The 144,179-nt window shown below is 38.8% G+C and overlaps 4 protein-coding genes and 1 long non-coding RNA gene across 10 annotated transcripts; 4 read left to right on the top strand and 1 right to left on the bottom strand.

The window, feature by feature from the left end:
- Positions 1-8,546: 8,546 nt before the first annotated feature.
- Positions 8,547-31,290, top strand: etnk2 (ethanolamine kinase 2). The gene is made up of 9 exons (XM_004069043.5): positions 8,547-9,016; positions 20,081-20,218; positions 20,309-20,430; positions 23,687-23,827; positions 25,869-26,011; positions 27,280-27,363; positions 27,447-27,607; positions 27,680-27,753; positions 28,799-31,290. Exons 1-9 carry the CDS (start codon positions 8,870-8,872, stop codon positions 28,869-28,871), a joined length of 1,083 nt encoding a protein of 360 aa, XP_004069091.1. The 5' UTR covers positions 8,547-8,869; the 3' UTR covers positions 28,872-31,290.
- Positions 31,291-32,620: 1,330 nt separating this feature from the next.
- LOC144992327 (uncharacterized) lies at positions 32,621-33,145 on the top strand. The gene is made up of 2 exons (XR_013656204.1): positions 32,621-32,732; positions 32,848-33,145. It is a non-coding gene; the product is annotated as an uncharacterized LOC144992327 (long non-coding RNA).
- Positions 33,146-35,298: 2,153 nt separating this feature from the next.
- On the bottom strand, positions 35,299-92,960 carry sox13 (SRY-box transcription factor 13). 5 transcript variants are annotated; one of them, XM_011475312.4, is made up of 14 exons: positions 92,707-92,960; positions 53,035-53,251; positions 52,820-52,916; positions 51,124-51,210; positions 49,875-50,047; positions 49,545-49,613; positions 49,348-49,459; positions 48,821-48,897; positions 48,160-48,313; positions 46,486-46,598; positions 40,239-40,341; positions 39,348-39,518; positions 38,729-38,945; positions 35,299-38,014 (listed from the first exon to the last, which is right to left on the bottom strand). In XM_011475312.4, the coding sequence occupies exons 2-14, from the start codon at positions 53,248-53,250 to the stop codon at positions 37,744-37,746; spliced, it is 1,860 nt and encodes a 619-aa protein (XP_011473614.1). In that variant the 5' UTR covers position 53,251; positions 92,707-92,960; the 3' UTR covers positions 35,299-37,743. The 5 variants fall into 5 exon arrangements, with proteins under 5 accessions (XP_011473614.1, XP_078804192.1, XP_011473615.1 ...); XM_078948066.1 differs by lacking the exon at positions 92,707-92,960 and adding an exon at positions 81,856-81,977 and having other exon boundaries at positions 36,319-38,014; XM_011475313.4 differs by lacking the exon at positions 92,707-92,960 and adding an exon at positions 71,938-72,069 and having other exon boundaries at positions 36,319-38,014.
- Positions 92,961-124,884: 31,924 nt separating this feature from the next.
- snrpe (small nuclear ribonucleoprotein polypeptide E) lies at positions 124,885-127,699 on the top strand. Its single transcript, XM_004069041.4, has 5 exons — positions 124,885-125,116; positions 126,302-126,328; positions 126,411-126,473; positions 127,165-127,243; positions 127,524-127,699. The coding sequence occupies exons 1-5, from the start codon at positions 125,063-125,065 to the stop codon at positions 127,577-127,579; spliced, it is 279 nt and encodes a 92-aa protein (XP_004069089.1). The 5' UTR covers positions 124,885-125,062; the 3' UTR covers positions 127,580-127,699.
- A 418-nt stretch (positions 127,700-128,117) lies between these two features.
- cdc42 (cell division cycle 42) lies at positions 128,118-142,784 on the top strand. 2 transcript variants are annotated; one of them, XM_023955110.2, is made up of 6 exons: positions 128,118-128,254; positions 134,543-134,693; positions 136,750-136,822; positions 136,951-137,060; positions 137,151-137,348; positions 141,535-142,784. In XM_023955110.2, the coding sequence occupies exons 2-6, from the start codon at positions 134,589-134,591 to the stop codon at positions 141,622-141,624; spliced, it is 576 nt and encodes a 191-aa protein (XP_023810878.1). In that variant the 5' UTR covers positions 128,118-128,254; positions 134,543-134,588; the 3' UTR covers positions 141,625-142,784. The 2 variants fall into 2 exon arrangements, with proteins under 2 accessions (XP_023810878.1, XP_023810879.1); XM_023955111.2 differs by lacking the exon at positions 141,535-142,784 and adding an exon at positions 139,110-141,189.
- Positions 142,785-144,179: the final 1,395 nt, after the last annotated feature.

The following is a 144,179-nucleotide window of genomic DNA, read 5'->3' as shown; positions in this document are numbered from 1 at the left end:
ACTGATGTATTGGTAACAGGAAAGAGGACTCTCCAGCTGGTCATCCATGGTTAGTTCTGGTTTTGAAGCAGGAGGCTCTGTCAAAGCTCAAACCCATCGCTGCCACCGCAGTCGTCTTCTCCATCCCCTCTTCTGCCTGCGGAGCAGCTCTGACAGTCGTCTGAATGTAACCAACAAACCCGCAAAACCAGTAGTTCTCCAGGCTGTTATGCTGCTTACTTTTAAACATCCAGAGTCAGAAAACAGTTTTTTTGCAAAACATTGAAAAATAATTTAATTTGATCAAACTCATTAAAGTTCAGTGTCAAAGCAGCTGATGAGGGAACATCTATCACCTCTTTCTGAAGATTTTTACAAACAAACCTGGAAAAAAAATCAAAGAAATTGATTTAAATAAACAGTTAAGATTTTTTCAAAGCTGGCTGAATTCAGGGAGAATGAGGTTATCTTAATATGGTGCACTCTTACATGAACTTTGGAAAAAGGGAAAGGTTTTAATTGAAACTTTTTAGCATTTTACAATTTTAAACATTATTTTAATGATCATTTACTGCTAAATTGAGAAATCTCAAATACATTTTCTTTGGGTTTGAGACACCAGAGAACCACAAGGAAAGTCCTCACATGAATAATACCTAAAACAGCGGAGAACCGTCTTGAAGTGATTTCATTCAGGAGGTCATAAAAGAAGCAGAACAACATAGAGAAAAGTGCAGGCCTCACTTGACTCCATCAAGGTCAAAGTTCATGATGCAACAAAGAGACTTTTTTGAAAAAAATGGATCCACGGGAGAGTTCATGAAGAGTTCACAAAGACTCATCTCATGATTTACCAGATTTACCAAAATATTTAGATTTTTCTCAAAAAGAGAAACTTTCTGGAGGGTGTGGGTACTGGAACATCTGGAATTAAACTAACAGAGGAAAAAAAAAGCAACTTTTAAACATGAAAGTGTGAGTTTGATGGTATGGGGCTGTTTGGGCAAATGAATTTAGTTTCCTAATTCGGGGAGGGATGGAGAACGTCTTCTTTGCAATTCGGTTTGGCAGCAGAGCGAGGATCCAAACACAGCTGCAGGTCTCTGAAAATTTTCAGCAACTCACATTGAGAATTAAATCTGAACCAGGCTCTGTATTATGAGCTTAACCTGTCCTGCCACACTGGGAAATCCTCTAAACTGTGTTTTAAACAAAAGTGGAACTAAATTCCTTCACTTATGCTTTCTGAGTTGTTTATGCTCTGGATGTCCAGTTTTTTAAATCCATCCGTCACCGGGTTGCTGGAGCCTATCCCACCTATTTTTGGTCAAAGGCAGGTTACACCCTGAATAGGTTAAGATTTATGGCAGACCCCCCCCCCCCCCCCCCCCCCCCACACACACACACACATTCACACCTAGGGAAATTTTAGAGCAGGGAATGGGCAAACTACAGCCAGGGGGTCCAAATGCGGCTCATTGAACTATTTAGTCTGGCCTATACCAAACTGGAATAAATTATATTGATAATCATTGTTAATTTTTGATTTTCTTGTGTCTCCCCATAGAAGGTGCACTACAAGTTCAGGTGCAGAAAGTTATTCTGCATTCATGTGGATTTGTTGTTTCTCTGAAGTTCGTGTGCGTTTTCCGAGTCGGACCGTCATTTTTCCCATCATGCCATGCCATCAAAATGTTCTGCTTTCACTGTACTTGAGAATGCAAATGTACACAAACTTTTTGGGAAGAAGTGAAAGTCCCAATAGAGAGAATTACTTTAAAGCAGGACAGTTTTAAAATAAAGTCAATAATTTTGTTTCTTTAGTCAAAGTTGTTGATTGAAGCCGATCCTTCCATGCAGTTTCTGCTAAACGCCATGGCGCTGGCCTCTTTGTGGGAGACGCAGGCAGCCCACACGAGCCGTGAAAGTTTATGGTATTCAGGCCTTCCCGCCCCCTCCCCAGCTGCTGCCTCCAGTGAAAGGACTGCATCTGAAAATGAAAGGACGGGAAGCATAAAGACGCGGCTGTCAATGAGGGGGCGACTGCTGGCCTGCAGCAGTGTGTGTGCACGTGCTCGTGCAAGCGTGCACAAGCGTCCTTCTGCTCACCTCTGACAGCACCGTCAGTATTGATGAGAGCCTGTGTTGTGCTGCCATATGCTCATCTGGGGTGGGGGGTCAACAGGAAGGCAAATAAAAGCACACACAAAGGCACATCCATGCACTCGCTTTGAAGAAATGACACTGATAGATTTGATATGTCCTGCTGATTGAGGGGGGGTCCAGGTGAAACCCTGTTGGGTTCAAAGATGGAGGTTTTTAGTTTTTTTTTCTTGTCAAACATTTCTCTTGTTAATACACGACCTTTGTGCTTCAGTTTCATTCATGACTTCACGGCTTCAGCAGAGCTTTGGTTTTCCTCAAGTCATTTTCATTTAACCCTTTAAAGATTTTCATGTTATCAACTTGATGAGACTAATTGTCCCGATTTCTCAGAATTAAGGGATGCTGGTAGTCTGTATTTGAATAAAACCAAGCGAAAACTTTTAAATATTATAGTGTTTTATCATGGATTGTATATAAGAACTGGACAGAGTGACCCCTCCCCCCTCATGCTCCAAACAGGAAGTACCCGCTGGTTCCAAGAAGTCAAAATCCCAGAAATGAACAGCTGTTACTCAGTCATTCTATTGGTCAGAATAACCATTTTTGCTCTGATACCTTTTTTAACATGTTCGCGATAATTTTTTCATGATATTATCTGTTTATTGCAAATTATGTAAGTTATAAACCGGCCAATCGGATGCCTCAAGAAAAGTACGTGATTGAACATAAAACCTGTATTGATTGACAGATATTGTGTTGTCCGTTTTCAAGTCGTAGGGGTGTGGCCTTCCAGGTCAACTACTATCGCCACTCGCCACAGCTGAACTTCTCACTTGATGGTTGTTATTTAATAGCTTTTCTTTTTAAAACTGGGACCAAATATCTATTCTATGCATAGAAACACAGACAGATTGGGACGGGGCTGGTGCTCAGAGAGCAGGGATAATCAGAAATGCGTGAATGGAGCAAAATAGCAGTTTGGGGTTGGTTTTTGTTAGGAATTAATGTTACAATACACTTAAAAGCTCAAAAAGTTGATTTTGCATGATACAGGCCTTTTAAACTAGAAGCCAGACAAAAACGCTTGGTGTGATTTCGTGTTGTTGTAGTCCAGAACCGCTGCATGACCAAACATTTTTTTTAAAACATCCAAATGGATGTAAAGTCAGATATTGATTTAAAAAAGAATTTGACCACACCGAGTGAGTTTCCAAAACACCTTCTCTCATTTGTTGTTTCAGCTAATCCATTTCCCTCAGAGGAACACCAGATGAGCCGCTACATTGTTCATGAGGCAAAGGCGTCTGTCAAATGAAAAGCCAGTCCTCGTCGTTTGGGTGCGAGTAAAGGTTTTGCAGTTGTGTGGTCAAAGTAAACACTTGTAACGTAAAGCTGCCCCTTGTTTCCAAACTGCCCCAGTTCATCCAAACTATAGAGTCCGTATGTGATCAATGATTAGCATGTCAACATAAGAAATAAGGCTTTGGGGGTGGGGGGGTGGTGGACAGGCCAGAGTTCAGTCTTTCAATGGTGAAGTGATTTATGGACTCAGCCACTTTGTAAACAGCGTTTTGGCGTGTGACTGTGTAAACATGTCATCATCCGACAGATATAGAAGGAGTGGTGGTTTACTCTGGAGATGTTCCACCTGGGTTCCTGGCGGCGATGCACACACACACACACACCCACACACACACACCTACACAGCGCCCCCGTCTCACACACGATGACACACAAGGATTTATCTAGCGCATACCTGGGAGCCCACGACGAGCCTGGATGGAGTTTGGGCCGAGCAGATGGGGCATGTGGCTACAGGTAGAGCTTACTCACAGTGACTGCATGTGACTTCTCAACATCCTGTGCTACTAAAAGCAGGTATTAGTCACTTGTAAACATTTAATTTACAAGTTGCTCATGTTTTTTGTGGTTAGGGGCCCATTATGTCTTGTTTGCACATTTGAGCCCAAACTAAGCTAAAAGAACCAGAGGGAAAACCTGCAAAAATCTTGAAGCTTACAATGCCACATGATTCATGGGGTTTGAGGTGTTTTGGGTTGCAAACTTATAAAATCTTTTATCTTTTCTGCTACTTTTCACTACTGGGTAAACTTTTGTTCCTAAAACCTTTAGGATCACCCTCCCAACACCATGGAATTCCAAAACTCCAAGACAGATTTTTCAACAGAATAATGTAAAATAGAACTTTAATTGATCCCACAATGGGAAAATTGGTTCGATACCATACTAAACAATAAAAAACACAATGAAATTCAAAACAATTCACAACAAGTGTGTCAAATTAGCTATAAATTAGTGTTTTGATGGACCTCTAGTCACCCCAAAGCTCTCAATCTTTCAAATCATCTTCACTTTAGAACCGTGATCTGAGCCGTGTGAGCTCATGTGGAACATAGAACATTTATTCCTTTAAAGGAGGTCGTTATTTCATTCACCTTTGTGCACAAACCACAGTAAAACTGTCCTTTAAAGACCCTCTCCAATTATCTTTTGATTTATTTTCAAAGTGGTCTTAGTGGTCTTCTAGTTATCACTTTGTTGTTTTTAGCCAAAATCCGTGTTGTTTTCTAGGACATAGTTTCTGCAGGGAGGCAGGAGTTAAACTCTACAGAAATTCCGCTCTGAATATTGGCACGGAGCAACCAAAGGTTGTACCTTATTTTTCTTCTTATATCATGACAAAAATGCCACAAGAACATGTTAAAAAAAACACCTAAAACACAATTTTTCATTGGAGTGGGTCTCACAGACGTGTCCAAGAAAACACACTTTCATTAAACTTATACTGCAATCATTGATAGCAAAACTGTTGTTTTTATGAAAACACAATTACATCATGTTTTTTTATATTTTCTTTTGTAGAGAATTTTTTTTTAAATTAAGGCAACAGTTTTGCATAAATGGATTGCTGCTGGGTTCACACATTGGAATAGTTTCACCTAAAGCTCCGGTTTTTCAAATTGCAGCAGTTGGGGATCAAACACAAAGATCTGGACACAAAAATGCTTCTGTGAGTCAGGAAGTGCATTTATAATTACAGTATCTCTTAAGCTAAGGTCACCCCGCCCTTGGCAAACGCTCCCAATGAAATGTTTAGGTAAACACGAGTAAACATGCCAAAACATTTGGATCACGCATAGCTCTACATGTTTCTACGACTGTTTTCAGGTTCCATGTGCAAAACGCGCTGAAAGTTAAATCAGGTCAAACTTTGACCAATCAGGGACTCGGATTTGGTGGAGACAAATGCACAACCTCCCCTCTGATTCATGGAAGTCCCAACCATTTGAAATTTTGATCATGGAAGGTAAATTAATAATTGTGGTTTGTGGACGACTGGAATTCTACAACACCAACATTTTTATACACTGGAATAGAGCTGTACAGGAAGAAGCCTGATTTGCGAGATTTGCACCACATTTTGCACGAGGCCTCTTCCAGCAGTAAGTGGCGGGCGAGCGCTAGTAAAGAGCAGAAAAAGAGGAAGAAGCCCTTCCCTGTCTCTGTGACTAGTGTGAAATGTGTGTTCAAAAACCCGCATTTAGCTTGTTCTTGATCAAATGCCACATGCTCGTAGCTTTAGGTTTTACATTCCAGCTCCCTTTTTGGAGTTCTTAGTAACCTTTTTAGAATTTTCTGAAATTATCTTTTTTCTTTTTTTTTTTACATTTTATATGCAGGAAAATAATTTCCTTTAAAATTAACTTCAGTGCAAATATTGATCATATTTGCTCTGTTAGCAAATATTCTGGGCATCAGCAAGTTAACAAGGGAGTAACATGAGGCAGATCAAATTCCCTAAACTTGTTCTTCTCTGCTCTCGTCTGTCTCTTTGGTGCATCTCTCATGGAGAAATGTACCTTTTTCAACACCCCTGTGGAGCATACGGTAAACCCAAAGAATGCTCTGCCTGTCAGTGAAGTATTAGGATTGGAAGCGCGCCCAAGCAAAGTAGCCCGCCTGCAGCAGCGAGCAGATTCAGAAGAGACGAAAGGCTTTTTCCTCCTGAACTAATCACTGGTTTTTAGTTCCTGTAAAGTAAACAGGGGGTAATGAACATTCTGCGATGTTTTTCTCCTGCATTCTAACACTGCGCACATATACAAACCGGCTCAAACCTGCACAGGCATCCATTCACAGACCCGAGCCGGTTTTAAGTGGCCGGACATTGATGGTTGTTTATGTCAGGATGTGCTGCATTTTGGCAGAAAGCTCAAAAAGTGGGATGTAAATGTTTAGTGGATACAATCTCCCAAGACAGTTCAGCGCATACTCATTCTACAAAGTAATTTGACTACATGTAGATTACACACGATGCACCTAAATACTCCTCAGATATTTGTTCCTTTTCTGCTTTAATTAAAATTTTCTATTTGTTTGATTTAAATTTTGTTTTATATTTGAATTCTGGATTGCCACAAAAAAAGAGAGAGAAAATAAGATACAATTGCATGAACATACTGACCTTTTAAAACATTTTCCTGGGACAGTTCCTCATCTGCCCTTCATCTGTCCATCCTTTTGTGTGACAACACTGCCCCCTCAGGTTCATGCATGATAAGGTTTTATAGGAGCACTTATCTTTATTCTCTCATTTTAGAGCAGTGTTTCAAATTTGAAATGATAGTTTTTACTGCAGGATATCCATCAGAAAGAGGTCTAATGTCACATGCAATTTTAATCCACCTTTTTTAAGCAATTGTAAGGATTAAGATGCATTTTGGGCTGCAGGCTTTCTCACAAGGTTTCTCCTTACATTACATGTCACTACTAGCTGTTTGAGGTAGGTGTGGCCTGATAAACGAACTTGGCAGGTCTTTTGAAGTGACCACACCCCTCAATGTGGTTGTGGTCCTCAGAAGAGCATCCACAGGAAGTGTGCCACCCCCTTACATTTTTTTTTTGTGTAGGTACCTGTCCATGGTGTGAATCTATCATTTGCATTGAATGGATGTTGCTGACTTGAAGTTTTGTTATTTTTGAGTTTTCCTGTTGTCTCCTTTGATACAGTTTCGTGCTTCCTTTACTGTACGTTAATCATACGTCCTGTTTCTTTCATTAAAGCTGGATTTACACTTTTTTAAGACTACACTTTTTTTCTCTCCTTTTGATAAACCATCACTTGTCTAAGCTTTATGTGAGGTTTGGTTGCTCTATTCATATGATGCTTTTTTTCAGGGCTCTTGCATTGATTCTGCCATTCCACTGATGTATGGAACAGTTAGTTTCTTTGTAGCTGTCAGCCACCTTCTTTTTTAATTTATGTTTTACTTTATTCTTTCTTTTTTTCCTTTATTCTTTACCGGTTGTTGTCCTCTGTTATGGCCCAAAATAAATAGTGGCAGTACAACAAAGGACAGCTAAGGGGCAATAGTGAAACGTCATGACAGGAAGCACATTTGAGAAAGACTCCAGAGAAGAGGTAAAAATATGTGTGAACTTTTTTTATCTTTCTTTTCTATAACACATATCTATGTAAATTCACATTAGCTGTTGCAGGTTTTCAATTTGTAATTGTAACGTACACTGCAGTATTCATAGCGTTGAAAGTAACTCATTACAGAAATAAGGTATTAGATACTACTTTTTAGGTGTTTATTACAGAAACATTATTTTGGTAAGTTACAAATAATGAAATGAGTCACTAATAATTTTTATTATGATTATTTTACACACTTCATGTTCAGTAACTAATGAATTAGAACAGACACACTTCCCAAATGTTATGGTTTAAGGCAGCAAGAAAAATAAATGTTGAAAAGGGTTAAAGAAACCTCCAAACCACATATTTTTAAGCTGATCTTGATAGTCTTTTTGTTTTAGCCTTTCTGAGGCACATATCCAGGCCTTATAATCGTTGTTTGGTCTCTATGCTTGTACTTTAGGGGTAGATAGTCCATATTTTCATTTTTTAGGAACTAATCGGACTGAACTTGATGGTTGCTCCATCAGCTGTGCCTTGACTTTGCCAAAAATAAACTATGATGTCACTAATCATTACACAACTTATTGCTTCTTATATAATACGTAGCAATAACCTGTGACTTCGGACTGTTATGCTCTACTTCTGCAGTAAAGAAATTAACTTATAATGGCCAGGTAAATCTTTAACATTTTGTAAACAGTAATGTTGTGAGGTACTTAATTTGGAAGTGGTGTCCACCATCAAATGTTTTTTGTCACTGCATACTAAAGTATATTGTATTGTATTGTAAAATTATTTTTTATTAAAAGTAGTTTGATATTTTCTTTGTGATATATTTTTCTAGACTTTAAGTGCGTAAACAAATTGTGTCATGTGTTTTGATCACATTGTTTTGCTTGAATATATTTAGGCAATTGTATGCACTGTACTTTACAAATTCAAAACGACAAAAAGAAACCACAATAATTGTGTTTTCAAAAAAATTGCATCTGAGTCATGCTAGCAGACAGGATGTGACGTAGTTCGGCTGAACTCGGTTCCAATCGGTCGCATTCGGACAGAGTGGGCGTTACCAATCCTCAATCGGTGGTACAATCGGATGATCTCGAGCGGGCGGAGCTTTGTACGAGGAAATGGCTCAGTTGGCTGACAGCCCCGAAGAAAACCGGCGAGCTGCATCTCCACCCGGCACTTTCCCACTGCCATCAGTTTAACGCCGCTTTTACACGATAAACCAGCCGGACATTCACCGACACGCAATCAGCGTCAGAAGGAACAAACTCCTGAATGCTTCAATCTTGAACGCTGAAGTCGGAGATTAGCGCGTCTTGCTGCGGAATGGAAACACAGATTCATGTGCCCGTCGGTTCCCCGGTTATCCGAAAAATCCCGGTTTTCGTGGACGAGCACGACGTGACGGAGGGGGCGATGAAGCTTATCAAGGAGCTGAGGCCGGCGTGGGACAGCGGCAGCGTCAAGACCAAGGTAACGTCACGCTAGCCGCTGGGCTAGCTAAAACATGCTAGGCTAAAGTTGACAGCCATGTAGCATCACCACCGGCGCGAGGGAGGGAGGGACGAGGGCGCGCGGGATCAGCCTCAGCGCCGAGGAAATCCTCTCAATGAATGAGGCACTGAGACCTCCATGTACTTCAAGAGAGTCGGGAAATTCCTGCTTCTTTTTTATGGTTTTTATCGCAGCCATTTATTGGACATAGATAAAAATATTAATGTGGAAAATTTTACAACGCTTAAGACGTCAAACTGTTCTGTTTGTAACTGTAGAGCAGGTCCGCAGCGTTTTCACCATTAGCTTGTAAAAATGAACTCAAGCCAGGAAAATTATTTAGCATTGATTGGCATGCTTTGTTTTTGCTTGTTTAACTAATTGTAGGCATTATATACTCTGGTGCTGAAAAAAAAAAGTTGTTAAATTGGTCTGTTTCGTTATATCGCCACAATAAGAAAAGAAAAAAAGTCGTAAAATAAAACATGCCAACATTTTACGTCAAATAAGTCGAACAAAAATGGAACCAACATGAAATGTTGATTTTTTTTTTCTTCTTCTATGAATTGAATAACTTTCTTCTTATGAAGTTCAGACAGTTTTTCTCCCCTTGGTTTTATGACTTTTTTTTCTTATAATTCTGACAATTTAACGACTTTTATCTCATATTTAATTTATCATTGTGAACCTAGTAGTATAAAGTCGTTTAATTTAAAATAATTTGAATATTTTCAGTTAATTTAGCGTACTATATCCTCAATTTTTACTCAATATTTTGAGCTTTTCGGCTTGCAATAGGAAAATCTGGCAAATGCCATTTAACTAGGCAGCTTTTTATTTTAATATTTATTCTTTTAAAGTAGACTGATTCTGTTTTTTCGTTCAACCTTTTCAAAATAATTGTCCTCATATAATATGTCTTTTTTTGTCTGTCATATCAAAAACTTTGGTGTAATCTGCACATTTCTGCCTCATTAAGTTTTCTGGAACTTTTGAATCGCTGATAAGTTAATGACAAAGGTTAAAAAATAGAGAATCTCATCAAACATGAGAGCATTTCTAAATGTCTGTCTAAATCAAGGAACTAGTCAGTAAAAGTGAGCATGTTGACACTGAGTCATCTTTATTATCTGTCACTGCCCTCTTATCAAATCTTTGTAAAGCGCTGGATCTCCTTCCTTCATGTTTTATTGGTTTCCCTTGATTATTCAACAATGTAAAAGTAAAAAAAAAAAAAGTTTTTTAAATAAAATGTTCTGCATTAAAAAAAAAAGTGTTTGGTTTTTAAAGTGTCTATTCGCACGTAATTTTCCAAATATGAATAGCTAGTGCTGACCTTTTTTCTTGGCTGCAGGGACCCATAGGTTGGAAGAGTTATGTTTAATATTAGGGTTAAACCACCAAATGGTTCTCTTTCTGCTGCTCACCGCTCCTCCAGTGGATGGATTAAACATGGAGAATACGTCTCGCAGCTAGGAGTGTGACAACCAATCGGACTTCAAACTTTAAGTTTAACATTAAATACGTGCGGCCAACAACACAATTCAGCCCTTGACGCACTTAAACGCATGCGGGCAAAGCAGCAGTGTGCATCTTGGCTGCACGTTTTACGTTTGGCTAACATGAATTTCCATCACTTTTTGTGCTTATAACATCAACCTTTGTTTTATCTATCTTGTTTCTCCACTCAGAGCTACAGGCATGAATGCAAATCGAGTCTGCATCAGATAAAGCTCTATCCTTTGTCCTCATAGGTATCGGTTTGAATATTAAAATGTATTAAAGCAGCTGCTTAGAGTTTAAAACTCTCAAAGAAAAAGTTTCTGTGCTGACGTGGACAAAAAATGGGCCGGATCAAAGCAGATTAATTACTTTAATGCAGATTAATTGGAAATGGATTAGAAATTATGTTTGAAGATAATTCTGGAGACTGGACAGTTTGATCTCCTGCAAAGCATTATGAATGTGATTTAAAAAAAAAATTCCTGAAAGAGAAAAGAGAATGAAAAGGAGCAGTCAGCTGAAATATCTTTTTTACTTGACTTATTATTTTAAGACATACTTTCGGTAAACTTATATTTATATTTGGAGTCTTTTTTTTCTCTCAAAGATTCAGATAAGTCTGCAAAAGCTTTAAATAACCAGAAGTTTCTGATGATGTGTTAACTTCAACAAATAAACGCATTCTCAAAAAAATTGCAATTTTATAAATTCCCTAAAATCAAAATTTTAGGCAGATATAGAAAGTCAATACTTTGAGGACGTCAAATGTTTCTGGACTGAAAAGGTAAAGAAATGCAGGCACAAATAATGTAAGAATGACATTTTTCTCTTTAAATGAGAGCAGAAAACCCCCCATAATGATGTGTCTCTGTATTATTAAGATGCAAGTCTTTGCTTTTATTTTATTATATAGAAATATTAATGCAATAAAAAAATTAACAAATGTTAAGATTAGTCAATAATCTGAACGAAAGTTCTTGTTTTTTTCCGAAGGAAGTTCTTTTTGTGGAACAGGAGAACAAACTCAATCTCGATTTAGTTCAGACCCACAATGCATCAGTCACAAATCTTTAAGCATTTTTATTCTAGATTTAAGAAAAAGTAACTTTTTACAAGAGTTTTTCAATTTAATTTTTTTGTGTGTTTAAGTGTTCGAATCGTTTGTGTATTTTTAGCAAAAAGATAGTCAAAACTGAACAGATTTTAAGTTTAAGAAGGATTTATTGTTTTATTATATTCTTAGAATGAGCCAGTTGAAAGGTTTTAAATAAAAAATAGGATTTTTCATATTTATTTTGAAAAGTTTTTATAGTTGTTTTGCAATACAAACCGTGACCCATAAATCGAGGTTTGAACCGAATTTTGCGGAACATGAATTGTTGGATCCCAACTGTCCACACATAGAGAACACAGCGGCAGAGACCGACCTACGAGATGGCTCTAAAAACACGAACAGGCCTCATCTAGAAGGTTCTAAAAGAAGCAGAACTCCAAATAAATGACAGAACCAAAAATCAATCATCTTGAAAGTGAAAGTCCTTCCTTCACTGCATGAGCCTTTGCTCAGAGCACGTTGGTTCCGTCTCCGAGTGTTAGCAATGTCCCAAACACACCTCCTAAGAAATAATTCGCCGCGGTTACATGGACAGAAGTAATTGTAATAAATGCCTGACAGAACAAAAATGTAAATGCGCCGTTCGGAACACTCTGGCCCAATCAGACTCATTCGGATCAAGATTTCCTTCCGATCGAGATCGGTGGGTTATGCCGATTGTTGATCCGATCGTGGTGCATATTAACAATTTATTCCGATGGTGGGTCACTACTGCTCTGTCTTTTATGTCATGCGTAGACGGTGTGGCGCTCCAGAGGAGGCTTTGGAGCGCGAACAGGACCGGTCGGCTGCTCCACGAGAAGGACACATGTCTCTGGGCAGAGCAGGAAGACTCATGAGCGAACAGGCACTTAATAATAATCATGACAATAATAAAAGCACATTTCTGGGACCTTGTACACCAGGGGTGGGCAAACCTTTTGACTTGTGGGCCACAAAAGGTCTTGAAATTTGACAGGAGGGCCGGGCCAGGAGCTGATTCATGAAATGTTTTGGTAACCCAACTCATAAGAGGAAGAAATAACAATTGCTAGATACATATATTTCAAAGCAGAGCTTTTTTTTCTTTCTTTTTTTTTTTGGGTTTTGTTCTCATTTTATTGCCAATTCCACCAATGGGTTGATTACCCTCTGGGAACAACTTGGAGAAATGCTGCTTTCATGTGGTGTTGGAAAGATCGGAAAAATGAATGTTCGACTCGGAAAAAAACACACCTGAACGTTAGAAAAACAACATATCTTCCAACGGCATTTGAATGCAGACTAATTTTCTGCATCTAAACAATGGTCAATGTTTCTGTAGTGCAGCATCTATGGGGAGACACTAAAATGACACGGAAAATAAATCATCATTAAGACTTATCAATATAATTGATTCTAGTTTGGTGGTCCAGATTAGATGGTTTAACGGGCCACATATGGCCCCCGGGCCGTGGTTTGCCCACCCCTGATGTACACAGTTCAGTTCTAATCGGATTCTTGAGCTGATCAAAGATGTTTTGCACATGTAACCAAAGCTATTTACAGCAAAGAAAAGGTTCTGTGGTGTTCTAAGGCAGTGTTTTTCAACCAGTGTGCCAGTGGGAGATGGTCAAGTGTGCCGTGGGAAATTGCCCTCATTAACTGATTTAACAACATTTCCCATCTCCAGGATTTCAGCTCTCTGTTCATCCAAACAGGCCCTGAGCTCTCTGTTCATCCAAACACTGAGGAGTTAGGAATATAAAAGATCGTAAAATACTTTTTCTTTGCGTTTATTTTATTTTATTAAAGACATTTTGATAAGAATGACGTTACCACGATTCAGCTGCAGCTCCGGCTGTATTTTGGAAAAGTCCCGTCGCTTTAACTGTCTCCACCAATCATTCTTGGGGAGCTTAATCACATGTCATCAGTCTGACCAATCAGAAGTGGTTAAAGTCTTCACTTCCTTGTCCCGATTTAGCTCGTAAAGTCGCTCAGTTCTAACAAAAATACCAGCTAAAGTTCGTCTTTAGCGGTGTAGCTTTCCACAGAGTCCGGTATCAGACCGTGGAACAAGTGAACAAAACAATGAAGCACCAACAAGCGATCTCCGCCGGCCGTTTTATGCACTACATCTCCCATGATGCATTGGGTTGTGAGAGTGACAGCGCACAAGGAGATCTGTTGTTAAACGTCTTGAAACCAACGAACACACTTCAAACTGTTTTTAAATCTTCTAACTTAACTTTTATTGCATCTTTTAGAAAAAAACAGCTGCAGTTTCCAGCTTTTTCTGCAACAATTATCTCAAAAATGCATGTGAGACTGTGGAGGGAGGGGCTGTAGATCAATACAGACTATGAGTTTATCCTTTTTTTAAAATTTTTGGATGCTCGTGTGCCGCGGGATTTTTTTAAAGGTTAAAGTGTGCCGTGGCTCAGAAAAGGTTGAAAAACACTGTTCTAAGGGAAAGTCTGGACTTGAATCAGACTCAGATTTAGGATTTTCCTGAAAAGTATTCATTGAAAAATCCTTCTGTGTCTGAATTCAAAGAAAAGTTGAGCTGAACTCCTCCAGGGGCATTAGGAAGGCACATGGAGAACGCTGCATCACCAAATTCACTGCTAGAAAATGACAAATGCTGTTAAACCCTGAAACGGAGAGATTCCAGAACCACTCAATCATTTAAAAGATCATTTCTATTCACTTTGGCTAGCACTGCATGCTTTTTTTTATTACTTCATGATGTAGTTCAGTGTTAAAGACATGTTGATGTGAAACAATAAAGAAAAAAAACTCTTAAACCAAATATTTCTTTAAAAAAATAATTGTTCTGAAATATCCGTTTTCTATTTTTAAATCTCAGATTATACATATTTGATCACTTCTTAATGTTCTGTAACCTTTACACAGTTTCTCACTGTATCATTTGTAAGACACTATCATTTATGGAGGATTTTTACGGTTGGGGGGGCATTATGTGACCATAAATGTCTTACCTAAGGGCAGGTCACAGTCTCGCCTGGGATTTGAACCCCTGACCAGCTGATTATCAAGCAGGCTGCTCAGTGCCGTGATCTGGAACCACCATGTCCAATTGATAGAATAGATTAATAATTCAAAACCTCCACGTGGAATCGAGCAAAGTCTCTTTACAAACGGGGGTGATGTAATCATTTGCCGTTCTTTATACGTCACGTCCATAAAACACTCAACACTGTGATCCACGTCCGATTGATTTTAGAATAAACAGGCTTGTTGGGGAGAGTCTGGACGAAGCATCTGCACCTTCAAGCAGGAGATAAGGCCTTTTCCAGTAACCCTGCAGTGTTATGGAGCGAGCACAGCTGCTGTTTACCGTCTGAGCTGTGAAACACCTGCTGCTGAGAACCCGATAGCCTTCACCTGGATTTGTTTGGACCACAGAGGCCTGCTCCTCTCCACCATCGCCACCCAAACAGGCGCTTCCTGCCAGGAAAATAGACAACAAAATAGACCAAATAAGAAGAAAACCATAATATATCTTTATTATTTAAAATCGGAGGACTCGGATAGACATATAAAGAGGGTATTTCAGAAAGTCTCAAAAAACAGACTTACTTTAAATTAAATAAATGTACTATTAAATCAGGTGAATTTGATTAATGTGTATTTACATAAAAAAAGATTTCTGTATAGTGTGGGACTATCCAGTACCTTCGGTTTTAATGTTATTTAGACACATGCTCTCAAATTTTCTATTTTTTTAAACACCAAGTATCATGTCACCCTTTTTCTGAAATAAAAACCTCATAAATACGAACATTTTACAAACAGTATTTATGAATGATGATAAAAACTTGGATGATTTATCATTTATCTCCACTGTCAAATCGTTAGAATGCAGTGCATTGTGGTCTATATTTGCCAATCCAAAGAGCATCAATGCACACTGAATTTTACGCAGAGACTTCTGGGAAATTTCCAAGGGAGTCCATTTTGGTATTGGAGTTTTGAACATCCCAGCAAGCTGGCAAAATAATTATATAATGCACTAAGTAGTGAGTAGAAAAGGAATTCAGACTTTTGTAAAATGTTTGTTCACATTTATTCTTTACTTGGAAAATGAGACGTAATTGCTGTTAATAAAATATTCGTGGGCATGTGTACAGATTGCGTTTTAATCCAGTGCTGTGGATGGTCCCACTCTATAGTCTCGTCTGTTATTTATCTCACCCTATGGCGTCCAGTAATGTTTGTGTGTCTTTTCTATTCTTAAAGTTGGTGTTTCATGATTCGTGTTTGGCGGGAACCAATAATCGCTGTGGCAGTGCGGTCTTCCTCGCCGGGATGCAGGATCCCAATAGTTCTGTAGAGCTTTTGTTCAGTTAATTCCTTCGTTTCTTGTCGGAAATTGGTGATAGGCGGGGCTAAAATGTCTAGAAAGCAAACGTTCGTTCATTTTAATATAGTTTGGGTTAAAAATGTAAAATCCAAAGCAAATAGAAGAAAGCTGGTTAATGCCGTCTGCTTGTGTATTTCCATTTCTTAAGGATCAGAGTGCTTTAAAAATGACACAATTTCGAATATTAGTGGCAGAGCTGTCTTGGTGTTGGAAGGGGCGTGGCCCCAAGAACATCTTGACCCACATGGCGGAAACCAAACCTGTGACCCAGCAACTAAAAGTGGGTCGCCCATTGGGGCACAGCTAGCATTCTGAAAAACGTGATGCTAAAATTGTATTAGACCGTTGGTGACATTAATATATTTTTTTTTTTTTTTTTTTTTTTAACTTGTCCTGTCCAACAGCTGGGCATTAATGACATTAAGTGACATTAATATTAACATGACATTGACAGTAAGGTAATTTGTTAATTAATATTTAAGCCTTTAATTGAAACCATATTGTGACATTATTGGTTGCTCAAAGGGGTAAACACTTTCAAAGCAAAATTTGATTTTTGTTAGCATACCAAAGGGGGCGTGGCTTCTGTAGATTATTTTAGCTTTAGTAACATTAGTAGTTGAAAGTGATCAACTTCAGTTGTGTAATTGAAGTGCTGGATTGCTAGAGAACAAAATGTAAATGTTTGTTACGCTTTTTAAAATGTTACTTTTCTTATTTTTTTTATTTCTTTCTCTTCTACAGAAACGTCCAAAACACTTTAAAATAGAAATCTCTGTATGAAAAGAATTCATACTGTATGTCCTTGTCTCATGTGATTGACGTGTTTCTATTGGATTTCCTCTGTCCGAGTTTTAGCTGATCGCTGTGTAGCTTAACATATTTAGTGCTTCATTGTGCGGCGATGGGGAAGGCGCACGTGCGTCTGTTTGTGCGTGCGCCTATAGCAGGGAAGCCCCGCATGCCCATCTTTGTGGGGAGTCGCGGGTGGAATGCCAGAAATGTGCGAGTGAGCGTCTGGCAGACAGTGTTTTTGTGTTGTCGCTATGTTTGCGGCATCTGTGTGCTCTGCTGTCACATCGAAAAGCTTTTTGTTCCCCTCATCGAAAACATTTTTTGGGGGAAAACTGTAGTAAAGTGCAAACGGAAATGGTTTGAGACGGATGATCAAAATTCTGGGTTATTCTGGAACAGATGGGAAATGCTCACACGCACAGTTTCCTCGAGTCTTGGTTGTGGAAGTTTCAGTTACATCCACGTATTTACAGCTCTAAAGTGAGGTTTGGAAAAATCAGTTAGATAGGATGGAGTTTAAAAAGCAGGATGGCTTTTAGAGTAAAAAGGGGCTCCACAAGGCAGAGATAACGGTACAGTCAAGGCTCTGTCCAAACCATTAGGGGCCTGAATGTGACATCACCCAATGATAATGGCTCCCACAAACTAAAGTCAATTTAATCACCATTTTTTTCGCGATTAGTCCTAGTTGGTCGAGTAAACATTTTTATGACAACTGCTCTCACCAATTAGTCAGCTTGTTGAAAGGCCACACCCCTACCACCCAAAGCGTGTTCAGAAGAATCTGTTGATTGTCAACTTAAGACCTCATACTGCTATTCAGGCCTCTGATTGGCCAGTTTATAACTTGAATCACTTGTAGCACAGTAAAACTATAAAATAAAATAAAAATTTGGTTGAGCAAATGTTTAATAATAGCAAGAATAGTTATTCTGACAAAAGGAATGACGGAGTAATTGCTGTTTATGTCTCAATAGAGGTTTATGGGAATTTGGTTTCTTGGAACCAGCAGGTACTTCCTGGTTGGAAAGCGAGGGGGGAGGTGTCACATTTGTTGTAAAATGAACACGCTGGATGTTTGGTTTGTTCTGTTATCTGTTATAACAAAGCATTAATGGAGGGTATCATACATTTTCTTATCTTTTTCTTAAACCTATAACTTACTTCTCAAAATGCCAATGATATTAAACTGCTGACTAGATTCAGTCATTGGTGTAGCAGGCAGCCAAAGAAAACTGAGTCCTCATTGTTGGTCCCAAGTGTTTTAGTCCAGGAGAATCATTCAGAGACGTAGAAGCCTAACAGGATGGACCAAAACGTCTTGTTAAACCAAATCAGCTTTTTTATTTTTACCTCCTCAGTTTTGACTGATTGCCTTTAAACTTTAGCTTTGCACCTTGCGGTGTACATTTTTCTCTGTACTTTTCAAAGTAAAACACACCCTTTCACAATGTAACACCTAAAAAAAAATCCTCCCTTTTCTTAATATCAAAATAAAATTTTTTTCATGTAGAAATATACAAAGCTTATATAATGACAAACATTTACAAAAGTTTTAAATATGTTTTTATATTTTTGTCTTTATATATGATAGTCAGTGGAGCAGGGTGATGGTACAACTATTTTTGATCAAAGTATCAGCTCATTATTAAGAATGAAGAGAATAATATTCTTACTCTTTAAGCGTATTTACCTTTTTATCTTTTGTCACAATAAAACTGAAAACCCAACAATTTTATGAGGTAAAAAACAGTATAGTTGAAAATAAATTCAGGCACATGTGGGTAATCCACTTTTAGGACGGTGTAGGTACCGGATGTTCTCGGGTTGCCGGATGTTCTCGGGGTCCTTCAGGGTCCTTCAAATGAGTTATATCACTAGAGGAGACATCACGTGGTTCCTCATGGGAGGAGAGCACCGCCATCTTGGTGAGGTCAAGTTTTGAAGCCCAAATCACTTTTATAACATTTAATAAAGAGCTCTGTTTTTGCTTTCAATCACTTCATTATATGAAAAAGAAGAATGGCTTGAAATTGCTTAGTTTTGTTCAGAAATACAAACTTCACGAGTACCCCTAACTTAACTAGTATTAGACTACTTAGATTTATTTCTATGTTCCTTTATTTTATTTTACTTATGTTTTTATTCATTTGTGTGTTATGTTCATTGTTTCTTTTTTTCCCCTCTATTCTTTATTTTCTATGTCAATATTTTATATTTGGCAATGGTGACTGATCTTCGAGGCAATATTGATTACATCGTTATTGTTCGTTGTTAACGTAAATGTCATTATTAATGTATGATACCGCAATTGTCAATAAAGTTTTTAAAAAAACTTAGCGACGTTAACTCATTGGTCGTGGCAACTTACAGCCAATCAAATAGTGTGACGTCATCATTGGTCGAAGGACCCCGAGAACATCCGGCAACCCGAGAACATCCGGTACCCACAACGGATACATTGAAGTCTGTTTAGACCAGGTTCGCAAAGTTTTTGTAGCAGAGGGCCGAATTAGGAACTCGACATAAGACTGGGGGCCAATTTTGGTGAAAAAAATGGATAAACAGAAAAATGTTGTTTTTAAAAACTTAAATGACCAAGTGTCATTTTTACAGTTAACCAGGCCATCCAGATGTTTTCCCGGAGGTTGGTGCCTTGATCTTCTACTCGTCTAGTAATTGTATCATTTGACAGACTTTCTTTTGCTCTGGACAAACAATGTCAGCTACTTTCAGCATACATTGTTTTTACAAACTCCCCGTCACTGAAGGGCTTGCTAAGCCGGGCCTTTTCCAAAGCCAAAACATAGCTAGCTTCTGTCACAGCTTCACTGGATTTAGCCACTTTTGTAAACATCTGCTGTGCAGCATAGCTTTGTTGTAATTGTTGGAGCTTATTGTTTCAATAAATTTGTTATAATTTTTATGATTTGTGAAGATTTATATTGAATTCTTTAATCATTGCATTACCTGCTTGCAAATTAGGCACAGGACTTTGATCAGCCCATGAAAGGACAAAGTAAGCATTTGAAAGCGCCTTTTCTCCTCGCCAACACAACATTTTTCCCCAAAGGAACCTGCTCTGGCTCTCTTTTATTGAGGGCCACAAAAAATCTTCCCGCGTGCCGCCATTGGCCCCGGGCCGCACTTTGAGAACCCCTGTTTTAAACGTTGGGACGGTTGTCAATGAGAGGAGCACAGCAGTGTGAATCTCTACTGGTGGTGTTTGGGTTTGAAACGAAAACAGTGGAAAAGAAAAGAAACGTTTATTTCTTCTCTGAAGTTCTTCACCGATGGAACCACCAACAAGCTGGTTGGCTGCTACGTGGATGAGAGTCCGGAGGACGTGGTCCTGGTCCGGGTGTACGGAAACAAGACGGAGCTGATTGTGGACAGAGATAATGAGCTCAAAAGCTTTCAGGTGAGTGGAGATCTGCCGTGGAGCTTTGTCTGCATTAATCAATCGCCTCTCCAAGGTGTAAAACCCCCAGCCCCCCCCACCTCTCTGCAGGTGCTGCATGCTAACCACTGCGCGCCCCGCCTCTACTGCAGCTTTCAAAACGGCATCTGCTATGAGTTCATGCAGGGAGACGCTCTGGGCCCGCAGGACGTCCGGGATCCAACCTTACTCAGGTCAGAGCAAATTCTAATTGATTTTATTTCTACCTTTCTACCATGTTTTTCTACCATGTAAAAAAAACGGCTCAAGGTGCTGTACATAAAAACAACCAAGAACGCAAAAACACCAATCCCAACTCGTGCAATAAAATACTTAAAAAAGCCCCTCATAATAAAATACACAAAAACAAGCACAAGTAAAAGAGAAATGACTAAAAAAAAAAACTAAAGAAGAAAGAACTTGAAAGGTATGCCTGGGCGAAAAAACGATTGAATGAATTTATTTGAACGTTTTTGCTACGGGCGATTAAAAGCAAAAAAAACCTAAATCGAGTTTTTGTGTAATGGCGCATTTTTGGCTCCCCAGAGCTTCCGTAGTGTTATACAGACGAGGCCCGTCGTTTTTTGTCCTGACCCTGGGACCTTCAGCAGGACGGTCTTAGGCAGGGGTGCTCATTACGTCGATTGCGATCGACCGGTCGTTCTTCAAGAAGATGAGGGTAGATCGCATGTCAGCAAAGATAAATAACAAAAAAAAAAAAGTACTTCTAAAAAATCCACAAGCCAATCAAAATCCTCACTGAGAAGTACGGGACATAATTGACATGCAGAACAGCCAATAGGACATCCTCTGAAACATATGTCACTGCACATGCGTGTTTAAATTCACTTAGTGCAAATTCTGTCTGTCGTAAACTCTCTTTCTGTCCCGCGGCAAGTCAAGTCCCCGGCAGAAGACCACTCCGGACAACCGGAGTGTTTATTGAAGCCGCCCCGCGTGTCTCCTCCTGCTATCGCCTCTGCAGTTCTCGCCCGATAAATACGAGCTCATTAAGGAAGCGTTTTTTTTTCTGTGGAACGCGCTTCGTACGCAGCCATCGGCGCCTTTGAAATGCCACGCTCCCCGCATTGCACGATATACAACAGAGCATCACATACGACAGTCGTTGCTTTCTGTCTTTGTAATAAAATGCCTCATCTGTTAATACAAATGTGTCTTTGTGTACTCTTATTGTGTAGGTTTTAATCATCAGTACATAAACAACAATGTACAAATAAACATGTAACTCATAAACAAACATTTACTAATAGCAAATGTTAGAAAATAGGAAAATACTACTTACTAATAGTATATATATATAAATACACTGACCAAAAATATAAACGCAACACTTTTGTTATTGCTCCCATTTTTTATGGTAAGAACTCAAAGATGTGAAACATTTTCCACATACACAAAATAACCAGTTCTCTGAAATATTGTTCACAAATCTGTCTAAATCTGTGATAGTGAGCGCTTCTCCTTTGCCAAGACAATCCATCCCACCTCGCAGGTGTGCCATATCAAGATGCTGATTAGACAGCATGATTATGGCACAGGTGTGCCTTAGACTGGCCACAAGAAAAGGCCACTCTGAAATCTTCAGTTGGATCACACAGCACAATGCCACAGATGACACAAGTTTTGAGGGAGCGTACAATTGGCATGCTGATAGCAGGAATGTCCACCATAACTGTTCCTAGGGAATTAAATGTCCATTTCTCCACCATAAGCCGTCTCCAAAGGCGTTTCCGAGAATTTGGCAGCACATCCAACCGGCCTCACAACCACAGACCACGTGTAACCACACCAGCCCAAGACCTCCACATCCAGCATGTCCACCTCCAAGATCGTCTGAGACCAGCCACTTGGACAGCTGCTGAAACAATCGGTTTGCATGACCACAGAATTTCTGCACAAACTGTCAGAAGCCGTCTCAGGGAAGCTCATCTGCATGCTTGTGGTCCTCATCGAGGTTTCGACCTCACTCCAGTTCGTCGTCATAACCGACTTGAGTGGGCAAATGCTCACATGCGATGGCGTCTGGCATGTTGGAGAGGTGTTCTCTTCACGGATGAATCCCGGTTTACACTGTTCAGGGCAGATGGCAGACAGCGTGTGTGGCGTCGTGTGGGTGAGCGGTTTTCTGATGTCAATGTTGTGGATCGAGTAGCCCACGGTGGTGGTGGGGTTATGGTATGGGCAGGCATGTGTTATGGGCGAAGAACACAGGTGCATTTCATTGTTGGCATTTTGAATGCATAGAGATACCGTGACGAGATCCTGGGGCCCATTGTTGTGCCGTACATCCAACAACATCACCTCATGTTGCAGCATAATAATGCACGGCCCCATGTTGCAAGGATCTGTACACAATTCTTGGAAGCTGAAAACATCCCAGTTCTTGCATGGCCAGCATACTCACCGGACATGTCACCCATTGAGCATGTTTGGGATGCTCTGGATCGGCGTATACGACAGCGTGTTCCAGTTCCTGACAATATCAAGCAATTTCGCACAGCCATTGAAGAAGAGTGGACCAACATTCCACAGGTCACAATAGACAACCTGATCAACTATAATCAAAGGAGATGTGTCGCACTTCATGAGGCAAATGGTGGTCACACCAGATACTGACTGGTACCCTGACCCCCTCAATAAAACAAAACTGAAGATTTCAGAGTGGCCTTTTCTTGTGGCCAGTCTAAGGCACACCTGTGCAATAACCATGCTGTCTAATCAGCATCTTGATATGGCACACCTGCGAGGTGGGATGGATTGTTTTGGCAAAGGAAAAGTGCTCACTATCACAGATTTAGACAGATTGGTGAACAATATTTCACAGAACTGGTTGTTTTGTCTATGTGGAAAATGTTTCACATCTTTGAGTTCATACCATAAAAAATGGGAGCAATAACAAAAGTGTTGTGTTTATATTTTTGGTCAGTGTATATATACACACGCAGACAGGTAGATTTTCAAGACATTGTAGACTCTAAAGTAGCTCACATGCCAAAAAAATGTGAGCACTCCTGGTCTAAGGCATTTACATAAGCTAAAGGCAAGTCTGAAATAAAAGAAGGACCAAGACCATGAACACACTTAGAAATTATTAAAAGAATCTTAAAATCAATCCTGAAGCTGACAGGGGAGCCAGTGCAGAGATTTTAAGATGGATGTAATGTGCTGCCTCTTCCTGGAAAAAAACAAAACAATTAACCTACTTCACTTTTTTTACGTTAACTTTAAGACCCACTCCGAATTTTAAAAAAAAATCCAGTTTGGGTATTTTCAACATGTTCTTGTGTCATTATTCTGATGATGGAGGACATGTATAAAGAAAATTCAGCTTAAAATAGCATTTCTGAGTATTTCTTTATTCAGGTTGTTGGGAATCAGGAGCAAACGGCAGAAGTCCGCTCACCCCCTTGTACTTCTTGGTCCTTTCAGACTAATAGCTCGGGAAATGGCTCGTATCCATGCCATCCACGCCCACAACGGCTGCATTCCCAAACCCAGCCTTTGGATGACCATGAGGAAGTACTTCTCCCTTTTGGCCACAGAGTTCACCGAGCAGGCCTCCAACTCCAGGTGAGATCCCGCTGGTCGCACGTCGCGATAAACATTCAAAAGCAGCCACCTGATTTGCCTGCATGATCAGTCCAGGAGATGGAAGCTGCTCTAAAAAAACCACCATGTGTCATCTGAGAGCGCCGGATGGTTGGAAGTTTTGGTTGGGGTCAGTTGGTTGACGCCCCACTGAGTGGATTCAGTTTTTTAACAGACGGTTATCACATTCCAACCATTTTAGGGTCGGTGCAATTTCTGCTGTTAGCACTATGCTAGCAGGCAGTCATCACGTCAAATAGCTGATAATAATATTTTTGTAATATTCTTCATTTTACATTTATTATATCTTTTCATTCAAATGTTCCTCTATATTTCAAACAAAACCATGTTTTCAGAACTTATGCCATTCAATTAAACTCAAGTCTCATTTTTCAGTCTATGAAAAACACTTGAAAGCTTTACTTTGTAAAGGAGTAATCACTGATACTTTGAAGATGTACTCCCTTCCTGTGACACTAGTATGTAGCTAGTTTACTTTACCATAAAATCCAATAATAATTTGTAATTTTAGAGCCATGATTACATTGCCTTAAGAGTATTTTCTCTTTCACCATACTGTATTTATAAAAAATGTAAATTTGTGATCTCGGACGTCGCAAATGTTTGTGCTCATTTTTCTGGAACAGATCGTGAATACCCGAGTATCCAGATACTCGTTTCAGCGATATTTTTTTTCTGTCGGCAGAATTGATGTATGAATCGACCTGCAGAAACTTTTAGCTTTTAGGGGCTTTTGTAAAGAAACTGAGACAAAAGACAAAAAGAAATAAGAAAATGAGAAAGATCAGAAAAGACTTTTTGACTTTTGGGTGCAAGCTCAAGATGCTAAAGGATGCCCAAGAACTACAGCAGATGTCTCAAAGTAGTCACCTACAAAATGCACAATGCTGAAAAAGGAAAAAAAATAAAAAGAAATCTCCAAATACCAAAACGAATGGGTTGGAGTGAAATCATAAAGCTGTAAAAAGTGAATGCTTTTAAATGATTACCCTTGAGTTGATTTAACTGCTGCGTTTACCTGGTTAATAAATAAAAAGCCATTAAAATAGTTTGAAGGCTGAGGACAAGTGAAGGAGGCTGCTGGAGTGTTAAAATCCTGAAAGATTTTTCCACATAAAAGTGTTTGAGTCTCGATGAACATAAAGATTCCTAAAAGTTGGAAGCCCTCCTGTGTTCAATCGCAATGTCAATTTCAATGTAGGATCTTTGTTGGGTGAAGGTCTTCATTTAAGATGGTTCTATGTTCCCCAGATTGATAATGACACACTTGTTTAGAAGGTGATATCCAAGAACATTTTAAAATGAACTTATTCTGAAAACGAAACCGTTGTTGGTTCCTCTCTGCTGGGAGAACACAGAGGTGAAGTCTTCGCCGTGGTGATGAGTTGATGCATATTTGTGTTGGACAGACACGCCAAACTGTGGGTTTCACGGGAACGTGAGCAGCACCTCACAACCCCACGAGAACCCCACCAAACACCTGCGACCTGCTGGCTTCAGCTTCAAGTGTGTAGACGTTTTTTTTCTTCGTCTGGAACATTTCCTGAAACTCGTACAGCCGGAGAGACCTCTGAAACCTTTTCCCCTCCTGTTACATAACTGTAACCTTAATAGCCGCCCGCCGCGGTGCCACAGCCACTCGCTGAGCTATCAGGTGTTTGCGTTACCAAGGAGGGGAGAAAAGTGATCTGAGCTGACCGCAGGTAGGACCTAGTGTTTGTAGAAACTGTGTAACTGTCTTCTGTGGCTTGGTGCTATCACAGCAGATGCAGATACATGTCCACCTTTGCTTCGTATGCAGAAGCAGACAATACTCCCGTCCAAACTGACTGTAAAGACTCTTCGGCACTGTCTAACGTCTGAAAGGCGTTAAGGTTTTGTCTTGTTCCCCTCACGGCAGAAACAGAGTCAGGCTGCCTCGCAGACACCTGGCGCCGCCTTCACAGCAGGCCGTGGGAGTGGGAAAAAAACGGACCTTTCCCTAATGCCGCTCTCTTCCCAGAATCCAGCAGCGGGTTCCCAGCAAGGCGGTGCTGGAGGAGGAGATGGTGTGGATGAAGGAGCATCTGTCCACGCTGGGATCGCCTGTGGTGCTGTGCCACAACGACCTGCTCTGCAAGAACATCATCTACAACAGCAAAGAAGGTGTTGTCATTTGAGTCCCATTGTTATTTAAAACATTCAGGTTTTAGCAGAATTTTTTTAAAGCAGTTTTCTGTCTCAGAATCACATTATATGACACATTAAATGAAAAAAAAAACAAATGTTATGAATTAAAGTTACACCTACAAACGGAGATGGAATGGATCAAAAACAATAATTTCTTTCCATAACCAAATAACTTTCTGTTATTTGGACGTTTTTCCAAAAACTAAATCCACCAACTCTGAACCTCCTCTCATGTGAGAATCAGCGACTCAAGAGTTTTCTTGTTTGTTTGTTTTTTGCTGTGAAGCTGAACCGTATTCCAGCTAAAAGTCCCCTCTGTCTTATCTTCTGTTGGGACGAAAACACAGAGGAGCGAGGCCACTGTGTCCCAGGTAGAAACAAACTCACCACCTCCCTGTGGCCGTTAAGCCTTGTTGTTCTTTGGAGGAGCACAGAGAAAAGTGCTGAATGGAAAAAACCAAGCCCTTCACAGTAACTACAGAACTTCTTGGAAAGAAAGGAAACGCGTGTTCATGATCCCACCTGACGTGGACGCAAGCTGTTCTTCCACCGGCGCCTTGGACCGAACAATTAAATAAAGTTTCAGACGTACACAGTCCAGAAATGACAGAACAGTACAGCTTTATTGCAAATGAATTGTAACTCGTTACAATTCCTATAGCCGCTTCACAGAAAAATGTTCTCCTCCAAGTTGTTTTTCTGCACTTTTTACATTAACTTTAGTAGATTTAGGACGATAATCTACTTACTTAGTTACATCAAATCTACCTTACAACTTTTTGTTTTTAAATGTTTGCACCATTTATTGAAGCGAAACCCGGTTGAATCCGAACTGGAACAAAACCCAAACGTCGCCTTGTGTGATCTGGACAACGGCGCTGATCTCATGAGGGGGCTGCAAAGAGCATCAGGCCTGTTGAGACGAGGGAGGGGGTTGAAATGGCATTTTTTCACTTAAATAAAAGTTATTGAAGTAATGCTACTTGTGCTCGAGTCCTTTGGATGGTTTACCTGCTTCCAGCAGCTTCCACAAAGGCAGGAGTTCATAGCGACGCTTCAGTTTTCTTCTCGTTTGGGGTTGATGGATTTGATCATCTTGTCTCTACCTTTTTAAAGAGGTTTTTTTTTGGTTTCTTTAGCAACCAGTATTACTGCTTACCTGTGCAAAGAATTCTGGGTATAAATGAATGAATAGTGTTGAAGTCAAACCTGACAAAAACCTGCTCCCTCCTGGTGTCTTCTAGGTCACGTGCGCTTCATAGACTATGAGTATTCCAGCTACAACTACCAGGCCTTCGACATTGGAAACCACTTCAACGAATTTGCAGGTTTGTGGATGCTCTGGGAGGTTCTGTCCAACAGAGCCCCGAGGTCGTATCTCAGCGGCGGGGTTTGTTTCCTGTGTGATCAGGCATGGCGGAGCTGGACTACGGACTCTACCCGAGTCGGGAGATGCAGATGGTTTGGCTGAAGGAGTACCTGATGGCGTACAAGCTGTTCACCAAGAAAAGCGAGGAGGTCAGCCCCCGAGAGCTGGAGACGCTCTACGTTCAGGTCAACAAGTTTGCTCTGGTGAGGGACACGCGCTTCCTGTTAGGCATTCATGTCTTCAGCGTCCAACTTGTCTCTTCTATCTGTCTCAAGGCCTCTCACTTCTTCTGGGGGTTCTGGGCTCTGATCCAAGCCAAATACTCCTCCATCGACTTTGACTTTCTCGGGTAAGTGTCACCGGCCGGCTTGTGCGGGTCAAGCGCCCTACCGGCTCGTTTCAGTAGATTTTATTTTCACCAGCTGGTCGTTAAGTCACTACGCTTTCAGAAAACGGTCAGATTGTAAGCTTTGTACGTCGTGATATGAAGAAGGAAGTTTGAGACATTTGTTTTTGGATTGAGTCATTTGACCCGTTTAAAGTACTTAATTAAGTCCTGATGTGCTGAAATAGGACCTCATGGCCTTTCCATTGATATCTGTATGTTAGGGTGGGATAGGTGGAACAAAATGGAGACTACAGAGGACAAGAAGTTCATGGTTCTCAGGAAGAGAACTTCACACTCAAATCAGCTTAACAACCATTCAAGGAAAATGTATTTTTGTGCATATTTATACAGTTGGGAGCTCATTAATTTTCCTTCTGAAGTTGTAAGGAACATTTTTATGGGACAGGCAGTGTGTGGCTGTGTTCTGACCCTAAACCAACTCAGAAAGGCTTTAAAAATCCTCTCTGACTGAAAATGGCTTTGGAACACGTTTCCTGGTGAGGAAGAACAAATATAAAGAAAATTCAGCATGACATTGCATTTCTTCGTATTTCTTTATTAAAATCGATGCATCCACTACCAGACAACTAGATTCATGTACAGTACAGCCCTTCTCATTCATTTGAATGAAAAAAGTTTGTCCAAGCTCTTAGTCTTTACTGCACGTCTTCGTTTTCCTCGTCTGAGCCGTTTTCTGGCTCAAAACTGTACAGCTGGAAAGTTTTTATATTTTTCACCGTTTTTGTGGTGTGAGGGGCTGTAAGCTAGCTGGAGAATTGCGTAAACCAATCAGTGACAGAAAGTGGAGATGGACTCACTCCTGCCAACAGTCCTGCCCACAACTCAGAGGGGATTTACTAATGAACGTCTGCCGCTCTGCAGAAACTATGTCCCAGAAAACTACCCAGGTTTTCTGGTTCAGGCTAAAACCAGTATCATCATAATGAAAATGCATCAAAAGATGACTGGAATGGGACTGTAAAGAGCGTCTCCGTTTGTCTGGCAGGTACGCTGTGCTGCGCTTTGACCAGTACTTCAAGACCAAACCTGAGCTGATGGCGCTGCAGATTCCAGAGTGATCGGAGCCGGGGGGGCCTCAGAGCGGCTGCAGCAGGAAACCCTGGAGCCTCCTGCGGGACGGACTCCTCTGTCCGTTCATGGACCACGGCTTGGTGTGCCTGGCACCTTCTTTCCTTCCTCCTTCATTCCTCCAGCCAGCCCGACCTCTGCAGCCTTTTCAGTTTATGTGGAGAAGAGCCGGTTTTTCAGTCATGAGGGAGAAAGTTCCTCCCTCTATCAGCTGAAAGGTCGCTGCTCTTTTTCTTCCGTTTTTCTGCGAGCCCGACTGATCTGCATCACTGATTGAAGTTTGCGTGTCCTGCTCGCCGTAGAGGCGACAGACGGCTGCTTTTCCACCCTCCTGACTTTTACGGTTACAGCGCTTCGCTCTGTTAAGTTTCCATTAACATTTTGGAGGCTCTTGGAAAATCGTGACCTCACTTCACCTCCTCTTCTTCTCCATCCTGGACATTAAAGCTTCTCCATCTGTGGGACAGATGGAGAAGCTTTAATGTCCGACATTTCTTTAGTTTTTCCCGAAGCCTCCTTGCTTTTTGGAGCAAATCATAGCTTGAGATGGGGAGAAAGCAGGAGGTCCGGCATCAGCATTTCCAGAAAAATGACTGACCTCACTTAGTTTCAAGCTTAAACTTTTTTAAAAATAGAAGAATGTTCTTAAGGCAGCCTTTTATTGTCTTCTTTTGTATTATTTATGCCTCCATCCCCTCTTTGAGCCATAAAACACTCATAGCTGATGCTTATCAACAGCTTTCTTATCTCCCGGTTCGTCTGAAGTCGGCGTCGTTAAAAGTGGGCGGGGCTTTTATCGTTGTCCCACAGTGTTGGCGCAGAAAACACAACCATCGTGGGAGATGTTCGTGTGGAGGTTTGAGGATTTCCACGGTCATGAAAGCTCCTGTTTGGGGAGCAAGAAAAGCACTTTGAAGCCAAAAAGGGGCAATGGAGACAGAGAAAATGATAAATGTGACAAGTCCAGACCCGGACTGAACTTGCACTCCCTAGAAACACTGCCTGACATTCAAAAAATTATAGATTAATTCCTCAAATTAGGTATTTGTGGCCACAAATTAGTATTTTGTGCACATAAGTTAGCGTTTTATTAAATGCTAAGTAAATACCAGAAATAGTATTTTAGAATCTTCAATTACTTCTTATTTGTGGCCACAGAATATTTCTTTGTGTGCACAAAATGCTCATTTGTGGAAAAGAAATACAAAATTCTGGACATAAAATGCTAATTTGTGCCTAGAAAATGCTTGTTTCCACAAAATGCTAATTCAAATGGTTTTTTTTTTAATGTCATGTCCAGGGCTCCATACTTGAAGGTTCACAAAATAAAACACTTTGCGTCCACATGTCTGAAACACATCGGTTTGACTCCACTCTGGAACTAAATTGGGAAATATACTGAAAATTCTGCAGACTTCCCAGTTAAATCATTGGGAAAGTTGCACTGAGAGGAGATGCTCGTGCACACTCCTCAGACAGCTTTCCAAAAATAAAAATACATGAATTGAACAACTTTTTTAAAGGAAAAACACTTTTTTTTTATTCCCCAAATGCAAAAATCTCCAAAAGATTTTAGCAAAGATGACGGGACACGGCATTGCTGTTGGCTGCTTTAATGTAGATTCAGAAGGAAATAATAAACAGAGTTTGAGCTTGAAAAGAATAATGATGGGATGAAATTGGACTTTTTAGGGCTGGAAGAGATGAGACTGAACCCACAGCAAAGCAGACACTCGAATTCTTTCTGAGCTGGAGTCCAGCAGTAGACGTTTGTGATAAGAATTCATTCTAAAGTTCAGAAAATATTAAATTCAGAAGAAACACCGAAACAGTTTTGATAAAAACTCCTGGAATTTTCAAAATAAGACGTTTCTGGCAAGATAAAGCAGCATATTTCTTGAAAATGTTCGTTATTTGTGTAGTTTTTTTTTTATGTGTGGGCTGCTGCACGCAGGCTGTGAGAAGATCCAACCACTCTGGGATTCAAAGCAGATAATTTATTGATTCTTAATGTCACATATCCACTTTTATTTTCTAAAATAGTTTGCTTCAGAGATTGCGTTGCAGTTCATTTGATATTTAACTCTTTTGTGTGTGATTGAGTGAGTGAGAGTGTGAATGTATTAATGTAATTATAAAACCTTGTTGAGAACAGTTTTTTTTTCTTTGTAAGCTTATATTTAATTTCTGTAAATGCTTTTTGACTTGAACTGTTAGCCGCTGAGTTGAAAGATGCCGTGTCAGCAGATGTGACTCTTCGGCTCAAAGGGGATGGAGGATGTAAATACTGTAAGAAAAACTGTGAAAAGCTGACTGTACAGTGATCTGTAACACCTGTAGCAGTGGAAAGGAGAGTTATTTAACATTTGTCGGTAAATATTTCCAATAAAGAGAAAGAAATGATTTTAAGCAGCAGCTCTCTCCTTTTCTTCAGTTTCTTCCTGTGTTTTTGAGTTGGCTCTTTCTCTGCCCTGATGTTGGGAATGAAATAGGAGAAACTCCAGCTGTGGGATATTTTGCCAAACATCTGGGAACACACTACAGCACGTCTAAACTTTTGCTTTTTAATTCATACTCACATTTTTACATTAACACAGCCTGTTGATCTGTACGGATGGCCTTAAAAGAACGCCAGTGAGGTCACATCTTCCGTTGAGGCATCCATGAAGGAGACGGCCCACAGCAACAGCTGACAGAATTCTAGGGGTGTAACAATTCATTTGAGTCATATACTAAATTGTGATGCGATTCATAGTCAATATTGGTTCGTTTTGATCTGATTCACTCACCTACAATGGGTCCAGGGTATCTTCAGCCAAACCTTCAACCAGTGTGACTCAGATAAATAAATACCTGTTACTGAACAGAGCAGGTGAAGTTTTCCAGACTCCTTGGATGTCTTGCAAGATAACGGAGTGTAAATTAAATATGTGTGAAAACAAACGAGTAAACAAGAATTGAGGGAAAATCCATTCACATTTTAGTTTCATAAAGTTCAGGCTGCTGCTGTTCTTCCACATCAAAATAATCCAATTGGAACACTAGTCTGTAACACTGTATGGTCACGTGTCTTTGCTAAATTCAAAGTGTTTCCACACATTGGACTGGAATGATGGATTGATCAGTTTTTGCTGCCATCACATGTGTGTTGTACGCTGTGATGGTACTTGGTCGGTTTTATGTTATAGTAAAGTAAACCTAACATTCCTCAATCCAAATGTTATTTTCCAGTATAAATATAATCAATTTATATGATTTTGAAATGATTTTCTTTTCAAATGGTATAGAGCAATCTGGTTGGATCGTAGGAATATAAATCCATTCATAGATTAACTTGCACTCCAACAGAATTCTAATTCCTGGATTTTACGAATACTTTAAAGTGATTTGGTTTCCATGGGAAAAATGGTTACAACATCCTACATTATGAGATAAACAAAGTGATCAGAGTATATTTTATATTACAACTCTTCCATGGAATCCACTTTTAAGCTAATTTAATATAGTTATTTTTTCAGTAAAAAGTAACTTGTCTGTAAAAAAAGTAATTAAAAATAGATGTCATCAGATCAATTATTGTCTTTCTTTCTTTTCTTTTTTTTTTTTATTGCATAATAAAAACCACTTATTGATCTCTGTTACAAAAGTTCGCTTTGTTTTAGATCTTAGTTTGGTAGTAGAAGCGGGACAATACCGTAAATGGTGATTGGATGAGGAAAATTTGTTTCATTTTGGGCCAATCAGAGGCAGAGGTGGTCGGGAGTTCACACCTCCCGCGAGCAAACCGGAACTAGCAGAAACAGCGGGTTTGGTTTTTCCCTTGAGCTAACGTTGTTCAAACAAGATTGGAGGTAAGAAAATTCCGTTTTATTTTCTTTCTTTCTTTAAAAAAAATACAATTACAGATAACTGTCTCGTCTTTTACAACCTTTTTTTTTTAAATAACGTGTAATTTGTTTTATATAGCGCTTGTGATATCATGAATCTCCCATCGCCAGAAGATCGATGCAGGTAAGTTCCCCAGAGTAAGTTTCAGTTTAAAACTTTCAGCTTTACACTTCAGTTTATTTTACTTTTTCCGGGTAACTACCCACTTTGGTTATACTACAACTTAGAAATTTTTATTAGGAGAATTAATTAGTAACTCCATGGTAAAAAAAAAATCCAATAAGTTTAGAATTGTCACATTTCTACACATTTAGCAGCACCTAGACTAAAACTTCTATGTTGGTTAAGATCAACAATAGAGCAAAAAAAAGAAGAAGGAATATTTCCCTTTCAATAATTGACTTTATACTAAATCTCTAAGTATGTTGTAAGAAAGTCTGCTGAAATATTTAAATGTCAAAAGCATTAAGTTTGAAGTTTTCAAAGTAACATCAACAACAAAATAAAAGTTTATGTCCCAAAAATATAGTTTGAAGCTTGGAGATTCTGTTGGAATGAAAGCGCACAGATGGGGAGTTTCCACTTCAAACCAAAGATTTCTTATTAGGGTTGGGCGATGTCCCTTTATTTGGCAGTTGACGATGTTTGCAGTAAACCATCGGGATGGACGAGGATATCGTTGGGGGGGTGGGGGGATTTTTAATTTATCGTTAATATATAATTATTATTTGTTATTTTACTTTATTACTTCATTTATTTTATTTCCCAACTAATGACTCATCCGCGATGATCCAGAATAAACTGAAGGAAGTGACTTTAACAAAAAAAAATAAGTAGTCCGCTCCTGCTTGATTAGTCAAGTGGACCGAGCGACCGTGTCTCTGAGCAGAGCAGACGGACTTTGTGTTTGATGGGAAGGGAGGATGCTTTGTTACGTGTGCGCTATGTGTGGGAGACTTCAGACTGATCCGTCCCGCAGCTCTATGTGAACAAGCTACCGAACTCAGGAGAACCGGGTCTTCCGGTAAAAGTGTGTGTCCGGGCAGAGCTCGGACCGTCAGCTCACACAGCGGCTTTGGGGCGGTGTGTGAGCTTTTCAAAGCAGAAATGTCGCTCAGTCCTTAGAAACTGTTCAAACAATCACACGGATTTGTGTTTCCAGTAGTGTCCCGAAAAAATAAAGGCTGATGTTATTCCCACATATTAACGTGCAGCCAAGATGCAGATTGCAGCATTTTATGCATGGATTTTGTGTTCATCAAAGGCTAAAAATTGTTAGCCGTGTTAGCCTCTCTTAGCCCTGGCTCCGTTCTTCAACATAAAAAGCACTGACCACACGGATTAAAATTAAAATGTTGAGCGAACAGGCGCTTCAAAATATTCATAGCAGTAATAAAAGCACATTTAGAAGATCATCTAGTATATTACAGAGCTGCTAGATATCTATGTATGTAGCCTCTCAGCGGAACTCATTTCCTCTCCCGGACTACTGCGCATGTGCGAATGATTTATTCCGACCGAAAGTGTGACCATGTGAACGTTTGTTCTAATTGGAAAAGGTTTTTCTGGGCCCACGTACACGGTTGAATTCTAATCCGACCATTGATCCGATCAAGATATTTTGCACATGAAACCGTGGCTTATGGTGTCGACTCGCAGCGTGGCGGGGCGTGGCATCACGATGTTGTCTCTCTATTGTGATGTCAGTCAGCCATCATGATGGACGATAATATCGTCCATCATGATGGCTGACACAACCCTATTTCTTACCCTAACAATATTTCTTATACAGATATCTGGGCTCAATCATTTTCTCTGAATGCCTATTATTAAAACAGGGCTCACAGCAGGAACACAAAGAAAGAGCGGGATTTATACAATGTATTGATGAATATGGAAATGCAGAAAGGAGGGTGAAGAATCCGCCTGGTCAGTGGTCTGCCTTTAAACGGCTCCCAAGGACGTCAGTTGATACGTCACCATCTGCACAGAGAGAATCCACAACACAACCTGCAAACAGCCTCCCCCCACACCATGAGTGCCTGGCACCCACCTCCGCCACCTGCCCTCCCATGTGTCTGCTCCTCGAAACGTATGGCATGCATGATCTGCTGACAATGATTCTGAACCAGTTCTATGGTTCTATATCCTTCAAGTTTATGATGCCTTTTTTTTTTTATTCCTAGTAATGTCTCATCAGTAGATTGTTATGAAAATCTTCTCACTTAAAAAGCTTAAAAAAACAATTTAAGTCGAACATTTTATTTATAAAGAGTAGATTTTGCTGAAATAATCCTAAATTAAATGGAATCAAGTCAAAACAAATTAAATTTAACAAACAAAAATCATCATTTAGTTGGATAATAGTTTTTAATTTATGGTCAAAAAGTTCTAACTTCATTAAAAACAACAGATTTGTACAATACAGGATCAAGCTACAGAAAAACTTCCTTAAAATGCAGAAGAATGACACCTATAGAAAAAAATAAAGACCCTTTCACACCGCATGGAAATGATGCCAAACACAAATAACACAAGCAATTTATTGTCTTTGGAAAAAAAACAACAACTCTGAAAACAGTGACAAATGTACACCTTTTAAATTACACAAGCTCTTATAAACAAAATAAAGTCTCTTTATTTACATCAGCATGGGTAACGACATCTGTCCGCCAAAATAAAAGGTTTCCACTTTATTTTTATTTTTTAATCTCTGTACATAAAAGAAAGTATTTTTTAAAAATAATGTAAAATTGGACTGAACACATATTGATTCACGCGTAAAACGCTCGGTTTAATAAATCCATAGGTCAAACCTCAACACTTTCTTGTTTTGACATCATGAGAAATGTCCTGCCAAAATAAAAACTTGTCAAAGAGGCGAGTTGCCAAAGGCTAGTTATGTATTTTTTTAAATTAATTTCTTTAAGCAAATCAGTGTCATACAACCAAGAAATTGTAATTTTTAGCAATTTAACGACTTTGTAGTCTGTAGTAGTCAACAAATTTGTAGTCTGCTCTGCATTTTATTAATTTGAAATAACTAACCTAATTACTAGAAATTAAGTTTAGAGGTTGAATTTTCATTACAGAAGGAACATTTTAAGCTGAACTTTTGGATGAGATACGATAAGATCGTTCTGGGACATTACAACAAATCAACTAAACTGGTTCAATGCAGGCAGGAGTTGTCATAAATAGTTTTATTTTCTTTTATTTGCATATTTAGGATGGTCTTTGTCTATCATCAGAATTTTTGCCTTTTCCTCCACAACTTGACTAACTTTGCTTCATATTCATGATTCTGTATAAGTCACTGGACTGTCTGAACCAATAAGTCTGTAAAATGACTGTTTTGTTGGAGGAAGCATCCAAAAAAGTGTCCTCCTAAGAACAAAAATACCGGTATAGCAAATCAGTTGCATGTGTTGTTGAGTGGGTGACCTTTAAATGCATTTTTGGGGGTCATCTGCCTTTTTTTTTTTTTGCTAAGCTGTTGTAATTCAACTTATGAAGGAGACTATTTGAAATGTTTTTAAAAAAATGATGTTGTTTTTTTGCAGTTCTTGTTGGTGTTTTAAACCAGCAGGTTTGTGTCAAAAACATTTAAAAAAACATTAACAAAACGGTCTCTGACTGATGAAAGAAGGAAGAGTCTGTGGCTACGTCTGAATTCCTTCCCTACACCCTAACTACTGAAAAACTATAGTGTGGGACCATCTAATGCCCTGGATTTAAAAAGCAATTCCTACAATACGAGCATCGTGGTCCATATTCGTCAATCTAGTAAGGATCGATGCACAATGGTTTTTCGCAGAGACTTCTGGGAAATTTCTAGGGCACTGGATTTTGGAATTGGCGAACACACTTTATATTGAAGGAATTCCTGTGTACGCGAGGATGGAGTTTCAAATGTTTGCCCAAATGTTATGTCCATGTGAGATTTTTGCAAAACCAAATAACTCTCAAGTCATGCAAAAAAAAGTCAAAAAAACGCACCATTGTTTTGTAATTTTGTTTGTTTTGCAGCCTAGTGAGGGAATGGCTTTTTAAGGGAATCGGAATCCTTCCAAAATTATGGGATTTTTTTTTTTTTAACTCTTGTTAATGTTGTACAAAAAAAAAAAAAAAAAAAAAAGGAAATGCAAAGAGAGATCACAGCAGACATACATAGAAAAGCTTAACACAACAATCAATAAACACTCAAACTGATGGAACAATGAGGTCAACCCACCACCTGAGTGGGAACTGAAATGAGGGCTGGACTGACATATTACCTGGCCTGCATCAGCATTTACACAGGTACCAAGAGACAAAACAAACGTGTTGCCAAGTAACCGCCGAGGGCTAGTGTAAAGTTGAGAGTTCACCTTATTGCAGCTGAAGTCTCACAACCTCTTTAAACAATTCAATAGTGTCCAAACCTTAAGTCTTAAGATCTTAATCATCTCTTAATTATTATTTTTAATTAAGTGATGTTTGTTTTTAGCTGCCTAGATTTGTTCTGCAGATTAATTTCTCTGCAAATGTGACACTGTTGATGTTAATGAAGTTTATCCTCTGAGCCACTGTGGGAAAAAAAATCCTGTCAACTTTAACATCTCATTTAGCTTAAATATTTTTTTTTCCACTCCCAAACAAAAATGTGTGTAAACAGCCCACATTGTAGAGAGAAACATAATTTTAAATATTTTTTTTTATAAAACAACCCCAGAGCTCAACATAACATACTATGAATAGCATCTGCCACAAGGGGGCAGTGCTGAACAATGTTAAAGAGGCACAAACCAATGACTTTTCAACTTTTTCTTTCCGCGTTTCTCCTTCCCTATGGGGGGTTTTGTTTTTCTTAAAGCAAAAAGGGATTTGTTTTTGCCTTTTTTGAACAAAAAGCATGTTTAAAGAAGAAAATGATTAGAGCCTGCCTCATTACAGTGTGTCTATAGTACTTTTCTTCATCTCCCCTCATCTCCCTCAGTCTGTCAGGAGCACTAGCTCCCCCTCGCTCCTATCTCCTCCATCACTTTCCTCTCCTCCGCTGTACTGCGGCCGCTCTCTTCCGCGTTCCCTGTCCCGTGGCAAAGCGGGGGGCGTGGCTTGGCCTTCAGGTCGGCGCTGGGCTGGCGAGGCTTGAGGGAGGTAATGCTCCAGCAGTGCGGGGTGAAACGGCATTCCTGCGATGGCGCTGCTGGCAGAGTACTGACTGTCACCGTGGGGATAATGCATCTGCTGCGGTTCTGTTTGACTGAAAGGAGAAGATGCGACATGCATAAAGGGTTGACATAAAATGGAAGAAATAAAGACTAGACAAGAGTGGCTGAAATGTTGCAAACAGCTTAAAAGATAATGTAAAAATATTTTGGAACCAACACCAGCTGAGATTAATTTGAACCAATGTCTCCGACCTGTTTAAAAAGTGGAATACATGCATGTTTGCTTGTTAAGTACGTTTGAATAAAAACTATACAATTAATTAAATTCTACCTAATAGGTTTCAAGTATGAAAACGATGTCTGTGTGCTGAATAACAACTGCTATGTCATATGAAGGTCCCCCTCTGCTGTGCTTCGTCCCCATCTAGCCCCTCTTTACAGATGTGACATCACAAGCCTGTTTATGTAGAGTCATGAAGCCCCAACAGCTGTAGACAAAGTCTGAGTATTTTACAACAAAACCGCCACAATCGGGAGAATCAGCATTGAGTTATTCACAATAACCTTGAGGTTTGGCCTCGCACCTTTTCGAACTGAAATTTTGAGCTTTTGTAACAATCTCCAATTGATGGGGAGAGACAATAAAACCAAGCAAACAACTCAAAACCACTCCTGACCTTCAGCAGTTTAACAGTTTTAAAAGTGGAAAAGTTAGACCACTTTTAAACAAATAAAGTGACTATCAGCTGAAAGACACTTTACTTGTCTCCCCTCATAAATTCCTGTTGCTCTCTGCAGTGTCCTACCTGTGCATGTAGGTTGATCTCTGCTCCTGTCTGCGGCTCTTCATCATCGCTTTGTACTCTCCCACCCGTAGTCTTCGGCCCTCCACGATGCATGTGCGTTTTGGTCGGGGCTTGTATTTGTAGTCTGGGTAACGCTCCAAATGCTGTCGGCTCAGCCTCGCCTGCTCCTCGTAGTACGGCTGCTTCTCCTGGTTGGACATGCCCTTCCACCGTGAGCCTGCAGACCCAAACACAAATCTTTGTCTCAGCACTTGCCTGTTCTTCGACTGCAAAGTGACTTATTGCCTCTACTTGGACCTCAAAAACATAAATTGATTTAAATCTGAGCTTCATATGTCTTTAGTTTTGTTTTATTCCAAAGTGACGTTTCTTCAAAAAGGTTGACGTCAGATTACTTCAGCAGTAGTAGTTTTTGACAATGTGATGCTTAATGCAGGTTATGGTAAGTTATTGGTGATAAACTAGGTCTACGTTTTAATAGTTGAACCCTTACCAAGAAACCTCAGGTTTCAAGAAAAACCAGAATCTTCTCAGGAGAAAAGCAAGGACGTTTAGGTAGCCTCACATTTGCCAAGCGGCAAGGAGAACCAACCCCTCTTTTACTCAAAGCTGAGCTTACCAAGGATCTTGCTGATTGAGGAGTTGTGCATGTCAGGGAACGCTTGCAGGATCCTCCGGCGCTCGTCCTTCGCCCACACCATAAAGGCATTCATGGGTCTCTTTATGTGTCCGGAGGATGGAGTGGGTCGCGGCTCGGCATACCCTCCTGGAACTGAGGCGGGGAGGGCACCTGCAGGGACCAATTTAACAGAAGTGGTTAGGCAGTTTTGATGAAAACTCCGCAAATATTTCTGCTAGGCAATAGAGAAGATCAGTGCTGCCTTTTTCGTGGCGCTGATGAGAGAAAGTGACTCCTTTGAATTTAAAGAAAATTTAAGGGCAAACAAGAGACAGTATTTTTCTAAAGAAGGATAACTCTTTAGAGGATGAAATAGTTTGGAAAGAGTGAAGAAATATAGGAGAAATTGTTATTTTTACATCGAAACTTATCATATTTAACCTAAAGAATAATCACTGGCCATATCTCAATGTTAAAAAAGCATGATCATTGTCTGTACCCCAACCACCCTGTCCTCACTGTAAATGATGTAGCCTATTTGGATACTTCTGTAGTTTGATGACAGTTTTATTCTTAGACATTCTGCAGATGCAACACTCTTTTAATTAGTAGCAGTGATATTTGGAGTGATAGAGTGAACCAATCAGTGATAGAGTGAACCAATCAATGCTTCATGAAGCTTCATCCGCCCATCAGTACCAAACAAACATTTCGGAAACTCCCGTATAAATAATTTACTTTGTGCTGCAGCCAATTTTGAAAAATCGTTTAAAAAAAATCAGTTTTTTGCACCTTAACTTTATGGAAAGATGATGTTTCATTTTGAACCCTTCAGAAATGGAGTTCAGGAAATTCTCTGACTTTTTATGTAACTCTTGAGGGAACACTTACTCTCTGAGTCACTGCTGAGGTGGTCTTCAGTTGTCGCCACATCGTTTCGGTCTTCTCGCTCACAATGAGAGATTTTCCCGCTGCGTGGAGAGCCTTTGTACTCCTGCAAACATAAAAAAAAACCCAGAGGAGAAAAGTTAGTGAATTTAGGTTAATACTCGCACCACAACAGGTAGAAAACATTAGAATTACAGTGACAGAAACAGCATCAGGTGTGTGGAGGTCCTGCACAGAGCTATTTAAGGTGAACACACGCTCGCCATATCAGCTGCTCTTTAACTGTCATGTTATAAATGCAAAGACAAGAAATAAAACACTTTGAATCAAGAAGAATTGTGTTTATTGTTGCGTGTGGGGATGCATAAAGGAGACAAGACGGAGATAGGACTGAAGCATCTCTGAATTTGCAAAGTTACCTCATCACTATCTATTTCGGTGCAGTAAAACATCCACACCGTGAGGCTAAGTGTGCTACCAAAATAGGTCTGTCAGCAGTATTGCTGTTAACAGAGCAGCACAGGAGAGATGGAGGAGGACAGACATCAAGTACAGTACTATTGTGGACAAAGAGGAAGGGCAGGTGGCTCAGTCAATGCCACACAGAGGCCTTTGTGGTATTGTGAGGCAGGAACAGCTGCTGTTCAGGACGAGAGCAAAGCTTCAGTCGCTACTAGGAATGAAGACCGGCATAGAGCGGGGAGATTTTCTTTCTTTTTCAAGAGCTAGAAAATAAAACGACACATGGAGCCTTCTGCAATAATGATGTTTTCTTGTAAATGTTAACACCTTGGAGTCTTTGGTCCTTGACATTTTGGACTTTTCTGCAGATGACTGAATGTGGAACAGCTGTCTTAAAGCTAACTTATGGTGTTAATTGTGGTGTAACAATGTACTTCTGTGAGCGTGGCACAGCTGGGATATTTGTTTAATTTAGTTTAATCCTGCAGACAAGGACTCCCTGAAACTCTAAACCCAGCTCCAGACAGCCACTTCCTCCCTGACTCAACTTTTCCTATAAAAAATGTGTGTGTGGGTAGAGATATATATATATATATAATCTGACTAGTCTGTAAGGGACTTAAAACCCTTATTAATATGATTGACCTCCTAATGATTCTTATTCTAAGGGCGGCCGTGTTACAGGGGTGGCACGGTCAATCTCAGATCAGAGGACCGCAGGTTCTATTCCTGCCCTGCCCGCCCATGAGTTGATGTCCTTGGGCAAGACACTGAACGCCACATTGTTTCTGGTGGTTGAGCTTGGTGCCATCTGTGTGTGCATGGGCGAATAGGACTGTGACTGTAATGCACTTAACCCCCTATAGCAAGGTAGGAAATCGCCTATATAAGTACACGCCATTTACCATTTCCTTTAACTTTCTTGCAAAGTAAACCCAAAATCTACCAACCAGCAGTTGGCTTTAAAAAATGTAACATGTGACTGGCTAAAACATTGGTTTTTATTTTCACAGATAAAAAATGTCCAACTTTTTTCCAACAAGTCGCAGTTTTTTCTTTTTTGCTGCACCTAGCTTACATATATTCTTTTTTTGGGTGGTTTCCACTGTTTGCTATAAAATGATGGTTCATTTCTTGACTGTATGTCAACCTTACTTATATACTTGCTGGCTAATGCAGCAAAAGAACTACCATAGTTTGTAAAATGTTAGCTTCAAGAGTTTAAAAATGTGGTTGACCCTTAGCCGAAACTAGCTTATTTAAGTGTTCTATACTTAGTCTATAATTAAAGTGAGGCAGTATACTTGAAGTTTATTTTTTATAAACCATCTATGTCTTGTAAACTAAAAATGTTCCAATTTAGTCTGAAGTATTCAGTTGGAAGTATTCTTTCTACACTACTCGTACATGGCCTATAGCAGGGTTTATGACGTGAAGTGCCAATTCAAAGTGTTCTCCTTTACAACTGCGCCGTCACCAACTATAATGTGAACATTTCCAATATATCTGAAATGTTATTTCATTCACAAACAGCAGATTAAGCTTTTTTTTTTTAACATATTTTGGCATTAATTAAAAAAAAAGTTATTTCATAAGAATACTGCACAAGGAAAAAAGGCCAAAGTTGAAACAGAATGTACTGCATTTGTGGTATGTCATACCTACAGCAATAGGATTAGATACGTCAGAACTAAATACCATCACTATTTCTAAGAAATTCTGAACCATTAACAAGAAAGTTAATTCTCTGATGGTACTGTTATTGCATGTAAAATTAAATGTTTTTACTTTTTCGTTTGTTTTCTTTTTATAGTCTTATGCATTTTCCAACATTGTACAGTGTCACCCTTTATTAAACTAAAGAATTGAAAAACAAGAACGAAGGAATGCTCTTAGCTTGGTTAGCATTGTTGAGTACAGATACTTCTAAAACAATTAAAAATGTTAAAAAATGTTTGGCAGTTAACTCACAAAGGTAAACTTGCATTGCATTCTGAATCATATACACATTGTTTAAAATATTTCCGACCTTTATTTCTTGTTTTGAGGATTGTCTTTAGATAATGACTCCTAAAATTGTTTTTAGCATAAATGTCAGGTTTTTCAAAATGTATTTTTATTTCTTTGTACTGAATACTTTATTGGGCCTTCATTTGCATGAATAACTGCATCAGTGTGCGGTGGCATAGAGGTAATCAGCCTGTGTCGCAGTGAAGCCCACATTGCTTTGTTGTTGGATCTGGTGTTTAATCTTCTACTTGAGAACAGCCCATAGATTTTCTATCAGGTTCAGGTCAACTGTGTTCTCTGGCCAGTCAAGCACAGTAACTTCATGGTCATCGAACCGGCTTTTGGTACCATTGGTTGTGAGAACAGGTGACAAGTCCTGCTGAAAAATAAAACCAGCAACTCCATACAGCTTCCCAACAGAGGGCAGCAATGAGCTTCCCCCATTGTGGGTCCTTGGGCAAGACCCTTTGTGCTACTGCCAGTCCCTAACCCGGATAAAGCATAGGGTTGTGTCAGGAAGGCCATCCGTCCTAAAAACCTCTGCCAAACTATCTATTTGAATCAGTGAAAGCTGATTTTCTATGGCGACCCTGAAGGGATATGCTGAATGGCTACATTGACTTTGGACGTCAGAAACTGATGGACTACCACCAGCAGATGATGCATGATCCCAAATCATCACTGACTGTAAAAACTTAACACTGGGTGTCAAGCAAACCAAATGTATTGCCTCTTTATTCTTCCTTAGACTATTGGACCTTGGTTTCCATATAAAATGCTAAATTTACTTTCATCTGAGAGTAGAACATTTGATCAATGAGTAATGGTCTATTTCTTTTCCCCCTTAGCTCAGGTAAGATGCTTCTGAGGTTACCTCTGGCTTAGACATAGAACGTTTGTAGCCCTCGTCTAGTATTTGTCTGTGTTTGGATGTTTATGCACTTATTCTAGCTTCAGTCCACTTCTTGTAATGCTTCCCCAAACTGATGAGTGGACTTTGTTTGACATCCTCTTGAGGCTGCTGTCTTTTGGGTTGCTGGTGCATTTCTGCCTTTCTCTTAATTTCCTGTTTACATGCTTGGATACAGCACTCTGTATTTTAAAGGCTTAAAATAGTTCAGTCGTTGCGTGATAGATATATATAAAAAACACTTTTTAATTGACTGCCAAAAGTATTCAACTTTTTTGCCCTATTCTAATTTTATGAGATGGACACCTTGCATTTCACTTTCCTGTCTCTATGACGCCCCACATCTGTCATTTGAGCTGCAACAAACAGAAAGTTATCTGTCTGGAACTGTGTTTGACTTTTTCAACAAACAGTGAACGTATACACTGTCATTTGCTGTGGTTCATCTAAAGCAGGGGTGTCAAACTCATTTTCACCGAGGGCCACATCAGCATAGTGGCTGTCCTCAAAGGGCCAGACATAACTTATACATGTAACTAAATGTAATGAAAAATAAACGTAAATACTCCTTAATGTTAAATTACTCTTTTATTTATTTATTATAACTTTTAAAAGTGACAAGTACAGTTGCATAAAAAACACGTTTGCTTGTTACTCTAGCATAAATCCTTTTACACTTGATTCTGTCAGGTTAGGTTATATGGACAATGTTTAAGTCCTAATGTATAGTTGCCCAATCTGAAATTTGAAGTCCAATTCCCCCTAGATATGAATAAATACACACCAATTTTTATTTTTATTTTAAGAAATGGAAAAATGTTATGCTTTCGCGGGCCACATAAAATGACATGGCGGGCCACATTTGGCCCACGGGCCTTGAGTTCGACACATGTGATCTAAAGGGATACGTTCAGGTAACTTACGTCATTACGACAGTGTTTGTCACTTTTTAATTTGTGAACATAAATGGCTGAGTACTTGAGTTTGTTCCAATTTGAAAATGGGCACTTTTAGAAAAACAAGACTACAAGGAAATCCCTTTAATGTGCTGTTCTCTCCACAGCTTCATGTTTTTGCTTGTTATTTTGATCGTAAAAGCAGCTGGAAGTTTTTAGGACGCCATAAAGAAAACGTTGGATCCAACAGAAATTAGGGTTGACACAAAGATAAGTGAAAAAGTGCTACTCAAAAGTCAAATGAAAAACAAGTGAGGAAAAGAAGACATTTCCCACAACCCTTCATTCGTAGGCATGTCCCCCATAGAATTTTTATAAAAATCTTTATATTCTCCCACTACCATCCCTTTATCTATACTGGGACACCTTTATCCATTCAAAAGGGCCAAAGGATAAGGGTTCACTTATTTAATTAGGTGAATAAAAGAAAAAGTGCACCCCTATTAGGCTAAAGTATTAGCTGCCATTTTTTTAGATGACGTCATTTTTTTGACCCACTTTTAAAAATGTGTAGAGATTGTTCCATATTCACGTCTAAAAGCTCAGATGTTGTAAAAAGGTGCTCAAGTGAGAGAAGTGCACCGCAAATGACTCCTCCACTGCCAGTGTAGGTACCATAACCATTTGGCGTGCAACAACCATTCGGGGTCCTTCGACTAGTTCTGACGTCACATTATGTGATTGGCTGTCCATTGGTCCGATGACGTATCAGATAGTGATTGCTCTGGACAAATTACGATACTACCATAGAAGAAGATATTATGCGGTCCGTTGTAAACAAACAGAGCTCTGACATAGAGATTATCATTTAGATTATCTTCTAAACGTGCTATTATTATTATGATTATTATTAAGTGCATTTGCAGCCGAACGGTCTGCGTTCTGAACCCTTCTCCGGACCGCACACTCTAACAAAGCACCTTCCCTGCCTGCGAACACGAAGCTACCAGACTCCAGCTGCTCTGCTCAGAGACACGGTTCGCTCGTGTGGAGCAGCAGATTCATTCTAACAGCCACAGATTTTTTTACAAAGTGGGTGGTGGCAAAATCTCTGTGTAAACACTACAAACAATAATTTTAGACACAACTTATAAGGGAAAATAATGTGAAATGAAAATATGTAGAGCCTGAGCAGATCTCAACGCTACATAGTTTGTCCAAGTGGGGCTACCGTAGTGTGACGTTATCCTCAGTCGAAAGGACCCCGTACGGTTATTGCAGGCCGAATGTTTATGGTACCTACACTGTGCCTGACTGTTGTGCAGTCTTTGCTTTAAGATAATTATTTTGGGACATTAAGGATAATGGAGGATGTCAGTGTCCATGTTGTTTTGTTTTTTCTGCTCAAACATTTAATATTTTCCCCCAAAAAAAGCTGATTTAAAAGTCAAAATTATAATTTAAGGTTTCAAAAAAAAGAAAAATTTCAAACAATTTCTTTTGTTGTTAATCTGATTTCTCTTTTTTTTGGAGGGGGATTATTTTTGGCAGCGTATGAGTTGACTTTAGCTTTTATTATATTGCCTGTTGTCCATAAGATGGCAAAGTTGTTATGGGAAATTAAATAAATTTCCTGTAGAGAAAAAAATGCAAGTATATTTATTCCAAATTATTTTGTATATACTTTAATATTACAACGCACAAACACAAAAGGTCGGTGTTGGCTTATTTTTGTCAACTTAGCTTGTAGAGTTGGTGAAGCCCAAATTTAGTCTTTACTGACTTATTTTCTGTTTTAGTACAAAAGATCAGACCTGAAACCAACAGACGTCACCTTACCGTTCAATTTTTTTACTGGTTATGTTGTGGACTTTTTTGGATACTTTTGGGTGCATCTTAATGGCAAGATCAATGTCCACAGAGACCCCTAACGGTGGCTCGCCACTTGTGTGTGCTTTTAGTGTCGTCTCACCACTTTTCCTCCTCCGTCCCTCTCCCTCTCTCGGCCTCCGCCGCTGTGACTCCTCAGGAGCTGCTGGGCATCGTGAATGGCTTGGGAGACTACGTCGCCGTCTCCTAGGAAACCTGAAGACAAAAACGTTGCGCAATGATGAGATGTGAAAACAAAAGAGCTGTAAAAAGAAATTACAGTGAAGGAGGAGAAAACAACAAGAGAAAGAGGAAGGTTAAATGTTCGTTGTCCTCTGAGGGAAATGCATCAGTGATTTTTCTGAACTTAGAAACAAAGGCTAAGCTTCACAACCTGTTTTAAGAAATTACAAAAAAAAATTTACAGGCAACAAACTACATTTAAAGACCCCCTCCTATGAAAATCATGTTTTCGTTTTTTTTAACATGTTCTTGCAGCATTTTTAACACGATGGAGGACATGCATAGAAGGATCAAACAATAAAACTGCATTTCTGAGTATTTCTTTTTTTATGTCTTGATGGATCAGGAGCATACAAAAACCCGTTGTTTGAAAAAGCTCTCAGTTGTGAAACAGCTACTACAATGGGGGGGGGCAACACCTCCCTGCTCCATTCCATTCTGATGCATCCACTTGAAGACAAATGGATCCAATAATGTCTTCATTTTCCTCGCCTGAGCTGGCATCTGGCTCAAAACTGCACAGCTGGATGGGTCTCATATTGCTTGCGGGTTTTGTTGCATCCGTAATGTTAGCTTGGGGTTGTGAGGGGCTGTAAGCTAGTGTGAGAGAGTGTTTAGTTTTGCACCAACAGTCCTGGCCACAACTAAGAGGCAAACGTCTGATGAACTACTGCCACTCTCCAAAAAGGTCTTCAAAATTGACACAGGCTTTTTGTTTTGGCTAAAAACAGCATAATCATAATGACCACTGGCAACGACTTTACAACAGATAAAAATAGAGTTGGAGTGGGACTGTAAGCAATCAGGCTAGATTAAGACAAACAATTGCTCACATTTCACATATATTTATCAGGTACATTTTTACAATTTTTTGAGCCACTCAGACAAACAATAGGCAAAGGTAATTTATTCTGGTTTAAATAGACCAATTTCCTTTAATTTTAGCAAAAAGGTCCTATAGAAGTGAGGGATTGTATTGAAATTTTTGCAAAAAATTAAAGAGAACTTCTAAAGAAATAAAAAGTGGCCCTGGCTGTTTCCAGTTGGCTGCTTTGTGCAAAATAAACTGCAATACAAAGGATAAAGGAGTTGGCGACATGTTTTCTTATGGTACACACCTCTGTTAAACAGAAGGAAAGTCGGGATAAAACAATAAACTTTATCTGCCTACTTTTGTTTGTTAAACAGACTTGGATTATTGTTTTTTTTAATTGTAGGATTGAACCGGATACGACGAATCAGGTGATTAAGACATATGACTTGTTTTTTTTCTTTTCTTCTACAGAATATTCTCTTATATGTTTCAAAAACTTTATAAAAATGGGAAAATATCACAACTTAATATAATTAATTATATGTTTGTAATTTTTTGGAACATTTTTGTAGAAAACCTGTTGAAAACACACTTCACATTAGGGTTTGGAGGGTCAAAGGACAACTTTCAGTTTGGACTGACACGTGCTTTCCTTCCATCTCTGGATTATGTTAAACCAAAGCAGGCCTTTTCCCTATTGCCGTCTGGACTTGAACTCACTTAGGGCGGATCGTGGTGGACTGTGGGACACTTCTCTCTGGTGGTCTCCATGTCTGTAGGCCAACGATCCCAGTTCCAGGCTCTGTGGACTGGATGTCTTCCTCATCTCCAGTCCTTTGGGCTTGGAGGTCAAGTTCAGGGGTTGACTGGCCTCCTAAAAACATCAGAAGAGATGATAAGCAAAGGTGGGGCCCAAACCCCGTCAAGTTACTGGGGAGTGTTCCGGCTCTGAGCGGCACAGTTGGCATGCCGGAACACATCTGTCACACTTTTTTAGCATTTTTGGTCCTCAGGTGATCCTCGCTCTTTCTTTACGCTTGTTTAATCAGGCTGTGTTGGTCTACCCCTTCTTGGGAAATTGACGTGCAAGCACTGTTCACACTGCATGCTCACACACCTACACCACACACACGAAACCTTTAAACAGAGGGTGTGGTGTGTTCCTAAAGCTTTATCATCTACAAAACACCAGAGAATATATTCTTTCATTAATCCTGGGGATTCACTTTCTTTGACATCCCTGTATCCAGGCAAACTTTGACTGTACTTTAACCCAATACACAGAAAATAAACAACTCACCCCTTTGTTGGGAATGTGAGCATTCAAAGGCACGCATGCAAATGACAGGATAGCAGTACAAACATGATCCCGGTGTTGTACCTGTCGAAATGAACCGCTACTTCTCTTGACGGGGGAGGGGTGAGTGTTCGGCAGCAGCTGCATTGGATAGTCCACCGCTGTGAAGGTTAGCATTACAAGTTTAAGGGTTGGCAGATCAGATAGCTACATAGATTTAAAGATTCAAGGGTACAGTTTCTTTAGAAAAAAGGACACACTTCTGTTGGTTTTTCCCCTCGTATTTTCCACTCTGACTTTATGTAAATAAATCTAAATGCATTCTTCTTTAAATGGATCAACTTCAAACTAAGATATGAATTAAATTATTCTCAATATTGAACTGAGAAGCAGGTCTGATCTAAAGTTCTAGAAAATAGTAAATGGGTTGGTATCCATCCATCTATCCCTCACATGGCTGGAGTAACATGCAATTATCTGATCTATGACAAAAAGCCCATCATTACCAGTGTCCTGCTAATGTTACTTAAAGATTACCAGCTCTAGTACCCTGGATTTAGTTGTTTTTTAAACTTCTAAAATGAAGCCCTTTTGTTGGTGGGACAACTTACTTGGTTTGCAGGGAATTGGCTGCAGAGGCAGAGCCATCGGGGGGTCGGAGGCAACCGGAAGGGGTTGTGTATTGTGGTGGAACGCCGGGATCATCACGTAGGGCATGTTCACCTGCTGGGACAAACGGGAAACCTTACAGTTTCCCTTTTCAGAGTCATTTGTTCAACTCTGTATGAAAGTGTTTCCAGGAGATGACCTGCATCTGCTGCTGGAGCAGGTTGATCTTGTGCTGCTGCTGGATCAGCTGCTGCTGCTGCTTTGCAATCTAAGACACAAAGAACAGACTGTTTGAACGAGCAGGACGTTTGCGTTGTTGTATGCCTGAAAACGAAACCTCAAACAAAGGCCCCTTTCCAGTTTCTTTTGTCGGATTTGCCTAAAACTCATTTGCAGTCAAAACACAAACAGCAACAACACACAGGCACTCTCTGCTCTTTCCTTTGGCCCATTAGAAGCTTCATCTAGAATATATACGGCGAACATGCAGAAATGCATCCTCAAGCACGTCCGTTTGCATGAGTGTTACCTGCTCCTGTTGTTGTCGAGCCAGCTCCATCTGCTGCTGCTGTTTTTCCAGCAGCAGCGCGGCCATGTTCCTCTGCTCCGAGTGGGCCCCCAGCAGCTGCTCTCTCAGTCCGCTCAGCTGGTTGATCATCATCAACAACTGCAGCTCCTTCTCTGCCAGAGACTCAGGAGTACCTGGAAGGAGTCAGTTAATTTTTATTCGAGCTTTGACCTTTTCCTATATCATCTGTCAAAAGTATATTAAAAAAATCCACAATTTATAAATTCCAACCAGAATATTCATTCATTCATTTTACAAAAATAACAAAACAATAGGATGTGCAATTTTGCACTTTTTATTTTAAGCGACAAAAGCAACATGTTTATTACAAACCATAGAGAGCTCAGCAGAAAGAGAAACTTACAAATTCTGTTGTTTACTTTCTGATCGATTTTGATAGCATTTAGAGCATTTCACTAACATGATTTGATTTGAACCCTTACTGCCGTGACTTTCAGTACTATATTGACTTTAGATATGCATCTGTTAATATTTACAAACCTGGTTATTATAATAAATGGGCGCTGCTACGGTCCAAGGTTTGAGTAAAATGAATGACTTAAAATATCCAAACCTCCTCTGGCATCATTTCAACACAAAACCTATTGGGGGGAACATCTAAGTCGTTCATTCCAAGTCTCTTACCTTTTGGTATTGTTTCTGCAGTAAACTATTTGTGTTGATTGCCAAGTGTTTTAGTTTGTTTGGAAGCATGTGCTGAACAAAAATGGAATTCAAAAACCACCTTAACTTGATGCATTTGTTTGATTACATGACATTGTGGTTTTTTTATTGGGTTAGTATGAAACTCCTATGACTTACGTATGTTCTAATGTGAGAAAATAAATTACAGGTAAATGGGGACCTGCACAATAAATTAACAATTTATCGTTATCACGATATCCAGCAGTGCAATAAGCATATCGCAAAAGACGGGAAAGTTGCAAAAAATCATTAACTTAAATGTGCTAAAACACCTTTGAGGCAGCTCGATGTATTTACTGAATCAAATAAATCCATTTATGCAGATGGACGCCTTTACATTGTTGACTAATTGGATGGAGCTCTTCAATGTTAGATGTTTGCCTCCTATGTAGACGAGCATTACATTCTATATAATAGCACTAATATTTAAAAGAAGGCAAATTCTTATTTTTACCATCTTTGGGAATACAAGGTGTAATAGTTGGTGGCAGTGTCTCACACTGACCTTTGAGCAGTCCGGCTCTAGTGGGGCTTTTATCCTGAAGTTTCTCCCTCCAGTTGGGATTCAGAAGCTTCTCAATGGTGGGCATTACTGTAAGCAGAACACAACAGGTACTGAGTAGCACAACAATGCGTCAAACACCCTATTCTGTCAAATAAAATACATCTAACTGTCCTGCAGAACCACTTTCTGAGCCACCCTTCTGCCTTTTTATTGGTACTGATTGAAGAAGACATTGGAGATGTCGAAGGGCAGAGACTGTTTGTGCATCAGTGAGACGTTTTGAGTGTTTGAGTGGATCGATATTTGGACAGAACAATCCGAGGTCAGCAAGTGGAGTGAATTTAAGAAAAATTTCAGGCGAGCTCAGACTTGTGCAACACTTGAGGGCAGGGAGAGTCTGAGCGAGCGGCTCAGGGAGAAGCCTTTCAACAAAATCAGATGAAAAAGAAAAGCGCCACCTATTCCCTCCAGCTCATTGAGAGGCCAAAACAACACCTTCACTCTCCAGGACCAACTGTCATCTCTCCGCATTAAGTCAACATAGAATTCTTTGTTAATGCTGAATGGCAAGAGAATGAGGTGCTCTCGAAATCGTACTTTATGCAGACGTCAATGTTTATTTGGTAGGATGATTGTGGACGTTAGAGACTCCTGCAGACAGGAGGAAAACTGAGGAGTCCACAATGCACCAAGGTTATGTAGGTTTTTAAAAAGCTTTTTGGAATGATGCTTTGTTTTATATTTATGAATGATGTTTGAGATGTTTGCAACAGATTTCGCTTAAAGCTTAAAATCTTATCAACACAGCAGTCAGTTGTCTAAAAAAAAAAAATCCAAATTTGGCATAAATGAAGCCTGAATTAGCGTTGACTGGACGTTTACTCCAACCAGCTTTCCCATTGGACAAGTAGGGATGGATGCCGTTCGGATTTTATCCAGTGCTGAACCGGGGCGTTTGCAATTAATCTAATGCCTAAACAGCGCTCGTACCGGTGCCTCAGAAGTGAAATAACACGACAATATTTTCCCAAAAATATTTAAATGTGTTGAAGCAGTGTCACAAGGTGAAGGAGAGCGCTTGAATGTGCCAAAGAGGCTTTGTTTTGTTCTTTCTCACAGCCTGCACTGCAGTGTTGCATCCCTGTTTTCATACACGCTGAAGTAAACACATTTCACCGCTCATCGCCACTATGTTGGTCTTTTTCTGAGTATTTAACATGTCACTCTTATCCATCACTGAACTAGAATCTCTCGCTGTAAAGTACTTTTGCTCGCTTTGCCTTTGGGGTTTTAACTAAAGTTCAACGCACCCTCACTGCCTCACCTATTCTTACAGAGCCCGTCCACAATTGCTGAAAAGGTCAAATGACTGGCTAGAAAGTTGTACTGGTACTACCGTATACGTCTGTACTGGTACCAATTTGACTTAAGTTTCAGTACCTATACCTATGTACAATTGCAAGACAAGGTAAAGTAAGAGCTTTAGTGTCCCCATTGGTCCACCAACCTGCCAATCAAAATAAAAACCCACTATAAAGTTCACCAATTTTGAATCTGCATAAGTGCAACAACTCCCACATCAGAGGACTGTAAGGAATTTTAATTTTAATGGAAATCATAGACAAAGAAAAACCAGAGTTTCAATGAATTAAACCAGGTTTTGCCCTTTTAAAAGGAACAATAAGATTGGACACACCTTCCTTGAAGCTGGATTGTCCATCTGACCGGTCATGAAGAGGAGCTTCCTTTATCAAGCTTTGCCTTTGAGGAGGTTCCTTTCCTGGAGATGCCTCCTGTAAGGAGAAAAGAGAAAATCCCCTGAGCTCAACAAATGGCAAATCTCCCACTTGGACTGACCAATCTGGGACGTATCTTAAAACACTTCATCATGCCTTCCATTAACATCCTTACTGAAGGGGAGCGTGACAGTGGGGGGGTCAGTTGGCGTGCTTCGACAGGCTGATTCCCAGCCCAGTGGTGCAAAGGAGACGTCTTTGGAGGCTCAGAAACGGTGCAGACTCCACCAAGTCCTCCGCCATCCTCCCGCTCTACTTTGACACCAACGTCGGCCATGATTGCATCTACGCTGGAAAGGAGGTGCCGCGCTGGAGGACTGGGCTCAACCATTCTGTTGACAGACGACCACAATTTATGAGACCTGGTTTCATTTAGTTACTTCACATTTTTTTGAAGACCATGATATCCAACAAGGACAAAGTGGAAACCAAGTAAACATTCAGCAAAAATGGTCAACTACAGCAACTTTAGAACCAAAACATGCATCTTCTGATGATGATGATGATGGAGGATTGGCGCTGATTTCTATGAAAGGGTTCAGGTTTGCTTTTTCTGCTGCTGGATGTGCGTCTGTACTGTACTGTGCCTGCTGCCTCCTTCCAGTAGCCCTGACAGCAGCAGGGCTACTGGGTGGGACTCGGTGGGACTCGAGGTCCAGCATTGATGCCAGCTTTGCTGGGACCCCCGTCTCCTACCTTCCTGACAGCCTCTAGAGGACAACCCAGAACTGAGCTACACTTCCAAAAGACTTTAGCCAGCAAACTTTTAAGTTACCATTTTAATGTTTATTTAAAGTACAAAGAAGAGGTTTTACCAACTGCAGCGCCATTGCTCGTTGGAATTGATTTAGATGTCTTTGATTATTTATTTAAATGAAAATATTAGAAAATTGACATTATTCCTACTTTTTCAAAAGGTTCCCACTTTGCAATGTATTACTAATTGATTAATTTATTAATTACCAATATTTAAATATGTGTTTGTGTAGTTGCAGATTGGTATTGGTATTTAGAAATAATTTTTTTAAACATCCTTTATTTTCAAAAATGTTACCTTCATAATAGGGTTGTGCCGATGGACGATATCATCGTCCATCGTGATGGGTGACTGACATCCCGATGGAGAGACCACCATCGTGATGCCACGCCCCCGCCACGTTGCGCGTCGACACCATAAGCCGCGGTTACATGTACAAAATATCTTGATGGGATCAATGGTCAGATTAGAATCCAACCGTGTAAATGGGCCCAGAAAAATGTTTTCAGAATATAAAAATGTTCACTAAGGTCACACTTTCGGTCGGAATAAATCATTCGCACATGCGCAGTAGGGTTTGAAAAACGGAAGGATATAAACTCCGCCGAGCGGCTTTTTTTTCCCAAACTTTATTGTATGTAACAATTCAATACAAAACATTGTTAAACAGCGCCGAGCGGCTATATACATCGACATGTCAGCTCGGTAATATATGAGACGATCTTCTAAACGTGCCTTTAATAATGTTACGGTTATTATGAAACACCTGTTCGCTCATCATTTGAATTTTAATCCGTGTGGTCAGTGCTTTTTCTGAACGAAGCCAGGATTAGCAGTATGCTAACACTGGCTAACAACATTAGCTTTGGGTGGCGCTGCATCCTGTGAATAACATCAGCCTTTATTTAGTCGGGACACGACTGGAAACACAAATCCACGTGATTGTTTGAATGTTTTCTAAGGACTGAGCGACATTTCTGCTTTGAAGCTCAAACCGCTGTGTGTCTGTTGACGATCCGAGCTCTGCTCTGACACACACTTTTAGACCCGGTTCTGAGTTAGGTAGGTAGTACCCCTAGAGCTGCGGGACGGATCGCAGTCTTAAATCTCCCACACATACCGCTCATGTACCCCCCCCCCCCTTCCCATCAAACACAAAGCTGTAAGTCCGCACTCCCCCGGAAGTGCGGGAGCGGACTACTTCTTTTCTAATTTGTTTGTTACTTTTTTTGTTAAAGTCACTTCCCTCAGTTTATACTGGATCATCGCGGATTAGTCATCAGTTGGGAAATAAAATGAAAAAAGCAAAAAAACGAATAGCAGTTATATAAGAACGAAAAATGTAAAAATACCCCCCCCCCCCCCCCCCCCCCCCGACGATGTCATCGTCCATCCCGATGGTTGACAGCAAACATCGTCAACGGCCAATTTAAGGGACATCGCCCAACCCTACTTCATAAAGTCAATATTTTAAATTGCAGTCATTCTCAGACGTGTAACTTTAACCATTAAAACCTACCAAATAAAAAATAGAACACAATTTTTTTTAAATATATAAGTGGAGCCATTTTTTTTAAAAAAATGGTAAACATTGTAAATAAAGGTAAAAAAAAAAAAATTGTTACAGTAAGTTAAAATGTTTTAATTAGTGGATATTTCCAAAATCTCCAAATTTCTGTTACAAAAAATAAATGTTTGTTGTTGGAAAGTTGATTTTTCAGGACAAAGGTACTTTAACTTTAATCATCCAAAACAAAAACTCAAAAAATGTCTAAGTAAATGTGAACACCACATTGAATGTGAAAAAAAGAAGTAAATGCCTAAGACATAATGTGAGACAGAATCTGCCATCAGGAGAAAAAAATTGTAATCAAATAGAGAGCCCAAATAAATAACCGATGAAGGTAAAGTACAATTTTTTGAACAAATTGAAATAACAACAAATAAAAAAAACAAGATTGGGGAATTGGGATGTGGTCTCAGTTACTGGTTTGTTGACCTTTTGAATGAAATTCAGATGGCGCTGAATGTGTTTAAGTCTCAGTGTGGCATTTGTTGATGTGTGTCCCAGTGTAATGACAGGTTATGAACAAACATGACACGAAAGAGCACAAAGGCTGAGCGAAACAGGTTTGAACCAAAAAAAAAAAGAACAATAACAGAAACCAAGTCGAGAGCGCGTTTGTATGTTTGCGGCTTCCCTGCTCTGCAGCAGAAGAAAAAGAAAGAAGACAAAAACAGCAGAACAAAACAAACAGAACACACAAGGGCAAAAAGTGCACATATATATAAAGAGGCAGGGAAAAAAAAAGCCATTGTTGGAGCCGGGGAACAAAGGAAGCCGGGACAATGGGGGAGAGGCTGACAAAAGCCGGCGGCCGCAGGAAACAGGCCGGATAACAATGCCAGCGGAATGTGCAGACCAACTCGGGAACACGGCAAAAAAAAAAAAAACCGAGCGCCACCGTTCTGCGGGAAACATAATAATGATTACAGCAATCCCCACCACCACACCTCCAATTCGCCCAGTCAGGTTCTGAATAAAGCCACCTGCCAGGCCCCAAGGCTCCAAACCTCAGTCATGTGCATGAATGCCAGTTTCTGCTGCACAAACGTGCAGTCAGCTCAGCCCCTTTTCCAAACCGTCACAAAACTTTGCAATTAATATTCTGCAGGTTCATGCATCCTGCTTGACTTTAGTTTTCATGACACAGTGGCTCAGGCAGCCTTTTGTTCTCTGGCATTGGAAGCATTCAGGAACAATGAAGTGCTTCGGTTACTTCAAACCCAACTAACAAATTCCGTACATGTGGGATTTCGCAACAAACCACATTGTCTTCACCTTGTTTGTCAAGTTACAAAAAAAGGAAAAACTGCTCCCAATCAAAGGCTGAGCCTTTTAAGATGGCTGGAGGAAGAAAAAAAATAAAAAAGTAAAATGAGATGACAGGAGTTGGCTCATGCTTTAGTAACATATCAGTTTCTGTTTTCACTGTCTTTTTCTAAATCCCTTCAAACATTTAAGTGTTGTTTCATTGATTCTGTGTGCCAGAATAAGCATTTAACATAGCAATCTGCTGTAATCCAAGCCACGCTTTTCATTTCTTTCATGGTTTTGAATTTACCTTTTGACAAGCTAGCAGTCAGTCACAAAAAAAGCTACTGCTCTTGGCATGTTTTCCAATCGTTTTTATGGATTTTAATTGTTTCATTGTTGCTTTTTTAAAAGTGTTGTATTGTTTCAATTCAATAGTATTTTTCAGCAGAGTAGGACAATCCTGGCACAAAGATTAGCACTTTTTTTTAATAAAATGGCAAATTGTAGGGCAAAAAGAAGTTGTAATTTTGCTACTTTACTTACTAATGTCAAATCTTAGAACAGGGTTGGGTGAACCATGGCGTGGTGACCATATGCTTCCTGTCAAATTATTTAATCTGGCCCGCCAAACTGGATTAGATTACATTAATAACCCTTATTAATGTTTCATTTTCTGCTGTGTCCCCATAGATGGTGTACAAATAATTTGACCTTTGCTAAGTGCATGAAATTATTCTGTATTCATGTTCTGTTGTAAGATCTTTTTTTTGTTTTTTTAACGTTCATGTGTGTTTTCAGAGTCGGAGAGTCATTTTTCCTATTATTCCAACACCATGCAGCGTTTCTCTAAATTTGTGTTTTTCAACAAGTTGATGCAATTGGCACTAAAATGACAACAAAAGTCGCAGTTTTGAAATAAAATGTCCCAAAAATTTTGTTTTTAGAAATCATACATTTATTTTCAATCAAAATTAAAGCATGTTTTCGTCCACAATCCACGTTATTTCTTTCTCTTATGAGGTGGATTACCAAAACACACCACTGATCTTCTCCTGGTCTGACCCTTCTGTCAAATTTTAGAACCCTTTGTAGCCCGAACTACGCACTGGACATCTTTATGTTGCTTTACATTTACAACCGTTTACGCAATGAAAATAGTTCCAGTTGATTCTGACGCAAAGCGTTTTTTTCTCTGTGTTAAAATTCATTGGAATTGTGTAAATGGTCTAAGAGTTGTGTGTGTTATTTAGATGTCTTTAGTATACCTCAGTGTTAAAGGGTTAAAGTCGGCAAGTGTAGGTCTGCTGTAATACCAAGAGAGATCTGCAAAAACTTTTGGATTAACCAAGATGCTGAAAGAGTAGGTTTTTGGCTGTGATGATTTTTTTGTTCACTAAAAGATAAATGTACTTTAGTATTGTATTGCAGTGTACTATCAATGTATTGAGAGGAAACTGCATAGTTGGGGATAGTTGGAGTTGATTAATATTTATACTATTTGTTTTTTTTAAATAAACCACTAGTTTTCAAAAGAGATGAAGTCAAATCGTTACAAAAAAAAGCAAAAAGCTTTAGCATGTATTAACTTTGATTATTGTATATTACATTTTAGTCTAATTTAGTTTAGCTGGTCAACAGCTTATTTGCATTTAAAAGACAGCTCCCTGTTCCTATGTAAAGCAACATAAAGATGTCCAGTGCGTAGTTAGGGATCGCTGCTGGTTTAGAATAGCCAAGTGGGCGGGGCATCTTCAGAAATTGTGGGTATTAGATGGGAAGAAGCCCAATAAGGGACATTTTTAACTACCAAATAATAACCAAATAAATAACCAAATAGTTGCATTTCTTTGCTTTGAGAGGGCAAAAGTTTTGGATTATGCAAACAGACATGCTGTAAGACCAAGTTTTTGTTTTATTTTTACTGTGAGTGATAAAAGTTAAAAAAAAAAGAGGAAATCTGTCTTTAGATGGATTTTTGTGTTTCAAGCGTGTTCAGTTCTTTTTCTGAAGCTGATGAATGACTCTGTTGGGCTGCATAGTTTGCATTCATGCTTGCTGGCGACTTTTTCACAGCTTTAGCTGCTGGCAACAGTCATAAACTGTCCCTCAATGAAGATTTTTGCCATACCACCTACTGGCTTAACCAGTAAACATCTCACTTGTGTTCATATCAATATTCTGCAAATAAACAGAGTAACAAAATAAATGTAAGAAGAAAATCCTGTTGACTGTTTTGAAGGGTTGTTGACAGCACAGACCACACACCCACCTCACAAATTAACAAAAACAAAAAACCTTTGACTCCACGGCTGGGAATTTTTTTCACAACAAAGTGTTTCCTGGAAATATATTTCAAAACCACATTCTAAAAGAAAAAAAAAAACTGGCAACAAGGTGGATTATTTTGTCTGTCAAAGGAAAAACATTTGAACTTCACCACACCTGTTTTCTTTACCATAATCGTCTTATCTTTACTTCCTTGTTATTAGGCTTCACTTTAAGTGATCATTTCATTATGCTGAGACTAAAAGACTGCAAACCGAAATTTTTAGAAAAATCCCCATATATAAATGAGCAAGTTAATCAATTATAGTATAATTCTTTTACAATATTCTTTTTTGAGCGCATTTAGCTAGCGCTACTGCAAGCATTAAGACACATCCGTACCACAGAAGGAAAAAAATTGCAAATGGAGAGCAATTGTTTTATGAAACGACGATTTATAAAAACTAAAAGTAGAAAAGAAGGATTTTTAAAATCTCAAGCTCTGAAGATTTTGCCAAACACATTTTGTAGATTGTGTCAAAGCACAACAAAGAAAAACACCTGATGGTCAAATGATGTCAGTGCAACTAGTGATGACCAAAGGAGGCACAGGCAGCGTGATCAATAATCTGCTGGTTAATGATGTTTTGTTTATTTACAATAATTATTGTACATTATTTTTATTTATTTACCGAAATTTAAATCCTCGTTGAGAATGAATCTAAAACCTGCAGCAGAACAACTGAACCGTTTTAGATTAAAACATAAACAGCCTCTACACGATTTCATAAAAATTAAATTTTCATTGGAAACTATAACCTTTGGATCTTCTGAGCTCAGGAAAACAGTGTTAAATAGAATTTCCCAGAATTCTCCTGCACCTTCAAGACAACATCACAGTGTTGGGAATGTTATTTAAAAAAAATAAACATAACTAAGACAGTAATTAAATTACTCCATGATAAAAGTAACTAGTTACCAGGATAGTAACTATTTGCATCATTGTAAAAAAAAAAACCTTCCTGTTTATCAAAATTTGGATTTCTCTGATCAGCCTTTACAAGTCAGATGATGTGAGTAAAACAAACATGTACTTGTGCATAACCTCCAATATTTATGTCACATAAACAGACAGCAAAAGGTTTACCCTCCAATTACAACATTGTCCATGTAGCAAAAGTAAACTGTTGAAGATTACCGGTAACCGTGTTTAACTCTATTACAGAATAAATCAAACTCTAACAACCTGAGACAACTGGAAATGTCAACAAGCTTTATTTTCAAGTGTTTTGTTCACAACACAAGTAAACATTCAAATGATATAATTGCATTTAGCACTGTAGTCCAAACTAAATAAATCAAACATATGATCTCAGGTCTGGTAAATAACTACTTCTTTTCTTCAAAAGAAAACAGGTAAACACCAAGAAATGTCTTTGCAGTAACTGTATCTAATTAAAGGCTTGAAGTCTTTTTTTTTTTTATCTCAGCTTAGAAAATACAAGCTTTCCATTAGGCTGCTATGGAGTCGGTATTTCACACTGATATGCAACACTTTACAGTGTTTATGCAATCAATGTAAATCAGCTAATAGAAGACAAGCAGCTTTGCACCATTTTACAACGCTTTACTAGCGCTGCAAATCTTTTTTCCATGTCTGAATCCGTTACAATTACGCTATCTGTGTAAACAGTCAAACAGTTACAGTAGTTCTCAGTGTGTGTTGTTTAGGTGTCGGCAGTGTCATCTCTGGTGTTAAAGGGTCAATGCAAAGATTGGACAATCATGGAAAATGTACCAGTCCATTTTCCAACATTTTTAGAAATGTGTGAAGCATTTGATGGAGGTTTGACGTGTGATACTTTACTGGTACTGCAGTTTTGTATATGTCTAGTAAACATCTAAAAAAATTGTAAAAAAAAAAAAAACTAAATGACAGTGACAGTCAGATTTAGTAGCTTTACTCAAAAAAACAAGGAAAACTTTAGACTGGAGATCTTTTTTTGAAACTAATGCTGTTTTAACAAGAACTGGGCTCTACAGGGTGACCAATTTTCTCTTTTATTAGGTCACATGTGACCTAATTTCTCAAAGGTGCGACCAACAAAAATCGTAGCTGGCACCAGTGATTGGCTGTATGTGGGAAGGTGAGTAGCTAGACAAAGTGGATGCAGCCTTAGGTGACGGCAGATTAGAAAGAAAGATTGACCTTTTCTTTGTGAAAAAATATTTGGGATTGGTACAATAATTATACAAACTTGGTCCCACAGCGGCGTGGACTCATGTAAAGGTGGACGTTTTTTTCTCTTGACCATTGATAAAAGGGAGGGACCATTTATTTCCACACAAAACATGACTCCCAACAGAACACTATATTTTCTCAAACATTTTTAGAAGAAACGTGTTTTTTTTCCATTTCAAATGCATATTATTATTATTATTATTGTTTTTGTTACAAAACCAGAAATGGGTTTAGGATTGACAGCTTTTAATAATATAACAACCAATGCATTTTGCAGTGATATTATATTTGGCGACATTTCTGTTTTTGGCAGCACAGAAAAGAGGAAAAAAAAGAAGAGAAAGAAGTGGCTGAGAATGCAGTCTGAAAAATGGAAAATGTGGTTTATGATGTAATAAATGCTGGATTTGCTTTGTTTCAAGGAGAAAAAAAGATTTAGACAAGAAGAAAAGAGAAAAATCTTTGTCAGGGTGATGATTACACCAAAATTTAAATTGTTGCTGATAATTGAATCAACCACATGGAAGCATCCGGGTGCTGGGCGTTGTATACGTAAAATCACCTCTGGTGTAGATCTGACATAGAAAGTGACTTGACCAGTTTTCCTGCTTGGATGCAGTAAAGCTAATGATGTGCAGTGCATTGATTTTAAAGACAATGACTTGCAATTGTACATTTGTGACCAGTTCTAATACAATATTGTTAAAATGTAAAAAGAAATGCTCATATTTAATATTTATTAACATATTTAATGCTGCACAAAATTGCACAGACCGAGTGCCCCCCTCTCATTTTTCAGCTCTGAATGGACAGCTGTGCTGATAAATCTCATTTGGTTCAAAATGTGAGTTCACCAGTGCAGAAAGTTAGTGTGGATCCCTAATAAGCCAAGAGTTAAATAGAAATTGCATAGCGTCAACCGATCAGGGACTCAGCTTTGCCCTGGGACGTGTTGATGACATGATCATCAGGTTGAGTCCGCATTGTAAATAATATATACAGATGATTCTTCCATGTAGCGATGAGGCTAGAAACTTGACGGTAGCTCTTCCGACACTCGTCAGGAGCGTCTTGTTTATGAACACATTTTTGAACGAGCGTCAAATTTGACGCACGAATTGCGTTCGGTGTGAACGCAACATTGAAGGGTTCAGGATGTCGGTCAGTTTGTAATTAGATTACAATTACTCGAAAGAAATGGTCACTTGTGCAAGAGCAGCCTAAACATTTTAAAAGACAGCATGAATATGCGCTAAAGAAGAAGCCCATCTGGAGAAAGTTCATCTTTGAAGTAGGGTGCTGGTTGGTGGCTGGTGGATTTAAATATTAGGATTCTGAAGCTATGACTTTTTTTGAGGAAAAAAAATCAAAACAAGTTCCTGAAGTTTCCTAATCATCTACAGTCTAAATAAAAGAAAGTGATTCCTCCACAACGGTTACTAAAATTATATAAAATTCAAATTCTCTCAGCAGATGCTCCCTCGAAGGCCTTAGATCCCTAAGACAGCTTGAACCCACCAACTGCACTGCTGTTGACTCTGAATGTGGAGTCAGTGTTATTAACCCATGTGCGCTCCGCATCTCTAAAGTTCAACTTCACAGCCGTCCCATTTGACGGCTGTTTTCAGTTTTTCTGCATTAAATGAGGATGAAGGGATGAAGATGGGGGAAGCTGTGGCCGCTTCAGTGAGGGGGTTTATTTCTCAGACAGCAGTGGCATACCTTGCCGGGTCCCACGCTCAAGTTATTCCTGGGTCCCCCCCTCGACGTTCCAAAGGGACGGCCTGACCGCAGAGCTGCCACAGGTGGCGTTCACACGCCTGAGTGTCACCCAGCGCAGAGGTATGCCCGGATCGGAGCTCTGTTGACAGTTAGGAATGCACGCTGAGGTGCAGGCGTGCTTTCTCAACATAGCTCCTTTTTGTTTTGTTGTTTGAGACAATGCCTGTAAGGTCTTTGAGAGCAATGCTCAAAGTCAAGGCCGCTGTTTCTCTGCTCACCGTGTTTAACGCTGGCCCATCTGCAGCTGTGATACAACTATGAGTGTCTTTGCGTGACTGGAATTGTGTTCTTGTGCTTTTTCTGACCACCAGCAGAGCTGACCTGCTTCCATCAGCTTAGACATACAATCACAGGGAAAACTGCCTCAGAACAGCTGGTGATTTAAAAAAAGAAAAGAAAAAAGTGGATCACAAACGTGTGCCAGGCAATTAAGAAATCATTCTCGTGGTTACATTGACTCAATGAGGATGTGAACGGCCACAGGAGCTTTAAGTGCCGGTTAATTTGCCTGCTTACCAAGAGGTGCATATAAAACAAAGGCAACATACACTGTGTTGATTTAGGGCTCCACCCACTCATGTTTATTTGGAATAGAGTAAAACGATCTGTCAAAATTTACCTAATATTAGCTGTTCCTAAAGAAGTACGAACCACCCCTAAAATTAGTTATTTTTGTACATTTATTCTTAAACATCTCTAATATATTATTATCTTTTGTAGAATTATATTTGATATAAGTTTACAGCTCTTTGATCAGGATGTGCTGTAAATGTTAAGCGTTTTATTTAAAAAAAAAGTTGGCAATCACACAAAATACAACTTCAAAATAAATGCTAATATTACAAAGAACTTTTTATTTCTGAAAAGGTTTGAATAAAAAATTAATCGATATCTAATCGATTTTTCCCTAGTGACTACAGAAATGACAAATTAAATTCACAAACCTCTATTCAAGACCCGTTGGTTTTGAGTGGAAATGTACTGCGTCGCAACAATTCCTGACCTTGTAAATTCATGATTCAGTAGTTTGGTCATGTTGTAAAATGAATAAACACTGTAGTTTAAAGAGAGAGTCAATTTAATTGAATAATATTAAAGTATGTTAATGTTTCCGATTAGAACGAACATTCACATGGGTCACACTTTCGGTCGGAATAAATCATTTGGGCATGCCCAGTAGTGTTGAAAATAACGGAAGAGGAAATAAGTGTGTAAGCAAAGTGAGCTGCCACATACATTCATGCAGAAGCTCGGTAATATATGAGATGATCTTCTAAATGTGCTTTTATTAATGTTACGAATATTATGAAGCGCCTGTTCGCTCATCATTTTCTTTTTAATCCGTGTGGTCAGTGCTTTTTTGTGGAAGAATGGAGCTGGAAGAAGCCAGGGTTAGGAGAAGGCTAACACGCGCTAACAATATTAGCCTTTGATGAACACAAAATCCATGCGGGAAATGCAGCAATCTGCATCTTGGCTGCACGTAAATGTGTGGGAATAACATCAGCCCTTATTTTGCTGGGACACGACTGGAAACACAAATCCACGTGATTGTTTGAACAGTTTCTAAGGACTGAGCGACATTTCTGCTTTGAAAAGTTCACACACCGCCCCAAAGCCGCTGTGTGAGCTGACGGCCCGAACTCTGCTCGGTCGAGAAACCGTTCTCCTGAGTCCGGCAGCAGCTAACCCAGAGCGGCGGGTCGGAAGCCTCCCCCCCGGATGGCACACGTAACAAAGCACCACCGCCCTGTCTGCAAACAGAAAACTATAACTGCTATAACTATAAACTATAACTATGGTTGCTCTGCTCACAGACACGTTTCCCTCGCGCGGAGCAGCCGATCGGTCCCGTATGCGCTCCAAAGCTTTCTCTGAAACACCGCACCGTCTATGCGTGTCGTAAACCAGAGCAGTAGTGACACAAGATCGGAATGAACTGTTAAAATGGAACACGATCGGATAAACAATCGGCATAACCCACCTATCTCGATCGGAAAGAAATTTTGATACGAACGAGTCTGATCAGGGCAGAGTATTCCGAACGGCGTGTTTACATGACGCATTTTTCTTCCGATCAGGCGTTCTTTCCGATTTACTTTTGTCCATATAAACGCAGCTACTGTTTATGTAAACATAAAAAAAGGCTAACTCTGGCCACTGCTGTCAATTAACTTGTTTTACATTTTGCAGCAAAATAATAAAACAATTTAAAAAATGTTGTTTTTTTGGTACCTGTGTAGCTAAAAAATGTATAAGTAGGATATTGGTACTGAAAAATCAGTGTTCTTACAGCTTAAATGGTTCGGTGGGTTTCATTGTTTCTTTATTTATGTTAGCTTAAATCTGGCGGTGCAGTGTTGCGAAAAACTGCAATATCAACACAAATAACAAAATTTACAAAAATGTATTGTGATCCCTGTTTTCTCTACTGGAGAACTTATCCACACTATGAATCAAAGTTTATTTGAACCTTTAGTCTCAGACAGTAAATTTGTCACTTTTAAACAGGATGTAGCAAGGTACTGCTAATGTTCAGAGCTAACAGTAGCTATTTTTGCTCCAAAAGCTAAATACTCTTCTCAACGCAAAAATGGTGTAGCAGCTAGCAACGTACAGCAACTAGCTTGAAAGACAACTTCAAAGTTTAGACTCAAATACAAAAGGGGTTTATAGAAATATACACCTTGTGTGTCAGAAGACACAAGGTTGAAAAATGTTGAACACAAGAGGCCTTCAGCTCTCATCTGTTTGCTCAGCTGCTGGACAGGACGGGTAAAAAAAAGACTACTTCAGATAAGTAAAAATCTTGTGATAAATCCAAATGCTAGTTGAGGTACAGTAATCTGTTACGCTTGGAGCTCCGGTTTAAACCCCAAATGTCAAAAGAGACAAGTCCAAGTCAAGTTCAGAAATACCATGTTGTGTGACTTGTTAAGCCACAAGTCTTAGAAGAGCAAGATAACATCGACTTCACTAAAGCAGATTTAAGTCACGTTAAAAATCTTTTAACCTGAGTACAGTACAGTCTCAGATCTGTCCTCACAAGTCTTAAAGTTTGAGTCTTCAATAGCTAAAGTCCAGATCCGCTTTTTTGTCTTTGGCAAAAGATTCAAGTCAGTTTAATGTCTTCAGTAAAAAAAGTGTTTGATGTTTGAGGGCCAAGTTAGAGTAAAGTTTTGCATTTTTGGTCACAGTTCAAATGTGAATTCAACTCACATTTAGTGTCACTGGGCTGAGGTCTGTGTCCTAAAAAGCCAAGTTTTTAAAATTGAAGTGGAATGTGAGGTGTCATGCCTTTCAGCCGCAGGTTAAAGTCAAGTTTCACCTCTTCAGTCATAAATCAAATTGTCAGGTTTTCAGTTTGCGGCATCTTAATTTAAGCTTTAACCCTCAGGTGGTCAAGTTATGCGTTTTATTGAGAGGTTAGGACTTTGAGTGCAGCTAATAATCAAAGTGTCAAGTAAAAAAAAAGAATGAATCTCTCTTCCTCAACTGCCACAAATATCAATCAATGAAATCACAGAAACAATCACAAACCTAACACTGTCACACAAATACAACATTGGACCAAAAACAAGAAAAAAGCCACTTTAAGTCAAACTTAACAGAGCTGAAAAAAACAAATATAAATTTAAAATTTCTAGCCGACCTAAGTGTCAAGTCACTGCATGTATGATTCAAAACCTCCTGTTAAGGAGATGTACCACAAATGAGTCGCACAGCTATGTATTAGAAAGACTTACAGTAGATTCTTGCCTCTCCAATCTTCCATGACCTGCTGCTAGTTGAGCATTCCTGTCACAACAGATCAAGTCGAAAGATGACAATGGACAGGGAGAACAACTTTTTGTCCTCAGAAAAATATCCGCTCCTGCCTTTTGAAACGTTACACTTCCCACGACACTAGAGACAACACAAAGTCGTCAGTTATCCAACAGGCCGTAACATGTAAAAACGTACATTTAGCCCCTGGGGGATTGGCAACACTAATCATCTCTGTTGTCTTTCTTCATCTCTGTTTTTTTTGTTTGCTTACTCTTCCTAAGAAAGTTTTTATACCTTCCCCCACCAGGCAAGTTGCATTCAGTTACTCTTTGTTGGTTTATAACTATTGCCTGAGGTAAAATAGCAGAGAGGCCACAATAGGTGGAGGGTAAGTGCCAGGAGCCATTCTCAGTAGGCATAAAAATAAAAACATTTGCATTGTTAAACTTGAGAGTGACAACTGCAGGAATGTCTCAAAGACATAAACACAACCTTTGTCATATTTCCAATCAACTCCATCACACGGTACTCAAGAACAAGAGCCATTTCTCAAACATTGGTGACGTTTTGTGACAAAACTCAGAAACCTTTCCCAACCTGCTGTGCTGTCATGTCAGGACGAGCACGAACCAACATGTAAACGAATGTTTTGGAAAACGGTTTACAGTTAGCTGTATTTTCTCAGAGACGATAAAACAGTCCAGCTCCCTGCAGCTGCCGGTCCGCCCATTGGGCCTGGCACTGGTTCATCAACATCTGAGCTTCCAGCAAGCCGAAATGTCACTCTGACAAAGCATTAAAAAAAACATTTAAAACAATCCATCCTTGACTAATCTGGGTCCTTTAACGTTCATGTGATGAAAAATTAAGGGGTTACAAGTTCCTCGACATAAAATTTATAAGCTAAGCTTGAATCCGTTGGAAAATCTAGGCCGTACTGACCTGGCCGGACCGATGGGACGCGAAAAATTCCAAAAGCTCTGCCTGAGTGCAAGAGCGCTGCTGAAACGGGTCATAGTGACTGCTCTCCTTGCCTCCAACGCCTGCCTTTTCTACTCTCCTGTTACCTCTGAACCAGCCACCCCCTTCACCAATCCACCCCTACCAGCCATCTCTCATCTCAAAAGGGAAAGTACAAAGAGCCTCTTCAAGTCCCACCAAACAGGAGCTTCATTTGCATAATCAGCATGATGTTGCAGGTGACCCTGGCTGGGGCAGAGGCACGCATGATACGCATCAGCCGACCAACAGGTGTGATAGCAGTACGATAAGAGCCCTTGCTGCTGCTTTCCAACAAAGTCGGCTTTATCCTCAGTCATGCTTTTCTGGATATGTGACGGCGAGATTAGAATAGCATCAGAGAGGCATTGTAGATGCAGGGAAATAATATTTCACGCGGAAACAGAATGAGATACAATCAGACACCATTGTTAATGTTGGCTTGGCTTTTTTTCTGCAATGACAACTGAGAGACATTTGGGATTATACCACAAAACCACAATTATTAATAAATTGGTTCCTATCTGCTGAAGTTTCTTTTATTCTTTTTTTTATCAACTATTCTTTTACAGAAAAAAAAAGTAATTTCCACCTGCAGTTTCAGTCATATTAAAGCATACCACAGATAGTAATGACAGTATCTGATCACAAGTTCAAGTCAGGCTGCGAATCTTAACGGAGTGAATCTAAATAAGATTTCAAATCTTAAACTTCAAGTTTCTGATGACAAGTCCAAGTTGGGCCTTGAGTTTTTAAGCAAGGGCCCTAGTCAGATTACATGTCTCCAACCACAAGTCTGTAACGCCTCAAGTTTCTAATGAAAAGTCAAAGTCAGGTCTCAAGTCTTAAAGGAGCAGGTCCACATCAATTTCAAGTTTCCAACCACAAATACAAATAAAGATACACATTTGTGATGACAAGTCCAAGTCAGGTTTTTTAGTTTTACAGGGCGAGTTTATTTTAGTTTTCAAAGGTTTATCAGGTTTTACGTTTTCACAAGATAAAACCATAGGCTAAAATGTATTAATAAAAAGAAATGGCATTGTTTAGAATTTTTTGTCAAGAATTTAATCATAAATTAATTTAGAAGCAGTCCCACTTATGCAGATTCAGGTGATTCATTTTTGTAAATTAGATTTTGGTAAAGTCAAAATAAGGCTGAGCAGAAAGGAGAAAACTAAGCAGCCAATCTTTTTTTTAGGCCACAAACACAACTGTCACTCAAACGTGCAAACAGTTCTGCTTCTGAACGACACATTACAAACATAAAGTAAAACTTTCTTAACGTTTAATGACAGTTTTTATTTTCATTTGCTTGAAAACATTTGTAATGCTTATTATTTGCAAATACCAAATCCTGAGTTCAAGTCTTCTATTTGCACCAAGGAAGTTTTAAGATGTTTTGAAAAGAGCTCATCGACTGATAGTAACTTTAAAAAAATGTATTTGATTTTTTTTTTTTTTTTTGCTTTATCTTTGTATAATCAAAATAGTAATCTGCATTAAAAAACATCTCAAAGAAAAAAAAAAGAAAACACTGTTGACCTCATTTTTGGTTCCTGGAAACTACAATTACTACAGACTAATTCAATTAACTTGGTTACCTTTCAGATCTGTTAGTAACTATAGCTAATACTTTGTTTTAAAGAAATGATTCCAATACTGACATGCATCAAAAATCTTTCTTTTTTTTAAATGAATGTGAACAAATAGTTTAGTTTAAGCTAACGTATAAAGAGATTTTTGGCTTTTTCCTAAACAATTCTAAAATATATTAAAATAAAGTTCATAAATTTAACTTAAATTAGGTTTAAAAAGATATGAATCTTAGTTTGTTGAGTTTTCCTAAACATATATAGGAAATGAACAGGCAAACAGCTCTTCAGAAGAGCTTCTTTGCCTCGGTCTCATTAGAGAATGAACCCTCAGGACTTGAGACACAAAAGCCTCCCTTTCTTTTCTTTCCTCTCTCTGTTCTTTTGGCCTTTTGATCTCAAGAGTACTGAACCATTGTGCTCCGTCCAAAGAAGAAGCTCATCAAGGAAACAGAAGGAGTTTTTCAATTAGTGTTTGATTCCTTTTTTTGTTTCCGGGGGGTTTGTGGGGACAGACGGGTACAAGCCCCCGATAAGCTGCTGTTGTTTGTCCAGTCTGTGGCACAAAGACTGCTGTTGGGAACTCTGGCTCTTTGATTGACTGATAGAGACATCACAAAGACTGCTTTTACTCCTCTTTTCCTCTTTGGGGACTTCCCCTCTGGAAGCGTACCCGCTGCCCAGGCGCAACACACACACACACACACACACACATACATGCAGTAAAATGGTCTACTTCGTCCTCATGACTCTTAACCAATGAGACCGGTATCCGCCGCTAAAACCACCAAAGGAATAAGCTGCCAGTTATTTTTGGCCATCAAATCTTGAATAATTTTAGTCAAAAGAAGATGTATCACATTAAAAACAAATACTTTTATTATATCTTAGACTAAATGTTAACATTTTTAGGATTGAAATATTCATGGACGTTTTCTGGTGTGATGCTACATACACACCAGCATGTGATGCACATTCCAAAACGCACTTAACGAGGGTTTTTGAACGTGCCTTACCATATGTTGTTCACACTGGACTGTCCCTACCCAATACTAGCGCATGTACTCACAGTTTCAAGAGGCTTGTTTTTTTTAAAATATAAAAGCAGTACAAATCTCACTAATCTTGCTCCAGGCTTTTTCTTTCACAGCTCTATTCCGATATATGAAAAACTTGGTGTCATAGAAATCCAGCCGGGCACAATCCAAAATTTTTATTTTTCCTTCAAAATCGATTTTTTTTTCTTCCCCAATGGTTGGCACTTTCGTGAATTTAAAAGGAGACTATCTAAACGTCACTATCAAATCTGAGTTCCTGATTGTTCAAAGTTCAACTGGTTAACTTTGAACCCGCGTACAATGGTCATTCATACACTGATGTGTGAGCACGAGAGTTTTGAACGTGGAAGCCACAAAGGCACAAATATGCTCATTTACTCAGACTTTTCCTTGAAAGTAGTCGCATGAACGCCCTTTTTTGGAGAGGGGTGCAATTGTGCTTGACAGCTTTCAAGTTGCTTTGGCAAAGCAAGACGAAAAGCTACTCAAATGTACGTGCAACTGACTCTTCCCAATAGTAACAAAAATCTGATTACCTGTAGTTCAAAAGGAAAATTAGTTTGATGCCATTTTTTCCTTTTTTGGCCCAATTTAGATATTTTTCAATCTAGACAGGTGCTGTTTGTTGGATCTTCCAATTGTATACCATCCATCCATTATTGTTTACCTTCAGATTTGAACCAGGCCCTTGATCTGAGGAATTAAAGTGGCAGCTTTAGGCTTCTAGAGAATTTGAAATTAAAACAGAAACAAAGAAACAAAAAAAGAATGGCAGACAACACAAAATTCTTCTTATACGAGAATACCCTTTTTGAAATATTTAAAAAAAAGCACAGTACAATATCTTAAAAACTGATAGTACCAATACAAAACACAAATTTGCAAACATTCCTGCTACCAAAAACACAAAGTTTATTGTTAAGATAGCATATATTTATTAATGCAAACAATGATTAAGCTAAAAGTGTGGTGACGCCAGATCAATCACCATTTCCGCAATTCCAAAGAAAATCATTTTTCTTCTCTCTTTGCTCCTGATGAACTACTTTAGACGTGACAGTTATTATAAATTCTTTGTGCTCTTGCCAAGATTTTAAAAACAAACATAAGCCTCAGAAATATTTAGAGCAATAAAACAAAACATGCTTAAACAATCGTGGGATAGTTGGTGTGTAAAGTGGGCGTGGCCTGTGGAAATGTCAACTGAAAAAAACAACTTTTTTTTTTCCAATGTTGTCCAAAGCCTTATTGCAGCATCTGCTGCCAAAGCATTAACTACTTTCTCCTTTTTTTTTATATCTCAAACATGCATTTTGTATGAACATAAATTCAAATATTAAGATATATCCAGGAGGATTCAAATGCAGGCATGTTCACAGATATGCCTGGATACATTTTAAGAGCTAGAGATAATCACTTCAAATGCATTCCTTTAACACAGAAGCAGCTCTCAAAAAATAAAAAGAATTGATGTCTGTGTAATTTTTTCCATTCTGGCAACAATCTTACCTGCTGCCACATTACAAACCAACACAACAGGTTTCACTTGCTCCACTTGTGCAATAAATGTGGCGGCAGTTTCTCCTTTTATTTTATTTTTTGCAGTTGCTTATATTTTTGAATTTCCATAGTCTTAAGATAGCAGGATTAATGATCACCAACCCTTCCTTCACTGAACGCTGCAACTATCTGCGCTGGATTTATGAAGGACTCGCTGTGAACGGCATGACTCACCTCAGACAACATTCTCCGTTTCTCGAGCAAAACCACCGAGCCGGAGCGTTCTCCAGATCATCTGTTCTCCCAGCATGCTCTTTTATCAGCAAAACCTGACTCAGGCTGCTAGTTGTCTTTTTTTAATTTTTTACCCCTAAGATATCTTCTTCAGGCGTCAAAGAAATGACTCGTGATTATTGATTGCAAACTGATGAAAACATTCTACAGTCATGAAAATCATTTGCTTTGAAGACGCTTCCGGTTCAGAATTTCTGGGGGTTGGTTGGATCTGAGTCACTAAGTCGACTTCCTTCAACTTAACATCCGTCTTCATTTCAGTTAGTTCTGGTCATATATCATCTCTGACAGCTGCGATGCGTCAGGGTTCATTTTTCTATTTTTTTCCCCTTTTCCTTTTTCTTATAAAAGTGAGCATTTAAACAAAAGTTGCATCCCTAAAAGTATAAACTAAACCGTTCTCATTTGGGACGGATGTAAAAAAAAAAAAAAAGAAAAAGGCAGGATAAGTAAGGAAGCTTCCCGAAGTTTTCTTAAATGTGTTGCGATGTGCCTGGATTTGTTCGGGAAAGTCAGTCGCATTCAGAGGGACTGACACTTTGGGACTCTCAGAAACTTTATCCACTTGAGCAATTCTTCATTTGTTAGCACATTTCTCTGGCGATGGAGGACATGTAAAAAGAAAATTAAGATTAAAATAGCATTTCTGAGTATTTGTTGTTTCAAAATGTTGTGAATCGTGAGCAGATGAAAAAAGGCTCTGTGAGAAAGAGCTTAATTGGGATGAAGAAAAATTCTCTAGACGGGCCACAAGCTCCCTGCCTTGTTCTACAATAGAGAGAGGGAAAGGGGGCGGGGTTGCTTTGCCTCTGAGTTGAGGGTGAACTAATGCCACTCTGCAGAAACTATGTCCTGGAAAATGACAATTTTTTTTGATTTTGGTTAAAAATGGGAAAATCAAAATTAGAAAAAAAACACACTGGGAACACCTTTGAGGTAGATCATAAGATGGTTGGAGTGGGTCTGTAAGGGGCTGTTGTCACATTGTTCAGATAATTGTTTGGGGGACTGTCCCTCTTGTGAAAACTTGTGAAGCGGATCAAACCCTTCACTCGTAAGTCTCACTCATTTATTTACCTAAAAACTGCAAAATACAATCATTTCAGAAAAATGTGCGTCATAAATTTTAACAGATCTGGATTTTTTAAATTTGAGTTAAGTTAGCAGCTTAGATGACTTAAAATACAGGGATGAAAAGCTATCAATTTATGAAAGCATGAATAAACCTGAAATGAACTGCAATCTCTGAAGAACCGAATTGTTGTTGCTCAACTGTTTTTGTCTAAGATTTTCTTTCTGATTCAGTTCTTAAAAAGATCTTTTACAGAGATTTTAGAAGCAGGGTTTTAAGATTTACGTTTAGAACCTCTGGTTTATTTTTCATTTAAGTAAACGTATGGTAAAAGACTTGTCATTTAGCGCTAGTTCTTCTGTTGTTTTTACACAAACTGAATACATTTTTGTTACTGCCCCCTATAGGTGGAGGTTGACATTGCAGTGTCTCTTGAAGCCAGTCCTTTCGTTAAGTAAAACTAATAGGTATGTCAGTTTTTATTCATAGATTTACTCTGTCACATTTTTCTAAATGTTTGAATAAAGAAAATTTGTTTTGTTTTGAAAAGGACTGTCTGGAAGGGTGAAAAGATTGTTCATGACTTAAATTACTTTCAGAAAACTTAAGTTTTTGTAATGTGTGACTATTTTTAAAAATAATACAGTAGTCCCTGACAGGTTTTAGCCTATAAACTTACAGGAGGGCAAAATTTATTTTATTTTTGAAGGAAAAAAACTGATGTCATTAATGCATACACAAAGTAAACGGCCTCAAAATGCTTGTTTAGCCTCTTCTCCAAGTTACAACAGGACAAAACCAAGCAGATGAGTGTTCCGAGTCTCCTGCATGTGCATCCCTGCCAGAACATTTCATAATCCTGTCCTTGTCTTTGTTGAGAGCTTTTCTAAATGAGATGTAGAAGGGGCAGATGACACAACTGCGGCCTCACAAAGACTGTGAGGAGGGAGAAACGAGAGGAGGAGAGGACTCCGGCCCCTTTATTTCTCTGCTCAGGTTAAAAAGCAGACATTTCTCCTTCTCATCCCTCTTTCCCTCCTCCCCCTCCTTTCTGAAACAGGTCGTCTATTGTGGCAGCAGCCGAAAGGCTACAGTGGCATTTATCAGAGAGGAGGAGGAGGAGGTGTGGGGGGAGAGAACACAAAACACACTCCCAATAAAGAGATAGAACAAGAGAAAGAGAAGAAAGGATGTATTTGAAGGCCACTTTTTTCCTTCACAACCCCCCCCTTATTCTAGCCCCTGCTCCTTCAGGGTAGCTCAGACAAAGGAGGCCCGACTTGCACAATGTGCTCCCTCCTCTAGCCCGGCACACTTTAAACCCCCCACTCCATTTACTGCGGCTTTTAGAGAGCGCCCGCATGAGCGCTGTGTGTGTGTTTTCAAGAGTTGGTAATGGTCATGGTGGGGCTAGGAGTGGTGATGCATGTCCGGGGAGGCGGGGGGTCTTTATTTGTTGAGGGTCTTATAGACCAAGGGGCCACGGCTCTGAAGACGTTTCTATGGAAACTCCCTTTAGAGCAAAAGGAGCACAACAGGTGATTTTTGCTGAGGTCTGCGTGCTGGGGCTCCGCAGGAGGCCGGCGCTGAAGAAACTGGGGTCTTAACCAGCTCCACTACGCTGGAGGTCATGTTTAAAAAACGTTGGGCAGCCCGGCGTAATCACACGCTTCCGGGCCTCACGCACTCAGACCTCATACAAGAGCGCCTTCAAAGTAGGACTAGGCGGGGAAATAAATCAAAGCACGCTTTGCCGACTACGGCGTTACCGAGAGAGCAATTCACAGTGACAGGAGCGTCGCACAAGGAGTCCTAACGCTGTGTATTGGGCCAAACGAAGCCCACATGTTACTTCACCCTACTGAGCTGAGAACACCGTCCCCAAAGGAGCCGACAAACTCAGCGTCGCCAACTCTCCAGTCAGCAAAGCCACTGAGTCCCTGAAAACCAACCCCACTTATTTTGAATCATACTTAAAGTCCCACTCCAATCATCTTTTGAACTATTTTCAAAGCCTCCCCAATGGTCTTTTAATTAAGATCACGCCATTTTTAGGCATTTTTAGGACATAGTTTATGCAGAGTGGCAACAGTTCATTTAACAGCAATTACAACGATTTGAGTAAAGAAATATTCAGAAATATGATGGTATCATAAGGAAAATGCTACAAGAACATGTCAAAACCACCAAAAGCGCAATTTTTTTTGGAGTGGATCTTTAAGCTTTAGGAGAGTAAGAGTAGAGCTAAAAAAAATAAAAAAATAAAAATATTCAAGCATTTATTGTTTTTGGAATATACTTTTGTTGTGCCCCCACTTCTCATCCAATCTCTTAATGCAACACATTTTTAAAAAAATACAGTGGTCCTTCACTGCATTGCGATTCACCTTCAGCAGATTGTTTTTCTGTGCTTTTTTTCTTTCTTAACGGCGCGTGGTGTTCTGCGTCCTGATTGGCTGGAGACGACTGTCAAGTGTACAGTGTTCGGCAGCAGAGCCACCATCAGTGTGTGAATGTGTGTGTGTGCATGGGTGAATGGGACCCTGACTGTAAAGGTCTTTGGGTCTTAAAGCAAGGAACAAAAACACTATATATAAGTACAGCATATGTCTATAAGCCATGTTCCAGCCACGTGAGACCCTTGTAATTGGGTCACGTGTGAGAGATCTGCTTTGGTTTTGTTTTTCCTGTTTACTGCGGACCACAAGTGTCAATTTACATGTTTACTGACAAACTGAAAGACCTCTGTATGAAACAATAATTTTGAAAAATTTACAGAAAAAACACGACACAATTAGCATTCAAAAACCATGGCAACGGAAAAATACAAAAACACAGACAACAAGCAATTAACTTCTGACACTATGAACTTGATTTTGTAAATGAACAGGCTTGTGAAATTATTCTGCTCCTGTTTTAGATGCATATGATTAAAAAAAAAACAGTCCTGAATGCCGTAATAGTGCTGGCTAAAAATCACACTGGTCCTGTAGGAGCAGGAGGTCCATTTAAATCGGGGGCTACAGTGAAATCCCAAATATGGGTGAGGCAGTGCTTCGTTAAAACCACTTCTGGTGCAACTGAGATGTCAAAGATCACAAACAGAAGGTTTGAATCTGGTCAGCAAAAGCTAAACAGAATGCATAAAACGGAATATTTAAAAGTAACTTTAAACTTGAGGGTTACTAAAAGACCTTTTACAAATATGTTGTTATATATTATTAAGTCTTTAAGGATTTTAGTTGCTTCAAAAAAGCTCTGGCGTTTGGATTTTCAACTGTTTTGATAGAAAATTTGTCATGCTACTATTTTTTATTTATACACTAAAAATCCAGCAAAAGAAAAAGATACAATTAACTTTAACTTGAAACAAGTAGAGAACTTTTCTGTGTTCTTTGCTGAAACTTCCTCTCAAATGCTGCTGCATTTCTCTGCCAGAAGACAACCAAGTGACCAAGTGAGACTACCGGTAGTTAAGGATCATTGAATGACTATAAGAACTGGGCCGAGTCACTATGACTTGTTTCCCATAGAAAATGACTTTCAGCTCCAACCCAATGAAGTTAATTCAGTTTGAATTTCTTTTCCACAGCCAAGTTGGAGCCAAACAATGTCAGTAGGCAATGATTGGTCCAAGTCTTCCTGAGTTGATGTTTTTTTTTGGCAAACACTCGCCAATCAGGAGTGAGCTTGTTGGACGAGAACGCGCTCTACATGAAACCTGCCAATTCAACTTTTCAAATGTTCAACGTGAGACTATAAACTTCTATTGACTGGTCTGATTGGCTAGTTTATATCTTCAATAACTGTCACTACAGAAAAATAAAATGGAAAAAAAAAGGTATCAGCAAGAAGGTTATTGACCAAAATAATGACTGAGTAACAGCTGTTTGTTTCTCATTACAGGTCTATGGGATTTTGGCTTTTTGGAGCCAGCAGGTACTTCCTGTTTGGAACATGAGAGGGGAAAGGTCACTCAGTCCAGTTGTCATATACAGTCAGTGGTTTGGACCCAAAATTACTAAATGATTCATGAAATGCAACCCTTTTTTTAAATGTGAAATCCCATTAAACTGCCAAATTTAAACTGAAAAATTGATGACACAATGACATTCTGGAGCCACTGTTTTATCAAGGCCCCTCTTCCTTAAAACCACAGAGTGACTGCTTTAACAAGGGGAAAAATACATAGTTATTAATTTAACTGAAGATGAATTTAAGCAAAAACAAATAGTTAGCTGGACTTTCTTCAGTTACAACTTTTGTTTTAACATTTTTGCTGTGAAAATACTTTAATTCTTTTAAGATTCATAGTTGAAGCCATTATTTTACTTTTATTAATTTTTTGGGGAGGACTGTTTTTAACCTCTCAAGAGCACAAAAATATTCCACTTCTTGGTCATTTCACCAACATCCAATGTGCCGTTAGCCAACACCACTGAATAAAGCAGTGTCAGCATTCTTTTAATTGCATAATGTTGACCAGCACAAGTGCACTTGACTAAGGCTTTCGCTTGTTTTTCCTGCAGTTTTCACAAATCTATTAGTCTTCATTAATCACACTTTTCAGATCAGGTAAACTTTCAAACTGGCTCCAACAGAGGACTAAAGATGAATTTACGTTTTGCTGTTAAGCTCAAAGTTTCTTCTTTTTTTTTCACCTTAAAACACATTCATGTTGTGAGTTTAGGAAGCTCAATGCCGTTCTTCTCTACAACCATTCTTGGGTTACAGTAGAAATGACTGACGTTGCTAATCTTGAGCCGTTTCTGCAGCTGGAAACATCTCTGCACCGAGCTGGAACTCCCTTCCGCCATCAAAATTCTCTGTCAGCTTAAGATTGTCCTTTCAGTAGCCTGAATCTCAGATGCATTTTCTCTCCAGATCAATTTGCAAGTAGACCTCAATGTAACTTTGCAGAACTCCAACTGTCATTGAGCGTAGTTGGATCCAGGCCTTTCACTGGTCAACTTGCATGTAAATCACATGCAGCTGAAATCTTTCGGACAGATTTTACACCTTTTTTTTCCCTTCCTTCCCATAACTGTAGACACAGATGTAAATACTTGTTTATATGAAAAGGAAATCTTTGTTTTGGTTTAGACTTGTAATGGAGCGGCAAACTGTTGCTTAACAGCATCTGGATAGGCTTCAGACTTCCATGTGACCTGCACAGGACTAAACGGGTATAGGAAATGGATGGATGAATCCATTTATGAAAGGTCTAAAACTTTGTCAACATGACCTAATCTTCTGTTCTGTCAAGGTCGGTGAACCAAAGCAGACTTTATTCACTTAAATTTGTGCCTTTGTTTATTTTCGGGTTTATTTGTATGACATTATTGACTTTTTCATGCACTGGGAGATTAAAGACCAACGTGGCTCCGTGTCACTCCTGTCCTTAGAACACCTGTTCACGCTGTCTGTTGGCGGTGAATCTGTGATCTAAGGGGCCTGATTCACGGTGCAAGTTAAGTTTAGTTTGTTGAAGGCTGATGACTTCATGGAGACGACAACCAAATAGTCAAGGTGTAGCCATTACCAGCGGGACTTTAAACGTTAATAACTGCCAAAACAGATTACAGTTTTATGTAATAACTGTTCAGAACAGGAATAAATGTGAAAAAGAGACTTTTCAAAGCACTAATTGATGATTATCAAAGTTATGAAAACATCTTGACAAAGTGTTTGTTAATACACAATCTTGGCTGCATAAATTCATGACCAAATACTAAAAAATCTAGTGATTATTACCATTCTGGTTTCTAATAAAAGTCGGTTTATAATCATGTAATAACTGAAGATCTAACAGTTTAAAATTCATCCATGGGGACTACAGCTGGCATAAACAATCAAATTACCATATTTTCAGCAGATTAGGGCACACCGGATTATAAAGTGCACCGGCAATGAATGGCCTATTTTTTAACTTAGGTCATATATAAGGCACAGTGAACTATGAAGCGCATTATGACAAAAGACTCGGAGATAAATCCGTCAGTCAGACTTTATTACCTGCATTCACGGTAACTCTAGATAGAACTTGTTTGTAACACGCTACATGTGAGCCACATTGGTGTCATCACAAAACCTATAACTTGTTTGCAACATGTACAAAAATAGACTGGTACTGCTAAGAAACATTACTGTGACTGCGCTTACTGCCAATCTAGCTAGTAACACACATAAAAACACAGTACGACACCGTTACACCGTTAGCGTATTCACAATAACTCCCAACCTTGTTTGCAACTTGTAAAAAAAAAAACTGACATGAACGCCACATACTTCTGAAAATTGTTTTCAACATCTGTAAACAACCAGAATTCATAAGGTACTATGAATGGAAAATGCACGTATTATTTTATTTAACTGCACCTAATAGTGCAGAAAATATGATCAAATTGTAAAAAATAGTTCAAAAATCTATTGAATAGTTCAAAATCTTTTTTAACTAGGAACTTTTGGGTTTCTTTAGATTTTTTTCTTTTCTTTTCTGCATTTGGTAAAGTATTGATACTACTTTGTATTAGTAATAAAAAGTTAATGTAGCAAGGGTTAGTATTGAGTATATAGTTGTGAAAGTTTCTTATCACAGCCACTTTCATAGTGGTTGGTGTCCTGGATATTTTATGACTTAATTTTTAACAGTTTACATCAATTTTAGTTTAATCATTGTTAATGCCTGAAATTGAAAAATAACATGAATTTGAATCTGAATTTGAAAAATGTGCCGATATGTACTCATTAATATTTTTTTGAATGTTTTATTGTTATCGTATGCATTTGAGCGACTTTAGAGGAAAAAAATTGCAGAACTGTAATAAAGAAGCCCAAAGAAAATATGTAAGAGCATTAAAAAAAAATTAAGTTAAAAATTTAGAAATAAAATCGTATTTAATAATGTATATGTTCCAAGAAACAAGAATAAGACCCGATTAAAATGATCTTTTATCTTTTTATTGAAGATATATAATGGTGTTTTTGCTGTGATTCAAGATGGGAGCTGAGAAAAATACAGTTTGATCAACTTTTTAGGGCTTCATTTGCGGAACATGTGTAGTAACTTTCAGGACTCAACACGCATTTTTAACACTGGCAGCTTCACTGACCAAAACTTTACACATTTCCCAAAACTACAGTGAAATAAAGAAAGAATTTGCACATTAATTTTCATAAATTTTCTTATCAAATCTTTAGTTTTTAAAAATAATATAGGAGGATTTACATATATAGGCATAAGAATATGGAATTCAAAACAAATATCTTTGCACATAAAATATTACATTATATTACCATTTAATTTAATTAATTATACTGCCTTAACACTTTTTTTTGCTGTTGTGTTATTTGTCTATTTTTTTAACCTTCGTGCACACATTTATGGTTGGGTTAAGTGGAAAAAAATATAAGCACAATATCACTTTTGACGTTTGAATCTCTAGCAGTTTTGGTCGTGCCTTCTTAGAATCCAAACTGAAACATCCCTGAATTTCAGTTTGAAACTTTGGAGAGGAGGTTGCACATTGTTCTGAGCCTGCAGGGCTCTTTGTTTTTGTAAGTGATAGGCCGATAAAGCGCTCAGACACTGCAGGCAGAACTTTATCTGGGTGGTTTCTCCTTCAATTGTGTTGCACTTGAGCTCATGATAAAACTACAACACAGGAGAAACAATCAAAACATAGCAGCAAAAAAATAAAATAGAAAAAAGTATCTGAATGCCAAACACATCTGTAGATCAGAAACGGTCCAAGGAATAGTTTTCTTTTTTGACCTGGAGTTTGATTTTCAGGACTGCTGCTCTCTCACCAACAAAACCAAAATAAAAAACTGTGCAAACATCCCCTATAAACTAGCAATGAATTTTTTGTTTTAAAAAAAAGACAAAAACCATAGTGTTATGTTAGTGTAGGGAAAAATCATGTAAATGACCCAGGAAGCTTGCATGTTTTTATTTGTGCGTCCAGATCCCCCGTGTTAAAAGGGCATTTGTCAATTCTTCCCATCTGCACTGAAATAAACAAATCTGCTGACGTAGGAAAAAAAAAATAAAGGTGAACAAGCCGGTTGTACTTTTATTTTCAGTCAACATCTGTGTGCGCTGAAAACTACCGCTGCCATGCAAATCCATTGGAAACATCAATCTGAAAGCTTGACCGGATCACTTTCTTTTTGTCTTCGAGGAGGCAAAAAATATCTGAAATGGAACCGTTCCATCATGTCAAGTCAGGCAAACAATCCAGAGGCTGTTATGAGAGCAGAAATATGGGAACAATGAAACAAAAGAAACTCGCCACATTCCTCCCTACAAAAGCCAACCCCGTCAGCATTTAGCTGAACACACCTTAGTCCTGTAGGAGCTTGTACTTTGGACTCAGAGCGCACATAGCAAACCCTTCGGGGACCTTTTTCTTTCTTTTGGGGATTAGCTGCGTTTAGATGCGGCGCTGCATTCTGGAGCGCTTCCGCCACTACTACTTCTTCTTCTTCTTCCTTAGGTGCTGATTTACAGCTGCTGATGAATCGCCGGCGAGGACGCAGAGCGCGTCATTACGGGCTTATGAGCGCACATTCACAGCACCGCTGGAGAATGACAGTAATTACTGAAAATCCCAGCTTTAATCTTAAGATTTGACACAATAGAAGAGTAAAATGACGGAGTTTAAAACTTTCAACTTAAGGATGAACAAAACAAACAAAAAAAAAGAGCCAAACTCATGGATAAAACCTTTCAAAGAAACATTAAATCTTCCTCCTAATGTCAGGGAGGGTATTGTGCGTCTTACCTTTAATGGTGTGCAGATGTTTACAGGCGGATTGGGCAGATGTGTGAGGCAACAGTCGTCTCAGAGAGTGGCCCATCACTCAAGTGAGGCCCCGCTTTATAGTCACCTTTTCTGCAAGTGAGCTTCCTCTACTGTCTGAACGTTTTTTTTTTTACTTCCTCACTCGGGCAGCAGGTGGAAAGTGTCAGAAAGAAGATGGGAGGTTAAGACGAGGCAGCAAAGGTTACAAACTTTTGAGTTTCTCCCCAAAAACAAAGCCTTTGTTAGATAAAAAAAAGGAAGGAAAAAGGTAGAGCTAATGTCACTATTATCTGGGATGCGGTGAAGAATTAAACCGAATAATCTCCTTTCATCCACACAATTAAAGTCAAACTTTGCTATCAGCAGAACATGGATGTAAAAGAAACTCAAAGTTTATAAAAGCTCTTCCTAGAAAAAACCCCACAGAAAACTGACATTGATGCTGAACTGACGGTGGATTTTTTGGGATTAAATCCGCTTTGATCTTATTTAGACCTTTTAGCCACAGTCAAAAGTGCCCTACAGGTGGATATGGGCTGTCTGCGGGCAAAAACCTGCTGCATGAAATATCAAGGTTGTAGAGGGTTCAGTGAACCTGTAGAGCGAAAACGTTGTTTTCTGTGAGCATGCTGCAGGTGAAAGGTCGTAGCGAACGCTTCTACAAGTATGCAGATACAGATTTTAGCGTTTTTGGACCCCTCCACCAATCCTGCACACTGCTCAAGGAGCCTGTTAGTGCTGTTCATGTGATGAGTGTGCGTTCCATGGGTTCAGCCTGACTGGTAGAATTTAGGAAGTGAGACAATCAGAGCCCATGCACACTCTGCTTGTGCAGCATTTGCACGCGGTCACTAGCTGTGGTTACATGTGCAAAATATCTTTGATCTAATCAAATTTCAGATTAGAACTGAAGTGTGTACATGGGCCCAGAAAAACGTTATCCGATTATAACAAACGTTTACATAGCCGCACTTTTAATCAGAATAAATTATTCTAACATGCGCAGAACTATCTGAAATACTGGAAACGGCCGTAGTAGAAGAAATAGCGAGTTCTGTTGTAAACAAACACAGCTGGAGCAAGATGATTGAGGCGTTTTATGACACAATCAGAAAGCAGCGACCATCGTTTATCATGTTCTCCTGTAAACCGTGCAATGGGGGGACCATGGCATTTCAAAGGCGCTGCTGGCTCCATGGGAGCCCGTGCCGCTTCTTAGTGGGCTCGTATTCATCGGGTGGGAACCGGCAGCAGGAGGAGACCCGCGGGGCGATCCGGACTCAAGTGGGGCGGAGTGGTCTTCTACCGGGGACTTGACGTGCCGTGTGGCAGGAAGCAACTTTCTGGCTACAGACAGAATTTGAGCTCAGTGTATTTAAACATATATGTGCAGTAAGGTATGTATCAGAGGATGTTGGATTGGCTGTTCTGTATGTCAATCAAGTCCTGTACTTCTCGGTGAGGGTTTTGATTCACTGGTATGTTGACATACCCGAATCCACAGTTTACCGTCTAATGCTATGAGTCCTCTGCGTGCCCCATTCATTAATTGATAGCAAACACCTCATCAGGCTTTATCCCTCACATAATAGATAATAGTTGTGGCGTTATGGCGCTGCTTTGGATCAATTCTGTGAAGAACTAGAAAGTTACGTGTTGATGACATCACAGCAGCGATGGGCGCCCTGCGTATTGGATGTAAGACACGTTTTCAGGCGAGTTCAAATAACCGTTCATGCATTCATGTCAACCGTTGGACCTTTGTTTCATTTTTCCCTCCCATTTTCCTTCATTCCTTATCTAAAACTTTTTTTTTTATTAGTATTTGGACTGAAAAACAAACAAATACATTATTTAAATGTTCTACAGTTTTGTGACCTTAGAAACCTTAGAGACTTTAAGCACAAAAACACCTAAAAGTTTAACCTGCAGATTTTTATGTTTCTACACAAAAGTGAGCTACTATGAGTGCTATGTAAATAAAAATGTTGTAGTAAAAGAAACAATTTGCAAACAGATTTCCGCATTTTAATCATAAACAACTTTCTAAAACTCTTTCTGAAACGCTTTTACCAACTTTTGCTGTATAAACATATTTTATCTGTGCATCTTTGATGAGCAAAGGTTGAACTGCAAATTACTAACAAGCAGTAAACTGGACAGGAATTGTCATGTACAAAAAGAAACTAGTTAAAGAATAGTACTTGTTTTTGCTTTGTACAAACATTACAAAATGGAAAGTAAAAACGACATCTATTTCTTCTTTAACCTGTTAGACAACTTTATTTCTGTTTTTGGTAATACTGGTTCAGGAAAAAGCAACAGAATCTAACTTTTTTTTTTTTTTTCAAAAGGCCAAATACTGTTTTATTAAACTTTTGTGGACAAGAAAATCAAATCAGAGACATTATTTTTTTATTTGATTTAAATTATCTATTCTTAAGTCAACATTTTGTTACGGTTTTGAGTTGATTTATGTTGACTTTTTTTAATCATCATATTTTAGGTAAAGCTTTACTTTTTTTTTTACTATTTCAGTATGTATTTGATGTTACTTATAAAGTGCTAAAGTTCATCCTAAAGAGGCCTCAGTTAACGTCTTGTTTCCATGCGCAAGAAGATGTTTTTCAATAATATGAAATCTTTAGTCATCTGGACCATTTATATTGCAGAATTTTACCAGTTTTCCTGTCAATCTCAATTATTTTCCCTAATTGCAGCAATTAGGTCAAAAAGTCAACAGCAAAATGAAAGTTCAGAAAGAAATAAAATAAGGGTCAAATGACTAAATGGACTTAAAAATTTAAAAAACATTACACTTTTAAACACATAACTTGTGTGTTTAATTAAATCGAATAAAATTCATCTCTGTTTGATTTTTTTTTCCTTTTCTCTTTTAATTTCAAATTAAAGTTTGTATTTGACCCCGCAGGATTTTGTTTTTTCTCGTGAATATGTGTAATCATATTGAACAAACACCCTCAAAAGTTACAGATAGGAAATCAGGTAACGCTTGTTTTAGTCTAAACAGATTCATGTGTCATTGGTTAAAATTTATGACAGAAATAATAATAATTTAAAAAAAAATAATTGTTGCTTAAAGCAAAAAAAAAGAATACATTTTAACAGAAAACAATTCAGTTTGTGTCAATCTCTACACAAACTGAATTGATCAGCACCAAGCAAGTTAACCTAAACATGCCTGACATGAACTTTTCTCCTCCATAAAAATGCAATTTTATCTTTTATATTTAAATATTTAAAAATTAGATCACGGTTTTGTGGAATCAGCAGCAATTTGTGCTACAGATGGGGGGCCAATCACAGACAACCAATCAACACTCACTCTTAGTTATCAATAAAAAGCTAATGCCCAAACTGATGTCAATTATCTGGGGAAAATCTTGTAGAATGCCAACGAGTCGATCTCTTTGAATGTTAGAGCTCTCAGAGGAACAAAAATAGCAGAGATGAGACTCTAAAGTTTATCTGTAACGTCTGCACATGTGACAACCACCAGAGAGGAGCCATGTGGGGAGAACAGTCAACCAGCAGCCTGTTTATTGCTCAGTCATCCAGCTGAGTGTTTTGACATTCACAGCTCTTGTAATTCAGACAAGCAAGCGAGAGGGTCTTCATTTAAAGAGATCACAAGGCTTCCCTGAACTCGCCATTGTTCTGTGTGATTGGCTTGGCCTCATACCGCGCCGGGGGACACGCGCCTCCTCGCCCGCGCACATAGACACGCAGTCAATCTCCACTGCACTGTTTCTCAGAGGACTCTCGGTTCAATAGGATTCAGAGAACAATGTCCAGAGGATACGGGGGGTCAGGGGGAGAGGGAGCAGAGTGGGGAGGGGGGCTTTGTCTGCTCTGCTGCCATCACAGAGACAGCCCTTGCAAAGGAAATTGTGCACGAACACACACAAACCTACAAAGGTGACTCCGGTACACGTTTAAAGACCCACTCTGAGGAAAATTGTGTATTTGGTGTATCTGACATGTTATTGTGGCATTTCTCTAATGATGAGGGGCATTTAGAAAAAAAGTTAAGCTCAAAACTGCATTTCTGAGTATTTTTTGTTCAAATTGTTGTGAATCAGGAGCAGAAGAAGAAGAGCTTATTTATGACCCAAAAAATACCCTTTAATCCACAGCCATGGTGGATCTTGAAAGTTTTACCTGAGGGGGCAAAGATAGGACAGGAGGTCTTGGTAGAGTGGTATAAGAGGATGGCACAGGAGAAGTATTTGAATGTAAATGAATTTAACAATTGATTGTAAAAAAATATACATTTTAAAACATTATCAATATAAAATTTTATTTTAGAATTCTTCTTAATACTGTAGTGCGCACGTTGACTGTATATGAGTGAGATCTCACTAAAGAAAATGTTACTTATTTTCTCCAATATGTTAGGAAACGTTGTCTTATGTGTTGCTTCTATGGCAACCACACTTACCAATAAGCAATAAGCTTATTGGAAGTCCGCACCCCTGCATAAAAAGCGGGCTACACAAAATCCGTCAATCAATTCTCGAGGTGGGGGCCGGCAGGGACCACAGGCTTTTATTGAGGCATCTGATTGGTCAGTTTATGACTTGAATAACTTGCAATGAAGAAAAACAATCATGAAAAAACATTTGGATTAACAAGAATGTGTTAAAAGAAAAAGGTATCAGACCAAGAATGGTTATTCTGACAAATAGAATGAATTACATGAATAACAGCTTTTTATTTCTCAAAGTCTAGAGGATTTTGGCCTTTTAGGAGCAGCAGGACCTTCCTGCTTGGAATGTGACAGGTAAGGAGTCACTTATTCCAGTTCTCACATACAGTCAATAAATGCAAAACCTGTTTTTACTGTGTATATCTTTGCTTCAAGCTGACTTTTCAGGAACAAATTTTGTGTACTAAAGATATAAAGTTGTGATTTCTGTACAACCCCATTCAGAAGAACTCTACAGCAACATGTCTCAGTTTCAGTTTACTTTGAATTTTAGTTGATTTCTGTAACATGTTTTTTCCTTAGCCATGTGTAGCTCAAAACATCATAGTATTCATATCACCGTCTGGCTTGACACATACAGTAAAACCACTATCTCTGGCCTTTTTCCTGTGTCAACAAACTGGTGTTTAGTTGTTCCAAAATGTCTTCATGCAAAGCAGCATTCTGCATATTTAAACCATGACCAGGAAGTCCCACCCACCGCGGTAGCTTCTTGATGCAGCTGGTCAAAGCCTTGAAATGTACTGTGATACTCATTTATTTCCCAATGACTCACCAGATCATCAAGACCCATCTGTAAATCTTGACAAATATATTAACATATGTGGCAAATGGAGTTTACTTATAGAGCACATCTACCTCCAAAGCGCTTTACAGTCACAGTCCCACTCACCATTCTCGCACTGATGGTGGCTTCGCGTACATTTAATATGACAAAATCGCTACCAAGTCAAATGGGATACTGCAAGTCACTTCATAAGAGTTCATATTGAAGGAAAATAATGCATACAATGTGGCCATGCAACAAGACCTGCAGACCTCATTACATCCATTATACATATTTTTCTGTAAAGGGAAGATTGTTTTATAAACCGGGGCCGGACGGCCCATTCTCCCTGCTTAGATTAATACTATATTGTATTACTATTGATATGCTAAAAATGTAGATTTTCTATTATTATTAAATGTTTGAATTCAATTTCAATAACACTTAGTTGCTCGTAGGCTTCTAGAAATTAGAAGCTGGTGAAAGTATGGTGCACTGGGGTTCTGTCTTCTATTCTCATCTCTTCTATTTTAGTTAGTTATTTATCATTCATTCATTCATTTTTTCTGTACCGTTTTTCCCTTTCGGGGTCACGGGGCTGTCGGAGCCTATCCCTGCCACTTGTGGGCGAAGGCAGGGGATGCCCTGGACAGGTCGCCAGTCTGTCGCAGGGTAGAATGTCCACAAACACCCATTCACTCTCACAGTCATACCTATGGTCAATTTAGAGTTGCCAATCAACCTATGAAGCATGTTTTTGGATGGTGGGAGGAAGCTGGAGATCCCGGAGAGAACGCACGCATGCACGGGGAGAACGTGCAAACTCCACACAGAATGGTCCCCCATTGATGTTGTGTTTTTCATGTCCCCCAGCCGGGACTTGAACCGGGGGCCTTCTTGCTGTGAGGCAAGAGCGCTAACCACTGTGCCACCGTGCAGCCCCAGTTATTTATCATTTAGTTTTTTATTTTTATTTTTTGGAGGGGGGGGGGCTCCTTACTGCGAAGGAGGGTCTGTGCAGGGATGCCTAGTTTAGCTTAACCTGTTTAGTTTAGTTTAGCCATTACCTATTGTATTCTATGACTTCATGATCATTACGATTTCATGTTCATAGTTACTGGTATGAAGCCCATTGAGACGACTGTTGTTGTAATATTGGGCTTTATAAAAAAATTGAATTGCAATCATTGAGCTACTAAAGCTGGAAATCTTTTAAAACTTTCAACAGTTTAGAGCCCCGTAAGACGTGCGTTTATTTTTCACCGTTTGTCCAGTTTTAGTCCTAAAAACTGAGCTTCACCACGATCTAAATGTTTTTGTTAAAAACACAACGTGTTGAACCTTTAACAAACGACAACCTGATCCTAATAAAAACAGTTGCAGCTAGAAAACCAAAGGTAATGGACCTTCAGGAAACACATTCTTTAAAGGGTTTTGGTAGATCACTGGGCTGCAGACAGACCTGCAGGATGAACATGACAAGCTGTGTTTGATGCAGGGCTGTAACTAAAGATTTTTAGAACCAAAGATAACATTTTAAAGTTAACAGTTTTTGCCAATTTAATATTTGTTTTATCACTTTTAGAGGCTCTTTGATTTTGTGGGGATTAGTTGTTTGCAAGTAAAGTTGTAATAACACAGGTTTTGGGATTGAGAAGCTGCTAAGACCAGGGTGGGAGGCATGGCTATGAAGTAGATCCACCCTAGAGCACGGTGTTAAAGAACAGTTTTCTGTTCATTGTTTTAACATGACTTTTTAGCACCCAAACTGAAAAGTGTATTCATGAAAAAGGTGAGGTTTGCAAAACCCCTAAAAATTGGTGCAATCTTAAATAGCGCTTTTCTACCTTCTTTTCTATCACACAACTTGCATTGTGCCAACCTGTAACCACCAGGGGCAGTGTAGGGTGCAGTATATTGCCCAGGACACTTGGACACATAGGGCGGCAATTCGGGAATTGAACCTGGGACCTTCCTAACAGAGGTCAACCGCTCTACTTCTGCCCCACAGCCATAGTTTATCCATTTATTTAATGTACATCTTTCTGTATCACAAATATGCGGATTGCTAAGATCTCTCCTCACTGAAGTAGCTTTGGGGCAATTTCAACATGGAACATTTCACTTCCAGGTACGCTGGCTTGAAATGTCACTAAATGGGCTATGCTGTTCTTTCTGAACCAATAGCCAAATTGCCTGCCAACATCAAGGTCATGGGTTTAATCTACATACTGGCCAGAACTATTTCCCTGTTTAAACCACTGGGAAATAACTATGTGGTTTAAAAACTAGGCTGTAGTTTTTAAAATGTAAACTAACTGGACATCCACAAAAACCCGCCACAATGGCACAAGTCGTAGTATTTTATGACTCTACCCACTTTAGTATACTAGCATAGAAACATCAAATGGATAAAACTGAAAAATACTGCTGCTAATAGTCACAGGCTTTGCTACGTGTTCGTCAAATCAATCCATAAAAAACTGAACCATGTAACTTTAACAGAAAGCTCTATTTTCAGCCCGGCTGAAACTTCTTTTTTAACTGTCCTGAATAATTGGAAAACTTGACCTAGGCGGATGTGCTTTGGTCAGCATGCATGATCCGCATGCATAGGTCATAGGAAGTTTTGAGCTACACAAATGGTTTGCTTTCCATGACCCTGCAAAGACTTTAAAAAAAATAAACTGAACAGTTTGCACACACATTGTCTGACCTGCAACAGATTGAACAAAGGTAATGCCCACCCAGACAGGGCAAACACTGAAAAGGTGTGGCAAGCACAAACACTTGTTGCTAAGGAAAACTTTAAAATTTACTTTGATGAAAAAAAAACACAAAAATCACCATGGATACTAATGAGCCCTAGACATAAAAATAACTGTATAGTTGCCATGGGCCTACTGTAACAGGCTGGATGTTTGTTTGAGTTCAAAAATCTGATTACAACCATTTTTTACCAAGTCCACTAGAGGGCCTCATGTTTAAATGAATTGTGGGTAAATACTATTTAAAAAACAAAACAATGGATGTTTTAGTTTTTAAATATGAGCCAATATGTGCTCTTTTTAATAAATAAAATAAAAAAAGAGCACATTTTGGGACCATTATCCCTATAACATCTGAGCTAAGCTAAAGCTCAGAGGTTAACCGTTTCAATTTAATCGTTTACACAGTTCATTCCAATGGATTCTAAAATGGAGAAAAGCAGCCTCATCCTAATAAGCACCACTTTACAGTAGTGAAATGTTTAGAAAATCGACATAAATCTCCTGATTCTGGCGCGAACAAAAGCAGCTTTGTACCGATCTGCAACACGGTGCAAAGCCGCTTGTCTCCGAGTCAGAATCAGCTGATTCACTTTGATCACATGAACAGTCGAGGAGTTCCGGGATGTCAAAGAGCATTTAGGTGTCACAGACGATGTCTCCGGTGTTAAAGGATTACCTCACAACAGTGGAGCCAGTTATCAAAATATTCATGCATTTTGTAGAACAAGCACCAAATTTGGCTTGGATGTATCTTACGACTCCCTCTTTCAGAAAAGCACGTTAGAAACAAGAAAAATCCAAGTTTTTAAAACATATATTATACATACATAATGTTCTTGTAGGTACCCATCAAGTTTAAAGACTGAATTTTGAGCATGAGCAGCCCATATTGTTGAGACTGAGGCAAATACATAGTGAATGTTTTTGTAACAAATGAGTGAATGGCCGCCATCTTCACAAATGGCCGCTATTTTGTATTTTTTGCGTGGCTAACATTCTTTTTGTGAAAAAGGGGATCACAAGGTACATCCATGCTAAATTTGAGGCTTGTACCACAAAATGCAGGATTTGTCTAAAATGTCAACCTGACGTTAACAGGCGTGTTTCCAAAGAACTCCAAATGCAGTCAAATAAGTCTGATTTTTTAGTTTTGTTTTTTAGTTTCACCTCTTCAAACTGCAATTTACCATGCAATCGCTTATTCATCCATAACTTCTTCCTGGATTTTTTTTTTTACCCTCTTTCAAGGGTCTCTAAAAGTTTAGAAAAAGTTTCAAAACTTCAAAAGATTACAATAAAAGCAGATAAATGAGGGTAACTCCCAATACTCCTAATATGTTTTAGTTGTTCAAACTCCAATCAGTTTTTAAATATGCACAAACTAGTCATAAGAGCAAAAAGGCCAACAATCCAAGCAGGGTCTTTTGATACCAGCCAGCACATCATACCTATTGAGAATTGTTACCATATTGAACTCGTGTTGCCAAATGCTTATGATGTCATTGTCTTTAAAAGTGATTTCATCAAACCCATGAATAATTATTTGCTGATCTAATCAATGCAGCTTACTATGTGTAAGAAATCTCCACTGCACTGCAAATCCCCCCCCCCCCCCCACACACACACACCACCACAGTTCAGTGTCACCAGGTTATTATGATCCAGCTAATTCAGCCGTCAACCAGTTAATCAAAAACTGCATTTTGTGTGTCTGGGAAGTTCGAGACGCCATGGGACTGATGGAGCCAACACAGAGTACCCCCCCCCCCCCCCCACCACCAACATGAACCCATTCACCTGGAAAACAAAGCTATGAGAAAGAGAGGGGTGGGGGCGGAGGTGAAGGGTGAAATGCCAAACCACTCCTTGAGATTATCTTCTGTGTGTGCACTTTTTTTTTTTTCTTTGACGGAAGGAATCTTTATGTCTCGGCTGCTTTGTCCGGTTAGCCAGGAGGATCGGGAGCATGAATTGGAGTTTGTGATGGCAAGCATGGCTGCATTGTGGGTAAACAAAAGCAAAGAAAAGAGGGGGGAAAAAAAGCAGTGTGGAGGGTAAGGATGGGACAGAAAGAGGAGAGAAGGGAGACTGGCAGAAAAGAAGGTCAGGGAGTCCCTGCTGATGGACAGCATTGTGTGGGGCCAGCCACTGTAAAGATGAGCGCACACTCCCTCAGAGATCAGCGACACCATCACTGTGCACTCAGAAGACACCTCACAAGATGCTCTGACTTCACACCTCCTTCTACTCAGATCCTTGTCCTCAGGCTTCCCTGAACACTTCTTGGGAAGGACACCCAACTGCACAACGTCAAAAATCAGTATCTACTCCACTTTATTCCCAAAACCCTGTGAAACTTCACAAACGCAAACTAAAATCTCCTTAAAATGACCTAAATTTGATTGTTTTAACCAGACTCCGAGGTTAAAATAAACTTTTTTCAAGGTTATTTTAACTCCAAATAAAAATTAAAAAATACCATAAATTGTGTAAAATGAAACCACTATAACTTAAAAACTTATTTGTAGTATTGCTCCAAAAAAGTAACCCAAAAATATATTCCAACATGAATAAGCCAAGAATTGGGTTGAAGAAATATCCCAAACTCCTGTCAAACTCCTTCCAGATAAACCTGCATCTGTGCCAAAATCCTTGCTCTTTAAGTAAACCTCTAAACAGCAGAAAACTTCTCAGAAGTTCAGGAGTTTCCCAGTCAAAGCGCGCGCTCCGGCGCACAGCCTCCAGAGCCTTGACAGCCAGTGATCCCCAAAGCCGCCACTCACCAGTGCCGCTGAGCCCTGCGCTCTCCGCCGACAGAGCGGGTGCGGGTGGGGGGCGGGGGAGAAAAAAGGGGGTGAAAACTTCCTCCTCTTCCTCTCCCGCTGTACTTTTCTCTCTGCGCGGGGTTGCCTTGCGTGGACGAGGCTGCGTGGGGAGAGATAAAGACGATGCTGCGCGTAAATGTTTTGGAGAAGGAGATCTGTCGCTCGCTCCCGGCGCCTTCCTATCCACTGGCTGTGCGCTTCCAGCAGCAGTCACCGTGCTGCGCCCTGCTGCTCACCTCCCACTTAAAGGGAGAGAGGCTGATTTCCAGCTGGTGCTGGTGGAAACACACGCGTGCGCGCATAAACACGCACTCACACATACGATATGTCCCTCTTTAATCCATAAAAACTGATTCATAAAAACAAAACAAAAAACATTGAGTGAAATTTGACTGACAGCTCCATTAAGAAGAAAATAGAAAGTTAAATAAGTTTGATTTCATAATTCAGTTTTAAACTCACTAAAATAACTTATTGAAATATATTCAAATTTGGAAAGAAACTGAAGTAAAAACCCATCAATCCAGACAAATGTTTTTTAAATCACAAATAGAAATTATGAGGCTCATAACGGAAATTTAAAATGTTACATTTTTCAATTTATTTTTGGATTTTGGTCAAGTGCACTTAAAACGTCATGCAGTCCTCACGGCTGCTCGTTAGGGGGCAGTGTTGCCTGGAATGAGTTCTGCCAGATAAAAAAGCTCAAAGAAGAAAAAGAGCCAGTCTATCGGCTTATTATTTATTAGTAATTAGAAAAAAAAGGAAATTTATGAAATTTTTGATTTGATACTAAAAAGGTTTTTGAAAGATTTTAAATATTCGAAGGTAGTACATTCTTTTATTTATGCAACGAAGAATGGCATGTTTACTGTATACAGTTGATTGATAGGTTTAACATTTTAAAAGGGGGCTATGTAAAAAAAAAGACGATTTGTTTTTGCAGCACATTGTGTTCTGCGTCCTGATTGGCTCATTGTCAGTCAATTTCCTAAGTGCCGTGCCTCCTACACAGAATGTGTTAAGTTTGCCAAATCTGCAAAAATCTTCAATTGAGAGTAAATATTTATTTTAATTCAACTATACTGGGGTTTTATTTTTTTATTAAATATATTTTTTTAAAGGTTTAAACTGTGAAGGTTTAAAAAAGAAAGAAAAGTCTGAAAATGTAAGCATCTGTCTAAGAAAAATGTATAAAGTGTTTAGTGAGGGGTGTTACAGCCATAAAACTCTAGAATAATTGTAAAAAAACAGATGTCTATCTTGTGGAGTCTAGCGACTTATTTTTAGAACAAAACTCCTGTGATAAATTAGGGACCATTGTATACATTTTATTTGTTCGCATATTGGACATCTCAAATACCTGTACACTTCTGTCATTTGTCAATCACAAACATCACAGTAACCTGGAGTCTCATGTACTTTAGGTTTGAAAAGAGCAGTTCCATAGTAACCCTAGGTTTACAATTACGTTTGAAAGGAGGTTCTTTTTCGAAATGACAATGATGTTTTAGTGTTTGCTCTGCTGTGCAGCAACACATTTCATGTCCTCTCTCAATTCTAACCCACCCCCACCCCACCCCCACCCAATACCACTTCAGGGAGATCACCATCTGGGGTTTAGAAGGAAAAAAAGGCCAATAAACACAAAGAACAACAGACCTGAGAAGAAATGTAAAGGCAGTCACTGACATGACATACAAATGAGATAAATATTGTGTAACTGTTGGGATTTTTAGCTTAAAATTGTTTTACAACCTATTTGTTACACCGTTTCACTGTCTTTGACATGGAATATGTTGCCCTTTTTGCGTTTTCGGGTCTTCAGTTCATTGGATGCCAGTGTAGCCAAGTGAGATAAAATAACTCTAGAATACATGGACATTGGATTTGTGAAGCCAACGGTACAAAGCTGCTTTTCTCTGTGACAATCGGCAAATTTGCGATGATTGCGTAAAGTGTATCATATTAAGACAAGGCCGCTTTTCTCCACTTCAGAATCCATTGGAAATACGTAATTGCATCAACGGTTGACGAGTTATAGCGGTCAAAGGAATGTAAACAGTGGAGCTAAAGCTCTAGTGTTGATGGGGGAAAGTTGGATAATTTCACGTTGACATAAATGGAGTCTGACAAGTCGGTTAGTAGTTAGTAGTGTACTGACCTGGCTCTAGTTGGTTGTTTTTTTTCTTAATTCTTGTGCTATCTTAGATGACCCCACCCTTGCCTTGACGTGTTATTCCTACCATGACAAAGGTGGATAAAGGTGGAAAGATTTCATGTAATCCATGGACACCAGTGAGGTTCACAAATCATTGAAGAAAAATGGTTCAGAGCACTGTCTAGTGGGTCTAAATGACCCAACTCCCAATGTTAAAGTGCCTAGGATAGCACAAGGGTTACAATGCTTCCGTTCTGAGGTCAAAGAGTTGACCACAGGTCCACTTAATTGTACTGTACTTATTAATAGTATAGTACTTAATTGAAATGTGTGATTGATGGCATTATTGGAGATGAAATATCTATGTTTAGATTTTTGGACTAGTTGGGGTGGTTGGGTTTTTTTATGGTCAGCTGACAGTGCAGCATTGTATTGTCAGTCCATTCTATACTGATGAAGATGGGAAGTTCGTTGCTCACCGTCCCTGGATTCACTCATAAACGTACTTTCCTATCCATGCTTGCACCCTGCTATTATGTGTACCATTGACACCAAGACATTCTCTGTCACAACTTGTTCTCACAACACAACAATACAGTTCTCAGAGTACAGTGCCGTGACACACCTGTACAGGCAGCCAGGTGTCCCAAGCTCAAAAACCAAGAACAAGGATACAAATAATTAAAAAAAGAAAATCAGTAAAAGAAAGATTTCCATTGCACACTGGTTCTAAATGGGCTGTTTTGTTATAGTTTTGGGGAAAATTAATGAAAAAATCTTTTTACATAGGAAGGTAGTTAAAACTCCTTTTTAAATTAGGTCAATTTAAATACTTCTTCAGATCAAATGCAAAACCTGTGCCTATAGAACTTTGTGGGACTTTAAAACAAAAAATGCTGCAAAGCCAAACTTTCTCTCATAGCTTTTGTGCTAAAACAGAGCAGGCTTCAACACAAAGACAACACAATTATTTTATATTATTATATTTCTTGTTGCATTTCTAAGGAAACCAACCTTTTCTAGGATTATCTTTACTCTTTGCTAGCAAGTTATGTACATATTCTTTATTTTGCATTACCAATATATTATATGTGCACAAGATAAACAAAAAATGAAAATGAAAATCACATTTTTTATAATTAGTTTCTTGCATTTTCTTTAGAATTGATTAAATTTGAATTTTGCTTTCATGTGTCATGTATGCTTTCTTGATGCTTTAAACAACATTTTAATACCAAATAATAGCTGGACATAACAAGCTTTTACATAGTAATTAAGAGATTAATAAAAACACCCTTAAGAAATAAAATCAAGTAATAAACAGGTTTACCTCATCTGACTTTGACGAAAGTTGTCACTTTAAATCTCAGAGACTGAATTGACCGGAGTTTACTTTGCCAACCTCAACAAACTTTTATAAAATAAAGCAGCTGAGCAGGACTTAGTAAGGTTTGAAGACAACCACATTCCCTATATATGCATAAGTTTGAGCTTTAATCAAATTAAAGCCACTGATATACAAGCAAGTTCCCCCCTACAGTTGCCATGAATTGGACATACTGCAACATACAGTGGCCCCTTTCTAATTCTGCATGCTTTTTTTTTTACTGCATTGACTTGAAGGTGTCAATCAATCTCTTACAATCTTCTGTACAGTGTGAAATCTCCATAAATCCATGCCCACGAGGCGATCTTTGGTTTTGAAATAATTTTTCTGTCAAGCTTTGAATTTTGAGAGAGAAATATAAAAGATGAAGAAAACAGTTTTTTTTAATCTGTCAGCGAATCATCATCCTCGGCGTGAAATACATCATTTGATTGACACGCAGAACAGCCAATCGAACATCCTCTGAAACATACATCACCGTGGGGCCTCTGCCAGCCCCAGTGGGCGCCAGGTCCCCGGCGGAAGACCATTACGGCCCGCACGAGTGTTTATTGAGGCCCAGGCCGGTTTGCGTGCCTCCTCAATTAGAAGACAGTCCGAGACGCCCCGCCTGACCCAGCTGTTCTGCCACGGTGCCTGCTGCCGGTCCGCGGTTCCTGCCCGAGGGATCGGAGCCCACTTAAGCAGCACGCGCTTCTCGAGCCCTGTCCATGGACCGAGGCCGCTGATTGCTCAGCCGTGGTTAAGCCAGCCACGCTTTAGAAATGTTATACTCCCCTCTATTACACGGTTTACAGCAGAGCATGAAATGTGATCGTTGCTGCTGTCTGTTTTCACAATACAACGCCTTATTTTTTCAAATTATGCAATACTACGAAAATAAAATTAATAGACACGACAAAGCTATCTACTCATAAATGTTTTTATTAATTGGGGATTTGGGTGAGAATTTGGACATAGCCCTGGTGTCATCTAATTCTGGCCAGGCCCAAACTGCAACTATTAGTTTGTCCTCCATGATCAGATTATTTACAAATGGTTTGCCCTTCCTTGAATTAAGGGACGTAATACATACATGGCTACCAAGTCAAAGTCCCTGAATGGTCAAAGTTCAACTGGTTTATCTGTCAACGTGCGTTCAGTGGCCGTGCGTTTTGTACGTAGAGCCGGAAAACAGACGTAAAAACTGGCATTGCATTGCATGAATGCTAGAGTTTTGAACACAGCCCAAAGTGCGCATAGACGTTTAATCTAAAAATGTCTCATGAACGCGTGTTGCCGAGTCCAATTTGAAACTAGTTAAAGAGCGTGTATTAGTTAGGTACCGCTGGCGACACCTCTGGTTTTAAAGAATGAAATTCCCTCAACTCTACATGGTTTTTACGAGATTTTTCCATTAGAGAGCGATATTCAACACAATACCTAATTACTAAAGTACAAAGGAGATTACAATTTTAGATTTGTCACATAAATAAAAAAAATTCGTAGCTGCACCAAGTTTAACATCCGTCATTGGCGTTTTATTCTGTGCAAGCATTATCTGTACACAACAATACTAAAGCACATTCACACATTTAACGGCAACTTTTTTTTTTAAAGTTGTCAATTATCGGAAACCAAAAACACTAAAATATTGTGAAAATGTGACTGAAGAGGTCCAGGTGTTACATCTGAATGAAGAAAGAACTGCTTTGGTAATGGTAGCGCAACAGGGAGAACCGGATAAAAATGAGGAGTGACTGCACGGGGATGGAAGGAGTGATGCGGGAAGGGAGACCGGACAGAGAATGAAAGATAGGGAGAGATCAAGGTGGAGAGAGCTTGGCTCTGCATTGAAGCTGCGCTGCTGTTTTTTATTCCTCTCTGTTCGTGGCTTTGTGCCGTGGCCCAGTAGGAAGTGGGAGCTGGGCAGACAACAATTAACAAAAGGGCTGTGAAGAATACAATTAGCCATCAATGGCCAACCACAGGCCTTTGTGCTCGTCACCATGGAGACAGCACAACACCACTATACCCAGATTACAAAACCTTTTCTACAGCTCTCCTTTTTCACTTCCGTACTCTCTTTGAGGTGTCTCTCTGGTTTAATTTTCTTGCACTTTGAAACCCGGCTCCATCTTGTCACCTTCGTCCCTCTGAAGCCTTTTTTATTAGCGAAAGCGACCAGAGTTTGTGATGAAGTTTAGGATGAAGCCGTCGAGTTGGTGTCAGTTACATCCAACAATGTTTATTTTCATATATATTTTTATGCAGAGTATTACAGCTGTTAAAGCCCCACTGCAATCATATTTTGATCTATTGTAAAAGCATTCCCAGTGGTCTTTCAAATGTGATGATGGCATTTTTAGGCAAATTTGAAACACCCGTGTTTTTTCTAGAGCAAAGTTTATTCAGCGCGGCGGTAGTACATCAGAAATTCGCCTGAGTTGTTTGCGGGACTGTTGGCGCAGAAGTAAGCATCCTCTGATAAATCATCATTCCTTTGTTTACATTCTCTCCTGCTTTCTTTACAGCCCATTAAAACCTTGAGCTAACATAAGCAGTGCATAAAAAAAAGTGGCACCCAACCCACCCATACAGTTCTGAGCCAGATGCCAGCTCAGATGAGGAAAACAAAGATGTACATGGATCTATTTGTCCGTCAGAATGGAGCAGAGCAGTGAGACTTTGGCCCGCCTATTTCCCTCACAACTGAGAGCTTTTTCAAACACCATTTTTTTCATCTGCTTCTGATTCATCCTACTTTGAATAAAGAAATTCTCAGAAATGCTGTTTCAATCTTCAATTCTTATATTTATGTCCTTCATCATGAGAAAAATTATGCAAAACATGTTAAAAACATTTAATTGGAGTGGGTCAACTTTCACACCTCGTGTTCAAGGAACTACTTCCAATGAAAGGTGTTTGGAAATGCGTAATTTGGGCTTTCATGTCCAAAACTCTGCTGTTCATGCGTAGCTAGACACATTTTTGCTCTACATACAAAACGGGTGGCTATTTATTGCATTTGCAAGTTAAACCAGGTCAAGTGTTGACTAATCAAGGACTCAGCTTTGGTAGTGATGGATAGATAGCTTGTCTTTTAATTCAAAGAAATGCCAACCCTTTAAAAATTCATCATGGAGAAGATAATATTTGCAGTTTGTACCCGACCGAAACTATGACACCAAGTTTTTCATATTTCGGAATAGAGCTGTAAAAAGAAAACGCCTGGAGCAAGTTTGTGAGATTTACATCACTTCAGCATTTCACAGCAAAAAGGCAACTGTAGGTGGCTGACATGTGCTAGTAAACAGTATCAAAAGAAAAAGAAGAAGAAGCCCCTTCCTGCTTGTCCAGTGTGAACACCGTGGGCGAAATGCATGTTCAGGAAAGCGCATCTAGTTTGTTCTTAAACATGCGTCACATGCCCGGTGTGAACGGAGCTTTACAGGGAGGAAAGACAACAAAACAAAAACAATTTTTAGTTTGCTAAAAAGGTGAGATAAAAACCAGGAAAAGGAAGAATTTTCTTTCAAACAAATATAACATTTTAGCAAAACCAAACTCAGATGTAGCAAAGACTGAACAAAATACAATAAACCCTCATCAACTTTATCATGCTGAACATTTTCCAACAATCTCATTGGTTTGCAAAGACGTTCCCAGAAATCTCAAATTTGATCAAGTTATAGAAAAAGAAAATTACTAGAATTGGCAGATATAACTGGAACAGCAGACACTTTCTTTCTCGTGTAAAAAATAAACCAACCTCATTATTAAAGTGTGCTATCAAAGCAGCCTTTTTTTGTAAGCAGACTTATGTGATTATTTAACCAAACCAACCATTGTTGTTTTCCATAAAAAACCAGATAACATAGAGGTGCTTTGCATCCTAAGTGGAAATTACATGGAAAAAATGCCAAATGGAGAGTCAATTAGCTGAGCTTTTGTCTTTGAAAACAGGCCCACTAGTGGCAGGAAGTGTATTGTTGGGATGACTCCTTTATTTCAAGAGTCGTTCCTGCTTGATCAAATTTGGTCCAAAAATTAAAACTACCTTTATGGGTGGATCTTGGCTTTCTGTGGATAAAAAATGGGCAAACCAGTATGGGGTGTGCGTCACACAGGTGGTCTACTTAATATCATAGACTGCTCAGTAAGCCCATAGAGTAAAAATGTCCATGCACATGCTCTGGGTGACGGGTTATGATAAACACTTATCCTGTAAGGGTAAGGAAGGGAGGTAGGTGAGGTGAAAGTACATGTGAATTAGGTGAGACACAGGCATGTCGTATGGATTTTTCTATTTTTTTAACCACCCCAAATTCTGTGCAACGCACACGGGGCCCATTAGCGCCGTCCAAGTGATTACTCTGTGCTCCTTGCACACAGCCTGGCTGCTGGAATTGAGGAAATTTGACAACCAGAGCGTATTTAAAGTGGGCGTCCTACAGGCACTTGTGTGTCACCGGCACACCTTGTATATACAGCATTTGCATGCAGTCAGTAAGGAGCCAGTACCACACCTTACCAATAAATAGAGTGTGGCCTAAGGACACAGTACGACAGCATCATTCATGCATTGTAAGTGCGTTCAACTTTCGTAAGCCTTACGAATACTTCATGATACACTTACTACATACACGGCAATCGTACGCTCCATTTTAAGATGGCCACCTAAGCCTCAAAGCAACTGTAAAGTTATGGACACAATGGGCATGTCACGAGCGTTCAAGAACCCGCGAGTATAGCCTCTTGTGTTTTCATTGGACAACCAGGTAGAGGATTCAAACCACTTGAATGTCTCATTATAAATGCTGAAACTATATAGGATATATTTATACATACAGTCAGGACCATAAATATTTGGACAGAGACCCATTCTTTCTAATTTAGTTTCTGTACATTACCACAGTGAATTTTAAATAAAACAACTCGGATGCCATTGAAGTGCAGACTTTCAGCTTTTATTCCATGGGTTGAACAAAAAGATTGCATACAAAATGTGAAAAACTAAAGCATTTTTTAAACACAAATCCCTTCATTTCATGGGCTTGTAAGTAATGGGACAAATGAAATAACTGAAAACAAACTGTTCATTACTAATATTTGGTTGAAAACCCTTTGTTGGCAATCCTGAAGTCTTGAACTCATGGACATCACCAAATGCTGGGTTTTCTCCTTCTGAATGCTCTGCCAGGCCTTTACTGCAGCAGCTTTCAGTTGCTGTTTGTTTGTGGGCCTTTCTGTCTGAAGTTTAGTCTTCAACAAGTGAAATGCATCCTCAATTGGGTTAAGATCAGGCGATTGACTTGGCCATTCAAGAATATGCCACTTCTTTGCTTTAATAAACTCCTGAGTAGCTTTGGCTGTATGTTTTGGGTCATTATCCATCTGTATTATGAAACGCCACCCAATCTGTTTGGCTGCATTCACCTGGATCTGCGCAGACAGTCATGACATGTCTCTGAACACCTCAGAATTCATTGGGCTGCTTGTGCCCTGTGTCACGTCCTCAATAAACACTAGTGTCCCAGTGCCACTAGCAGCCATGCACGCCCAGACCATCACACTGCCTCCACAGTGTTGTTCACTTGGTTGGTTGTTGTGAACAGGTTCCTCTTCACCATGGAAATGATTCTGTGATCATCTACCACTGTTGTCTTCCGTGGACGTTGAGGTCTTTTTGCGCTGCTGAGTTCAACAGTGCTTTCTTTCTTTCTCAGGATGTACCACACTGTTGATTTTGCCACTCCTAATACTGTAGCAATTCCTCGCATGTTTTTTTTCTGTTTTCTCTGCTTAATGATGGCTCCTTTCACCTGCATGGAGAGCTCCTTTGACCGCATGTTGTCTGTTCACAGCCAAATCTTCCAAATGCAAGCACGAGTCCTCTAATCAACTCCAGGCCTTTTATCTGCTTCACTCATAATGACATAACAAGGGAATTGCCCACACCTGCCCATGCAATAGCATGGAAGTCATTTGTCCATGAAATGAAGGGATTGTGTTTAAAAAATGCTTTAGTTTTTCACATTTTTATGCAATCTTTTTGTTCAACCCATGGAATAAAAGCTGAAAGTCTGCACTTCAAGGGCATCTGAATTGTTTTATTTCAAATTGAATGTGGTAATGTACAGAAACTAAATTAGAAGGAATGTGTCTCTGTCCAAATATTTATGGTCCTGACTGTAGATCTTTTCTGCTTTTCTTCTCCTTGTTGGAACCTTCCTGTTGGAAATCTCCACGATGTTTCCTAAGAGGGGACAGGAGTTTTACCTTTAGCCACAATCAAAGCACTTAAATCGAAACAATTTAGTCTCTCAGGAATATCTAAATATCCAAAAAAATCATCCAGAGTTCGAGTTTGAGCCAGCTTTCCAGCAGCAGCTTGTTTCAGCCTGTTTGTGAACGTTCTGTCCATTTTTGAGCCCATTCATGCTTCACTTGGCGTGCAGGGAGTTGTTTGTGCTGGTGCTTTGTCCGGTAGATGGTTTACTTAGAGATATGAAACGAGGGCTTTAAAGCTTCACCAAACAATCGTCAACACTGACACGTTTATTTTCTTCATTGAAAACACACAATCCTTTCGCTTTCAACATTGATGCAAGCTGAGATATAAGACACATGAATACAGAAACATTTTTGTTTCTTTTCTGTAACTTGACCAAGTATGTAAAAGCCAAAATAGGTGAGAATCAAATGCAATCCCATTGATTTAAGCTGAACCTCTGATCTGGGAATTTCTAATTATCATGTTCCTGAGAAATGTACCAAATACAAGTGTTTCACTCTTTCCCATCTAATGGTGGTGGTGATTGCTGTACGATTGCTCTGAAAAGCAACAGTACATTAAACTCAAATGCTTTGCAAAACTAAAAGGTTTTTAGTTGTTGTCCACTTCTCTGCTTATGCCATGCTGTGTTGTGATTCTTCTGGTCATGTGACGGCTGCAGCAGTTCAATATGCTGTGGGCTGGGGGGGTTGTTCCAACACAAAACACTCACCTGCTAACCAAAATACCCAGAAGTGGCACACACACTTTTATTTTCTTGTTTATTATTTAATAATCAGGACTTAAAGTGAACGCCAAAATTGGTGATGTATGGTAACTGATACTTCGATACTTTGGTATTGATACTCCCATCATTAATACAAGTTTCTCTTCCAAACAAAATCCGCCCTCAAAGAAGATCTCCCTGCTGCAGCCGACTTGACCTGAATTAAAAATGCAAGAAAGCCAAATCTAACCAGGCTTTTCATCAAATCATTAGGAGTTTTCTATTTTCTCCTATCACTATAAAAATGGACATGACATTTGTATTGAATCCATTTTTTAAGAGCATCTGTACATGTATGAGCAATCATATACTATAGGAACTTAAGCCAGCATGTAAGAAAAATGATTAGCTACATTTTTGTTTTTTATAGCAGGATACAGCAGTGTAGCTTTTGTGCGATACAGCTGTTGATAAATATTCTCCAGGATCAAAAATGTAGATTCCAATTTGGTAGAAAATGCTTCACCTTTATTGATTCATTTTCATGGATTCATACAAATTTATTTCCATATGTTTTCGTAATTTTTCATTCTACTTTACGTTTTGAAATAAACCAATAAAGCAAATCAAACCTGTTATTTATTTAAATCTTCAGCTTTTTTCTTCACTAACACCCACAACGGGGGGATACTAAAAGGATAAAGGTTGCAGACCCCTATTTTAGACACCTAAGGGCAGTTCGACCACTTCTTATAGCATGTAAAAGAGGATTTGTTGTAAAAAATTGTTTTAACAGGTTCAGAATACAACAGAATTCTGTTAAAAACCAAGACTTTTGGCAAAAAAATAGTAAAATATTTTATAGACTCGGTCAGGATGTCCATCCAGAGGATGGGATACCACACAACAGTAGGTGACATTCATAGACTGTAAAAACCACAGACAGCTCAACCCCTCCCTTCTCAAGTTTTCAAATAGGAAGTACCCACTGGTTTCCAGAAGCCAAAATCCCATAGACTTCTGCTGAGAAATAGACAGTTATTACTCAGTCATTCTATATGTCAGAATGAGCATTCTTGCTCTGATACATTCTTCTTAACATCCTCTTTCCAATAATCCTATTTTAAAAAAAAAAACACTTTTTCTTTATGGCAAGTTATTCAAGTTACCGTATTAACCGACCAATCAGATGCCTCAGTAAAAGCATGTGGATCTGATATTGAACGTTTTTTCTAAATCAATGTGTTTATTATCGCAAATCCCATTTCCATGATTTCATAGTCAACGCAGCGTTCAAGACGTAGAAGCGTGGAAAGAGGTGGGGACTCACAGTAAGCTCACTCCTGTTTGGCGACAGTAGTTGCCATAGATATGATGACTCAGAACAACGTGGACCAATCACTGTCGACTGGTCTCAACATGGCGGCGCCCGCATGAGGAAGCAATGGTGAGGGGCTTGGCCTCATTTTGCAAGAGCCGGAGATAAGGCATTTTCTGTTGGTGACGTCACACCTCGACTTGTCCATTGTTTTTACAGTCCAGTGCCAACGTAACCCAAATGCAGATGATAAAATTAGATGAATGTCATCACAAAGTTTCATTGTCAAAAAATTCTACAGTATTGCAAACATTCTGAAAGAAATAGGATTTTGCCAAAGTTTCAAATATGCTTTAAAGGAACAACATAGACTCTCTGTTCTGTTTGGGAATAACCAAACTGGTCACACTGACCAGACACACCAGGCCATGGCGATATAAAAACAAATAGAAGGAAAATAAACCTTTCCAAATTTCAGACTTTGTTTTTTTTTTTAATAAACAGTTCATTCAGCGCTGCCACAGTCAACCTGCCCGCATGCTTCTTATCTTGTTTTAACAGCAGAGTTATGATGCACAATGCATTTATTTTCCCTCCAATTAACACGCTGAATAATACTCTGCTCTGATAAGAGCTTTTTGTTTCAAACAGTGTTTATGAAACCGGGGAAAACTGTGGGGCATTTTTCATTGTGAGGATGTTTGGCTGCCGCAGAGGCGATCTGATGAACACGCTGCCGAAAGCCTCTCCAAGAGAAGCAGGGGTCAGTGAGCAGGAGAGGAAAACCTGCAATGAAACTGCAAACACCGGGCCGGGTCACAAACCTGAGATATCCATCAAGAAGTGCAGTCCATGCCAGACATAAACCCATGTTCCACAATGTTCAGCAGCGCACAGGAGCAAAGCAAAAATAGAGATCCTTGAGGGCTGTGTCTGACCTCGGCCAATTCAAAAACATCAGACATGGCTTCCAGTTTTTAGAAGGGTCAAAAATAATGTTGGACATTATGTTTAATAAAAAAATGTTTAAGGCTTCTGGGCTCATAAGTATTTTTAATGATGTTTTTTTAAGTGACTTATTGTGTTAAATCTCAAAAAAGACCATACCATACCCTTTTACTCATAATTAATACATGAAAATACTATATATATATATATATATATATATATATATATATATATATATATATATATATATATATATATATATATATATATATATATATATAGTATTTTCATGTAAAAATTATTATATCATGTTTATTTTTATATAATAATTTAATATAATAATATGTCATATATATATATATATATATATATATATATATATATATATATATATATATATATATATATATATATATTATGACATATTATTATATTAAATTATTATATAAAAATATACATGATATAATAATTTTTGTAAATTATTTACATATCCAAGGTATAATACACATACGCTACATAGATAATATTATAAAAAAATTTATATAAATAAAGAAGCTGCTTGCTAATGTAATTAATATTGATGAGGAATAGGGGGTGAGTTTATATAAGTTTATACTTCTTCTCACTCATTTTCAAATATGTATAATTGTATAATTGTTTATAATATATGTGTTCATATATGAAAAAAAAGAAAATAATTTCTGTTTGTTTATAACGGTGAGTTTTTTTTTCTTTTTTTTCTCTTGAGCGTGAACGTTTTCTTTACATTCCCTTTTTTATGTGTGTGTGTTTTTTTATATATATATATATATATATATATATATATATATATATATATATATATATATATATATATATATATATTCGATATAAACTTACTTTACAAAGTAAAAGATTTTATCAAGAAAGGGAGAGTTACTAAGATAAATCAATATAAGCAACAAAATGTCAAAGAAAAACATATTTTCATTTTTTAACTCCTTCATACCTATTGATGCAAAAATCCATCAAACTTTTTCTGGTCCAAAATTGCCTTAATTTAGCATCTATTTGAAAGCAAAAACATAAGTTTTTTTTTTTTTAATCATAGCTGGAAATAATGTAGGTGTCATGGTGAGATTAAATGTTTTTTTTGCGCATTTTTTACTGTTTTATCAATTATGGTGTTATTACAGTCCAATTTACTATTTAGATTTACATCTAACCATCCATTTACCAAACACTATAATCACTTTCAGGGTCTTGGGGTTGCTGGAGCCTATTCCAGCTACTGTTAGGCGAAGGCAATGTACACCCTGGACTTGTTGTCAGTCTGTTGCAGGGCTACACTTACAACAGCAGCTAATCTAACAGATTTGGTGGTTAAGGCAGACGCTTGATAGACTTCTTGTAAAGACTAAAGCAAAAGGAACATTTGCTGCCGTGTCAAACCCTTTCAAGCTAGATCGTTCAGACCAATAAATTCTTGCAAAATTTGACATTGTTGGGTTTCCTGCTTATTAAAAGATATTCCAGACATGATCTTGATGGAGTTGGAACCATTAACTGTAAATGATAACTGGACTGAGTGAGTGTGACATCACCCATTGAAAATGCCTTGCTTCCAGTTCCAACCAATTGAAGTCAATTCAGTTGCCATTTTTCCACGTCATTCCGTCGCCTTGTTGGAACTAGGTGTCCTCAGTAAGCCGTGATTTGGCAACTACTCTCTCCAATTAGTAGTGAGCATGTTAGTCGACCACACCTGTTTGACTGAAACCGGGCTTGGGGGAATCTGTCAAACGCTTTGAACGTTCAACACAAGGCCACCTACTTTTTATTGAGGCATCTGATTGGTCAGTTTATAACTTGAATAACTTGCGCTACAGCAAAAAATACATTGAGAAAAAAGTTATGATTATGATTCTGTAGGATTAGAAAAGCATGTTAATAAAAGGGATCAGATCAAGACTGGTTATTCTGACCAATAGAATGACTGAGTAACAGCTGTTAATTTCTCTATAGAAGTCTGAGATTTTGGCTTCTTGGGGCCAGCGGGGGAGGGGTTACTCAGTCCAGTTCTCATATACAGTCAATTGTTGGAATTGTCATAAGCTCGGAGATGCACCAAATTTATCGTTATCGCAATATCAAGCTGACAGCGAAAGACTGAAAATAAATGGTTACCTCAAATGTGCTAAAACTATCTTAAGGCAGCTTCAAGTATTTAATGAATGCTGTAAGAGAACCTTGGGATAAACAGGTGATCTTTAAATTGCCGTTTTTTTCATCACTTTTCAAATGAATAACGTATATTTAATTTAACTAGGCTAAACTGGGTGACGGTCACATTATGCACAAAGCATTTGGAGATACTAATTATGTTTTTCTTCATCTAACAAGATGATAAGTGACGCACAAAATCTAATCACATTGAAAATTCCCCCCTTTCAGTTATGGTCTGGAAATGAAGTTGTGAGTGAAGAATGTTGCCATACAACTGTCATTGAGAATTATTAAAATTGTTGGCCAAACTATGTGGTGGAATTGAGCCAGTTACTCCGCTGGGTCTAAAGCTCACAGAGGCCCCGGGAGCCTCTGAAGAGGACCAGCTGACAGTAAAGGACTTTCTCTAAACAGATAATTATCTTCACACAAGCAAATCTTTGATGAATGTGACATTTGTGGTCTGACTTGTTAGAGTAGAAAAAAACCCTGCTAAATAGGTTACCAAACGTTCCTTTTTTTTCCAAGGGACGGATCTGCACAAAGAGTCTTTCTATCGATTTCCCTGTCGTCTATGAGGACACATTGCTACAAGAGGTACTGTACTTAAAGACAAATTTATCCCAAAAATGTTTTTCTGCATATTAATGCAGAAAAAATCAATTCCAAAAATTTAAGGCAATTTTTTTGGGAAGAACTTTAAAGTAACTAGAGTTAATTTACTGGTTTGGGGACGTTTAACTCTGCAAGGCAAAGCTATCTAGAAAGCTAGCAAGCCATCTAGTGTCAACCTAAACCATTAAAACATCATTTCAAAATGAGATAAACCGATAATGGAAATTGGAAAATACCATTTGGATTGAGAGGCGGTAGCTTAATTTAACTAAAACTTAAAAACAAGCAAGTACCATCACAGTGGACTGTTCACATGTGATGGCAGCAAATAATGCACCCTTTCTGTTTTGTAGATTTTTTTAGTGTAACTTTTTTTTCCAAGCGCACTGTGTTCTGCGTCCTGATTGGCTGTAGACTATTCTCAGTTAATGTCATCCGTGTTGTCAAATTTTTCCTCAATCTTTGATCGTGAGCAGATCTTTATTTTTCTATGAAAGTTTGAACTTTGAGAATTTAAACAAGAGAGAAAAGTGTGAAAATGTTCATGTCTGTTTGAGATGAGTGTATAAAGAGTGCAATGAAGGCTTTTGCAGCCTTAAAACAACTATAATAATTGTACAAATAAAGTACAATTATAGTACAATTTTCCCAGGGAAAAAAGGGGGATCAATGGACTTTTCCTTCTTTCCCAAAAAAGTTTATCTTAAACTGGAAATTTTAACCCCCATATGTGAAAAAACATGTGTCAGAACACACATCGGTGTGCTCTGATGAATATGTAATGAAATAAAATGGGTAACTCTGCCCATCACTGAGTTACATCATTGCTAAGTCTAACAAGCACCAACTCCTGTTCTCAAACGCTTCCACCGGTTTTTCAGTTAAATATAGACGTGATTTCTGTTTTTATACTGGAAGCATACAAATCCCTCAGTGGTGAGGGGGCCTAAATATACATTCGATCTTTATGTGGTACTCAAACCCAGCTGGAGTCAGATCTGCAGGAAGCAGTCAGCTGTTAGAGCCTCGGTTCAGAGAGCAGGCTGAAGCTGCCTTTATCTGTGGCGCTGCCCAGAAACGAAGCCAGAATCCCAGTCAGGTGAAAGAAGAGGGGACCAACGTTTGCCACATTTTAGTTAAAAGTCTAAAACTTTCTTCACTTTTGCACATTTCTGTCCTCACGCCTTTCATTTTTAAATTGTTTTTGTCTGTGAATATCACTGTTTTCTTGTCTGGTAGCAGATGAGCCATAAATACCAAAGACCAGCAAACTGTTTTAGAGGTTAAACTGTGGTCAAAAAACTTAACTTGCACCTGCAGTCACTTTCAAATCTCACGCTGTGGCTGGAAACTGGAAACACTCATGACATGAATGTTGTTTAGCTTGATTTGTTCTTCTGCAGGTCCTGCATTCTTTTTGGTCATAGAACCATTGCACCAAGTTTAGCAATGCCACGTGATTTTCTTTTGTAAACCAAATACTTTGACACAAAAACGGCCTGTGAGAGGCAGAAGAGTAGCAACATTTGAATCATGTGGAAAAAAGCATCTTACCTATAAAGACCATGTATGTATGGCTACAAATCTATAAAAGATTACGAAAGGATTTCTTTTGAATGATGCTCATATTTTAGGCAAAAAATAATCATGTCAAGAAAGATTATCTAAACACCCGTGTGGGTGTTGCGGCTTTTGGTTTGTCCGAGCCCGTGGTGGGTCGTAGAGAGAAGCGTTCCGTTCAAGGCGCTTCTAAAGGGGAGCGTAGATGTATCTCGTGGCTTGTTACAAATTTAATGTACAATTGTTTTTTATGCAAGATTAGAGTAACATTTTTTAAACTCGTTAATTAATTTAAAAAAAACTTAAACACTGGAGCTGCCACCGACGGCAGAGCTTTAGCTCCAGTGTTAACACTTTTGAAACTACTGTAACTGTTCACCCGTTTGTCACAGTGTTTATGCAATCAACGTCATTCCAGTAGTGTTATTGTTGCTGTTGCAGCTCCAGTGTTAAAGACTCAAAGGATCTACTAAATGCCCCAAAAGAAACAGCAAAAAACATTGAAAGCAGTTTTGAATAGCCTTTGATTATTGACTTTGATCACTGTTTGACGTTGTTATGGTAACCATAGAAAGTTCCAGATATTGTCAATGAAGACATGGACATTATGTCACATATTTATTAGACCCTAGTATCCAAATGAATGGATGGTTGCTTTTAAGGGTGATTAACTGATTTAATCAACTTAAATTCCTACAACCCAACCAGATCTATGTATCTGAGGCATGCGAGATTTTGTTTTTGATTGTGTGTTGTTAATCAAATTGAATCAACTTATACAATTATAAAATCATTTCAAAATAAAATCAAAATATGATAGTGATATTGGAAAATAAAATTTGGATTGAGATACGGTAGGTTTATTTTGCTAAAAATGTTTCACCATCATTCCAGTCCAATCTGTGGAAACACTGAATTTTGCAAAGACGTGTGAGTATGCAGTCTGGTAGAATCTTCTGATATAAAACAACAGTGGGCTGAACTTTAAGAACCTAAAATGTGAATGAATTTTCCATTAATTCTTGTTTATTTGTTTGTTTTTATACATATTTCATTTAAATTTGATTATCTTGCAAGCAAAACACAGAATTCTGGACTAAAGATCTCCTGGATCCATTTTAGGTCAATGGAACAGATCGTTCAAAATGACGATGAATCGGTTTAACAACCACAAATCACGACATAAATAGAATTGTTGTTGAAAAGAATTGTTACGTCCCTAGTTGCTATGGACCCTTACCTACATAGAGGCTGATATTTTTGGATGAAATGTTTCAGTCAGTGAAAGTCTGTCCGTTCTGCTTACTGTGATGCCATAGGGAGGCTGTAGAAGGCCTGGTCCACCTCGATTATATTCATAAGTTTTCCTCTGAGATGTTTCTGTAATAAGGATTGATTGACTTTCATAGAAACATCGCCGTTTGGTGCCTTGGAGGAGCGACGGCACATGTTGACACTTGGTCGTTCTGTCCTCTCCGGAGCTTCTTTTTTTCCAGGAGGGGCCTCTCCCCCAACTGTGATGCTTGCAAAGGGCTTCATTTCATCTCTGAGAGCCATTCTATCTCCCTTCCTGTTTTTATCTCCTCATGAAACCGACACCTTCCATCTCTCTTCCACAGCCGTGCGCGCGTGCACACACACAACGACGCGCATTGGCAGCAGATCCCAATGAAGTGCCTAAATATGGTGAACAAAGGGTCTGCAGGGGAGTGAAAGGAGAAGCGGAACAAAAAACAAATAAGTAATGAAATTATAACAATGCGGAGAGAAGGGGAGAAAGGGAGCGACGGAGAAAGAGAGGCAAAGAGTAGGGTTTCCACAATGGAGAGGAACAATCGTGCCGCGTCAATGGAAAAAGAGAGGTGGTGGTGGTGGGGGGTGGGGAGAGGGCTATCTGGACAATGGAGCCGGTGACAGGAGCACAATGGCTGCAGTGTTTTCAATTAGACATTATCTCATAGACAGAGTGGCAGGTCTCATTGTGCGAGGGGGCTATTTCAGGGCTGCTTTTGTGCGGAGTAGTGCCATACCCCCCACCACCACCACCCCACCACCCCTCCAACACAGCTACTCCTCGATCCTAAACCCCCAACACCCCCGCTCCCCCATCACATCGTCCCTCTCTCTTGCGGAGGCCTTGTTATCTTGTTTGTGTTTGTGCATGCATGAGTCCATCTTTGCTTTGAGGACAAAGTGAGGCCAGCTTTCAGCTATAGCTGCAGGAGGTGGTGGAGGAGGAGGGGGGACTTTCTGACCTACCCAAGTCTTGTTGGTTGATCTGGTGCACCAACGATTTCTTTTTTTCTTCTGCGAAATCAACAACAAACAGCACCCGGCTATCGGCTCAATCGGGTCATGGCGGTCTGCGTATCTCGGCAGGGAAAGTTGGCGTAGAGCGGCGCTCGCCTTTGACAAACTTCCGCCGCGTTGTTTTGCTGCATTCAGCGGATGAGGGGGTCGGAAAAGAGGCCTCTGCGGTGTCCTCGCTTCTCAGAAATAATGTAAAATGTGCTTATCGTGGAAGGGAATCTGTAGTCCGTTGATGCATACACAGGCAAGAAAAAAACAAAAAAACAGGGTTGTTTTTGACAAGTCCAGTTCAGCATCTCCAGTGCGGTTTGACACGCATCTGTGTTTGCGTGTGTCGCTTTTCTCTATTTCAGACTCCTGTTTTTATTTGCTCACATAAGCAGATCTGCGCTATCACTGTGATACTGTGCCGTCCTAAGCAGAATCATCTTTTGAGGTTTTTCCACTGTTGCCATTTATCTCAAGCCCCCCCGTAAACTATCTGCTTCTTAAGCTTTCTTATTTGGGTTGGATGTCATCATAGATTCAAACTTTATTATCAAAAACTCACAAAACCTTTAGTCAACGTAACATGACTTGCTAATCTGGTTACTGAGCATTTATTTCTCTGAATGTATTTATTTGCAAAGTATATAATTGTACTTTTTTCATTTCAAACACAAAATGCAAATAAACACAAGAGTTAAAAATAGACAATTACAATGACTATATTTACTAGTCTAAGAAAATTCATCTTAAATATTAAAAACTTTAAGAAAAAAAACAGCAACAAGAATCAAACAACTTGTGAAAAGAAAAATACTGACTATAAAAAAAGTGCTGTACTTAAATGCTTATTACGTAAAAACAAGCTTTTCTAACTCAGTAAAAAGCTAGATAATGTTTTATATCACGTGTAACAAATGTGAATTAAAAGTAGGCAAACATACCTGATATAATTTAGTTTTTTTTTTAATTGTCAAAATTGTTTTTTTCCTGGAAAAAAATGGTCCCAGAAAAGTCAGATTGTCTGAGTTTTCTAAATTCAATTAAAGAAAATATTGAAAACTTTTTCTGTTCCAAATACAATTTTTGGAACAGAAAATGACCAAATCAGAAATCTGATCATGTGAAGTCTTGGGCAAGACCAAAGATTTCATAGCTGTTTTTAAATTTTATACTATTATTTTTTTATTTTACAGTATTCTATAAATGTTTTTATTGAAATGACAGAAATAGAAGTTCCTCCTTTTGTTTATTGGATAAAATGCATAAAATAAACAACTATGTATTGTGAAAAACATCCAAAGTGTAAACTACTGTATTTTCCACAATATCCTGTACAGCTCAATCGATTATAAGGCTCATTAAGCAAGTAACTGTAGTCACAGTAACTCTAAGGCTGTCCGAATTTCCACCCCAACCCCTTACTACTGGGGATTATGTAGTGCCCTGGATTTGAAGAGCAAATTGGGAACCAGACTCACTACCTTTTTTTCTTCTTTTTTATACATCTGTTTCATGAAGTTAAAATCTAATTGATATGAGCGTTTTGCGACAACCATTTATGAATCCACAGTGTTGTGAAGATGAAAAAGTTGATATTTTATTTAAAAAAAATACATTTAAATACATTGTCTTTGAAAAAATAGTTTAAACGCAAAGCATTGTGGCTTATATCCGCCGATCTGGTGAGCATCAATGCACACTGGTTTTTCGCAGAGACTTCTGGGAAATTTCTATTGCAATTATAGATTTGGACAGCACCACAACATGGCAAACGCACTGTATAGTGCTCTATGTAGTGATTAGCGAAGGAATCTGGACACAACCTAGAACTTTTTGTGACAGCCCATTGATGAAAACGTTGGTGTCCCTGCAGCTGTCCACTTCAATCCTTTTTTCCTCCACGAAAGACAAGATCTCCAAGTCTGTGTGACGCTTCCGTCTGAAGAGGTGCAGTCTTTTTGGGGCCTTTTTTAATGTTCTTATGCTAATATAACAGACTATTTTCATTCATCTTTGCTGTTTTATTTTGAAACGGGGTGTTTCATCTGGAGGAGGGGGCGTATGGAACACTGTTTACCTTCCGCATTGGTGTTCGGATGACAGGTTAGTGACGTAAGGTGACAAAAGGACTTCTGGGTATGTCAAGAAAATGAAAATAAAGCAGCGGCCCTCCACACCCAGGCGTGTTTCTGAGCTCCTAATTTTACTTATGAAATTCACTGACAATAATTTGATATTGGGTCGTCAAAAGGTTCAGAATTTCTTGTTATTGAAACCTATCCAGAAATAAAACTTTACAAAACGCTCCATATGGTTCATTTTAAAGCAAGGCTCCAATAAACAGACAACTTTGCTGTGGCGGGTTAAATCTATTTCGACTTTAATCTCGACATTTTTTTTCCTGTAAGTGAGGAAGAAAATTTTTTTTTCTCACCGTGGCTCTACAACTACAACAAAATCGCTTTAACATCAATAAACATAACTAGAATTAATCCACATATGAAGCGCTCCAGATTATAAGGCGCTCTGTCAACAAAACTAAGATTTTGAAGTTCACCTTACAGAAAATACGGAACTCATTTTTTATTTTATACAAATATGTGTCGTCAGAGGCTTTTGTGGCCGTTTGTTGTTTCGAACCACTTTACAGAAGAACTCCACATGAGAAGCTGCCTCATCAAACCCTGATGTGGTAAATAAAAAGAACACAATAAGAAGCTGTGTTTTTATCGTGTCCTGTACACAAATCTTTGTCAGCAGCGATTGTGTGGCAACCTAAAAACAAAACTGATGAATTCCCACACACAAACACACGTGTTTCCATATAAAGTTATTATAAATCATTTATTGGAAAAATGTCCTTTTATTGATGAGCACTGAAGATGCGTCCGCTTGCTGCCAGACTCTCTGGTGTGAGCCGCACGTGTCCGTCCGGTGCTGGCAGGCAGCTGTGCAGTCAGCAGCCTTCAAACAGAGAAGATATCAATCTAATGGCTGACAGGAGATGGAGGATGACCTGATTCCAATCTCTCATCGGCGTTCACAACCACAGACAGCAGAGGCCAACTGGGACACAGGAAGGCAGTGTGGGCAATCGCCTTCTCTTGAGGCTGGGGCTGTTAGGACATATTGCATGTAAAGTACGTTGGGCTGAAGCGCCCTTAAACCACCTTTGAAGTGCAAAAAGGGTTAAAACTGTGATCTGATGGCATATTTTCTGATAGTTGTCAGAAACCACAGTATCATAAATGTGAAAAATGAAAATAAAATCCCATCAAACCTTTTTCTGCTCGCTGCAATAATGAACGCGACAACAGACAATGCCACAAATTTGTTGAAAGGTTTTTTTTTAATGCAGTTTATTATCTGTCAAAATGTTATAAATGCAAACTGTAAAAATGAAATGAAAACCAACATTTCTCACAAACGCAGATGAATAGCTTCAGTGTCAAGTGAAGAAACACAAACTTATTTGAATGATGTCACCAAAATAAAAGACCAATAATAGGAAAGATAAGAAACTAATAAGTGAAATACAAAACAATTAAAATATGGCACTCTTAAAAAGAAACAAAAAGTAAAATAAAACTCAATAAAACTTTGTCTTTTTTCTTTTTTTTAAATAAACCATTGTTTTTTTGTTTGGGTTTTTCAAATCCATCTGCATTCAGCAGATTTTTTTACTTTTATGTATGTATATTATTTAAAAGCGAACACAATTATATTTGTTGATAAAGCATCACATATGTTTTTGTGTGTTGTCTTTCTTTTCATAGTTGTTAGCTTAATCAGCAAGAAGCAGGAGCCTGCTCTGTACAAACAGATTTTCTATATTAGACTGAAAATTTCACTGAAAAGAATCAGGAAAGAAAGATTGAGTATTTTTGTGAAATTTGTTAGGTAATTAACTTTTAAGACAAAGGAAAAAACGTTGAAACTCAAATTTATGTAGGAATACATTTAAAAATCTACCTGTTTTGTTGTATGTTGAAGAAATCTGCATTAAAAACTTTTACAAAGACTATTAACATGAGGAGTGTTGATTAATATTTCAGCAATATTTTTCAGCAAATACAAAAAAAGTTTGCATAAAATATATCGTAAAGAAATTCCCAAAAAAAAAACAAAGTAAAAAGCTATTTTCTAAGGCACTGATTAGCTAGTTACTTTTTTCAGAAAATTTAAAGAAAAAGCCATTTTATTTACTTTTTTACATATTTTTACATACTTTTACTGTGGATAATACACTTGGTAACTGCTGGAAACTAACTTTTTGTTTTTAAGAGTTGAAATTGAGGTTAAAACTATGTGGTGACCTGCATTTGGTGTAACAGAACATGATAATAAAAGGAAATTGTTTTTCCTTTTTGCATTCTGAATTTTTTTCTTTCTACTGATTTAATAAAAATTACAAAAAATCCTTTTTGGTTTTTGGTTAATAAAAAACAATGATTGAAGCATAAAGAAACCCTAATCTAATAAAATACACCATCAGAATTAGAACTTTATCACTAAATCAAATAGAAATGGTGAATTTTAAAATAAAACGGCAAAAATACTGTCAACATAAATGGATTTTCTACAAATTTAAGTAAACAAAAATCTACTTTTAATCTAAAAAGAGTAGTTGACACTTTTAAAATTTTAACATATACTGTAAGTAAATAAAAAATTGTTTTTGAATGCAAAACAAATCTATACATTTGTAAAGACCGACTCTGATCATCTTTTGATCTATTGTATAAGCGTTCCCAGTTGTATTTTATTAGGACTTTGCTTTTTTTAATTTTTTTTTAGCATAAATCAAAAACCTCTGTTGTTTTCCTGGACATAGTTTCTACAGAGCGGTAGGAGTTCATTAGAAATTCACCTGGGAGTTGTGGGCGGGTCACTTGTTTTCAATTGTTTCATTTGTATGTTCTGGTGTCTCGAAATTGTCCCTTAACCCTTGTGTTATCTTAGATGACCCCACCCTTACATCGACGTGTTCTCCCTACCATGACAAAGGTGGATAAAGGTGGAAAGATTTCATGTAATCCATGGACACCAGTGAAGATCACAAAACATTGAAGAAAAAAGGTTCAGAGCACTGTCTAGTGGGTCTAGATGACCCAACTCCCAACGTTAAAGTGCCTAAGATAGCACAAGGGTTACATGTGAGTTTGTGCACCTGCAATGGACTGGCGACCTGTCCAGGAACTACACGCCTTCGGTGAGTGGGATAGGCTCCAGCAACCCCAGGGAGACATTACTCAGGACTAAGCTGATATTAAACCTGACTGAAATCTGACAAGAAAGTTTTCAAAAAGGCAAATATTTGGTTTGTTTGAAGCATTTAGACTGTGATTAAAAAAAACATTGAAATAAGAGGCAAACACTTAACAGACAGAAAGTATAAGAACTGCTGGTATTACATGCATTTTACATCTTTATAAGAATTAAATTGTTATTTTTGTTAATGACATTAAATTCTGTCAAATCTAATGTCAAATGTATGATCTATGCACTTATATGTCCTTTGATATCCAGGTAATGAAAAGGCCTGACTGTGACCCCTTCATAGTTGGACCCTGCATGTTAGTTGGGGGGGGGGGGGGGGGGGGGGAGCACTAGCAGGTGGTTCACAGACAGAACAAAGAACTGCCACCACAGCGAACAACAACCCCTCTTTCACCTTTCCTATTTTGCCTGCCTTCCTTTCCCCTTCAAAACAATCGGCTCCAACAGGAAGTGGAAGTGATGCAGATGGGAGGTTGACCTAACCGGGCAGTTCCTTTCGCCAGGCGAGGAACAAGAAGGTAGGAAGAAGAGGCGTGGAAGTGAGGAAAGATAAATAGGTGGTCAGGTATCCTGTGTGACATTTTCTATTTATAGAACACAACCCACCGTTACACAAAACGTAGAGCCACCACTCCTAGAAGGTGTATATTCAGCTGCTTCATTTTTGAAGAACACAACAAAGAAACGTTTTTGACATATTTTAAAACCAGCCAGCATTACAGCTAACTGAAAATGATGTTACTATTTCAAGAACTTTGGTTTAAATAAAAGATACCAGGATGTGGATTTTTTCCCCTTTTCTGTGTTTAATGATACTGATGGTAGCTGCGTTGCCATAATTCCCGTCCCACATGGTTTTGCTCTACAGGCTTCTAGCATTTACATTGTGTTCTGTGCTGGACCTTTTTCTCCAGACTAGAGTTCCAACCATGCTGACTCCAACTGCAGTCACACCAATGATGTAGGCACAATTTCAATGTTAAGTCAATAGAAAGACTCAATAAGAGGTCCTGCAGTGCGTTTTGAGCGTCACAGCGCAAATTGGGTGTTGTGGTGAGTTGATATTTTCAAAAATATGAACTTTGTGGCAAAGAAGGCGTGTCATTTCAACCAATCAGGGACTTCACTGGATGTGTTGACGACCCAATCAGCAGATGGAATCCCAAACCAACATGGAGGTGAATTTGATCAGGCTACACGGTGGTAGGTGGGGTAGTGGTCCGCACTCTCACCTCACAGGAAGAAGGCTCTGGTTTGAATCCCAGCTGCATCCTGTGTTGAGTTTGCATGTTTTCCTCATGTATGCGTAGTTTTTTTTTTTTTTTTTCCGTGTGACCGGTTTCCTCCCACAGTCCAAAAATTCAAGACACAGTTAAAGAAATGGCTCATTGACAATCAGAGCTGTCGACACTGAGTAAATCTCCTCTCACCGATCCTCGCTACTATCTTGTCTTTTATGTGTGTATACTGTATGTTCTTAAATTTTGTCTGATTTTGGATTGTTTTATCACCAATTTGTTTTTAGGTTAACTGCTCATTTTACTGCTCATTTGTTGTTTAATATATATATGTAATGTCATATAAATATGTAATTTTATTTTGATCTTTTAGGGTGATTTTAACATCTACCCAGGGACTGCAGATGAAAATTAGGCCTTTGGCTAACTCTGGCATATTGACAGAAATGTTTATTAATGTGCGCTGTCCCTATATTGAATAAATAAAAACAAAAGTTGTATCTGTAATTTGTGCCAAGGTGTGAATGTGAGTTATGTGACCCTACAATTGACCATGTCCAGGGTGCACCCTGCCTTTGCCGTGATGCCTTAATAAAAGTATGTAACCTTACATCATACGTTTGAAATGTTTGATTGACAGATACATGTTTCCCGCTTTCAGTGGTAGGGGTGAGAACTTCCAAGAAGCTCACTGTAGATTGGTGTGAGTGGTTGCCATAGAAATTATGACTCAGACCAACTCGGATCAATCACTGCTTACTGACATCATCTGCTTCCAACATGGCGGCATCCGCATATAGATGGTGACTGAATTGTCTTCATTGCGTTGGAGCCTGAAGCAAGTCATTTTCAATGGGTGACGTCATACTCTTCAGCCCAGTTCTCATATGCAGTTCATATTCATTACAGGTTCGGAAGTTTTCTCTAAACTACGTTCAAGCTGCCCTTGGCAACAGGCGTTCAAGTGACTACTTCTAATAAAAGGACATAGAAATGCAGGTTTTCGTACAAAAAGTTAAACCAGGATCAACTTTGACCAACCATGGACTTGGATTTGATAGTGATGTATGGATGGTGTCGCTGTAAACTTATGGAAATGCTAACTGTTGAAAATTGATCATGAAGGAGAAATCTAAAAATTGCAGTTTGTGTGCAGCTGGAATTCTTTGACACCAAGTATTTCATATTTTTTCGGAATAGAGCTGTGAAAGAAAAAGCCTGGCACAAGATTTGTGAGATTTACACCGCTTCAACATTTCACCACTAGTCTCTTCCAAATGTAGGTGGTGGACATGCGCCAGTAAACAGTAGAAAAAAGAAGAAGCCCCTCCCTGCTTGTCTAGTGTGAACACCATGGTGTAACCCTTGTGCTATCCTAGGCATTTTAACGTTGGGAATTGGGTCATCTAGACCCACTAGACAGTGCGCTGAACCTTTTTTCTTCAATGATTTGTGATCTTCACTGGTGTCCATGGATTACATGAAATCTTTCCACCTTTATCCACCTTTGTCATGGTAGGGATAACACGTCAATGCAAGGGTGGGGTCATCTAAGATAGCACAAGGGGTAAATGCATGTTCAAGAATTGGTGTGCTCTTGAATCACATGTGAATGACAACATGATGACTCTACAGATATTAGTCATTTTTGAGGTAAACATTTCAAAGCCACAGTTAAATTCAATTCAATTCAATTTTATTTGTATAGCCCAAATTCACAACAACAGTCGTCTCGATGGGCTTCGTATCGATAATTGAAAAAGTGGAACATAAAGTCGTATGCATCATGAATACATAGAATTCAATAGGAAAATACTAAAATGAACTAACAAACTGACTAAGCTAAACTCGACATCCCTGCCCTTAGACCCCCCTTCGCGGTAATGAAAAACTCCTAAAAAAAAGCGGATTCCGGAAAAAACGAAGAAACCTCAGGGTTGTCCACATGAAGGAGGGATCCTCCCCCAGGACAGACAGGCGATTTACCAGAACTCATAGAGAAGAACTAACTTATCTAACACTACAACTACATATTTAAAGTCCAGCAGACGAGCTTCATTCAGATTGAGTTGGGGGGACAGTCAGGGGCGCGAGTCGAGCCGGAGACAAGATCCACAGCCAGGTGTCAGAGCAGAAGCTGAGACGAGGTACACGGCCAGGTACAGAGCAGAGACGAGCCAGAGGCAGGAACCACAGCCAGATGTAGGAGCAGCAGCAGAAACGAGGTACACGGTCAGGTCCAGGAGCACGGATGAGCCAACAGCATCTTACATTTTCAATTAACAGCTTTCCATTGTTGTTGATCCCCTTTCTGCAAGCGAACCCAGGTTTCCTGTGTGACCGTCCTACACCCAGCCACTAGAAACGGATCAATTCCAGTGAATAAGAATAAAATGCTGCAGGACACATCACCTGTAATGATTGCTAAATTGCCAAATGATACTTCAAATCTGTATTGTGATACTTTATGCTAAGTAACTCAACTAAACAATGCTATTAAAGCTAACTTTTGTAAATAGTAAATTAGGTCATCTACATTATCAGAGGGTCATTTTGTTTGTTATTGTGTGTTGTGGGGTTAGAGAGGACTTCTTTTCGAAGGCCACACTCTGCTGATTCCCACCTCCATCTTTGTTACCTAGCCTTCAGGGTCTTTGCCGCAGGAGCACCAGCTTCTGCAGCGTCTCCCCCTCCTCTGTCTTCCTTGAGAATGTGAACCGGCATGTGGCATTGAGAGTCAGCAGTCCATTCCTGCGCCCACAGCGCAGACACAAAGCATGTGGCACTTGACAGCGATGCCCCCCGTGAGCTGCAGCAGCCCGGCCTTTTTAATATGCGGCCGAAGGTCCCAACCCAGAAAGCTGACACCTCTGCCTGCGCCATCGAGGCCGTTCGCATCTTTTCTTTGCCCCCACTTGCGGACTCTTGTCTGTCCTCGGCCTCTAATTTCTGTCACACTTTCTCTTCAATGCGGGCTGAGGAGGAGATGGGGGGGGGGGGGGGGGTAAGACTCTGTTGTGCGTTATTAATACTATTGTTAACTGCGCACTCAAAGCTGCCTTCTGACTCAGCTCATCTTATTACAGCTTTATTCTGCAGAGAAACTGACGGTCGGTTTTATATAAGACGCATCTATAGATATCACAGGGAAGACCTCATCCAACTACAGTTACAGACAGCTGATGGTCTCAACGTGCCTCACTGCAGGAAACACTTCAGATTTTCTGTCTCATTTGGGCTTATTTATGATTTAAAAACTGTGTTTCTTTCAGATTTTTGGTTAAAGACGACCAAATATAAAAAACTATTCCAAAAGAGCTTCTACTTATGTTTGAGTGGTTTGAACACCTGTGAAACCAGAATGGGTACTTGATGCTAGGGCACAGCGCCCTCTAGAGGTCAACATGTTTAGAGATCATTGCCTCTGTTGAGTGACATTGATGCATTAAATACATAATGGAAATTAAAGCTGGTGACTTATCATTTTAAAAATATTTCTAACTAATTTAATAAAATATTTATGTAAATGATCATTTTTGATTGATAGAAAGTAATTATTGCAGCCTAAAAGGACTGAATTTGTAGAACTGCAAACATCTTTACATTAAAAAACAGATCACTACTGAATGGTTTGCCAAAGTTGTTTGTTTTCACATCTAAAGAGGGAAATCACAGGAGATTGGACTTTAAACATCTAGTTGCTCGGACGACTGAAGCAAATGTTCTTGTCTGTGATTGGTGTGGGTGTAAATTTAAGTTTTAATCATTTATATGGCACCTTAACCCTTGTGCTATCCTATGGGGTCAAGATGACCACTGACGTGTTATCCCTACCATGACAAAGGTGGATAAAGGTGGAAAGATTTCATGTAATCCATGGACACCAGTGAAGATCACAAATCATTGAAGAAAAAAGGTTCAGCGCACTGTCTAGTGGGTCTAGATGACCCAACTGCCAATGGTAAAGTGCCTAGGATAGCACAAGGGTTAAAATGACCTCAATCAAACAAGGCGCCATACATTTAAAAGCTAAAGAAAAAAAAAGTATAAAAAAGTGACAAAAAAATTAAAACACAAGATAAAAGCAACGTAAAACGTGTAAAACGTTGCAATAATAGTAATAACAATAAGAAGAAGAATAATGGAATGTTTTTTTTTTGCGTTTTTCCAGGCGCTCACAGCCCTTATGATGTTTGTCCATCATTCATTCTTGGTGATGGTAACTACTGATGCAGCCAGAGCTGCCCTGGGGCAGACTGACAGAGGCGATGCTGTCAGTTCGCGCCTACGGCCCCTCTGACCATCACCTCATACGCGTTCACACACCACAGCAATACTGGAGGCAGGGAGGGGGACGTGTCTTGCCCAAGGGCACAACAGCAGTTGACTGGGGGGAGCGGGGATTGACCCGCCGACCCTTTGATCATTGGCTTAAAGCACGATGCTTTCAAAGGTTGCACCAACAATTTTTATTAAACAAAAATACTGTTCAGTAAACAAAACTTAGAAAAATATATTCTTGGAAACTGTGAGAAAAATTTAGAAATAATGATTCTGGCATGTCTCTCATGTCCTTTGATGTTGAATACTGAAATGAAGGGTCATGTGTCGCTTTGAAATGTGTGTTAAATGCATTTTGGGTAGACTTGGATTGAATGTAGTTTTTGACAATGAATGCATATTGTATATGTTGGTGCCTTCATAAAAAGGACAAACAAATAAATAAAATCATCTGCATAATCTCTCTCTAACCAGCTCAGAGTTAGGGTGTCTGCCCTGAGACTGGAAGGTCATGGGTTCAAACCCAGGCTGAGTCATACCAAAGACTGCTGGACACTCAGCATTAAGGGGTTGGATTGGGGGGGTTAAATCCACCAAAATGGTTCCCGAGTGCAGCTGTGTCTGCAGCTCACCGCTCCCCCAGGATGGGTCAAATGCGGAAACAAATTTCGCACACTTAGGTGTGTGAGAGAGAGTGGGGTTTAATTTAATTTAATTTAACACACATGTAATTAGAAAGTCACATACATGTTTTTATGTTTTATATTCTTAATTTAGCTCACAAAAATCTTAGGTGGGGAAAAAACACTCCTCAATGGAGCTCATGTTCCTGCTAAATTCATAGGTCTGCATCTGCAGGTGAAAATATATTTCACATTTAATCAAAAACAAAAGTTATGCGATAAATTCTAAACCTTTTTGAAGAAAGAACACTACTGAACAAGAAGAATCATTTGTACCTCTCACCTTCTTGACTAAATACTTTTATAGACAACTTCTTTAAATCGACTGCACTTTTTAACAATGTTTATTGTAGAACTCAGATTAGAACTTTAAGTTTATTTATAAGGAAAGTGAAGTGAAACCTTTTACTAATGTTCATCTTGGGCTCGAGTTGTTTCTTATGTTTTTGTTTTTCTCTGCTGCCCTCTTTTGGATAAAATAGGTCACTGCTGTGACAGTAGAACCTGGTCAAGATAAATGTTTAGGAAATAGTTTACAAAATTAAACTCTAATATTGAAAACAAAATTACTTGTAAGAAAATAATAATAATAAAAAGTTTGAACAATTATGGAAAAATTACAAAAATTATCAACAATTTTCACTTATTGAATTTGTGTTGCAAAAACAACTACAGTAATTACATATCTGTATGCTTGTTAATATTATGTGTAATAGGAAAATAAAAAAATAAAAATCTAAATGATAAATTAGACTATATACATCCAACAATTGAACATCTATGAAGTAAATGACGCTATATCCAAACTAGTTGATGTATCAATATTTAAACCTTCTTTTCTGCTATATGAAAGCTGTTCAAATATTATTGGTACTTGTGTTAATCACTGAAATTAATCCAAGCAAAAATAAACGATTACTGAAAATGTACAAGAAAAAAGTCGAAGCAAAACCTTTGTATTTTTCCCTTCAGGATTAAGAAATAAATATGTACTGAAACAGACGTTGACAAAAAATATGGTGACTCAAAAACAACTTAATTATTAAATTTAGCCTTTTAATTGGTACCAGATGTGTTTTCATACTTTTTATAAGTCATAATTAGTCTGCATATTTGAAGGATTTCACACTGAACGTAATTTTTGACCAAATATCAAATTGTGCAGTATTGACATCCTGCCTGTAGGTGGCGCTTGTTCGGTGAAGGGAAACCTTTCAGTGCAGGAACCGGATGCGGAAAGAAACCCGCCATTAAGGCAACTTGGCATCGTGAGCTGAACGTTGAAATCATTCAATTGTAAAAGGCAATATTTCTTTAACGAAATACTTCTTGCGTGTCTTTTTTGCGTGTGAAGAGAATGGCTTACCGAGGACAAGGACAGAAGGTGCAGAAGGTTATGGTGCAGCCCATTGTATCCTTTCTTTGCTGTTAGCATTTGTTAGCAGCGATGCTAATCGGTTATTTCTCGTGTTTGCTCATCGGTAAACTGTATTCCTTTTTTTTCTAGGTACTACATGACTTTCTAAATACATTGGAATGCATATTTACTGACTTTTTTTAATTTCAGTATTGAAGCACGTATTTTTCTGTTTATCGATCAAATTTAAGCACGACGTTGTACTTCGAAAGAAATTGAATTTGAAACAAACATTTTTAGCATTTTCTAAACGTACATAGCAATATGATGGGTTATCAATTTACTATTATACATTTTACAAAAATACGTTTGTTTAATTGGAAAGAAGAAAACAATGACACGTTTACCTTTGGCAGAGTTTTCTTTTAGTGAAAAAAGAAGTCAACAATCGAGATGTTGCACTTAACGACTTAAACTAATAATATTAGTTAAATGCACTACTTTGGTCTGATAATTAAATGTTCTTTTGATTTGTTGTAACAATTGGTCATATTTTGTAGTTTTTTATTTGGTTTTTAACTTAACTCAAGTTTGTCCCTGTGAGTGTGTGAGACCTGTTTTCTTATTTTTCTTGATTATGAAGTGACATGTCATCTATAAAAAAATAAAAAAGATGTTAAAGAAATTAAGAATACCATTAAAATTTGACTCGTAAAAAAACCCCTAACAAAGTCAATAAATAAGAGAAAATCTAATGCCAGAACCCGTTTTAAATCCATTTTTAAGCGTGTCTTCAGTTGTTTTGACATGGTTGCCCTACAGTTTACGTTATAACGTGGATACATCAGCAGAAGTTAAATAGTAAACTGTAAAACTCTAGAACAATTGCAGAATTTCTGTAAGCTGGTAAAAGGCATAACTAACGTTAAAAGACCGCCGATAATACTTCAAAAATAGATCAAAATGATCTGAGTGGGACTTTCGAGCAAATTCTGCGTCATCCATAGCTTTATTTCATCATTTCGGTCATGTAATTGGTTTGTGAAGTCCTTTTTCACTGGCTTACATTGAAATGTATGACATTCACTGGTATTTAACAGGATCTCAGCTCTCCGGTTAAAGTGCAAAACAGTTTGTGTCACTCTACTGAAATTGAAATGACTAGTTCATGTTATTTGAAATATCTTCTGTAACATTGAAACGGTTTAGACATGTCATTTCCTTGACTCTGTTCATCAGAACCTCATTTTCAGATACCTTCAGAACGTGAGTATTGAAGGCTCTTGCAGGTTCACCTTTTGTCTCGGTGGTGACTGAAATACTGATTCGTGTCATCTTTGCTTTGCAGCGCTCACGAATCCAGGTGTGGCTTTATGAGCAGGTGAACATGCGGATAGAAGGCTGCATCATTGTAAGATTTCTCTTTATTTTACTTTCACAGTGTTTGTTAACTTTCCAAATGTGTGCCACAGTTACTTTAAAACTGGTATAGACTGTAAAAACGATCGACGATTCCAGGTTTTCCTTCTCCGCTCCAAAAGGGGGAACAAGAGAAAGTTTGAGAACCACTGACCTAGCATTTTAGTTATTTTTTTTATTGGAGCTTGGTAAAAGTTCTTAATGGCTGGTGTTAGATCCACAATAATCAACTTAAAACTGTTTTGCAGAAATTTTTTCTACGACTATTTTGGGGCTCTGTTTTAGCTGCTTTTGCAGCGGGCACCTTTCTTACCAGTAGAGCAGAACTCTGCAGCTGATTTAAAAATGTATTTGAAAACGGCAACAAAAAAAACACACACTGGTTCAGACTCACAATACAGTAGGTAAATGATCAATGAGAACAGCATAATGACAAACTAAGCATGAATTAGGAGACCAATTGAAATTGCCGGTCCTACACTCTTGACACTTTAATCTATTTTCAGAACATTCTCGGTGATCTTTTAACTATGATTATGCTGTTTTTAGCCGAAATAAAAACAAACAACCTGTGCCGTTTTCTTGGGGGGGAAAAACCTTGAGAGCCTGAATTTAAATGAATCCAAACAGCTTCAGTTATGAAAGTAGTTAATTGATTATTTCCTTTTTATTTTATTTTCCAGGGCTTTGATGAGTACATGAACCTGGTTCTAGATGATGCTGAGGAGGTCCACATGAAGACCAAGAACAGAAAGCCACTGGGTAAGACTCTTTAGCTTGTTTAATTTGTTAAATTTCAGTTACTATTTTTTGATCTTAGCAGTTATTAGAACAGCTTTATTTATTTATTTTACAATGAAAAATTTGAATATTCTTTGTATTTATTAACATGTACTGTTAGCTTTTGTTTCTAGAACTGCTGTAACAAAATATTTGTTTGAGGAAAACATAGAAATATTTTTCCAGTCAGTATTTATTTGTTATACACTCAGGAATGTCAGTTTTTAAAATGTCAAGATAAATTTCTTTCCTTGTTTCACAGGTCGGGTTATGTTAAAGGGCGACAACATCACCTTGCTGCAGAGTGTCTCTACCTAGTGACACCAGTGACGACTGCAGATCCTGTCTTTTTTTTCTGTTAACTGCTTACGATTTTATGCATAAATGTGAGTTTCTCTACAACCTTTGAGAATAAATGGCTTTGTTTTTTTCCAGAAATGTTTTCTGTGTGTTTATCTAAAATTTAACTGTATTGTAATATCTGGGTCACGGCTCGTACTGCCATCTAGTGGCGCACAGCATTAGTACAACCGGCATTTAGGTCAAATTTGGAATCCAAAGAATGAAGTTCATCAAAAAGCGACAAATAACTAAATGAAAGATGTATACAGATATGTAGTTTGTGCTAGCCTTCATTAATTTTTGTGATATATATATATATATATATATATATATATATATATATATATATATATATATATATATATATATATATAATATAAATATATTATATAAATAATTCTGTATAGTGATTATTATTAAATTCACTGCAGTGATTAAATGCATCGTACGTTAAGTTAGAACAATTTTTAAATCGTATTTGAGAGTTTTAATTTACACCCGTTTCTAAAATTACGAGCACTTTCAAGTTTAGTCTGAATGTGGCCATTCGACGTGATGACGTTGTACGCAACCGCTCCCTGTTTTGATGCCTGGGAAGCCCCTAGTACGGAGCCGACAACGCCCGGTATTGAAACCCAAACATAAAACACGGTAGGGGGAATTATTTGTATTTTTATGTCGTTTCCGTGGTTTGTATTAAGACCAACATCACAGTGTATTAGAGTTTATAGGTGATGTTGGCTAAAATCACCTAATTGTGTCATTCAGCATCCGCTAAGGTTAGCGGTACCGCTTAGCAGGAAGCTAATTGGGAAAGACCATCTCTGGCTAGTTGTAGAAATAACAATCAGGTTATCGTGTCATAAGTTAATATACTTCTCATTTGTATGAACTGCTTATACCCCAGCAAATTAAAATGTCTTTTACTGGCTTAAAATGATAGTCACAACTAATTTAGTTGTTACTCTGGCCTGACGCGGTCAGTTAGTTTGAGAGCAAAATCAAACATGAGACGGTCAATGAATCTCAGCTGCCTGTCGGTCCCAATCAAGGACATGTTAAGTTCCAGTGGAGGAGTTGGAGAACGGTATTGAGTTTAGATGGAGCAGTCGCCGTTATTTATTTTTAATTTTTATTGTGGTTTCCGCAGCCGGCAGGAAATAGGCCAAATTGAGGCCGAGGATTGGGCCCTGGTGGGGGCCAAGCAAGGTTTAATACGAACCACCAGCCTCCAGGCTGCTCTGTCTGTGACGTTTGTTGACCCGGAGAAATGATCAATACTTTATTGGGGAGAATGGAACAAACAATTATATATCCCCCACTTGTGATCATTTGAATTTTTTTATGACAAGCTATTGACTTTAAAATAAGAATTTTATATGGTTCTACACAGAATAAATTAATTTAAATGCTGCCATTTTTATAGTTTTATTTCAGAGGATGTTGTTTACCATTCAGTGACAGTATTTTACAAATTAAAAGCATTAATGCTCCCATGATCTACTAATGCTTCAAGTTCCACATGAATGAACCTAGCTGGATTACTACTGGACTTGGATGTCTTAACCCACAAATGTCTGGATTAAGGCTGGAAGCAGACGCTTGTCGGTAGCCTGGTGTGGTCTTTAGCACCGATTTATCAAGGCATTTAAATTTATTGAAAAACTGGCTGTTACGGGGAGTTTAATACAAAATTATTAAAAAATAATGTCATTTTTCACTCACAATTTTTAATCATTGTCCCAATTTAAAATAGCTATTTGTCATAAAGTTCTAGTGTAAATGTCTCCCTATTCACTTACCAAGATTATTTACTCTACTTAAAGGTACTTATCCCATTTTCTTTATTCTACATTATATTTGTTATTTTGAAATTAAGTTTATAACAGTATCTTTGAGTTTTTGTTGAATCAACATTTGCAGCATTAAAAGAAAACGCTATAACCAGAAGTGTAATTAAGGCTCAGTCCTTTATATAGGTTTATTTTAGTTTTTAAAAAGCTAAGAAATTAAAGGCTGGCTAAAGGTACGGTGAAAAAATGTCTCAGCTGAACGTGCTGGCAAGAAGGCAGTCCACAGCCATTAGGTTGTGTGTTAATTCCAGTAGCTTCCTGTAGGAAGTCACATTATTCAAGTCTCATTAATCTGTCAAAGAGCACTCACTGGTCTGCACTCATAAACATTTCAGGCAGTAATAGTTGGTAAAATACTCCGTAATAGTAAATGCATTTCTGTACGATAATGTGTCATCTTAAATTATATATGCTTCATGTTATAGAAGCTGGCTATAGGGGGTCTTGCAGCTGAATGTCTCTGCGTGTTCCCCTGCTTTTGTAAGCCTTCAGCTGAGTGTCCCCTGGTCTGCCTTTGGCTCCCCACCCCCACTCTGTGCTGCAGAGCTCTGCAGTGGCTTAGCGCTGACGACGTACAGTGACTTGTGGAGAAGAGGCACAAATTCTGTGGCTCCTTTGAGTAATGTCGTCTGCAGCGACTCAAGGCGATTTGAAGCATTAATGATTGAATAGATCACATCCCATTTGCTTCCTGGTCAAATATTGTGATCCCTAGTCTGAATTGGGGTTTAATCAATTTCACTTATCATTAATAAAAATAAATTTGAATGACTTATATTTTTTGTTGAGTAATTAAACAGTCTGCTGGCATTTTCAAATTCCCACTCCAATCTTTTGATCTGTTGTGAAAAGGCTCCTAGTGGTCTGTTAATGATGATTATCCAGTTATCGCCAAAATCAAAAAAACGTGTCGTTTTCTAGGACATAGTTTCTCCAGAGCGGCAGAAGTTCATTAGAAATTTGATCCGAGTTGTTAGTGGGATTATTGGGGCGCAGCAATACTGCCTCACCTTTCCCTCCCCTCTACACTCCCACTAGCTTACGTCTCACAACCCCTATCCAACATTACAAGAGCAACAAAAACAGCAAGCAATATTGGAGCTGTCTAGCTGCACAATTTTGAGCCAGAAACCAGCTCAGATGAGGAAAACAAAGCCGTGTATGGATCTAGTCGTCTACAAGTGAATGCATTAGAATGGAGCACTGCAGTGTATTTTTCTACATAATACGTAATACTACGTAACAATCATTTTCAAGCATAACTTTTTGTCTAATCCTGCCTGATACATAATGATTTAAGTAAAGAAATTCTCAGAAATGCAATTTTTATCCATTTTTTTTTAAATGTATGTCCTCATCATCAGAATAATGCCACAATAACTTGTTACAAACACCATTTTCAGGTCTTTAACAAGTAGCTTTCTATCATTCCTTCCTTTTTGAATCACAGTTGTGTCCTCAGCCATCGACTGCATGTGTGCTTATGTTGCCAAAGCAGACTTGTAATTTTTCTTTTTAAATTCTAAACTTGACATGTAACAAACCAGCTGTGCTAAAACAATCTTATGGCAGCTTGAAGTATTTAGGAGGGCGGTCGACCTCTGATCGGAAGTTTACGGTTTCGATATTCACATTTGAAGTGTCTTCGGGCAAGTCACTGAACCCCACCTTACCTCTAGGGAAGCCATCAGTGTGTGAATGGGACTGTAACTGTAAAGTGTGGTACAGGTGAATGCCATTTACCGTTTAACAAATCAAATAAGCAAACGTGAATCACACGTTCAAATGAAGTGCAAGTCCCAGCCGTCTCTGTAGAAACACAGAATGATCAGTAAAAGCAGCAACTTGTGTAATCTTTACTTGATCATTTTTTCCACTCCAGTTGCACAGTGCAGCTTTGTGCCGTTGAGGGCTAAAGAAAAGCTGGAGTACAGAACCGAGCCATTGTTCCTGTAATAAACGGGAACTCTTTTCTGTCAAATGACGGCATCTAAACCAGCCTGTTGAGGCCACTGTAAAGCATTTTATTGCTTAATCTACTTGCAGTAGAATCACTGATGCTTTGAGTCCTGCTGAAATCATTCATTCATTCATCTTCTTTACCGTTTATTCCCTTTCGGGGTCACGGGGTTGCCGGAGCCTATCCCGGCCACTTGGGCGTAGGCAGGGGATGCCCTGGACTGGTCGCCAGTCTGTCGCAGGGTAGAATATCCTCAATCACACATCCATTCACTCTCACACCTATGGACAATTTAGAGTTGCCAATCAACCTATGAAGCATGTTTTTGGATGGTGGGAGGAAGCCGAAGATCCCGGAGAAAACCCACGCATGCACTCCACACAGAAAGGTCCCCCGTTGATGTGTTTTTCAAGTCCCCCAGCCAGGACTTGAACCGGGGGCATTCTTGCTGTGAGGCAAGAGCGCTAACCACTGCGCCACCATGCTGCTGAAATCAAGTATTCCAAATTGTTCCCTTTTAGTCAAAGATTGAGTATTTTTAAATCTAGAATTATAAAAATACGTAAAGCTTTATTTTTTTTTTATTTTTTTTTCTAATTTAAATTTTTTATTGAAAAAGCACATGATAAATTTTATATTGCATTGATAGACTACAATGTTCTTGCTTTCTCAATGTTAAATAAATATAGAACAAACATGTGAGAGAGCTGGGATTTTCAACAATTTCAGTGACATTTCACATAAAGTCTGATCTACTTGACATATTCTGTCCATTTAGACGGAGCAGTGTAAAAAACATCCAGTTGTTTTTGTAGAGAGAAATTCTTTCCATTGTATGAATTCTTTGTACAACATCAAGGCAGTCCTCTATCATTGGTTGTTCAGTTTTAAGCCTTTTTCTGGTTAATGTTTTCTTACAATAAACACGCACAATGTAGAGCAATTTCTATTGCTTTTGTTGTTCAGGCCATAAGAACACTATTTTAGCTAAAAATAGACTTTCAAAGGACAAGGGGAAGACAATAGAAAATACATTTTGCAGATGTTCATGCATGTCAGACCAGTACTTCTTTACAACCACACAGTCCCAAAATATGTGGAAGTCATTGGCTCCATTATTACCAAACTTCAACATTTACTGCCTGTTCAAAGCTTTATTTTATTTTTACTGTATAAGTTCTTGAAATGCATACTAAGATAAACAATAAAGATGAATATTTACCAAACAAGACTGTTCAAATGAAATCTTTTGGCAGCTTGTAGGAAAAGGCTGGGATCTCTAATTACAGGTTTGAGGTTTTTTTATTTTCCTTCTAGAACATTTTGGTCACAGCAGGATTGAACCTCGATTTCTGAGACATCCGCCCAACTCTCCAACAGAGTATAATATCTCTGATGTTAAAAGTTTAGAGATTCATTGATTTTTATTCTCAATTTTTTTCAGTGTGTGGTTTATGGTGATGTTGAAAACCAAAACAAAAATGTAATGTTATCAGTTTGGTATGGCACATTAAATGCTGTATTTACTGCTGATTGCTTATGAATAGATGGTTTGACTTATCCTGCTCTATTAAAATTAAATACCTGTGACCCTCCGTGCTCACAGACCACTAATGCTGACACCAACACAGTGGGGGCGCTGTTTACTCTTGTTCACAGTGGGTCTTCTCCCAGGCTTTCTTTTCCTCCAAGATACAATTTCTATTTTTATATTTTGTTGTATTCATAAAGTCGAGGTGAATATCTGCAAACTTGAGTGTGTTTTGGGAGGGCGTTCAATTATTTTTGCAGCAGACATTTAACTTTTTTTGTCATGTTTGGAGGTATTTCTCATAATCTGAACGATCTCATTCCCTCCCTTTACTATTTAGAGAACTAATGTAGGCGTCTCTAGAAAAGAACAAAACCATTGCGATTACAGTAACCAAATATTCTGTCCATTCAGGTCAAATAGAAAAAAATTCAGATTTTGAGTTATGTCTAAATAAGAATAGTGGTTCATTGTTTTGTTTTCTATTATATATTAAGCAATTGTAATGTTATTATTGTCTCTCTGCAAGTATTGATTCCATTTGTTTGGAAATGACCTTTGTAACCTTTTTTTCACATTACGAGTGCAGATGGCTGCTGTTGTGCCATGCATTGGAGCAACTCGCATCTTAAAACTCGGATAAACTTTTGCTTTATGAGAGTCTGTTCTTGGTGTTTAAAAGACAAGTAAACTCTGCTCTACAGATTCTTTGAACAAAGCACTTAAGGCAAAAAGGTAAATATAAAAAAAACATTAAATAGGTCAAAACACTTAAAGACCCACTTTGATCATCTTTTAATCTATTGTAAAAGTGTTCCCAGTGGTCTTATATTTAGGAATTTGTCATTTTTAGCCAATATTGTAAAAGTTGTCATTTTCTGGGTCATAATTTCTGCAGGGCAGCAGTAGTTTATTAAAAATCCACCTCTGAGTTGTTTGTGTGGAGCAACCCCTTCTCCTCCCTCTTGCTGAGAGCCCTCTGTTTACAGGCTTCCCCGCTAGCTTACAGCCCCTTACAACCACAACCTAACATTACTGGTGCAACAAAAATGTCGAGCGATTATGAAGCTATCCATCCGTACAGTTTTGAGCCAGATTCCAGTTCAGGTAAAGAAAACAAGGACGTACAATGATCTATTTGCCTGCAGGTGGATGAATCAGAATGGAGCAGAGCAGAGAGCCTTTGGCCCACCCAGCGTTTTTTTCTATGACACAAATATTTTTCTTTTTAAACAGCAATTTTTCGTCTTCTCCTGATTCACAAGGATTTCACAAAAAATTACAAAGAAATTCAATTTTGAGCTTATTTAAATATATGTCCTCCATTATGTAAAAAAGTCCATAAGAGCATGTTAAAAACACAATTTTCACTGGAATGAAACAATGCAACAATAACAAAATAACAGTTTTATACTAGGGCAAATGCTTTTAATGTCATACATGGTGCAAAAAGGGAAAAGGTTCCCTTCTTACTGGACCGGAGTACCTCCAGGAAAAGTTGATCAGCTAACCTAAAGCATGATGCTGGAGTGCATGGAGAGAGGCGCTCAGAGAAGTGCTGCAGTCCAGATAAAGCCTGACTTTTTTCTTTTCAGTTCCAGATCCAGATTGAATGAGTTGTGAAGACTTGAAAACTCAGCTATGCAGACCATCAAGTGTGTTGTCGTCGGTGACGGTGCGGTGGGTAAAACCTGCCTGCTCATCTCTTACACCACCAACAAGTTTCCCTCTGAATATGTTCCAACGGTGAGTCTTCCTGAACAATGACCCAGAGTTTTAATATCAGAAAAAATAAAAAGTACAGGGTTGTTTGGAAAACAGCAGTTGAGTGTTTTGGAGTTTTAATGCGCTCAGATATTCTAGATCAGCATGATTTTTATAGTATGTGGGAATAACTCTTGCAATAAATTCGTTTTGCCAGTAAAGAATCCTAGTTTTTATCTTTTAAATACAACTTTCTTTTATTTTGAAGTCAAACAGACCCACTCTGTTTCCTCACTGGGTCTTTTTTGTAAAAAGTAACTTTCCAAAAACATTTATTTTTTGTTAACGCTGCCGGTTTGGGGGTTTCAATTGAGTGGTCGCAGGGGTTGACATAGCCCAGAAATTTGCACTGGCCCACAGGGCCAGTAGGTTTTGAAAGTTACTGGCCCTGCCTGAAAGTTACTGGCCCGACACTGCACACAGCTCCGCATGTGCTTGCAACTTTAGGGGGGTCCGGGGGCATGCCCCCCCGGAAAATTTTAATATGGGGAAATTTGGTGCATTCTGGTGACATCTAGCACTTATTTATACACTTTTCAATTACTGAAAATAGAGCATATCAAACTTAAATCTGCTCTAGTCTGTTTCAGATGTTTTGAAGAGAGCACTGCAGTGAAGTAGGTAACACTAGTTAAGAAGTTTTCATGCTGCCCAGGGCTCCAGACTAACTTTTTTCACTAGGAGCACAGTGGCCCCCAACTGAAAATTTTAGGGGCACAACCAGAAAATTTAGGGGCGCATACCGTAAATCAACATGCTAACCAAATCTACTAATTTCCACTGTATTACTATTAATAAATACTTTAATAATAGATGCAAAAATTACAATGTGCCGTTTGAAATTCAGTGTCACATTTTATTCTGCACTTTTGAAAATGCAACAAGGTAAACTGACAAAAGCATCGCTGTCACGATACAACGATACAAGCGGTGTTGTATCGGAGATTTTATTTTTAGGCCATATCGCCCAGCCCTACTTTAGTTAATTAAATTAAATAATTGAAAAATTAAATAAAATTAAATTACTGAGATCATTCGGCTAACTAGAAATACTTACTGCTTACAGTGTTGTAAAGAAAAAGAAAATTAAGTAGTTTGACATTATACTCCATTTGAGTCTGAGATTCAGGTATTTGGAGTTGCCTTTGATTCTTTAACATTCAGCTTAAAGCTTAGTGCATACAGTTTCATCTTCAATGCATTCATTAAATATCTTGCTGTCCATACTACTAATTCCACCCGTCACTCCATCTAACACATTCCTATCTATTCCTGCCATGTCTTCCACATCTCTGACATGCTTCAGTGTCTCTTCAGTGACGGTGTTGGATTTATGATCATCGCGGTGAAAAACCACCAGGGGGCGCGCTGATATGTGTGTCAGTTTAAATATATCTGCCTAAAATGTAATAATAACCCACTGGCTTGTTCCTTCGCTCTTGCTGTTTAACATTGTTTAGTATTGAATTGTTACATTCAATAAAGTTTGAAAAAAAAAGTAGAGTGAGCGCGTGCCGCGTGGTGCTCGGCAGCGACAGCCGCGCGCGCAGACGGGAGAGGAGGAGAAGAGTGATAAAAGGTTTCCCATAGAAACCCTTGAAGTCTGAACACAGGACTAGCAGAAAAAGTGAATTATAAAGACGAGGTAAATCTACACGTTTTCGCAAAATATACTTTATTGAAAAAGGTGAAAAATGTATTAACCGTTAGATATTTTAGTGGCCCGAGCGGACAAGTAAAAAATAAAGTCTTGTGGTCCGTACTGCTCGAAAAACAGGACCGGGCCAGCGGACAAATGGCTATGTCGAGCCCTGGGTCGGAGCAGCCGCTTTAAGACAGTAGTGGGTGGTTTTTTAACATGAGACCGAGCAACTTGACATGCGTCAGGAATGAGTCAAATGTGGTGTCCAGTAGTCTTCCAAAAATAAAACTTCCTTCAGAATAAATAAATAAAATGGGAAAAATGTAGGTCATGTTTTGATAGTGATCTGTCCTGTTTCTGTGAGACGTCAGCTGACTCTGCTTTGTTGTGTTTCAGGTCTTTGATAACTATGCTGTAACTGTAATGATCGGCGGTGAACCCTACACCCTGGGCTTGTTTGACACAGCAGGTATGTCCACATTTTGTCCATCGCTTCATTTTGTAATTTTTTGAGTTTGTGTTTTGTCTTTGAGTTTTTCTGTCGTTTTCTGATTTTCCAGAAACTTACTTGGGTTTGTTTTTGTTTTTTTCTACCAGGTCAGGAAGACTATGACCGGTTACGTCCTCTGAGTTATCCGCAGACAGATGTCTTCCTGGTCTGTTTTTCTGTCGTGTCGCCGTCCTCCTTTGAAAACGTCAAAGAAAAAGTGCGTCTGTTAGAAACCCTTTGTCATCAGGATCGCCCGGTGTCTGTTTAAACGCAGAAAACCTGAAGGTCATGTTGTGTCTGCTCTCAGTGGGTTCCAGAGATCACCCATCACTGTCCAAAGACGCCCTTCCTGCTAGTCGGGACTCAGATTGACCTGCGGGACGACCCCTCCACCATAGAGAAGCTGGCCAAAAACAAGCAGAAGCCCATAACCCCAGAGACGGCCGAGAAGCTGGCCAGAGACCTGAAGGCTGTGAAATACGTGGAGTGCTCCGCCCTCACTCAGGTACCTGCAGAGTCAGATGAACTCCCTCTGTTAGGAGTGGCACTTCAATAAAGAAAGTGGAGGAAAGAGGCGCGTCCCCTTCAGGCTCAGTGTTGCTGCAGCTCCGTCTCCCTCTGCATGTTTGGTTTGGAGCCGGAGTCCACGCTGTTTTTCTGCTGTTTACTTTGAGCTTTCAGTCAGATTCAGACCCCATCTTCCTTTGGCTTTTGCATGGCAGAGTGTTTATGTTTTTATACATTCATTCATTCATTTATCTTTTAAACCCGTTTTGTCACCAAAGTACAAATTTTCAAAAATCCTGTGAAATTGCTTTTTCCAGGGATGTCTCGATCTGATCGCCCGATGACGCAGTTTCAGACTCGATCAAAATCAGATGTTGTATCCCGATCAGGGATTGGTTTAGTGTTTTAATTTCATTAAAATGATCCTTATCATCATCGCATTTAAATACTCTAGTAGAAGTCTGCATCTCACGAATGGATCACAACATTTTCTTGCTGTAACACAAAAGACGGCGCTGGTTTTAGCAGGAGGCCAACAAAAACAGTGAGGTAGTTACATATTCTGACTTCTGGTCTCAATAACTCTTGATGAATGTTTTAATCTGACAGCAAGTGACGATTGGTTTATTAAGCTAAGGCGGCTTTAGGTTGATGTCTAGAAATGGGCGACACCCACAAAGAGTGAAAGGTGGAGCCTCAGAGATTGAGTCATCGGGCTTCCAGGTAGAGAAACAAACTACAAAAATAACTTGTATTTAATTAAAAAAAAACATTCATTAGTGTGCCAAAGGTAATATATGATCATCTTTATGGATATAGTTTACTCTGACAGGCCCTTTAAATGCTGCCTTATTATTATTATTTTTTTTCAAATAGCATCTGGAACCCTGAAGCAAATTTATTGAAAACCAAAAACGGCGTCGCAAATGTTAATTTTTTTTCCAGTATTTGGAACAACCACTTGATTATTTATAAAAATGTAAGAACAGAAACAATCGCTCAGAATATGCAGTGACCTGAGCTGACCGACTGCTGATGACGTTTAATCCAGAATGTGTTCATAACCATATCTGGGGTTGAAAACACACTTTAAACATGGATAGAATCAACTGTAAATGGATGATCATCAGCATCGGTTGATATGAAATCTCACTATTTCCTGCTTCCACTCCCAAGTAAACAATTCTTTCATATGTCAAAAGAAGTCACTAAATCTTAAAAAGCAGTGATAAAAAACAGTAATTTAAATTTTCTTCCTTAACTGAAAAAGGAGAAACTTCTTCCTTCTCCAGTGAAGGAAAACAAGAGCTTAGAGACCAGTTTTTGTTTATTCCTGTTTATAAATGTGGTTTAAAGGTTCAGCTTTGGTTCTTTCATCTGAACCAAACCCTCTTCGGGTTTGCTCCACATCCTTCTCCTGGTGTCCTGCTTCGGTAAACCCTCCCTCCTTCAGAATGCCGGCACCATGCATGCTCCTTCCCCCTCTTCCTCCTCCTCTTTCCTGGCAAAAGACTCCCTAGATTTACACTCCAGTCCTCACTGAGGAGGTGGCCATTTAAAGACGGCTGCCGTCCGTGTAAGCGTCACGTTTCAGGGCGAACAATGGCGTTCCTCCGCTGCTTCCTTCCTCCTCGGCCATGAGGACAGCCGCTGATGTCATTTCCTGTTTCCTGCTGGGATCAGGTTTCAACCTCCACCTGTCTTCCCATTAGCCTCCTCTAATCACGCTGCTCTTCTCTTTCCTGTCGTTTTCTCGTAGCGGGGGCTGAAGAACGTTTTTGACGAGGCGATCCTCGCCGCCCTCGAGCCGCCCGAGACTCAGAGACAAAGGAAATGCTGTGTATTTTGATCTTTGTCTGCTGCTGCATCATCTCCCTCCTCTTCTCTGCATTCATTAACCCCTTCCTGTTTCATTCCTTCATCCCGATTTTAAGTATTCATGGCGTTCTCACTTTGTCAATCTTCGCTGGCTTGTCCTCTGAAGTCGCACCTCGACTATTCTCTGAGTTTGAGTCGCCTCCTTTGGTTGCTGGGAGCAAATCAGCATTTTCTGGGGCTTCATTTGTTTATTTATTTTAACAGAAATCAAAGTAAAAGGAAATAGGAGTGTTGCCATGGTGACATACAGCTCCCCTCTGGTCATACAGATGAACTCTGCTCGAAAACTGCCCTTCTCTGAGGTTTTCAGCTGTGAATCAAATTCAATCTTCTCCTAAAACGTTTTGGAAATGTAATGAGTTTTATTTAGAACAGAACTAAAAACACAAAAATATGCTAAATTACAGTTAGAGAAGCAGTTTAGTGGAAGACTCGGGGATCAAAGATACCTTCTTTAACAAAACAAATGAGCAGGTCATGAAACAAGCTTGTGGGCACGGAATGGGATTTTGGGGGGAAACTATAACAATAAACTTAAGCTGCAGCTTTCTTAGCAAAATGTGACCAATCGCAAAATCACTAACAAAAACTCTTCATGTTTACTGTTTAGGTATTTACAAAAAGAGTGCTGATCATCAGGAATACGCTGTTCCATTTTTACTTAGTTCACTCATATAAAAGTAAAATTCCTTTCAATTTCAAATAAAAATATGTACGATCCTCTCAAGAATTTGAAAGGAAATCCTTCATGTAACCAAGTTTGCAAACCTGCAGTTAGTTTTTGTCACTTTCTTGTCAATAAAGAGAAGTCTAGCTTTCCAGTATTGGCCAATTAGATTGCAGTTTAACAGTTATCAATGTGTTTTAGGGTTGGTGCTACAACGACAAAGGCTTCATAAATGTCAAACTTTGTCACGGTGGGTTTACGGTTTGAGGCGGGAGGCTGCAAAGTCACTGCTGTACTCTAGATGGGTTAGGGTCAGAGGTCAGATCCAGTTTTTCATGGGTCTGTGGATCAGATGTGGATCAGACTCATGTTCAAAGTGTCGACTGTAGATGAGACCTGGGCCGAGTGAGTATGACGTCACCCAAATCAGTAAGCAGTGATTGATCCAAGTGGGTCTGGGTCAACATCTCTGTGGCAACCCCTCTCACCAATCAGGAGTCAGCTTGTTTGAAGTCCACACCCCTTCCACTGGAAGAATCTGTCAAATGTTTGAAAGTTGGGCAGGCGGGCGCCTCCTACTTATATTGCAGCATTGGATTGGTCAGTTTATAACTTGAATAACTTAGTTAGGAAAAAATATCATGAAAAACAGTTAGGATTAGCAAGAACGAAAAGACAAAGGTAGCAGAGCAAGAACGATTAGTCTGACATGACTGAGTCGTAGCTGTTTATTTCTTTATAGAAGTCGATGGGATTTTGGCTTCTTGGAACCAGCGGGTACTTCCTGTTTGGAATGGGAGGAGGGAGGGGTCACTCAGTCCAGTTTTCATATACAGTCAATAGATCAGAGTTTTGGAGGAAAGTAGTATTTTTAGCTATAATTACCACGTGTGGCCCCACCCACTTTCCCATGTTGCATTTTATTTAGTTCTTTTTTTTGCCTTCTTGTAGAAAAGGGCTTAAACATTCAAACTAATTTGATTTCTAAAGACTTTTTTAACTTAATGTCATGAATACAATTGTATTTTTTCCGTGAGTACTAATCTGTTTGGAGCTCTTATGGATTTACTTTTATTCTGAAAGGCAGAGTCTTCAGTAATCAAAATGTATTGAAAGAGTTACTAAGTGTAATGTTTTAGATCTATTGACAGTGAGCTTTTATTCAGACTTCCTCTGTGTGACAGTGGAGCCACAGCTGTGTGTGTGTGTGTGTGTGTGTGTGCGCGTGCGTGCGTGTGCAGATAATAATCATATTGTCTTTAAGTGGTTGTTAATAAAGTTGATATGAACTGGCTCTTCTCTCCGACTTCCTTCTTTCTTTGGTTGCTTGTGCGTCTGTTGCTTCAGATCATGTGACAGTCCAGTGACTCTTCACAGAAAGCCTGCGTGTTTGTGTGCTTGTGTTGTGTCCGTGTTGCTGCATCAGGGCTCGTTGCTCGATTTTCCTCCACTTTCTGGTTTGATGTCATTTCAGCTGCACTTAGACTCAAACAGGTTTCTGTTGGAATATTTTGTTTTGATCGGGAAATTTTTATTTTTTCTGTGTCACTTTAAATAAAGTGTTACTGTTTTTTTTTCTTCCTCTTTTAGTTTGTGTCTTTGCTGCGCCCCCTCATTGTTTGTGTGTTTGTGTTCACAGAAAGGCCTAAAGAATGTGTTTGATGAAGCCATATTGGCTGCTCTGGAGCCTCCCGAGCCCAAGAAGAAACGCAAATGTGTGCTGCTATGAAGGGCTTTGCCGTTTTCTGAGCACACACACACACTCACACACATGCACACATAAACACGTATGAATCTGACATGGACCCCCCCCACTCCGGGTTCTGCTCTGCTAAGGCTGATTGACTGAAGTTTCATAAAACTCTGCAATAAATCGAAGCTTCACCCTAAACTTTAGAGGCCCCCTCCCCTTAGATGTCTTCAGCTGACTGGTCAGGGTGCCCCCCCACCCCCCCACCGCCTGCTGGGCGGATTTCGTGCTGCTGTTCCCGTCGCCTCGGTCTGTCAGTGGTCTCCTCGTCTCGCCGCCACCGTTCTTTCCCAGCACTACTCCAGACGCGCTAACAAGACTTGTAGTGTTTTGTTTTTGTTTGCCAACACCCCCACCCATCTTTTTTTTCTGAAGATGTTTATTCCAAGTAGAAAAACACGGAACCACTGAGGAGCCGCTGAAGGAGCTGTTCTGACGCCGCGGCTGCAGATGGATTCTCCGGTTCCCATCCATTGGCCTTTTTAGCAGCAGGGAACTTTTAACAGTGTTAGCAGAACAAGTGGTGTTTTGTGCGTTTTTATTTCTTTGTTCACGTCAGGGACCAGCAGGGAGGGGGGCACAGCAGAGCACCACCGCCCCTCCTCTCTTTTGGAGCGTGCCCAGAAGGTTTGGGCCCACTCAGACTCTGAATGAGGTCTAACAGATGTAATTATAATTTAAGCTGGCTCTCTGTTAATGTAGGCTCCAGTTGTTTTACCAAAACAAGAATTCCTTTGATACTTCTGTTTGTGTTGTCTTTTTAATTAATTATATATATATATATATATATATATAATATCTCAATATAAATATATTAAAAGGTTTAATTCACTCCTGTTTCATTTCAGAGTCAAAACTTTTTTAGCTGCCAGTTTTACACCAAGAAACCCTCTGATTGGTTGAAGCCGATTCAAAACCTCTAATGGCAGAGAGACTGTTTGCTGGAGATGGTTTGTGGTTGGTCGGTTCTTGTTTTTCTTCCCATCGGTGGCTCACAGTCGGGTTCATATCCAGCCCAAGTCAGTATGATTATTATAACCTGTTGTTTTGGTGCAAAACCAAATGCTTTGTCTAAGTTTGTTTTCTTTGTATATGCATTCTTTTCATAAATATTAAACTTATACCTTAATTGCCTTTAACTCTTCTCTTTTGTCTTTATATTTACTTCATTTTTTAATTTGTTTTTACTTTTTTACATTTTTATTACAAAACTTAAGAAGTTGTTCGCCATGCAGCCAGCAGGGGGAGCTCTTTGATAAAAGATCAATTTCTGATTTCACTGCAGAGTGAAACTTATCAGTTGAAGATTTAGTTTGAATTAATGAAAAACTTGTTTTCTTTCGATTTACTGTAATTTTTTATTTACCAAATTACACTATTAAACTTTTATATTAACTTCATAGGGATGTATGCATATTAATGTATATAAAATGTGCCTTATTTCTTTCATTGATGAGGTTTAGACAAAGGAAATGTTCCTGCTTTATTCCTCATGCTAGCTGTACACTAAAATAAAAAACAAACAAATCTGTGCATGAAAGAGATGCTGGTTTAATATCCTGTCTTTGGAGGATCAAAGCTCTGATACCAGAGGAACCTGCAGCTGCTGATTGACAGAAACTCTGAAGACCTGCAGAACGTTGATGCCACAAAGGTTTCCCAATGTTAAAAAATAGCTATACAGTCAGTCATCAAATAATTATTGGTTACTTAACAGAAAACCTAATTGTTTTCTGATATTTGATAACTTTTTTCTAAAAATGGGATAAAACCAAAATCTGAGAAAAATGTTGACTACCCTAGAATCTTATTTTCTTTTTTTTACCTGGAGGTGGAGCTGCTTCATCGTTCTGCTGCGGAAATTCTCTTTTAGAATTTTCTTTTCTTTAAAAAAAAAAAGACGGAATGGTTCAGCAAACCGTCCAGGTCAAGAAGCTGTACACAACCATCACACTCCCACCACCATGTTTGACTGTAAGTCTACAAATGTAACTTTCCGTAAAGTTCTTCTGTTGTTTTATATCATTATTCTGTATTATTTTTTTCAAGAAGTTAATGAAGTTTTGGAGATAATCCAGATGTTCGTGTCTAATGTTCTTTTTGCTACATATATTTTAACTTTGGTTCTTTTTCTTCTAATTTTGGTTCTTTGGAGTTTAAAAAAAACGTAGCCATGAACTTTTAGAACGTTGTGCTATCTGGCTTGTCGTGAACTTTGTTTCTCATCTTTGGTTTAGTTTTCCAGATGGATTGCAACCGTTTTCACCTTTGATAAAGAACATCTAAAGATCTTAACGTCGTCTATAGGATGGGTTTACTCTGAGTCCATGTTCTTCAGGATCTGATGGTGGCGTTCAGCAGAAACTCTGGAATGTTGACAGATAGTTTTCCTTCAGCTCAGACAGATGTCCCGAAATTCCTCAATCTGCAGGGATGAGGGCAATATCCCAGCCTCGGTGACCCGTTTATCTGCTGCAGGTGACTGTGAGGGATTTTTCAGAGCTGCCCCCCATCTCCACCACCATATGAGGTGT

This window comes from Oryzias latipes, chromosome 5 (assembly GCF_053564925.1).
Source record: "Oryzias latipes strain Hd-rR chromosome 5, Olatipes_Hd-rR_3.1".
Classification (NCBI taxonomy): domain Eukaryota; kingdom Metazoa; phylum Chordata; class Actinopteri; order Beloniformes; family Adrianichthyidae; genus Oryzias; species Oryzias latipes.
The sequence above is the reverse complement of the archived record's forward strand: the minus strand, read 5'-3'. Positions and strand labels throughout refer to the sequence as shown.

Excerpts from the sequence above, each read along its gene's own strand:
- cdc42 (XM_023955110.2), top strand. The coding sequence starts at position 134,589 with ATGCAGACCATCAAGTGTGTTGTCGTCGGTGACGGTGCGGTGGGTAAA. Across the intron at positions 134,694-136,749 it reads CCTCTGAATATGTTCCAACG|GTCTTTGATAACTATGCTGT; the intron begins GTGAGTCTTCCT and ends GTTGTGTTTCAG. Across the intron at positions 137,349-141,534 it reads AGTGCTCCGCCCTCACTCAG|AAAGGCCTAAAGAATGTGTT; the intron begins GTACCTGCAGAG and ends TTGTGTTCACAG.
- sox13 (XM_078948064.1), bottom strand. The coding sequence starts at position 67,567 with ATGACCCGTTTCAGCAGCGCTCTTGCACTCAGGCAGAGCTTTTGGAAT. Across the intron at positions 48,314-48,820 it reads GTAGCGGTTCATTTCGACAG|GAGGCCAGTCAACCCCTGAA; the intron begins GTACAACACCGG and ends TGATGTTTTTAG. Across the intron at positions 38,946-39,347 it reads CTCAATCAGCAAGATCCTTG|GCTCACGGTGGAAGGGCATG; the intron begins GTAAGCTCAGCT and ends TTGGGTCTGCAG.
- etnk2 (XM_004069043.5), top strand. The coding sequence starts at position 8,870 with ATGGAAACACAGATTCATGTGCCCGTCGGTTCCCCGGTTATCCGAAAA. Across the intron at positions 20,219-20,308 it reads ATGAGCTCAAAAGCTTTCAG|GTGCTGCATGCTAACCACTG; the intron begins GTGAGTGGAGAT and ends ACCTCTCTGCAG. Across the intron at positions 27,364-27,446 it reads CCACTTCAACGAATTTGCAG|GCATGGCGGAGCTGGACTAC; the intron begins GTTTGTGGATGC and ends CTGTGTGATCAG.
- snrpe (XM_004069041.4), top strand. The coding sequence starts at position 125,063 with ATGGCTTACCGAGGACAAGGACAGAAGGTGCAGAAGGTTATGGTGCAG. Across the intron at positions 126,329-126,410 it reads TTTTCAGATACCTTCAGAAC|CGCTCACGAATCCAGGTGTG; the intron begins GTGAGTATTGAA and ends TTTGCTTTGCAG. Across the intron at positions 126,474-127,164 it reads GGATAGAAGGCTGCATCATT|GGCTTTGATGAGTACATGAA; the intron begins GTAAGATTTCTC and ends TTTATTTTCCAG.